Genomic DNA, 144,179 nt, shown 5'->3' on the forward strand with positions numbered 1-144,179 from the left:
TGATATGTGGGTTCCTAGATATTAGCCGCAGCGATATCCAGCATTGCTCCATCTTTGTGTGACTACAAGGTGCAGACGCAGCGACCTCAGGGTCACGATGCAACGCCAGACACTTATACAAGCGATGGGAGCCGTATATTGTCTGCAACCGTATCCTTTTGTTTTTCAGGACAGAACACGGGTGACTCAATGTCAGCAACAACACTAGTGGCCCCCAGGCTGTCATGTGGCCCCTTATTTGCCAGTCTCTATAGACGCTCAGTAAATGTTTTTCGTTCTCCTGGACCCGTTCTCCATATCAGGTCTGTCATGTGTAAACAGCGTCTTGTGCTCCTCCTTCCTGGTATTACGTCTTATTATAGATTGTTCTGAAATCTGATTCCAGTTCATCTCAGGCTCCTGTTTACTGTCTCTGCTGCTCAATTCACACGAAATTGTGCCGACACATGATCCGAGGTGCTGGATTGTGTACAGGAATACGGCAATATCTATGTATCCTGTACTGAACAATACGTTGTGCTTATGTCCTGTACGCTAGGATGTGTACATGAATCAGGTGCACGCCATATAGTGCCAGCCATCAGCTATAGGATCCTATTGGAACAATAAAGTAGTAATTTGTTATGGATTTTATGTATGGGGGCCAAAGAGTGGCAATATACAGGTGTGGGGGGCAAGTAAAAAGTGGAATTACTGTAAACGGGCTCTTAAAGGGGACAATCCTATCCTTGTGAAAGTTTGTGTGTTTGGATGTTTGTTCCTCAATCACGCAAAAATGGGTGAACGGATTAGCATGAAATTTGCCACAGACCTAGATATTCACTAGGAAGGAGACATAGGCTACTTTTTAGGTCCCACACTCACCCGGAATCCCGACTGCGACCAGTGAAAGTGCTCTCCGGCTCCGCTGCAGGACCTGAAATGACGTCATCACAGGTCTTTCAGCGGGGCTCCGATTGTTTGGTTGAGCCGCACCTACCGGCATCGCTGGAGCACGGCGCGCGACGTGGAGCGGTGAGTCCGCCGGGGGTCAGAAGGGGTACAGGGAACTGTGCCGCCCTCCCACAGATCGCCATCTACTTGTGCTGCGCGCCGTGCATGGCTGCAGCAGCTGCGCTGCACGGTCTGCCAACCCCATGCACCCCTGTAACCTCGGCGTACGGGGAGCCCGGGGTGGGGTGGAGCCGGGTTCGCAGGTGTGTGTGTGTGTGTGGGGGGGTGTGGTTAGAGATGGCAAAAACAGGGCACAGGGTGGGAGAGGTGTAGGGGAGGAAAGGGGGCATGGGAGGGTCGTGGGTTGGGAAGGGAGAACGGAATGAGGGAATATTGGAGTTAATACGGAAAAAAGTGGGGGGCCAGGGGGGAAAGGAAGGGAAGGGGGCCAGCCAGGCGCAAGATGGGGGTCCATGGGCGCACTGGGGTTAGAAGGGCCCACAAGGCAAAGACGGGGGGCCCAGGTGGCACTGCATGTGGGGCACGCAGGGGGTGGGGGGCCGCGGACGAAGTCGCGGGTAATACTAGTATACTGTATATGGACCAATAAAGGAGGCGTATGCGGTATGGGTGACAGTAAAGGGATAAAATACCATCTGGGCGGGCAATAAAGATGGCATTACACTGTGGAGGACTAAAAATGGGGGCGTTATACTGTGTGGTGGGCCCAGTCAAAATCTTGCTAGGGGGCCAAATCTTACCTAGTCACACCCTGTGCTAAATCAGACCCTGGAGGCATCCAAAAATGTAAAGGTAATAAACATTCGGCGACAATAATGTGACCATTTAGATGACGATTAAAGGGATAGTACATGACTTCGAAAACATGGCTGCTTTCTACTTCTCACACATCGTGTCTATTGGTCACATGGTCATGCTCAGTCCCATTCATTTTAGTGGGACAGAGATGCGGCATTGGCACGTAACAATGGGCATGAGGTCAATTCCTGAGAAGAAGAAAGCAGACGTGATTACGGAATCCTGAACAAGCCATTTAAATGTGAATGACATCCCCGATAATAATAGTAAATAACGATAATTGTATGTGACATTGCAGTACATGTGACATGACAATTGCTCCATTCCCCCCCCCAGCCCTCTCTGCCAGCTGTGCTGTACACCTCGCCCCCCATGTGGCCCCCCAATTCCTCATTGTTCATTTTATTGCCGTTTCTTATTTTAGTCGAACCCCGCAGAGTCTCCGAAAGGAAGGAAACCTAGAAAGAAGAATGTACGTGTTTACTGTCTGATCCTGGCGCTGTCACAAGATATATGCAGCCTCTGAATGGGTCTGATTTATAGGTTTGGCGCAAGCGTGAACCTATAATGGATATCGTACAGCATGGGACGCTGCTGTTACAGCTAATATGGGATTTACGGGGAGGCAGAAGCGATAAAGGCGTGCCAGTCTTCTAGCATAGACGAGCCATAAATGCAGCGCTTTTGGAGATTAAGATGAACGGGGGAAGGGACACCTTGGCCACACAGATTTACTATAAAGCTGAGGCCCCCACGTTGCTTTGTTTTGGTTGCAGATTCTGCTGCAGTTTTTGCAGTTTTGAGCCAAACACAAGATGGTAAGACAAGGAATGGAAAATATAAAGGAAACGTATTTTTCTCCTTCTGCACAATCCGCTTTTCTTTGGATCAAAAAACTGCAGCAAAATTTGCAAGAAAAAAAAGGAGCTTCTCTGCAACACACAACAGGATGGAATTATATGCAAAATGTGTATACTTACCAAACATGGGCCTTTATAGACCTATATACTTACCAAACATGGACCTTTATATTCAGATACCTCCTTATTAACCATTTGTAGCCTTTATGGCCTCCTGCGGTTTCTCTGCATCTACACATAATGTGTGGGGTGAGATACATTGTCTCCGCTACTAGTGACTATCTGTAAGACATACCCCAGACACTTCTGAGACCTTTTGAAGTTGGAATCAATAGGTATCTCACAAGCTGCTGAAACACATTCCTCTGAGATACCCAAGACCCTAAATACCATATGTGATATATTTTATATCGTATAAGGGTTTTAAAGGGGCGTGTGACCCGTACAGTCCTAGTTGAACTATAAGCAGACCCGGATAGCCAGGGCCCATGTGACTATAGCAGAGCACTGATCAAGAAACATCTCTAGCACCTAGCAGGGCTCAGCAACTAAAAGCAATATGCAGGGAGAAGAGAATGTAGATGGCTGGGAGCAGGACCAGAGATGAGGTCTGGAACCTAAGCAACCAGCTGCAAGCCTATATATCGGAGCAAGATAGATAAATTAATGTATTGGATAAAACACTTCAGTGGCTACCTAGCCATTGCCTTAGTAATTCTCCTGTAGCTCTGTGAGCAAGATGATTGGTGATAGCGGCCCTGCAGTGACAATAAGGGGACAAGGCCCCCGTGCCTAAATGTCATCTCACCCAATGTGTCAATATATAATAAGCTGAGTAGTCTGTTAGGATATTCTACCCAGGTTATTATATGGGACATAGGCTGTACGCTGCAGTGAGGGCACTATAGTCAGGGGCCCACTGGGGGATTAAAAACTGCTCTATCTGATGGCCATGTGAATGAGGCCTTATAGTGACATATGGGTGACTGGTTGCATCATGGTGTCATACAGTCCAGGGCGCTGTTCTCTCTGTGCGGTATTGTTGCATCACATCCTTTCCTTTCCACCTTAATAGAATTGTGGGCGGAGCTATGAGATGTAGGCGGGGCCCAGCGGTTATATATAGCAGAGCCCAGACTGTCCTTCCCGGCAAACCTAAGCAGTGCGGAGCAGACACCGGCCTGTGCCCCGCAGACATGACCCAGGACACGGCGCTAGATATGAAGGACGTGGAGCTCAATGAGATCGACCCCGAGAAGCAGCCCATGGCGGCGGGGGCCGGCGACTCCCCAGTAGGGGGCGAGAAGAACGGGGTGGTCAAAGTGAAGCTGGATGACGAGGACGATGACATCGGTCACCAGGCTGTCAAATTCACCGGCCTGTCCAAGGAAGAGCTGCTGAAGGTGGCGGGGACCCCGGGGTGGGTGCGGGTCCGCTGGGCTCTGCTCGTCCTCTTCTGGCTGGGCTGGGCCGGCATGCTGGCAGGGGCCGTGGTCATCATCGTGCAGGCTCCGCGCTGCCGCCCGCTGCCTACCATAGAGTGGTGGAACAAGGGGCCGCTCTACCAGGTCGGAGACCCCGCCACCTTCCAGGACGGAGACAACCAGGACGGCATCGGGGACCTAGCGGGTGAGTACCGGCCATAGGATGAATGGGGTGTGCAGTGGCACTGTGGCAGACAGCAGGTGGCGCTGCGGGGACAATGACGTCACGGGCAGCCGGTATCAGCCGGTCTACAAGGTGTTGCGTCAGCATTGTGGAGATCATTGTCTGCCCTGCAGACCCTGGGAAAGCTGGGTGACGTCTGCTGGCCTTGGCAATGGCGGCTGTCACTGAGATAAACGCTTAGGGCTTTGTTCACACTGAAATCTGTCACAATGACCGCTGACGATAAAGTGCGGCAAGTTCGATTTATTCGTCCGGCGGTTTCAGTATAAAACAATGGACGCCTGACGGATCCCGTTATAATCAGTGGGGTCTATCGGGCGCTATGGTGTCCATGGTTCTGGCCGCGGGGTCTATCAGGCGCAGTTGGTGTCCGTTGTTCTGGTCCAGTGACGGACACCCGGGCGCAGACATGTACATCGCATACGGCCCATGTACTAAGCACTTGTGTGGCGAAAAACATTTACCAACCTTGGGCTCACGGCCTCTTAAACTTAAGTTGTGATGAGTTTGCGGCAGGCGCCATTTTTACCCTGGCTGTGACGATTTTATGGTGTAAAATGACGACAAGGCCCGCGACTAGTCATGAATCAGGCGAATCCACTGCGGTCACAGGAATCCCAAAGCCCAGAGTATAGTATTTTAACATGCAATGCTTCATGTGTCCTGTGGTGGCGCTGCAGGGAATAATGGAGATATATAATCATAGCTTTAGGGGGTGTCACTTATCTCTGAGGCTATGGGGGCTGCCAGTCATACAAGGGAAGGTGCACAGGACCTTCAATCCCTTGTTTTGATAATTGGGGAGCACTGGTCAGACCCCCAGCGATGTGACCAGTATCCCCCCCTTCATTGTATACATGGTATACAGAACTGTAGACCCTGTAGCAGCCGCTGTGTAGTACTGTAGCTCCGTCCTATGCAAGTGTATGGGCTAGAGCTACATGCAGTACCAGGGTTAGCCACTACAGAATGTGTGGCACTATGGCACCCCACTAATCTGGTCCTAAGAGTAGGTCATCCATATTGAAATCCTACAAAATCCCTTGGAACGATCACCACCTTTGCCAACTCTTTGCATCTTTCAATAGCTGCCGCCACAGTTGGTACTTTATCGCTAGCCCCCGATGTTCCTGAGCCATCAGTTCAGGTGCTTTGCTAGGTTATGACCTCTCCATTGCATTGACGTGAATGGGAGAGAGTTGCAGTACCATTTGGTCACCATACCATATAGGGGGCGCTGCTTGTTTGGATCAGGGTGATAGTAATAGGAGTTTACTTTATGGACCTAGAACTAATTTATTGTCTCCATTCAATTTTAGGAATACAGCAACGACTTGACGTCCTCAGCACCCTAAAAGTGAAGGGTTTGGTGATCGGGCCCCTGCACATCAACAATAAAGACGACCCATCAGGAACCAGGCTGAAGGAAATTGACAATAAATACGGGACAGTCGAGAACTTCAAGAACCTGTTAGAGGCGGCTCGTAAGAAGAGTAAGTATGTGATGTCACCGTAGGGGTTGTGATGTCACTGAGACGTCTCTACTGCGTATACATCGTATATATAGGCTACTGATATTGGTGGCACCAGGCGAGCATCTAACGTGTGCGGAGATGTCTCAGCGCTCCCCTGACGGCAAAATTTAGGGGGAAAGATGGGTTGGGCGTGTTCAAAGTCAATAAGCCCAATCATAAGTGTCTGGTATTCGGTTATTCCTTTGTCCCTGGGGAGTGCCAAGTATGCATGTGTATAGGGGAAATCACTTTGAGCACCCCTATAGCGCTCCGGTGCGGACTGAGAGGTTCAGGTTACTGACCAGGCTTTCACTTTCAGGCATACAGATCGTTTTGGACCTCACTCCAAATTATCGGGGAGAAGATGTCTGGTTCAGCCAGGAAAGCAAGGACCCAGACAGCGTCTTACTGACACAAGTCAAGGTGAGGACCTGAGATCTTCTGACCATTGCAGCGCTGCACATAGTCTGTCCATCCAGTAAATCGACGCCTGCCACACTGCAGAATTGTCTGCAATCTTCTAGTAATCTATCCTTAGAACTAAGTGAATATGAAGTCTGATCTGACTACTTCATATGCTTCTCTGCAGGAGGCCATGAACTTCTGGTACGAAAAGGGTGTCGGAGGAATTTACATCAGCGGGTTTGAGAAGATCCCGAATGTAAGTCTGTTGTCCTGCTCCTCTTGTGTGTTCAGTCTTGTTACAATCTCCGTATAATAACACTCGTAATTCCTTCCATTACAGCCAGAAGAGCTTATTCCTGAACTGGGGAACATCACGGCCAACCACAGCACCGAGGGTAAAGCAAGGTGAGTATCTGGGATGTAGAGTCTTCAAGTAGCTTCTCAGGTCCTTGTTTTCTAGGAGTACGTCCTTGCAGTTAGATGCCGTGCGCCCGGATTTATATAGTCAATGGGCATTCAGCCTTTCACTAATGTTGTACCATAGGAAAGGGGACACGTGTTTGACTATCGGAGACCCCACTGGTCTCGAGCAGCTGCCCTGTTAAATTCTACAGAACCGCCAAGCGCTTCCTCTATTGAAATGAACGGCTTGGCGCTGTGTGTGCGTGAACACCATCAACGGTCCCCCAATTAATCAGATCCCAACCCCTCTACACATTGGATGAGACGCCAACCTCACTGGGACCTACAGTTTTTTTGCGGCCTCCCCAGTTTTCCTCTGACAGATCATGGGGCAAAGCACGTTGAAGTTTAGTGACCATGGACATAAGCGGCATTGGTCACTCCCCTCTTCCCATTTAGAATACATGCATACTCAGCTAGGATTGCATATGGTAGGGGTGGAGGAGTAGCTCCCTCGTATTAGAGGCACAGGGGTCCCTACTACAGATATACTGAAATCTTTTGTCTTTTCCCTTTGCAGGTTGCTACTCCTCGCATCCAATGTGTCCACCAACAACCAGCTGCTGAATATCCTCAATGACACCAGCGGCGTCCTAAGCACAAGCTACTTATTGGGCAAGGGCGATGAGAGCAATAACACCCTGCCCGAGCGCATCAGGCAGCACCAAGGGTTTGGGGAACAGGACAAGATCCTCTGGAGTGTAAGTCCCCCCGAAGACTCTCTGTCCCGTTACTTTCCCATCCATCCCCCGGCCTGTCCATACTAATGGCTGTAACGTTTTCCTTGCAGATGAGACCACATTTGGGTCACTTGGCGTCAGCGGTGAAGGAGAATTTGCTGCGAGTATATCAGCTCCTGCTCTTCACCCTTCCAGGAACGCCTCTTACTTTCTACGGTGACGAGATTGGACTGAAAGATTTGCCCGGACAGGTAAGCGACGTTCTTGCGGCGGATTGTAACATTTATTAGCGTTGAGATTAGACAGACTGCATCAATGGACAGGCCAAAACATGAAGTGTCTGCAAAAGCCGGGGAAGGGCGTCCATCGGCCCTGGTCTACTCTACAACATACTGACGTGTTCTTTCTTCTTCAGCCTGCGCGGGGCCCGTACATGCAGTGGGAAAACAGTAAGAATTACGGATTCTCTGAAGTCGTCGTGGGTGAACCGAACGCACTCAACACAAATGTTTCCTTTAAGGTAAGGAGTAGATGCATTACTGGCCTGAGGAGTTGTAACTGTTTCTTAGACTAGACATCTGCGTCAGTGCTGCACCGAGGACTTTTACCTCCGCCGGTTTTATAACAATGGACACCCGACTGTCCCCATTATACTCAGTGGGGTCGGACTCTACCCTGACAGACCTGAACAATGGAGAGGCAATGCTAGTGCGATCTTGGCGTTAGTTTAACATGTTAGTCATCGACTTGACTGCACCTTTATGAGTGAGTCAGAGCGACGACACCAAACTTAAGGGCTCATTCAGAGTTTTTTGGCAGCGGATTTTGATGTGGAATCCTCCTCAAAATCCATTGAGTTGAACGGGAGCCACTCGCTTCTTTTTTCCACTGGCTAGTAGCGGGATAAAGAAGCGAGATGACCCTTCTTGCCACGGATTCCGTGGCTGAATCATCCGTGGCGCGCCCATTCATTTGGGCCTAATCTGGAGTGGAATGCCGGTACACTACATCAGCATCCCGTCACTGATAGCTGCACGTAACGTTCACACGCTTAGATTTTTGTCAAACGTGTGAACACTAGGGTTGAGCCGATCTTAAGATTTCAGGATCGTTTTTTAAAATCCGATTTCCGATCATTTTCCATTTGATCCCAATTCCGATCCTAATGCAAGTCAATGGGATTTTTTTTTTAATAATCGTAGATTGGATTTTAAAAACGATCCTGTTCACTACAAAGCATGGAGTCCAAAAATTGAAGCCTCCACGCTGTGTAGTCACACGGGGCTATGGGGCCTGTGCGCTTGAACTGCAAAGCACTTGCAGATGCGCTTGTGTTCCGTCCGTAGGGGTCCTTATGCGGACTCTTACGGACGGAACACATCAGCATATGTGAACCAAGCCTTAAGCAACTAGACATGTTAGCTAGTCTCCCATTAGAATGAATGGACGCAGCCGGTGCACAGGGGGTTAAGTGGCCAGCCGGCTGCACCCGTTCATTCCTATGGGACCTAGCTAACATTGTTAGCTTTTCCCACAATGCTTGACCAGTAGCAAAGCATTGTGGGAAATAACCTCCGACCTCGATCCCGCCTAAAAAGTTCGGAATTCCAATCGCGATCGTGAAATTTACTCGATTGCCGATCAGAATCCGATCAACCCTAGTGAACACGCTTTAACCTTAGCACTCTGTTGTAAGACGGGGACTGTTTGTGCAGAGACCACACCTGTTTTGATAAAGACTTTGAAGAAGAAGAAGGCCACTGACCTTCATCCTCGGCAGTGACCTATGTACCAACATGTTTTCTCCAGTCTTTGCTCTTTGTTCTATGGCTTCTCAGCAGAACATTGCTGTCTTCAGCATTCTGCTCAGCCGAGCCTTTACCCCCTTCCTGACTCAGCCGATTCCATTGTCTGCTGGTAATCCTGTGTCCGCCAACTCTTGGATACAACCTCTGCCCTACTTAGCAACCCAGAAAAACATCCAGCACACAGCTAAAATGCCCGACTCGCAATCCTAAAAACAAGTCTCACGTTACACAACTTCACTTTGTTTAATTCTCTCCGTAGGCTCAAGAAGAGGAGAAAGGTTCCTTACTAAATCACTTTAAGCGTCTGAGCGAGTTTCGAGGGAAAGAGCGAGCGCTACTTCACGGAGACTTCGAGTTACTACACTACAACAAATTGGCGCTGGCATTTGCACGCATTTGGGATCAAAATGAACGATTTGTGACTGTCGTAAACTTTGCTCCCGAGGCGGAGACAGAGGTGTCGCTTCTACATGACAAAATACCAGAGCAGTGCTCCATAGTGTTAAGCTCGAATCCCGAGCGCAAAGAAGGGAGCAGCATCTCCATTAAGAATCTGAAGTTAGCGCCGGGAGAAGCGTTACTCCTGAAATATCCTTACAGCGCCTAAGGCGACCTCCGCGCGCAGAGCTGTACTCTCACATTCCATATTCTGACCCTAGTTTTTCCAATCCAGGAGGCACAGTGTTAACCCCAAACCCCTTTCACTCTTCCCTCCCCTTTCATCCTTCACATAAGCCGTAAGATTTCATTGCACTGAGACCACCAACCATTATTTGTCTAAACTTACGGAGCAAAAGGTTCTTGAAACGCGTTAACAGCAATAAGTGTCGTGTGCTTTAGTGTCGTGAACAGTAAATGCTCTGGTGTGCGTGCGCGCACTTGCGGACGGATGAGTGTTTCATACAGATTATGCAGTATTGTCAGACTGACCCCCTGGGTGTTTGGGGAGGGAATAAGACAAGGGGAGCAACGCATTCTGGTCAGAAAAGATTTCCTTTTAATAAAGAATAGTTTACATGTGGCCTGATATTGCTGTGATGTTTGTTTTTTGGGGGATTTCTTTCAGCTGATTGTTACAGGGATGGATATTTTCTGATTATTCCTCAAGAGGTGCTGCAGCAGTTTAAAGGGTAGTACAAAATAGTTACACCTGGTGTCAAAATGGTGCAAAGTACGATCATTGAGCAGTAGGGAAACATGGCTGGGTTCACATCTGTGCCAGAGACTACCAGTAGATCCCATTATAGTGAATGGGGTCCACATGTAACCACGGTTTGGGTCTCCCAGCAGATCGGAATGACTAAGAGCACAGTGCTAGTGTCAACCTGACATAAGATGAATCCAGCTGTCACTCTGTGCTGCTGGGAAGGGCTGAAATTTGGACTCAGGCAGGGTTTTTTGGTTTGGAAACAGAGGCGGAGGCTGCCTCAGTTTCCGGACCAACAAACGGGTAGCTGCGCCTGGATGCCGGTACAGTGCACCGGCATCCAGTCACGCACTGCGCTCCTTATTAGGCCCAATGAATGGGCCTAGTCGGGAGTGTCGCAAGGCGAATACGCCTGATAGAATGAGAATGTCGCTTCTTTTTTCCGGGAGCCAGAATGAACAGCTCCCAGAAAAAACTGAGTGTCTCCCATTGACTTCAATGGAAGCAGTCAGGATTTTGAGGTGGATACGGCCTCAAAATCCTGACCAAAATACCCCGTGTGAACTCAGCCTAAGTAGCAGGAATCAGTGACCCCTCCTTATCAGGTGTCGCAGGTCAGGCTGGAGGGGGTGACGTTTTGGTGTGGGGGAAGGTTTTCTTAGCACACATACCTGTGTAAGCCACAAGAAATTACTGAAGGCCAAAGGTGACAGCAGATAAGGGAATGTAATAAAGTGTCTTCAGTGTATCTCAGCACACAGGGTGCCTAGTATGAGACATGTGATGTAATAAGCCAGAAGACGCACATGCCAGGGAATAATCTGCCGAAGACCGAAAATAGCTGACCACCAAGTACGCACGGCCAAGCACATGACATGGGGGAGAAGACGACTCAGCAACAACGTAACACTGAACTTCCCCAAACATACAAGACGTTGTATATTTATAGATACACGGAATGAACAGGCATGTGAGTGTACACGTTACATGGGCTAAAAATCTCATGGGGATCAAAGCAGACCCAGCTCAGGAGGACACGACACCCACTAGGAGCTACATCTAAGGAAGGAAAATGGACAAAGTAGGCGGATGTGCCAAATACATAAAACACAACTTTTATTAAATCCGGCCCCCACTTCTAACAGGGCAGAAGACGCCACACTGTGGTGGAATAAGGCCCTCTAGTGACTTATGTGGAGTGTCTATAGGTCAGTCATTAATGGGTTAAGTCATGTCTGTTCGACATGGATTGGTGGTTTGGATTTGTACCTTTTATGTTTGGGAACCATTTTTGGTTTTGTCTTACAAGCACTGCATGTTTGAATGTGGCCATAGTAAGATGGGTCACATTGCTATAGCCCTGGATGGAGCGGTCCTACATGCGCAGCCACCTCTCTTAATCATGGTACCCCGATCAGGGATAATGTACCTGGTAGAGACAAATGGAGTCTGCGTGCTACTGTACATACAGAGTTCCTGCCCTATAAACGCAACGCATGTAGGGAGAAAACCTCCGCACGTACAGAGTCTGATGCAACAGGATTTCTAGAATCAGAAATAGAGGTTCACGTCCAGTATTTGTATTGATTTAAAGAGAACCGGTCACCAGGTCTGAAAAGCCCAATAACAAATTATCTGATGGGTGACGTCATCCTGAGTATTTAGTTTACCCAAATCCGTTTAGCTGTTCCAAAGATATATGCCCTGTTAGTGTCGATGTAAATTAGGGTCAGTAACACTGCACGATACACGGCCACTCCGATGGCTTTCGTCTCATTTACATTAGCGTCAATGGGAACGGACACAGAATTAGTGATCATTCTCTGCGACAGTTTAATGGCCATTGCTGTCATCATATGACAGAAGACGGCAACGGACACTAACCACAGTAGTGTGAAGACCCCCTTATACCGACCTCCTTAGCACTGCAGCTTTTCAGCAAGGGACTGATGGATTTCCTGCAGTTACCATGCAGCTGATACACCAGACTGACTAGAGAGAGATTTTGCAGACTATACTACAGGACTTTAACTTTCTGCCACCTAGAGGTATGTGGGAAAACTGCAACTGTGCATTTTATATGCATAACCATGACAAAGCAAACGGAAGTACCTTGTACAAATATTAGTGAATTATTTGCAAAGTCATGATGTATCTCATAACCGAACACACTCACCAAGACTCCGAATAAGAAAGACTCAGCAGAAAACATCTGGGAATTGTAGGTCACTTGGACTAATAGAATGGCGCTGGCCCTATAATATACTGTCATTATGTAGTAAGTAGTGGGAATCTGGACATTGTATTAGATTTATGTATTTTAGGGCTAAGGCCACACATAGCAGGCACTGTACCGGCAGACAGTCGCAGCTAGCCATCTTTTAGACCGGATTCTAAGGCGGCCTCCGCCTCAAAATACAGTCCAAGAAACCCTGTGTGAACCCGACCTAAGACTGCCGCTGTAAGTCCTGGCGGGGACTATAGATGATAGAGGAAGGCTGACATAGAGGAGGAGGAGGTAGCTGCACCCGTATACAGAAGTCGAGCCGAGCACACTTGTCACCGGGCCCCCATTCTGATAATCGGCGTAGGTCCCAGAGATAGGAACAACTTCTAAAAATGTCTGATTTATCCTGGGGAATATTATCAAGCATGAGAATACCTGTCTGTAGGGGATGTCTCAGAACATTGTTTCTCCACCTTTTCAAGTGAATTACCCCAGAGCGAGAAAAAGTCCTAACCATGTAACCTAATGGACGCCGCATCACCCCTACGTGTAATATACTGGCACCCACATGCAATAGTGACGCCTACAGTACCCCTATGTGCAATATAGTGGCCCCCAGTTGAAAAGTAATGTCCCCACACTTCCTCCAATAACGTCTACACTCACCGGCCACTTTATTAGGTACACCTGTCCAACTGCTCGTTAACACTTAATTTCTAATCAGCCAATCACATGGCAGCAACTCAGTGCATTTAGGCATGTAGACATGGTCAAGACAATCTCCTGCAGTTCAAACCGAGCATCAGTATGGGGAAGAAAGGTGATTTGAGTGCCTTTGAACGTGGCATGGTTGTTGGTGCCAGAAGGGCTGGTCTGAGTATTTCAGAAACTGCTGATCTACTGGGATTTTCACGCACAACCATCTCTAGGGTTTATAGAGAATGGTCCGAAAAAGAAAAAACATCCAGTGAGCGGCAGTTCTGTGGGCGGAAATGCGTTGTTGATGCCAGAGGTCGGAGGAGAATGGCCAGACTGGTTCGAGCTGATAGAAAGGCAACAGTGACTCAAATAGCCACCCGTTACAACCAAGGTAGCCAGAAGAGCATCTCTGAACGCCGCACAGTACGTCGAACTTTGAGGCTACAGATGGGCTACAGCAGCAGAAGACCACATCGGGTGCCACTCCTTTCAGCTAAGAACAGGAAACTGAGGCTACAATTTGCACAAGCTCATCGAAATTGGACAATTGAAGATTGGAAAAACGTTGCCTGGTCTGATGAGTCTCGATTTCTGCTGCGACATTCGGATGGTAGGGTCAGAATTTGGCGTCAACAACATGAAAGCATGGATCCATCCTGCCTTGTATCGGTAACGGTTCAGGCTGGTGGTGGTGGTGTCATGGTGTGGGGAATATTTTCTTGGCACTCTTTGGGCCCCTTGGTACCAATTGAGCATCGTTGCAACGCCAAAGCCTACCTGAGTATTGTTGCTGACCATGTCCATCCCTTTATGACCACAATGTACCCAACATCTGATGGCTACTTTCAGCAGGATAATGCAATGCCATGTCATAAAGCTGGAATCATCTCAGACTGGTTTCTTGAACATGACAATGAGTTCACTGTACTCCAATGGCCTCCAGTGTCACCAGATCTCAATCCAATAGAGGAGCATCTTTGGGATGTGGTGGAACGGGAGATTCGCATCATGGATGTGCAGCCGACAAATCTGCGGCAACTGTGTGATGCCATCATGTCAATATGGACCAAAATCTCTGAGGAATGCTTCCAGCACCTTGTTGTATCTATGCCACGAAGAATTGAGGCAGTTCTGAAGGCAAAAGGGGTCCAACCCGTTACTAGCATGGTGTACCTAATAAAGTGGCCGGTGAGTGTATATTACATGGTGTACGGCTTGCCCAGGACAGACGCCGCTGCACTCACCTCTCGGCGCCAGGCTTCTTCCCTGCTTCAAGGCCTGTCGTGAAGTCTGCACTCGGTGCCCGAAGCAGACAGTAAGCGGGTAACAGTGATGAGCGGTGACTGCAGCCCCCAATAACGCAATGGACGCCTCCATCAGTACTGATGAAATCGCTCACTGTAATGGTGTCGGCGGCCATGTATGGTCAGAGGGGACCTGTATGCAGTGCGGCATGTAATATAGAGTGGTGGTTCAGGGTCTGCAGGGTGTCCCCTCTTGGGTACACGTACTGTAGGTGACAATCACTGCCTTACAATAATTTGGTCCCGTATCCTCAGCTAGGACTGTGTGAACAATGGGGCACCTTGTGGTCACTTCTAGGGTTGAGCGATCGGGAAAGATTGGATATCGAGCAAAATTCACGATCGGGATCGGCTGGAAAACGATCGGAAATCGGATTTTAAAATCGATCGTGAAATCTGAAGATGGGCTCCACCCCAGTCACTTCATTGAATGTCTATGTGACTGATGAGACAACTAGGCTATCTTTATTGAACGGAGCGGCGGGGACAACCGATTTCATGTGCCGCGCTTGTCTAACACAACACATAGTCCAGGTCACAATCATCGTGGAAAAAAAAAAGTTTATTTCATAAAAACAAGATATCATGATCGACAAAATCTTAAATAATACATTCTGGCTCGAGTTCATTGCACAATGCTATATTATAATCTGCCGGCGATGTCCACGTGTAGCGTGTGAGGTGACCGGCGCCATCGATCTGGCCGACCCATCACGCTAGGCTACGAGACATTGCCAAATACATTCATAGACACCCCCTGAACCAATGACACCATATTACATACACACGGTAAGATAAGAGCCCTCAGCAGCTGCACCGATCAGTCTAAAGCTGCCATAGACACTCTGTATAGGATCGTAACGATTTAACGGTCTCCTTCAATAGATGCAAACCTGCCGCGTTACAGAAATATTGTATTATTCAGGTTTCCTTATATATCTATAGAATAAATAGATCCATTACTTACACACAAGTGCCTGTGCTGATCCTTTCCGGGTAAGGTTGCATTCTTTTAATATGGATATCTATTGCTTTGGGTAAGGACTACATGATCCATAGATCGTTGCGTCACCCCTGTAACATAACTGGTGCTGTGTTACGACGCCACGGCCGCCATGTAAGCAACATCACAACTAATGTAAGTCGTTTCTTAGCTGCTGCCTGTAAAGGTGAACATGTGCACCGATTCCTTGCCAATGTGTTGCCTATATGTGACGTTCAAATATAGAAAGAAGATCCAGCACTTCCCGACGTCGGGAAGTGCTGGATCTTCTTTCTATATTTGGATATCTTACAGCCGGATGAGTCCACCAGCTTCCGTGCACACCGACACAGGACTTAAGGACATTGAGAGGGGTGAGCTGAAAATACTTAATCTCTTTTTTGTATATGTGACGTTACCTGTGTCCATCTCCACCGCCTATGTCACTCTACAGCTCATGCGGGGTTCTCCACTTTTTGGCTTCTTTTGACCTTTTTCAGTACAACAATGATATTAACAGTCATCTGAAAAAAATTCCCCCTCACAAACAGCGCCACCCTCATCTATGGTCTGTGTCTGGTATTGCAGCTCCATCCTACTCACTTGAATAGGACTGACCTGCCCATACCAGACACAGCTCATGGACAAAAGTAATTCTATTTCTAGGGAAAAAAGACTTTTAAAATTTTTTTTTTCCGAACAAGCCTTTTCCTGCTTCCCTCTGCTCTGTTAACAGCATTTAGTGATCTGCTTTACAGCACAGTCATGGCCATAGGCGGCAATAGTCTGCACCGAAGTCATTGAGGTCTATGGGAGAGTGTTCTAGACATGCTCTGTGCAGGGAAGGGGGAGGAGATCAGCTGTGACATCATCTATTGTCAGTAGTGATGTCATGATGAAGGTTATGTGACGTTATTTATAGATCGTGTTAGTTTCTATGATAATCCTGTCTGCCTTGTTTGTGATGTAAATGAGCTGACCGCTGCAAAGAAAATCCCCATAGATTTAGAGTGTCAGTCTATTATTTGGTTTAGTGGCCAGAGTGAAAAATACAGGATATATAACTTACTTGGATTAAAAATCAGATTGGTGGATAAACACCAATTGGGGTCCAATCGGCTGTATGGGGCCCCTTCCAAAGCCCGTACTATACACCACTCAGGGCTGCGCCTTGTATACAGGTCAGACGCTGGCACTACAGCTCAGGTCCCATTGAAGCCAATGAGAGCTGAGCTGCAAATCCGGTGCCCAGCCTCTATATAGGAACCGGGCTACCTGTGGTGTATATAGTAAGGGTACTGGAAGCTGTGCAGGTCAGCTGTTGGCCCCCATTAATGAGATATTTATGGCCTATCCTAAGAGTAAGGCCATAAAATCTTAATGCCTGGACAAACCCTTTAAATCAATAAATCTCATAATTACACATAATCTTGCCCCGTGTGAATCAGGCCTATATGAGCAGTACAAGGCAAACAATCCTATGCTGCCCGTCAGTAAAAACTATTGCCTACAAGTTACATCTTTGGTTGAAAAGAGACAAAAATTTGCATTATTGGGTCAACTTTAGGATTTCTATAGTGGGGTCCGGAGATTACAAAATTAAAGGGGTTTTTCAAAGTGGAAAAAAAACAGTGGCCATGGGTTAAAAAAAATTAAAGGAATGAACACCCCGCCTGAATACCACTGCTCCGCTCCATTCCACTCCTGCAGGTCACTACTTCCTAGTTTCGTCTCGCAATATGGGAAATGCCCTCTAGGTGGCAGCAGCCGTGACCCGCCCCCTGCCAGCCATTGGTTGAGTTGGCAATTCCTGTGTGCGGAGATGGGACCAGGAGGTACAGACCAGCGGAGACCCGGGCAGCTTTGGAAAGGAAACAGCAAGTGATGTCATTATTTTTTGGGGTTCTTTTTAACCCACTCTGAACCAAAACCTATTAACACAAAATATAATGGCCTGCAGGATCAGACTGAAGATGTGGGGGTGCAGTGTTTGGGTCTGTATACTCATGGTGTCCAACAACGCTCTACATATACAATGATACAATAATATGGAGCACTCTCAATGCCCCAGATAACAGTCCCTGCGCTAACCAGTGGTACGGATATCCTCCCAATATAAAACCTTTACATTACAAGCATAGATAAGCGGCCTCGCATAAAAATACATTTACTGTACATTTAATATATACAAGATACGAGTCTTCCTACTAAGTGCTCAGTATAAACATTGACTCAACCAACACAAAGGTCTATCTATAGACCGCACAATGATACAGAACGCTCTGCATATATCTATACACTAACCTGAACAACTCTGCATAGATAAATATACTCCATACAGAGGCAAAGCTTCGTGACCGCTTCATAGACGCAGGATCCATACGCGGCTCGTCGACTTTAGAAATAAGTGCAACCTCAAAATAGAAATGGTAAAAAGATATAGCAAAAAACACACACTCCAGCAATTCATGGTAAAATAGATGAAAGATACAAAATAAATAAAAACTCAAAGCTGGAACAAAGATGTCCCAGCTTTGAGTTTCTCCTGTGGGTAAGGTTGATCTCACACAGTACAGTTTATAGACCAATGTTGGAGGTCCTGGATACATCTAATGTAGACCATACTGACACAATGAGGGCATTTAACTAACTTTGGACTTTGTTCACCGGGATCACAGAAATATCAGGCTATTTATAGTGCAGCTACACAAACCAGATATTTGTTTTTTTTGCTTTTTTTTTCATGTTCTTTAGATGATATCACATTCAACGATTGTTACGAAGAAAATGAACACACAAAGAGAATCTTATTAGAGATGAGCGAATAGTATTCGAAACTATAGTTTCGAATATCTCGCTCCATAGGAATGAATGGAAGCGGTCGGCGCTTAACCCCTTGTTGTTCGGCCGCTTCCATTCATTCCTACAGGTGCAAGGTATTCGAAACTAAGCCGGTCTTAAGCCGGTTGTACATGACTGTATGCTAACTGGTGGCCGTGAATGAACGGCATGGGCGGGGTGTGTGCGAATGTCACCTGTGTGCCACCAGTGCTTCTGTGGCCCCTTTCATTCAATGAATAGGAGCCGCAGAATCAGGGCCACAAAATTGAACAGGAATAGGACCTGTTCCATATTTTGCGGTCCAGACTGCCGGCCCCTAAACGTGACCATGTCATTCACGGCTATGTGTACGGGCCCATATAAATTAATGGGTTAGTGTACTATCTGGGGAAAACCTTATAGCACACAGACCATTCATACGGTTGTACAATAAGGCTTAGGCAAAGACCTGGGAAGTGGCAGGGGATCGGGAAAAAAGGAACAGGGTGATAAAACGGGAGGAACGGATTCAACTGCAGTCATATCTGAATTTTCAGGTGTTTAGTGGAGCTGGACTTTAAGGCTGATGCTCCATGTGGCGGTTTTGGAAATTGCAGCATGCCAACTATACCTACGGAGACAGCGGCGGTTTCCCTATAGGTATAATGGAAGCAGAAAGTCTGAAACCTTGATATGTTGCACAGCCCGCTACGTGGGCCCTACTCATATATATATATATATATATATCACAAACACATATATGTAGAAACCAAATATCTTCTAAGCTCCCTCTTGCATTTCTACTCACATTATAAATCTCTATCAAAAATATTTGTTAGCAAATGAATACCACCCATATACCAACGAGGAGACTCCATTCCGGCTCCCTTCCTCTAGGACCCAATCCTGGTTATAGCAACGTATAAAAAAATAATCTATGGCCAGGAACACACGACTCACACACCCAATACACACACGTGACGTTATCCGGTATCAAAGCACGCGCGGCCCTTAAAACGCTTGAAATACAAGCCTGTTAATAATAAAATCTCATTGTTAGAAACATATATATAGATATATATACAGAATATTCTAAAGATAAAACAATAACAAATGACATCCATATGGAACACTGAAAAATAGACAGTAACTTGCTGGTGCGGGAAGCCCAGGACAGGAGTCCGATGCCAAACCCTTCCCTGCATCCGCACATCTAGACCGGGAGGGAAGACTCACATTCACCGATACTTGGAAAATGACTAGTGTATAATGTCCTTCTATACAAAAGTGCACTGGGCAGCGATACCTCCTCTTCCTCTCTGCAACACATGATGCAAACACGGTACATGATCACTAGGTGTCCCCATATGGCGGACAGAAGGTGCGGCCTCTTTTTCGGCTTTGGTCCTCCTTTTGCACATGACAGCAGGGCCTGTAGTGTAGTTGAAATAAAGCAACTAGTTATGAATTGGCAGGCCTATGACTCTGTGGGGGGGCTCGCGATTTGGGGGATCGAGCTGCAGTGGTAGCAGATGAGGAGGAGGATGAAGAGGAAGATGAGGATCCGCTGCGGGCGTCACCTCCTGTGCTGCTCTGCTTCAGTTTGCGTCTTTTCGCCAACGGGGCGTTATCCACGCTCTTTAGGAAGACTCCTTCACGCTTTCCGCGATTAAATGCCTGCAAAATACACGTTGGACAGGATACTACAAACCCAAAAATTCGGAAAATACAAATGGAAAATGGGAAGCCTAAACTGTTCACAAAAATCAAGTCAACAATCAAAACTTTATAGCAGTAAAACTAGACGATACGAAATTCACGTCCCTTCCTGACACCCTTTAGAGTGGGTGAAATGCTGAGGACTTTCTGCCATCGCAGAGACTGTTCGCCGTATCGGACACTTGGCACAGTCACCAACAGGTTAGGGAAACAGAAAAAGTTACAAACCAACAACAGGTGGCGCTGCACGAGCAACAGTATATAGATTCTACAATTCTCAATATAAAATTGTTGCCTACCCCTTAGCACCTAGGTGAACATGAATTGGCGCACTCAGGCCTGGTTCACATCTGCGTTTGGTATTCTATTCAGGGAGAACGTATGAGACCTAATATCTCAGTACCTTCAGTGATGTGGGGAGAAGAGGTTGGAGACCTTCTGACCTTAGGACTTCTCATCTACTTACCAGGAATGTGGCGTGTACGCAGGTTTTTGTAGCCATCCCGCTAGATTCCAGAACGTCGGGTGTCATAAGGGGCGTGGATGAGAGGGGGCGTCCTCCGCGCAGCCACTCGCTTTCTTGCAGTTCATTAAGGCTCAATCGACAAGACGGTTCTACAGTTAACAAACCTGAAAATGGCAAGAGGAGGCTGTGTGAACAGTGGGCAGTACTCGGTATCTTATTCTCAATCGATCGTCCTAGTCACCTTCTACTATAGACAGATCTCCAATCAGCTGAAGTGGTCATGTGACTTGGGAGACAACTGCGGCCTCTTTATTGTATATAAGCTCTAAATAGTATTGCAGCTCAGACCCATTCACTCGAATGGGACTGAGCAGGAGAAATATATGTTAAATGGCTCCCCATTCACTGGGTGCAGATCAAGAGTGCTTTTGGCCTCTGTGGCAGGTATACATTGAGACTGTTGTGTATAAAATACTGCAGTGGCCTAGTCTATTCCATACAGTGACTCGGTACACTCATGGAGACCATAAAGTATAACATGGGAGTCAAAGAGTGATAGCGCCAAGTGGCGGCTATTAAACATGTACGTCCGAGGTTTCCCCTCTGGCCGAAAACCTTGGATGTGGACAAAGCACAGAGTGAAAGGAGCCTTAAAGGACTACAAAACAAAGGACATTTTTTGACAAATCCCAGTACCTGCTCCACTCATCAGACCGTCTCTGTTTCAATATGAAAAATATAGGAAGAAATCCTCCCCCCTAATCCTCACTGCCCTGTGACAGGCTGTAAGATAACTGGCAGGAGCCTCTGCCCTCTGCAGTAGGATGGAGACTAAAGCACCGCCCCTTGGATAAGCCACACCCTCTTATATAATTAACGTATATGTAACATGCACATGAGGTATCACATTATTTTTGCACATTATATAACTTGTGTTCTCTAGTTTTAGCAGTTTTCCCCTGTGCATGCAGCAGTTTTAGCAGTTTTCCCCTCTGCTTGCAGGATTTGGAGCAGATTTCCCCTCTGCATGCTCTTTGATTTTCAGTTCTCCTTGGGCTGATGGATGGAGACTAACTGCTATTATAGACAGCACACGGAAATCTACTCCATCTCTTACTCTGTCACGCTCACAAGCATCTGCAGGATCATACAGAACATTAAAAAAAAATCCTGACCTGTTCTGAGCAGTCTCTGACTTTGTCATCTCTCTCACTCAGCTCCTGCTCACTCCTCCCCTCTCCATAGACTTCTATTGTGAACTATAACAAGTCCTCCTTGTCACTTTTCTCTCTGTCCTGCTCGAGTAGATATTTTAGAGTGAAAGTCAGTTTAACAGAGAGAGCAGAGCAAGAAAAGATGCAGATATGTGAAGATAGGGGGCATTGTTCTCTGATAAGGTACATTACAAAGTTTCTTGTTAGGTTGCAATTAATTGGGCATTTTCTCAATTATGATTATTAGTGATTATTTAGACTCGCCCCTTTTAAACCATGAATATGTATTGGGCGAACTTCAATCGGCAGTTTCGTTCAGAACGAACATGCCCAAACCAGAGTATAATAAGATGAGACCCAGGAGAACTGATCAAACATAAAAAAACATTGATACTCGCCTCTCCTGGCCTCTGGCTCAATTGATTCTTCTATTCCGGTATTCCGCCTAATGTCAGGGACAGCTGAAGCCTGAGGCCAGCTGAGGGACGGCTGAGGCCAGCTGAGGGACGGCTGAGGCCAGCTGAGGGACGGATGAGGCCTGAGACCAGCTGAGGCCAGCTGAGGGACGGCTGAGGCCAGCTGAGGGACAGATGAGGCCTGAGACCAGCTGAGGGACGGATGAGGCCTGAGACCAGCTGAGGGACGGCTGAGGCCTGAGACCAGCTGAGGGACGGCTGACGCCGGAGACCAGCTGAGGGACGGCTGAGGCCTGAGACCAGCTGAGGGACGGCTGAGGCCTGAGACCAGCTGAGGGACGGCTGAGGCCTGAGACCAGCTGAGGGACGGCTGCGGCCTGAGACCAGCTGAGGGACGGCTGAGGCCTGAGACCAGCTGAGGGACGGCTGAGGCCTGAGACCAGCTGAGGATTGGCTGAGACCAGTTGAGGGATGGCTGAGGCACAAGGCCAGTCATATAGCCTTGTGAGGCATAGACGCAAGTTACTAACCATTTAGGCCAGACCTCATAGACACATACTACATACTGGCCTCTTACCTTTCACCAGCTCCTTGGCTTCATCGCTCACATGATCCCAGCTTTCGCCCTGCATCATAAAGTCTCCCTCCTTGATCTTGTTAATGATGTCCGCGGCACGACTCTGCGGCGATCCACTCCTTGCACCTTGGAAGGGAACCTGGCCGCATAGCATTGTGTACTGCGGAATGAGGAGAATAACAATGAGCTCACATGGCGTGCCGCACTTATTACCCATCACATGGCATTGCTGGAACTTCATCAGAACTTGGTTACAGACGCTTAACCTCCCTGAAAACATAGGAAATGAATGTTATTAGCGAGGTTCGTATTGTTTTATACATACGATACTTCTTATCCCATCTATAAATGGTCACTGAGACTGAAAGCCTTGCTGATCCGACATGAAGGGATGCCGTATAATGTCAGCAAATAAGCAAATCCCCTGTAATCTGCCCGAAAGATTACAGGGTCAAAGTGGCTTCCTGCTAATAGGCTTTCCAGGCCAGGCTTGTGTGCAGACCGGGGAAATAATAGAATTTTATTTTTAATGAATTCAGTCAGGGATAATCCTGATGAAGAATTCGACACAATTTGTAACAATTTGCTGGCCGAGAGGCAAACTATAGTAGTCCGAAAATATCGCTCGCCCCTCGCCTGGTGATACAGAACATGTATGCCCGGCTCCAGTGACATAACAGCCAATACGATGTGTGTATATGGCGGTTTCTACAAAACGTCGTCATTCACCGGACGATTGTACGTTTAATGGTTGTTCAATTGTCAACCTAACCTCTACCTAAGGTGTATGGTCACCTTTACTACTGACATGCTAATAGGGATCTACAGTATGTGTACATGTCATTGCCTATTAGAGATGATGCCACCTTTCCGTCCTTTGGGACAATAAACCCCCCACCGATCCTTAGAGACTTGGGGTTTAGTGTCCCAAATTTCCCTGTTTAAATGCAATCTGCAGTCATATTGAAAATAAAGAAGCTTTATACGTACCCAGAGAAGAGTCCGATAAGTGTCATCAGACTCCTCTCTGGTGCTCCTGGCGCCTGCGTTCTTCTTCCATGAAGCTGGAGATCTACACCCCGGCTTCACTGTGCAAGTGCCAGAGGTTACAGGGCATGTGCACTGAAGCCAGGGCAGATTGAAGAACTGCACCAGAGTGAAAGGGAGTATAAACCTTATTTATGTTTAATGCGGCCATGACTAGCTTTATAACAGAGAATTTTGGGGTACTAAACCTCAGATCCTCAAGGACCTGCGGATGCTTATATTATCAGACTATTATCTACAATAGTATAGTACTCCTCCTCCCCCTCCATAGACGTCTGTATGAAGCTACTTATTAGTACTGTACTATTATACTATCCTTATATTATCAGACTATTATCTACAATAGTATAGTACTCCTCCTCCCCCTCCATAGACGTCTGTATGAAGCTACTTATTAGTACTGTACTATTATACTATCCTTATATTATCAGACTATTATCTACAATAGTATAGTACTCCTCCTCCCCCTCCATAGACGTCTGTATGAAGCTACTTATTAGTACTGTACTATTATATTATCAGACTATTATCTACAATAGTAAAGTACTCCTCCTCCCCTCTCCATAGACGTCTGTATGAAGCTACTTATTATTACTGTACTATTATATTATCCTTATATCAGACTATTATCTACAATAGTATAGTACTCCTCCTCCCTCTCCATAGACTTCTGTATGAAGCTACTTATTAGTACTGTACTATTATATTATTCTTATATTATCAGACTATTATCTACAATAGTATAGTACTCCTCCTCCCCCTCCATAGACGTCTGTATGAAGCTACTTATTAGTACTGTACTATTATACTATCCTTATATTATCAGACTATTATCTACAATAGTATAGTACTCCTCCTCCCCCTCCATAGACGTCTGTATGAAGCTACTTATTAGTACTGTACTATTATACTATCCTTATATTATCAGACTATTATCTACAATAGTATAGTACTCCTCCTCCCCCTCCATAGACGTCTGTATGAAGCTACTTATTAGTACTGTACTATTATACTATCCTTATATTATCAGACTATTATCTACAATAGTATAGTACTCCTCCTCCCCCTCCATAGACGTCTGTATGAAGCTACTTATTAGTACTGTACTATTATATTATCAGACTATTATCTAAAATAGTAAAGTACTCCTCCTCCCCTCTCCATAGACGTCTGTATGAAGCTACTTATTATTACTGTACTATTATATTATCCTTATATCAGACTATTATCTACAATAGTATAGTACTCCTCCTCCCTCTCCATAGACTTCTGTATGAAGCTACTTATTAGTACTGTACTATTATATTATTCTTATATTATCAGACTATTATCTACAATAGTATAGTACTCCTCCTCCCCCTCCATAGACGTCTGTATGAAGCTACTTATTAGTACTGTACTATTATACTATCCTTATATTATCAGACTATTATCTACAATAGTATAGTACTCCTCCTCCCCCTCCATAGACGTCTGTATGAAGCTACTTATTAGTACTGTACTATTATACTATCCTTATATTATCAGACTATTATCTACAATAGTATAGTACTCCTCCTCCCCCTCCATAGACGTCTGTATGAAGCTACTTATTAGTACTGTACTATTATACTATCCTTATATTATCAGACTATTATCTACAATAGTATAGTACTCCTCCTCCCCCTCCATAGACGTCTGTATGAAGCTACTTATTAGTACTGTACTATTATACTATCCTTATATTATCAGACTATTATCTACAATAGTATAGTACTCCTCCTCCCCCTCCATAGACGTCTGTATGAAGCTACTTATTAGTACTGTACTATTATACTATCCTTATATTATCAGACTATTATCTACAATAGTATAGTACTCCTCCTCCCCCTCCATAGACGTCTGTATGAAGCTACTTATTAGTACTGTACTATTATATTATCAGACTATTATCTACAATAGTAAAGTACTCCTCCTCCCCTCTCCATAGACGTCTGTATGAAGCTACTTATTATTACTGTACTATTATATTATCCTTATATCAGACTATTATCTACAATAGTATAGTACTCCTCCTCCCTCTCCATAGACTTCTGTATGAAGCTACTTATTAGTACTGTACTATTATATTATTCTTATATTATCAGACTATTATCTACAATAGTATAGTACTCCTCCTCCCCCTCCATAGACGTCTGTATGAAGCTACTTATTAGTACTGTACTATTATACTATCCTTATATTATCAGACTATTATCTACAATAGTATAGTACTCCTCCTCCCCCTCCATAGACGTCTGTATGAAGCTACTTATTAGTACTGTACTATTATACTATCCTTATATTATCAGACTATTATCTACAATAGTATAGTACTCCTCCTCCCCTCTCCATAGACGTCTGCATGAAGCTACTTATTAGTACTGTACTATTATATTATCAGACTATTATCTACAATAGTAAAGTACTCCTCCTCCCCTCTCCATAGACGTCTGTATGAAGCTACTTATTAGTACTGTACTATTATACTATCCTTATATTATCAGACTATTATCTACAATAGTATAGTACTCCTCCTCCCCCTCCATAGACGTCTGTATGAAGCTACTTATTAGTACTGTACTATTATACTATCCTTATATTATCAGACTATTATCTACAATAGTATAGTACTCCTCCTCTCCCTCCATAGACGTCTGTATGAAGCTACTTATTAGTACTGTACTATTATACTATCCTTATATTATCAGACTATTATCTACAATAGTATAGTACTCCTCCTCCCCCTCCATAGACGTCTGTATGAAGCTACTTATTAGTACTGTACTATTATACTATCCTTATATTATCAGACTATTATCTACAATAGTATAGTACTCCTCCTCCCCTCTCCATAGACGTCTGCATGAAGCTACTTATTAGTACTGTACTATTATATTATCAGACTATTATCTACAATAGTATAGTACTCCTCCTCCCTCTCCATAGACTTCTGTATGAAGCTACTTATTAGTACTGTACTATTATATTATTCTTATATTATCAGACTATTATCTGCAATAGTTTAGTACTCCTCCTCCCTTCTCCATAGAATTCTGTATGAAGCTACGTATTAGTACTGTACTATTATATTATCAGACTATTATCTACAATAGTATAGTACTCCTCTTCCCCCTCCATAGATGTCTGTATGAAGCTACTTATTAGTACTGTACTATTATATTTTCAGACTATTATCTACAATAGTATAGTACTCCTCCTCCCCCCTCCATAGACGTCTGTATGAAGCTACTTAGTAGTACTTTACTATTATATTTTCAGACTATTATCTACAATAGTATAGTACTCCTCCCCCTCCATAGACTTCTGTATGAAGCTATGTAGGAGTACTATTTTATTGTAGAAGACAGTCTGATAGTATAAGGATGATATAATATAATGATAATATAATGTAAGGAGGAGAGCAACCTAATAATAATAAGAAAACATACTTAATAAGATATATTACAAAGCTTCTTATAGTCACATGCCCTATAATGGTACGCTTCAAAGGGAGTCTGTCACTAAGGTGAAGCCTATTAACCTCTTCTCGACATACACTGTAATAGTACAGTGAATGTTCAGGTATTTAATATGGCCGCTGCTCAGGAGCTGAGAAGCCGCCAGGTCTCTGTTGTATTATACAATACTGCCCCTTTGGTCAAACATGGCAACCTTTTTCCTGGTGGCGCATGGGCTCCTTTTTCCAGGGGTCTGGGGGCTGGTTCTAGTCATGTGACCCAGGCTCGAATCCCAGGGTCCATCAGATCAGTTAAGGCAACCCCTTTAAATATATACAGAACAGTTTCTGTCCTCCATTGCTATACCCCAGCCTGCTCTAATACTCGCACCGCAAACTCCAGAACACGAGATTTTAGCTACCTGATCCTATCACTCAAAGAAGAGAAGAGGGAAAGAGGGTGTATAAGTGCAATTTGGAGTGTAGCGGTCAGTCGACACATGTTATGAAACAAATGGATATCTTAATAGCGGAGATCCGAATTTCCATGGGAAAAAAGGTGTTACATTCAGGTGATCCCGACCTATCCAACCGTATTGCTGGTGTATAGGCTTCACCCTGGGGACAGACTCCCTTTAAACCATATTGGCCACATTATTAGAGACGGATCCAAGAATAGTTCCTCCAGAATCTGCAGGCTCCCTACCCCTGACTGTGCATGTTAATGAACAAGGACGTTCCTGACAACAGCTTGTGTACCAGTCACTTCTGCTAGAGCGCTGGTAATGGTGGCAGATGGTTGTGGGTAGTGTTCATGCGATGACTCTGTGAGAAATGAGGTCATGAAAGAACAGAATGTTTCCTCCACATTGTCTTCAACTAAAAAGGTCTGAAATGATCTGGTAACAGCAATAAAAAGGATAGAAAGGTAATATCAAGACTCATGACACAAACAAGGGGCAAGTAGAAGGAGAAGAGTCATACGACACTTACCATGATCACCCCGAGGCTCCAGAGATCACATGACTCATCATAGCCCTGGCGAGAAAGTAATTCCGGGGCTGCATAGTGCAGTGTAAAGCAAGGAGTGTGCAGGGGCCGCGAGCCTGGGGGACGCAGCCGGGCAAAGCCAAAGTCTATGACTTTTAGTACAGCGTCTTCACCGGGAGATGAAAGAAGAAGATTCTGTGTAAGCAAGAAAAGTGCGTTGTAAAGAACAAATATGGCGGATATCATGTTCCCTAAGATGGTGCACCAGGTCTTTTTTGACTCTCTTGCTGCCTCACCTCAGGTTTAAGATCTCTGTGCACCACTCCAGCTTCATGCATATGAGCAACGGCGCTCACAAGACTGCGCATGAGACCACTGGCCTCCACCTCACTAAAACGTGACTGCTTCTTGATTCGATCCAGTAGCTCGCCGCCATCCAAGAGCTCCATCACAAGATATGAGTGATACTGAAACATGGAAATACTGGATTTAAAGTGCACATTGACATTACATTTATGGGGGTCTGACTACCAGCACCAACATAGACCATCTTTTTATATGGATTACAATTTTTAACATGTCCTGTGGGGAAGGTGGTGTGAATTTTCAAGCCAGGACCATAAAGCCCTAGAGTGGCCTCTTCGCTGGTCCCCCATACAGTAGGATTAGGTGTAATGTACTGCACGTCTACAAGCTGCAGCTAGTTACTGGCACTTTATCCATGCAGCTTGTACTTGAACGGTTGGAGGCCCAATGTGGCCTACAGTCTACAAGTTAAAGAGAGGTAGAGCAGGAAGTTTGTGGCTACCTGCTCTACCAGTAGGAGAACCAGATCCAATTCTCCCCAGTAGCATTTTTAACCACCGGATAGGCAGATTTGGGGCAAAATGGCTGCATCCTACCCCCGGTGGTGGCTTTTTCATTACCAGTGCTATACATTACATGTACTACACGTGGCTGTGTCTCATTGGTCTGAATGGGAATAAATCTCACTAAACTACAAGACCACACACATCACTACAAAATATATAGCATTGTGCCTGGCTGCAGTGTTTGCCCAAGCACTATATGGGTGTACCAGGAGTCAGACTCAATCTGATATTGGACCGGTCCAAAAAAAAAAACCTTTTAAAAAGCAGAACATTCACGGATGATGCAACGAAAATACTTCCCGCTTGTCCTACTAGACAACCAGTGTTCCCATCCAGAAATGGGCAGCTTTCTTAAGCCAGCAATAAGTGAATGGAAAATTTCTGACGGGCTTCCTGTTAGCCCATAAAACCGATATTTCCTTTTTGCCTTGGCATGATGTCAAAGTAGACATTTGTTTCAAATTTGTTTCCATTGTGTTCTAAAGTATGTACAAAAGTCAGTGTTACATATGTTGTCTAAGACTGATCCCCCCAGATGGGGAGAAGAATCTAATCCCAGCATTGAATGTGATGGAAAGATGACCGTGTCTGCTCGCCATCGAAATCAAAGGGAATAGGAGAAAAAACAAACTATGGATCAAATTTTTCAAAATAAATGCACCAGAATTCTGCCGTAACCTGTGCCAAAAAACTAGCGTGCAACACATTTATTATGGGTTTTTTTGACACTTGGCGCAACGTCTACCCTGTATCTGCCTCCTACTGTTTCCAATGGGTGTCCAAGATCCGAGCAAGACATTGAAAAATAAAAAAATAAGTGTCCTGCTGGAAGTGATGATATAACCCCCAATGATCTCAGCATCATCCAGTCTGTCTGGGATAACAGGAAGAGACAGAAGGATTGAAGCAAATCGACTTCTGCAGAAGATCTGTGCTTAGTTCCCCAAGATGGCGGCGGGAACAACCTCCCTGCCGAGTTCATGGAAGGCAAAGGTCACACCAAATATGGATTTAGATTTCTCTTTTCTTCGTTCACTTCTTTTTGTTAGTTGGCAAAAATGAACAATTAACCCTTCTATTTCTGTAAGCATTCTTTGCAGCATGTTTTCCATGAGGGCATTCATGGCTCCTCAGTGCTGTCGAGCAATACCCCATCAACCTGGACCTATACAGTTATGAACTCCTTTACACATCACATTTTGCAGCCGCATGGCAGATAGATGGACATAGGGAGAAAAAGGTTTGACGTTTTCAGTAAATAAAAGCAGACCTGGTCATGCAGGACATCGTGTAGGTTCACAATGTTTGGGTGCCCCTGACACAACTTCATGGCCGCTACTTCTCGTTGAGTGTTCACCTCCATCCTAGAAAAATGGAAAGATGAGATCTATGTTTGAGGGGAAGATAATAATATGCATAAAGGCTTAAGGATAGGGGATAAAGAGTTGGACCGGTGTGGTCACAGCCCTACCGATCCCAATAAAAGGGGTCCAGAGCTCCCCTATTTGCATGGAGCTGTCTTCAGACATGTGTGTTGCTACTCCCTATATATCTATGGGGTTGCTGAAGAGAAGAAGAGTGCGGGGCTCCAGCAGTCCTATAGAGATGAATGGAGTGGCAGTCTACATGGCAACTACTGCTTCATTCCAACAGGGGGGGCTCAGGACCCTTGTCCACATATTGCAAAAAAATTTCTGCATGCAAACTGATATGCATTTCACTTTCCTTTCCTTAGAACCTAAAATTTCCTATACCCTCTTCTCAAAACCAATGAACACTGAAGCTCAGCTGACCTCTTACTCAGTATTTTCACAGCGTACTCTTTCTTGCTCTGTCGATGTCTACACTTTCTGCAGACTGAGAAACTGCCCGATCCTAGTGCCGGCTCTTGGAGATCCATCTCGTACTGCTGGAAGAACGGGGAGTCCTAGGAAGAAACCATAGGGTGATGTACAAGGATGCTAGATACTGATGTTGCTGATTACAGGTAAAATCCCACCATCTTTTACCTTCATAGCGGCGCTCAGAACCAGAGTCGGGCTGCAGGGTTTGTCAGCAGATGGAGCCGGCATATCCGTCATGACCGCATTGACTCCGAAGAGGACAGAAGGGGCCACAAAGGAATAACCCTGAATCATAGGAAAAGGCAGCAAGTAGAAACATTAACTGGGAATAGATCACCGAGATGTATCTAAATAACTCGGGAGGGGGTGTTAAATTCTGTTTCCTTGCCTGAGCATATGGACACCGTAATCTGGAAACAACCGATATGGGAGAGTCCTTTCTCACCTGTATAGAGATCACTTTGCGGGGAGGAGATAAGCTGTGACCCCCATCTATGGTGTATCTTATATTCTGTGTTCTCCATTTATAGGTGTTACCTATCAGTATAATCCTGCCTGTGATGATATTGAGCTATGTGCTGAGAAGTGATCTCTACAAAACAGGAAGAGTCGGAGACTATTACATGGCGGCCTGAGGGAAAACTGCTACATGATGGGAAAAAATATATATATTTCCAATGATACATTTAATTTAAAGGAACACTTAACACAGAGAATGCACAAAAATAAAACATAAAAAAATTCTGAACTTTCTCTCTTCATCCCGTTTTACTATTTTAGCCATGTCCCTCTCCTCTATTAAAAGGAGTCTTCCTGCTGCGTCCTATCGTAAGCCCTGTCCCTCTGGCCGGCCACCAACTAAATATGGAGCAGGTCGGCGGGAGATTAACCCTTTGTCAGGGATGTGATGCAGTCGGTTCTCCTGGTTCTGCTAAACCAGTTGTTCACAAAACCGGGGACTAGGTCTCGAACCCCAGCGTACGGCTCCAACCTACTCTACGACTTGTAGGTCAAAAGCCTTAGGCCTGTGACCTACAAGGTGTGGGGAAAACAGTTCCTTGTAGGCCCCAGGCTTGAAGAGGCTGCAGCTTTGTATGTCAGGGGATCAAGATTACGCAATGTGGGGGACAGGAGATGTTATGGGGGATGTGGCTTTGTGCTAAATGGGTTGTGGCCTGTCAGTCTCATGCACCATTGCGCCTCTGTGTCACACCTCACAGCCCGGCCAACTTCAGCAACCACCCCCAAGCTCCACACCAAGTAATCCATTCCCTGCCCTTTGTTCTTCAACATGAAGTGCATGTTCAAATCAGGCAAAAAACCTGCAGACTGAGAGTGAGGACAATAATATTCCTGGTTAACGTCTCATTTCTAGGTTTAGTGTCCCTTTAAGAAAACATCATTACGAGCTACTCAGCTCCGGTGAGTGATTTTAGAGATTCACTTAGTAGATATGCAGGACGTGTAATGTATGATGATAAAATCTCCCGCAAGATTAAAGATATAACTTTAGGCGGGAGAGCAAAAGAAAAAAGTTTGTATATGAACATTATGTAATGCGAAAATATTATGTAACGTATAAAGGCAAATAGAAACCTAGTGCTATATCCGACGGGTCCTGAGCAGATTTCTGACACTGAGGTCATGGCTCCATTTTGCAGGATTACAATACAAGATTATAATGTATAGGGGTATGAAGAATAAAAACCATCGTGAAACTGCAGGTGGCGCCAGCGGTGGGTCCGATTTTCCTACAGACAGCCATGATACAAGGTAAAGGAGTGGCAATTCCAGAGGAGAGCTAGAGCAGCTGTCTGTAGGCAAATCAGACATAGGTTTCTGTTTTTTCAGGTCCCCGAGCAGACCCAAAGAACAGAAAGCCGAGCGCAGGTGTGACCCTCACAATGGAATGAATGCAGGATTACTGTAGAGAAGACGAATAAGAAAGAATAAAGAGAATATCAAATGTTTTACCCTATTAGATAAAGACAGTATTTAATCATATGAATCAAGACCTGGAATATACGAGCTCCGGAAGGCGGAGTGGCGGCGGGGGAGTACACCGGATCAAGGCTTGTAAATTCATCAGAAAAGTTACTGACATCTGTCTCGTTGCGGATAGAGGGACGGAACGGAGGATTGACTTTACGCTGAGCTAGTAATTCCCAGTCCAGGCCCTGAACAGACAAGAATGATAAAACTAAGTAACAATGCATGGCAATAGATTTGTTATATACAGAGGGGTCGGTCACTTACCCGATAGAAAGGGTGTTCCTTTATTTGGGAAGCGCCTCCCGCTCCAAGGCGTTTCTTAGGATCCTTGCAGAGCAACTTCTGAAGGAGATCCCGAGCCTGCAAACTTAAAGAGGAGGGATACGTGGGCTCCATCTTCAGGATCCGCCTGCAGTAACAAAGGTCTATTGTATTATTGATACTTCCATGCTTAACTTCTGAGTCATTACATATATAGTACTGGAAATGTAAAGGTGTCAGCCATCTTTAATAAAAAAAAGACTGCGAGGACATATTATAACCAATCTCAGATGAAAAGCTGATCTGCTGTAATACCGGGAAGGCCTAACATACTGCGGGATATATTACGGTAATCATTACATGTCACTGAAATCAATGGGAATTTTGCGTGAATAAGAGATGCTATTGGCAGCAGTTCCCCTATTGCCGCTAAAACAGACTACACCTTCAATAGAGCATGCGATTCTGAACTAAAACGTAACATTTTTTTTTAACATGTTGCTGTTTTTTGCCTGAAAAACCTCTCTAAACTTCCTACCATTAAGTGTCTCCTTTCTAGCTAATTTGCTGTTCACTTCCTGTCACTAGGGATGTTCCTTCCTTAGTTATCATAAAAGCAAGACGTCTCCCCAGGGAGTGGTAGGAGAGAAACGGATTTCTTTAACCCAGTGAATAGAGAGGGGAAGGGCTGATTTTCCTCTCAGCCTCCACATGTTAGCAACAGCGTTCTCTGTACACAGTATTGAGAGGATTCTGCAACATCTCACAGCTTACAATGTAAAAAAAAAAGTTCACTTATGGACTCTTATCTACTTCTAATACGTCTGTGTCATCACAGACGAGTTGTCATAGACAGAAAGCAGCCTTTTCTTTGCCCATAGATTTCGTTTTTTCCTGGGTCAGGGATCTTTTTAGCTGCATCATGACCTGTATGTGCAGTACAGTGTCCCTGGTTCGCCTATATTGTGGTGACCTGGGGTTTTCTCAGCTATTTGTCTGCTATTTCCCAGTTACTCCTGACAGATACATGTAAATAAACCAGTAAAAATAGTAGTAATGGATGAGGGGGCAGACTGCTCCTTATGGTACACACCTACAGCCTTAGGGTGCATTCACACTGAGTAAACGCTAGCTTATTCTGAACGTAAAACACGTTCAGAATAAGCGGCGTCTAAAGCAGCTCCATTCATTTCTATGGGAGCGGGGATACGAGCGCTCCCCATAGAAATGAATGGGCTGCTTCTTTCACTCCGTGCAGTCCCATTGAAGTGAATGGGGAGTGCCGGCGTGTACGCTCCGGCATGAGCAGAGCTTGCCGTAGCTTACAGTCCTATGAAAAAGTTTGGGCACCCCTATTAATCTTAATCATTTTTTGTTCTAAATATTTTGGTGTTTGCAACAGCCATTTCAGTTTGATATATCTAATAACTGATGGACACAGTAATATTTCAGGATTGAAATGAGGTTTATTGTACTAACAGAAAATGTGCAATATGCATTAAACCAAAATTTGACCGGTGCAAAAGTATGGGCACCCTTATCATTTTATTGATTTGAATTCCCCTAACTACTTTTTACTGACTTACTGAAGCACAAAATTGGTTTTGTAACCTCAGTGAGCTTTGAACTTCATAGCCAGATGTATCCAATCATAAGAAAAGGTATTTAAGGTGGCCAATTGCAAGTTGATCTCCTATTTGAATCTCCTCTGAAGAGTGGCATCATGGGCTACTCAAAACAACTCTCAAATGATCTGAAAACAAAGATTGTTCAACATAGTTGTTCAGGGGAAGGATACAAAAAGTTGTCTCAGAGATTTAACCTGTCAGTTTGCACTGTGAGGAACATAGTAAGGAAATGGAAGACCACAGGGACAGTTCTTGTTAAGCCCAGAAGTGGCAGGCCAAGAAAAATATCAGAAAGGCAGAGAAGAAGAATGGTGAGAACAGTCAAGGACAATCCACAGACCACCTCCAAAGAGCTGCAGCATCATCTTGCTGCAGATGGTGTCACTGTGCATCGGTCAACTATACAGCGCACTTTGCACAAGGAGAAGCTGTATGGGAGAGTGATGAGAAAGAAGCCGTTTCTGCACGTACGCCACAAATAGAGTTGCCTGACGTATGAAAAAGCACATTTGGACAAGGCAGCTTCATTTTGGAAACAAAAATTGAGTTGTTTGGTTATAAAAAAAGGCGTTATGCATGGCGTCCAAAAAGAAACAGCATTCCAAGAAAAACACATGCTACCCACTGTAAAATTTGGTGGAGGTTCCATCATGCTTTGGGGCTGTGTGGCCAATGCCGGCATTGGGAATCTTGTTAAAGTTGAGGGTCGCATGGATTCCACTCAGTATCAGCAGATTCTTGAGAATAATGTTCAAGAATCAGTGACGAAGTTTAAGTTACGCCGGGGATGGATATTTCAGCAAGACAATGATCCAAAACACCGCTCCAAATCCTCAGGCATTCATGCAGAGGAACAATTACAATGTTCTGGAATGGCCATCCCAGTCCCCAGACCTGAATATCATTGAACATCTGTGGGATGATTTGAAGCGGGCTGTCCATGCTCGGCGACCATCTAACTTAACTGAACTTGAATTGTTTGTCCAAAATACCTTTATCCAGGATCCAGGAACTGATTAAAAGCTACAGGAAGCGACTAGAGGCTGTTATCTTTGCAAAAGGAGGATCTACTAAATATTAATGTCACTTTTCTGTTGAGGTGCCCATACTTTTGCACCGGTCAAATTTTGGTTTAATGCATATTGCACATTTTCTGTTAGTACAATAAACCTCATTTCAATCCTGAAATATTACTGTGTCCATCAGTTATTAGATATATCAAACTGAAATGGCTGTTATAAACACCAAAATATTTAGAACTAAAAATGATTAAGATTAATAGGGGTGCCCAAACTTTTTCATAGGACTGTATGTGAAGATTAGAGGGGTAGTCCGGTCAACTACAATTTTGGAAAAAAGGCTTAAAATTCTGTAAAATTCACCAATGCACTTTTTTCTTACACAAGACACTCAAAGTGTAGGCGGTAGGGGACTTAGCGGCTGTCATACAGGCGCTCATCCGCAACACCCGTGAGGGTTATTTGTTTTATGAGAAGCGAGTTTACCCATCAGTATGTACGGGAGGCAACCGGAGTATCCGGAGGAAACCTATGCAAACATGTGGACACCATGCAAACTCTACACGGCCCCAGCGCTGCAAGGCAACAGTGCTAACCAATGAGCCACCATGGGTATGACCGAATGTCATATCCCCTATTGTCACACCCTTGCTATGTCCCCATACACTTTAACCAATTATTGACCGCAGACATGTCCCACCGTCCCCAGACATGTCCCACATAATCAGCAATCCCTGTGTATTGAGACGGAGCAGGGATTGAGGGATTGGTAAGGGGAGTATTTATTATTTTACACCATTTTTTTTTTTTTTTATCTAATTCTTCGGACCTCCCCTTGTAGATCAGACCCTTATTGGCAATGTTTGTTGGATGGCCTATGAAAATAAAATGGCTGGCACAAACATGCAAAAACAAACCCTAGAACGGTGGTCTCTAACAATAGCCACGTACCTCTTCTTCATACAATATAATCCACCATGTTTTTTCACCTCACCTAGACACTTCACTCTGCGAGTTCTTTTCCCCTTCCAGTGTGAATGGAGACGCTCCGGTCAGTAGTTCATAAATGAGGATTCCCAGGCTCCACCAGTCCACAGACTACATGAACACAGACACCACATCTTATTACAGGCATAGGAATGACATCAGAACAGCCAAACTTAGAGGGGCTATAACAACCCACCTTGCCGTGACCCCCCTGTCCCCGTATTATTTCTGGTGCCATATATTCCGTTGTACCGCAGAAGGAATACGTGCGCTCACACTGTAACAGACACATAAGATGCCATATTTATGAAAAGAAAAATGGAACAAATGATAAGATAGAAGTATAACACAACTCAATATTCCCGCCAGTCTCTCACCTCTTCAGCCACAAACTCCTTGCTCAGGCCAAAGTCAGTCAGCACCACATGACCATCGCTATCCAATAGGATATTCTCCAGTTTAATGTCACGGTATACAATTCCAAGCTGGGGAATAAAGGTTAACAGGTCAGAACAATGACTTTCGACTAGATCTCACTCCTTTCCCCTACTCACACTGCTATATTCACTACTATTATTAATGTCCGTTGCTGTCATCCATCATAGGATGGACATTAAAGGGATCCTATCATTAAAACTCAATTTTTGTCCTTAACATGTAGGAATAGCCTTAAGAAAGTCCATTCTTCTCCGGGCCACCGTTCGGTATAAATCCCGGTTTTCGTCGGTATGCAAATGAGTTCTCCCGCAGCACTGGGGGCGTCCCCAATGCTGCGAGAGAACTCTCCAGCGCTGCCTCCATCTTCTTCAGGAACGACTTATCTTTGTGTCTTCTTCCGGCGCTGGCTTCTAACTTCTAGGCCTCGGGCAAAGCTGACTGCGCATGCCTGCTAGCCACAAGAAAACGGCCGCTTACAATACTGGCCGTTCCTGAAGAAGATGGAGGCGGCGCTGGAGAGTTCTCTCACAGCATTGGGGACGTCCCCAGTGCTGTTTGAGTGCTGGGGCCTGCCCCCAGTGCTGCGAGAGAACTCATTTGCATACTGACGAAAATCGGAATTTCTACAGAACTCCTACGTATTAGGGACAAATAATTGAGTTTTAATGAAAGGATCCCTTCAACTTGTGACAGTCAAAGATGGAGCCCCCTCTGTTCCCACCGACTCTAATGTAAAACAATATGATGAATACGGTTCCCGGATGAAAGCAAAATGGGCGTGAAAAAATGAAGCAGTTCATCCATTTTTCACGGCCATTTCTTGTCACAGTTTTGTGACTTGTCATCTAACACTTCATCTTAAACTAAGAGTGAGAGTTAATAATTTTACCTCATCGGATCTTACCTTGTGCAAGTGCTCAAGAGCCATAATAACCTCTCCAGAGTAAAACCGTACGGCATCTTCAGAGAAGTTATCCCGCTGATACAGATGAGTAAAAAGTTCCCCGCCGCTCACATAATCTGTAAAAAGGTAAATAATAATATTCTTCAGGACACAGATTCACCCAGATACTGGAGAAGTAGCAGCAAATACCAAAAAGCCAAGAAGCATTTCTGCTAAAGAATTCCTAGAGGTTCTGGTCCTTCTTCATACAATGGCATCCTGCATGTGTCAATCCAGCCAAAAGACAGTGAGTAACCAGAGGTGACCGGCCCTTGTTTATTCTCCATGTGAAATCACTGTGTGTATTATCCTGTACTGTGACATCACTGTGTGTATTATCTCTGTACTGTGACATCACTGTGTGTATTATCCTGTACTGTGACATCACTGTGTGTATTATCCTGTACTGTGACATCACTGTGTGTATTATCCTTGTACTGTGACATCACTGTGTGTATTATCCTGTACTGTGACATCACTGTGTGTATTATCCTGTACTGTGACATCACTGTGTGTATTATGTCTGTACTGTGACATCACTGTGTGTATTATCCTGTACTGTGACATCACTGTGTGTATTATCCTGTACTGTGACATCACTGTGTGTATTATCCCTGTACTGTGACATCACTGTGTGTATTATCCCTGTACTGTGACATCACTGTGTGTATTATCCCTGTACTGTGACATCACTGTGTGTATTATCCTGTACTGTGACATCACTGTGTGTATTATCTCTGTACTGTGACATCACTGTGTGTATTATCCTGTATTGTGACATCACTGTGTGTATTACCCTCTACTGTGACATCACTGTGCGTATTATCCATGTACTGTGACATCACTGTGCGTATTACCCTCTACTGTGACATCACTGTGCGTATTATCCATGTACTGTGACATCACTGTGTGTATTATCCCTGTACTGTGACATCACTGTGTGTATTATCCCTGTACTGTGACATCACTGTGTGTATTATCCCTGTACTGTGACATCACTGTGTGTATTATCCCTGTACTGTGACATCACTGTGTGTATTATCCCTGTACTGTGACATCACTGTGTGTATTATCTCTGTACTGTGACATCACTGTGTGTATTATCCTGTATTGTGACATCACTGTGTGTATTACCCTCTACTGTGACATCACTGTGCGTATTATCCATGTACTGTGACATCACTGTGCGTATTACCCTCTACTGTGACATCACTGTGCGTATTACCCTCTACTGTGACATCACTGTGCGTATTATCCATGTACTGTGACATCACTGTGTGTATTATCCCTGTACTGTGACATCACTGTGTGTATTATCCCTGTACTGTGACATCACTGTGTGTATTATCCCTGTACTGTGACATCACTGTGTGTATTATCTCTGTACTGTGACATCACTGTGTGTATTATCTCTGTACTGTGACATCACTGTGTGTATTATCTCTGTACTGTGACATCACTGTGTGTATTATCCTGTACTGTGACATCACTGTGTGTATTATCCCTGTACTGTGACATCACTGTGTGTATTATCTCTGTACTGTGACATCACTGTGTGTATTATCCCTGTACTGTGACATCACTGTGTGTATTATCCTGTACTGTGACATCACTGTGTGTATTATCCCTGTACTGTGACATCACTGTGTGTATTATCCCTGTACTGTGACATCACCGTGTGCATTATCCCTGTACTGTAACATTGATAACTATGTGTATTATCTGTATGCCTATGCACCCTTGTGTTACTGCTCCTCTTCATAGTGACAGATCCTCGCTTGCCATGTTTTCATGTGTATGTGCACATTAGACAGAACCTCTGGTTAATTATGAACAGGTTATTATTACTTTTGCCTACCTAATATAAGGTGGAGTTTGGCATCTGTCTGGAAGGCGTAATGAAGGGTCACAAGGAAGGGACTCTGCCTGACGTGTTCGAGAACCGTGCGCTCCGTCCGCGTGTGTTCTGCAGTTTTCTCCTTCTGGACCAGGGCCGCTTTGCGCAGAACCTTCATAGCATAGAGACGCTTGGCATCTGGGCCAGTCACTTTGCGGACAAGGAAAACTTTCCCATAGGCTAGAATAGAAAAACGTAAAGAATATTTTTAGTACTTAATATTTTATTTTGTATGATGTTAATATTGTAAGATGTCATGAACCGAAGCAGTGGACGGGGTCACATGGAGGAACCTGAGGCTGAATGTTTCAGATTTTGGAATCGGATTTTGAGGCCACTCCAAAATCTGCTTCCCAATGGGAGTCTCAGGCAGTCTCAGTTCTCCTGATTAGTGGGGGTCTGAGCAGCTGGACCCCACTAATCTGCAAATGATCCCCAATCCTAGGTATAGTGGATACCGTCCCTTCATGGGAAAACACTTTCACCCACATACTGATCTTGTATTAATAGGTCTTACTGCAATTAAAACAAAGCATGCATTACATATTATAAAAATACAAAAAAAATGCAAATATGTCAACCCAACCTACTGCGCCCTCACACTGGCTCCGCACGGCAGATTCAGTCTGTGACATACACACTGGATGTCAGCTGTAAACCTAAACTAAGCCCCATAGTCCTATATGATGCTAGGGGTCCCTGCTCCCGTGGCTCTATTGTCCCGCTACACAGAGTAAGACTATAGCACAGTAGAGCCACAGGAAAGCAGGGACCTGGCGTCATACATGACTATAATGCTGGGAACCCACGTCCAGGATTAGGGTTCAGTGCGGGAAATACAGCCAATACAGATACAGCGCCCTTATGTAGGATGAAACATGCAGATCATGGGCCGCAGCCAGTCCCCATAGTGAACCCAGGAAAGGAGGACAGAGGAGTTGGAATCTGGCGCTGGTTGTGATCACATGACCCAGCTTCAGAACAAGCCCAGAGTCCCTGGGTTCATCACCTAAAAACCCTGGACGAAATAAGTACTCACAGACCCCACAGTATAAATATCAGAGGACCAGTGGAGGTAACAAAACATAAAAAACAGTATTACTCACCTCTCCTGGGCTCCTGTGTGACTCCCTGCTGCCTTCGGTGCTTCTAATATCAGCTGCTTCTGTGATCGGGCCTCAGTTGGTCATGTGGCGTTGTAACGTATAGTCGCAAGCATCACATTGCTGCGTGACCCATGTGACCGCTGAGGCCTAATCTCAGGCCCTGATGTCATTCAGAAGCACCAAAGATGGCACCGGACCCAGGAGAGGTGAGGAACATTGTATTCTCATGTTTGATCACGCTCCCTGGGCCTCTGTTCATTACACCAGCATTATATTACATCAGTTTTGGTTCGGCCATGTTTGCCAATAATCCTAATCCCGATCCCTGATTAATAGCGCTTTCGATGTAGATCCTATTAGTCCTATTCTATCCTAACCTATTAGCTATACCCAAACCTCTACTACACTGGCGATACTGATGTCCGTTGCTCTCATTCCTTATATATTATGAAACATGATGAAGATTTGTTCCATGGTTTGTTATTTTACTGACGGAGGAAAAAGTCATAACTGCAGGACAACATGCATCGTGGAAGAAAGTGTCCGCCATGTTGTTTCCATTAGTGTCAATGGGAACAGATGTCAGACGGAGGGGAATCCATCTTCATCTGTCACTCTATTTCCATTCATGTCCGTTGCTCACATCCTATTACAGATGAGAGCAACGGGCATTTTTAACGCTCCGACTGGAGAAAAATCGGAGTGTGTAAACCAGTCTCCTCTCCCTACAGAGAACACAACATGGCTGAACTCATGACATGTAGGACCACCTTACCTCCAGTGCCAAGTATTTTCAGCAGTTCAAAGTCTTGCATTCCCACTTTGTCTTCATGTCCCGTCAGATTCACTAGAACAGAAAGTAAAACAATATATCACATCTACATGGAAATACATGGCAATAAAAACTACCGCTATAAGACGGCCATTGATCCACCATTGCAGATAAAGTCTGGTCATGTGCATTGCAGCTTAGTAACTCCATGGGGATCATAGTAATAGCAGTTAACCCCATCATGTCCCTCACATTAACCCCCTGTGTGCCTCACATAAGAGTTACTGATATGTGGGACATATGGAGGTAATAATTAGGTATCTTCATAATTAAAGGGGCTCTATCAGCAAAATCATGCTGATAGAGCCCCACATATGCGTGCATAGCCTTTAAAAAGGCTATTCAGGCACTGTAAAAGTTAAATTAAACTACCCCCCCGTTTTAAAATAATAACTTAAAAAAGAATCTTCTCTACTTACGGAACGTGCACCCTGGGCGGGCATCTGGGTGTGTCTTCATCTTCTTCCCCGCCTCTTCTTCCTCTGACGTCTTCGGGTCCCGTCCTCCTCCGGCGCTTGCTCGCGGACACTGATAAAAAAAAAAAAATAGCCCGGGCGCATGCGCAGTAGCCGTAGTAGAAGCCGCGTGCTACTGCGCATGCGCCCGGGCTGTTTTTTTTTTATCAGTGTCCGCGAGCAAGTGCCGGAGGAGGACGGGACCCGAAGACGTCAGAGGAAGAAGAGGCGGGGAAGAAGAAGACGGCGCACCCTGAATGCCCGCCCAGGGTGCACGTTCCGTAAGTAGAGAAGATTCTTTTTTAAGTTATTATTTTAAAACGGGGGGGTAGTTTAATTTAACTTTTACAGTGCCTGAATAGCCTTTTTAAAGGCTATGCACGCATATGTGGGGCTCTAGCAGCATGATTTTGCTGATAGAGCCCCTTTAAGGTCCTTTATTAGTACCCCCATGTGTCTCACATATTAGTAACCCTTATATCAGGCACACAGGGGTTAATATTAGGGACATGATGGGGTTAACTGCTATGAATGTGAGGTACATGGAGTTACTGAAACTAAATGAATAACCCCAAATGCCTGACATTAATAGGAATAGCAAACCCAGCATGCACCGGTGTGTGTCACATTACTGTAGCTTCCTCTCCTCCATACGACAGACATCGTCTATAAGACACAATGAATCCTGGCCAATGGCTTATCTGCAGATGTTACATTCTAGTGGCTGCAGGACCTTTATTGGCATCACAGTCACATGACCTAATGACAAGCCAATCACAGAGCAGTAGCACTAAAGGACCTTCCTCTTTGTTCAATTTATGCAGGTCCTTGCAGTTCTCAGTGGACCCTGACTCGAGTATAAGCCGAGGGGGGCGCTCTCAGCATAAAAACTGTGCTGAAAAAGTCGGCTTAGGGGGCGTTCACACTACCGTCAGTGTCCGACAGGTAGTGTCAGCTCCCAGTGTCCGTTCAAAATCTCGCACGGACATTAGGAGCGGACATTAGCTGTGTCTGTGACACCTGTCTTTCATTTAAAGAGGACCTTTCATCAGATTGGGCACATGCAGTTTTATATACTGCTGGAAAGCTGACAGTGCGTTGAATTCAGCGCACTGTCGGCTTTCCCGATCTGTGCCCGGTGTAAAGCGCTATCAGTCCCGGTACCGTAGCGCTTTACAGTCAGGAGGGCGTTTCTTAGCCAGGAACATCCTTCTGCCTCGCGGCGCCTATCGCGCTGTACTGTGGAGCGGGGAGGAACGCCCCCTCCCCTCCTGATAACACTCGTCTATGGACGAGCACTGTGAGCAGAGGGAGGGGGCGTTCCTCCCCGCTCACACTCTACAGCGCGATAGGCGCTGCTGGGCAGAAGGACGTCCCTGGCTAAGTGTCAGAAACGCCCTCCTGACTGTAAAGCCCTACGGTACCGGGACTGATAGCGCTTTACCCGGGGCACAGATCAGGAAAGCCGATAGTACGCTGAATTCAGTGCACCGTCAGCTTTCCAGCAGTATATAAAACTGCATGTGCCCGATCTGATGAAAGGTCCTCTTTAAATGGCGATCGGGTGCGTTCTTTTGCACTCCATGCCCTTCCATCACTGTCCGCATGTAAAGATGTCCGACTTTTCAAGCGGACAGAAAAAACCTACATGTATACCTCCCTTATACTTGACCTATTTATGCTATGATGGGTTCTGGTGACACACTCCCTTTAGTGATCTATCTATCTATGGCAGGGGTAGGGAACCTTTGGCTCTCCAGCTGCTGTGAAACTACAACTCCCAGCATGCTCCATTCACTTCCATGGGAGTTCCCAGAACAGCAGAGCCAGTATGCATGCTGGGAGTTGTAGTTTTGCAACAGCTGGAGAGCCGTATGTTCCCTACCCCTGATCTATGGGATGATGGGTTCTGGTGACACACTCCCTTTAATGACCTATCTGTGCTATGATGGGTTCTGCTGACACACTCCCTTTAATGTTGCTTCCTGATGATTCTTTCTTCCTATTGTCACCATAGCATTCTGAGAACCGTACCTGTTACATTTTCCTTGCACATACGCCTATGAGGACTCATTTTTTGCACGACAAGTAGTAATATCTAATGGCGTCACATTAGGGCACATATAACACCACTGCAGATTTGTTTTGGCTTTTAGGACATAGCGTACGGTATAAATAACAGGATAACTATTACTTACTAGCGCTCTGCCATCTAGACAGAATCAACAAAGCGGCCCACAACTCACATGGATCCGGATGTGCTCAGAGCACACAATAGGAGGATTGGGATGCTCAGCCCCAAACACGTCCCCCCCATGCAAGAGGCCTGTGGGCGTGTGTAGATGGCTCTGCCCAAGGCGTACAAGTTTCAAACACACAGGAAGATGACGTTCCTGACGAAGCTGGAGGCGGCGCTGGAGAGTTCTGTGGCAGCATTGGGGACGCCCCCAGTGCTGCAAGAGAACTCATTTGCATACCGGCGGAAAACGGGATTTCAACCGAATGGTGGCCCGGAGAAGACATCTAAAAGTAGGAGACGAATAGCCTTTCTTAAGGCTATTCTGACGTGGTAGGGAGAAAAAAAACGTGTTTAAATGAGAGGATCCCTTTAATATTTGGCGCCACTTTTTGATTTTCTGACGCGGAATCCAAATGTGGTTAAATAAATAAAAATTGTCACAAAGTAAATGTAATAATACCAGATGATTTATAATATACACACAATAGTAACGCACCGCAATACAAAGCAGTGTCATACAGTAAGGCCGTGTTCACATCTGTTGCAGATTCCATAAAAACTGGCAAACAAGATAACAAAGCGTGTGTTATAGTCAATGGGATCTTTCGTGTGCCGGTGCTGTAGGTTATATAATGGACCGTCCCGGATCACCTTCCATTTTTCGGGTTCTATGAGCGAACAGGGAAACGGGAGGGGAAGACACAAATCTGCTGCGATAACCTGACGCTGACGTCTATGGAAGGGATGGCGGCATCACAAGAACAGCACTCAGGGCATAAAGGGGGGCGACAACCAGGGCCAGGCTGCCAAATATATATATATTGTATATATGCACACACAAGCAGTTTATGTAGCACCAAATAGATATTTCCATACATATATATATACACACACACACACACAATAACATATACTGTATGTAGCTGTGTCACATATATACATATAATCTTGCATGTCTGCAGATACATATATACATGCACTTGCATGTCTGCAGATATATCCACATGCTTGTACATATCTATCCACCCTTACAGTATGTACATAAATATATCTACAACCATACACCTATGCGTATACATAACCCATACAGTATATACATAAATATATCTACATACATACCGTTATTATATAGTCACACATGTACGCATAGCTATACACCCCCCCCTAAATATATACATAGAAATATTCAGACAGAAAAGTACACCTACACACCTACAAATGTACACTGTTGCTATATAGTCACACATATACATAAGTATGCACACATATATACACAAATATATACAGTTATACATACACACTATTACATACTTGTCTATACACCTAAATGTATACATAGCAATGTACAAACATATACATAGCTATACACACACACACACACACACACACACACACACACACGTATACATACATACAGTATATACATAAATATATCTACACACATATTGTTGTTATATATACAAACATACACCTAAATGTATACAAAGCAATATACATACAGTGCCATATATACAAACATCCACCTGTAGCTATATGTACACACACACAGCTAAAGGTAAACATAGCAATAAACAAGCATATACACAAACACATAGCTGTATACACACACGTACATAGCTGTATACACACACGTACATAGCTGTATACACACGTACATAGCTGTATGCACACACGTACATAGCTGTATGCACACACGTACATAGCTGTATGCACACACGTACATAGCTGTATGCACACACGTACATAGCTGTATGCACACACGTACATAGCTGTATGCACACACGTACATAGCTGTATGCACACACGTACATAGCTGTATGCACACACGTACATAGCTGTATGCACACACGTACATAGCTGTATGCACACACGTACATAGCTGTATGCACACACATACAAGCAGACTGTGTGACATGTGGCAGCCGTGTCCATGACTCACACACAACACACAGCCTCACATGTCACACTGTAGTTACGTAACGCGTCTCCCACATACAGCCGGCCATGTATACATGTATGTGTCGCTGCGCTCTGTGTTCTCCCGGTTTCCGCTGTCATGGCCGGTGTCCGTCCTGCCCTCACCTTGTATCGGTGTGCCGGTGTCAGGCTCCTTAGTGCCCGGCTCTCCCATGTCGGGCTGTGCTGGGCCCTGGACTCCCGGGTCCCTGACTCCTGTCTGTGGTATGAGGAAGATGGCACAAGACGGAGATAGGGAACTTCCTGTAGGGCTGTGCTGGGCTGTGCTGAGGCTGTAGTGTAATGTGCTGCACTGGGTGTGTCATTACAGGCAGAGGGTGTGTCAGGCAGTGCGGAGCGGCAACACTGCCGGTGCTGAGACTGAGGGCTGTACAGGCATGGCGGGAGAGCTATAGGTGTATATAGGAGCTATAGGTGTATATAGGCGTGGTGCTAGTCATGGCGGGAGAGCTATAGGTGTATATACTAGTCATGGCGGGAGAGCTATAGGTGTATATAGGCGCTGTGCTAGTCATGGCGGGAGAGCTATAGGTGTATATAGGCGCTGTACTAGTCATGGCGGGAGAGCTATAGGTGTATATAATAGTCATGGCGGGAGAGCTATAGGTGTATATACGCACTGTACTAGTCATGGCGGGAGAGCTATAGGTGTATATAATAGTCATGGCGGGAGAGCTATAGGTGTATATAGGCGCTGTACTAGTCATGGCGGGAGAGCTATAGGTGTATACAGGCGCTGCCCTAGTCATGGCGGGAGAGCTATAGGTGTATATAGGCGCTGTACTAGTCATGGTGGGAGAGCTATAGGTGTATGTAGGTGCTGTACTAGCCATGGCGGGAGAGCTATAGGTGTATAGAGGCGCTGTGCTAGTAATGGCGGGAGAGCTAGAGGTGTATATAGGTGTATATACTAGTCATGGCGGGAGAGCTATAGGTGTATATAGGCGCTTCACTAGTCATGGCGGGAGAGATATAAGTGTATATAAGCACTGTACTAATCATGGCGGGAAAGCTATAGGTGTACACAAGCGCTGTGCTGTATGCAGTCTAGTCACATTACCTCAGGCGGAACCTGAAGCTCCTGGGCCCCAATGCTAAATCTGTAATGTGGCCCCTGCCTTCAATGTAGAATAGTATTTATGTTGCAAATGGGCCTTTGGGGCCCCCCAGGACCCAGTAGTAACTGCTCCCTCTCTAGCCCCTATAGCTACACCTCTGCATATTACATACTGGGCTATCTATGTATATAACCCTACAAACTTTCAAAGAACAGACAGAAAGAAGGCCAAAATCTGTGCTGAATTTAGATATCACAAGCCATATGTCCAACTCCACCCATGGCCCCACTGATTCACATCGTGTATAAGGCTCTTTAGTGGCCCAACAAGGTATAATGTCCCCATATCACAGCCCCCAACTCTATGATGTCACCCTCATCATGGCCCCACTCTATAATGACCCCCACACCATGGCTGCACTCTATAATGACCCCCACATCCTGGCTGCACTCTATAATGACCCCCACATCATGGCCCCACTCTATAATGACCCCCTCATCATGGCCCAACTCTATAATGACTCCCACATCATGGCCCCACTCTATAATGACCCCCACATCATGGCTGCACTCTATAATGACCCCCACATCCTGGCTGCACTCTATAATGACCCCCACATCATGGCCCCACTCTATAATGACCCCCTTATCATGGCCGCACTCTATAATGACCCCATCATCATGGCTTATATACAGACGAGATATGTGTGAAAAACAGTCATGTGACTTGCACCCTGTACTACTAGTGATCCATGTGCACATTTACAATAGGTACACCCCCTCCCCAATTATAATTCCTGAGAAAATGACTCGCAGCTTTGCACATATTTTACAATACTAGCCATTGATGTAACTAGTCTTTTACCTGGAGCAATGATTCAGTACGTACCCCTACCCCTGACCAAGGCAGACTGATAAATGGTTACCAGAGCCTGCTCTGCCCTCCAGCCACACCTTTGGCCTAGCAATTTCTAAAATTGAAAGCATCCCTTTAAGCCCCCACTGACCTTATCACTACATGTCACTGGGTTATCAAGGCTCCGGTAGTTGTTGCGTTGTACAGGCCTCTGATGTCCCTATAAGGGCTCGTTCACATCTGCGTCGTCGGTCCTTATTGCAGGTTTCCGTTTCCTGCATAAAACAGATGCAGGAAACCTGCAGGAGACTTTCTCACCCATTCATTTGAATGGGTGAGAAAGCTGTCCGGCCGTGCGCGGCAGTGAGCGTTTTGCGCTCTCCGCCGCGAAACCGGGTTTTATAATCCGGACACAGAGTCGGACATGCAGTACTCTGTGTCCGGATAAAAAAATCCGGTTTCGCGGCGGAGAGCCTAAAACGCTCACTGCCGCGCACGGCCGGACCCGATCTATGGTTTCCATCTTCTGCCATGCAGAAGACGGAAACCATAGTACAGAGACCCTGAACGCAGGTGTGAACCCAGCGTCATGGTTATAACAGGTTCCTGCCCAATGTTTAATAGGTGTGTACCACTAAAGACACAGGATTGGGCATAAATATCAGATGTCTAGGCATTGTTTGCAGGATTGCATGAGCCACTCGTATAATAATCCTTATATACAGTGTGAACTCCATCGCCTTACATACTGTGTACTCTGCCTCCTTATATACAGTACTAGCCTCTGCCCACGACTTCGTCTGTGTGTTGTTGGCGTCGATGATCCGCCTATATTCAGCAAATTGCTGCTGTTGATGGTTTGCCTGCTCCGGCATTTTGGCAGCTCTTAAGCTGACCTGCTGCTGAACTTGTTCCTCGCGTTGTGCCTGTGATTGTTCCGGCATCTCAGCAGCTCGCTGTAACGCCATATAATGAGCGTGTTGTTGGCGTTGATGATCTGCCTGCTCTGGCGTTTTGGCTGCTATCAAGCTGGCCTGCTTTTAAACTTGTTCCTTGCACTGTGCCTGTGATTGTTCCGGCATATCAGCAACTCGCTGCGATGCCATATAATGAGCTTGTTGTTGGCGCCGATGATCCCCCTCAGCTCCGCTTGAGGAGAACTCTGTGACTTCTGGCTACCTTCATAGCTTTTGTTGTTTTAGAATTTTGAAACAAATTAGATTTTCTTTTTCCCGTGTTTAAAAGTAGCAAACTGCCAATTTAGATTAAAGGAGTGTTCCCATCCAGTGTGTCAGCACTGCCTGGAGCAGATCAGATAATATGCAAATGGATGTACACAACGGACTGAGGGTTAGCTGAGTGTTTACATAGAGAGATAACAGACCTGGTTATCAGAAGCTGAGATAAGGGGCTGCTAATAGCAGTGTAATATAGTATGTGAACATAAATTCATAACAGTCGTGAAGCCATGTCACTTACTGTGATAAAAAGTAGCCAATGTTTTAATCGAGGTTACAATCTATCTGTGCCGAATTTCATTCAAATCCGTTTAGCCGTTTTTGCGTGATTGAGGAACAAACACACAAATTTTTTCACCTTGTAGGATAAGTAACATCTTTGATTTTTGTGTCATTTTTGCTTTGTCACTTTAGTGCCCACATTCCTTATACTGTAGTGTGGTCACATCTATAGCTATAGGTGGAAGTTTGCGCAATTTACAGGCAAAATTTTTTCCATTCATCAAGTCTACTGGTTGAGCGTGTTGGAGGGATTGCATAAAAGCGATCTCTTTGTTCCTCTTGAAGGTTTTGCTTTCTATTTTTTGACTTTTTTTGCTCGATTGAGAAACCTCCAATGTCTCAACAATACGTGTGCTGGTATACTTTCTATGGAATCAGCGCTAACCTCTACTGGAAAGCACGCAGATTCATGGTTATTGCTGGTTCCTTCTTCAATAGAGGAGTGGGAGGTTACTTCAAAAAGTTTTTAGGACAGGCAAAAAAAATCCCCAAACTTTTTAGTTGTTGAGGCATTTGCCTCGCATGACAGGTCATCAATGTTAGGAGGTGGATGAGCCCTTAAACCAAACCCTCGAGCCCAACATTCATTATATGGCTTTTTTCTACTGCATGAGGTCTTAGTCTACTAGAACGCTCACTTGTGCTGCCCTAAGTTCCCCGGACCACTCCTCTACTAATCCCCCCTCTCTAATACTGACATCTATTCTATTGCCTAACTCACCCACTATTGTTCCTCATCTAGACTATCCAGACCTGTCAGCCATATGTCATTTTTCACAAAGTAATTTCTATACGTGCCCTAAGCTTGCTGTCCCTGTCCTTACTGAAACCTTCAATGTCCCCCTCCGATGAGCCTACCCCTTTCTTACTCGTAGGGTAAGTTCACAGAGAGTTTTTTGGTCTGGATTTTGAGGCCATCTTCGCCTCAACATCCTGACAAAAAAGACGGCTCCCATTGATATGAATGGGAGCCGCTCAGGAGCATTTTCCTTGTGCCGGCTCTCGGAAAAAGAAGTGAGGTGCTCCTTCTTCAGGCCAATTCTCCTCCTGATTCGGCCTGAAGACTCTCCCCTCCTCCAGACTAGGCCCATTCATTGGGCCTAATCCAGAGCGGAGTGCGCGTCTAGATCCTGGGGCAGTGCACCGGCTTTCAGTCGGTGCCACTCAGCCTTTGGATCGGAACCTGAGGCGGCCTCCACGTCAGGTTCCAATCCAAAAAGCCAGTGTGAACTTACTCTTATGGTTCCTTACAGGCGTTTTACCGGTCCATCATTATGTGACATTGTTGGTGCTTGTCCTTGTCTATGTGGAACAAGTCAATTCAATAGTATGGTCCTACAAACTTTTTAATAAAATCATAAAAACTTACAAAGGCAACTAATAAATATTAACCCCTTCCCGACATCCACCGTAATAGTACCACGCATGCCGGGTGTGTAAATATGGCGACTGCCCGGGAGCCAGGCGGCCGCCATAGCTGCCGGGTGTCTACTGCTTTAAGCAGTAGACAACCAGCGCTAATGTCTACGATCGGTCTCCGCCATTTTCCCGGAAGCGCATGGGCGCCGCCATTTTGCCGGTGATCACCAAAGCCTGGAGCAAGCTCCAGGGCCGACGTCACGTTGCCATGTCGGTCTGCAAACTCCTTCTTTTGCAGGCTGGTCTATGCAGACCTCATATGGCTCTGGGAGCAGATAAATAAAAAAAGTTATGGGGTTTAGAAGGAGGGAAGTCAAAAACGAAAATCAAAAAATGCCATCGGCGGGAAGGGGTTAATGAGATTTTTTTGCTGTAAAAATATGCTTAATATCGCTTAGGCTGGATTCACACCTTTCTTGGTTTCCGTTCGGGGATTCTATCCCCGATTCCACTTGAAAAATCAGAACTTTTCTCTCTGCATTTTTCAGGCATAAACCCAATGGACCCCATTATAATTTATGGGGTCTGTGGGTTTCAGAGGACCTGAAGAACAGAAACCCAAGCGCAGGCGTGACCCTAGCAAAAGAAAAAGCCCTGTTCACCAAGAGCATCCCTGCACTGTTCCTTTTGCAGATGCCTGGTCTCCCTCCAGTCTCTACGTCCCGATCCAGCAATGACGTGTTGATAAAGAGACATGTGACCCCTGCAGCAGTGACCCACTATAGTCAGTGATCGGCTGCACTGATCACATGCACTTATGTCGACACGTTATCACTACGAAAAGTAGGACATTTTACAGAGTTGTACTGGAATCTGGGTCAGGGACTTTTCCTTGGCATCCTCGTCGTTCAGCTCCGGTGCGTTAGATGATGCTGTGTATGTAGGTAGGGCACGACTTTGTATGAGAAAGGGAGTAATGCCAAAAAATGTTGGCCCATGTGAGCAGTGACACATCTGACACATCATCTGTTTGTTAACATCGCTAGGAGGGCCTAGGGTCTAAGAGAAGGTGGGTGTCCAAACACTAGTTCCCCATTCTACGCCTCAATCTGCAACCCTTACTGTGTGCGACTTTGCGGAGGCGCAATACGATGTTATCATTGTGCCTGCTGCATTTAGCCAGAGACAGGACAAGACAGACAAAAGCTGAAGACAGTACTGCGGGAACCAGGATAGGTTAGTAAAGTAGTGGATGGGGGCCACTAAGGGAGCATTATACTGTAGTAGCCTTTGCCTGCAACTTTGTCTGCGGGTTGGTGTCGATGATCCGCCTATATTCAGCAAATTGCTGCCTTTGATCGTTTGCCTGCTCCTGCGTTTTGGCAGCTCTTAAGCTGTCCTGCTGCTGAACTTGTTCCTCATGCCGTGCCTGTGATTGTTCCGGCATCTCAGCAGCTCACTGGGACACCATATAATGAGAGTGTTGTTGGCACCGATGATCTCCCTCAGCTCCCCCTCAGCTCCGCTTGAGGAGAAGTCTGTGACTTCTGGTTTCCTTCATAGCTTTCGTTGTTTTGAATTTTTAGACAAATTAGATTTTGTCCAAGCATGTTGAAAAGTAGCAAACTAGCAATTTGGATTAAAGGTGTTTTCCCATCCAGTGTGTCAGCACTGCCTGGAGCAGATCAGATAATATGCAAATGCATGTACACAATGGACTGAGGGTTATCTGTGTGTTTACACAGAGAGATAACATACCTGGCGTTATCAGAAGCTGAGATAAGCTGCTGCAAGAGCAATGTCATATAGTATGTGAACATAAATTCATAACAGTTGTGAAGCCATGTCATTTACCGGGATATAATTTGGCTAGGACCTTGAGGAAGTGCAAGTTGCTGTAAGGATGCCCAAAAGAGGTCTAGGAAAGTAAATATAAATGTTTTTTTTTATTTTTTACACCTTTCCACTTATTATACTGGTTTCTAAAGAGACCTCAGAGTATAAAAGTTTCTCTTCTGCTTCGTGAGTAATGAACCCCCAAAGTTTTGGGTTTAGATTGGACCTGAAACTTTTGAAAAATTTGGGTCCTCTGTGGCTTGTTTCAGGCTTAGGCTCACACTAGTGCTCGGTTTCCGTCCTTCGGGTCCAGGGCCTCGCGTAATACAAGTGGGTAAGGTAGTCAATGATGTCTACCATGCAGGATTATTAGGATGTAAGCTCCTTGTCAGTAGTTGTACCTATGATTTTACATTATACATCTAAGGTTATAACTACACAGCTTTGTTGCCTAACAAGAGCCCCGTCTTGTAAGGTCAGGACTTAGCAGCGGATTCTCAGATGACATTGTCTCCAGCGTCACTAATTACAGGCATGAACCCACAATATGAAGTCACACTTGCCTGGGTTCACATAAGGACGTGCAAGGAGCACAGACTTTACCACAACTGGATATCCAGTCTCTGACATAAGGCCCCGGCTGCAGTGAAAAAGCGCTGCGGGAAAAAAAGGCGGCGGAAATGCATCACAGTTTTTACCTGCAACGCTTTTCACTATGGCCGTCACATAGAAAACAGCAGTGTAGAAAAAGCCAAAGACTCCCTAGGGGGCAGTGTATCAGCCTCTACAGATCTACAGGTCCAAAATGCCTCCCATACCAGTAGTAGTGCCTTGTAAGGCCCTTCAAAAGCAACAGAAACATAACTTTGTGGCCAAAACACGATGAAGAAATGCAGAGGTAATACTTTTTTTTATGGATATGCATACCAGCCTGCAAATGCTTTGGAGGCGGGGCCTGATTTAACAGATATATCTAAACACAACTTGCAAGCATTATTTTATGACTATGCAAATTAGTCTGCAGGTGCTACAGGGGTGGGGCCTGATTTAGCAGATTTGCCTACAGACCAGACAGTTGAAAATGCCCCAGCTATCCTTAGTTGTCTGATAAATTAGGCTCCACCCCCGAAGCACTTGCAGGTTGATTTGCATATTTATAAAAGTATCTCTACAAGGCTTCATCGTTATGTGGCCACAAATGTATATTTCAGCCCCTCCATGGATCAATTATTAGTTTGGGGGCATTTTGGACGTAACAGACTTCCTTTAAAGGGGCTGAGCTTTCTAATCTAAGCTACACAACCCCCTTCCCCCAATTTACCATAAATCTATACTTCGATCACTGGCGTGGTCAATTTCTGATTTATCATTGATGTTCTGTTTCCGCAGGGGGGAATGAAACGTCACCTATACTAACCTACCCCATCACACTTACCTGACTTCTGGTCATTGGATGACACTTCTTCCGGGTGGCCAGTACCTTTTCTTCTTGACACCTTCCATCTTTCCACGCCTGCACATGGACATCCCAAGCCCAGAAGGTCGGACTGGAACAAAGTTAAGTATGATGGGGTGCGGGGGCTGAGTTAGTTAGGAAGGGCTAGTTGCAGGTGGGCTAGCTAGGGAAACAGGGAGGGGGTGTGAGTGAGAGAGGGAGGGGGTGTGAGTCAGTTCTGAGTGAAGCCCAAGGCATCATGGTAGTTGTAGGAAAACACAGAACAGGAAGATGTCCATGTAAGCAAATGCAGAAGATGCCAGGAGCTCCCAGAGAAACCAAATATGGTAGTCCCTTATAGATGACTTTACTGTCCTTGTTTGTATGATCTGACTCTATACGATACAATTGCTTATATATATCCTGCTAGCTTCTGCCGGTGGTCACAGCCACTATTTCTTTCATTTTCAGTTTCAACAGAGGAAGCAAAATTATCATGTGACAGACTGTTACTTCTTGGTTTTCTGGACTTAGATTCTTAGCAAGTCTGTGACCGAGCGGGTGACATGCAATGTAATGAATATCGATAGATATCGATGACCTATCAGATTGGCAGCAGTCCATTACACATGGACCAATCATGCAAAAGAACAGAATGAAACTTCCGTCTCCACCTAACATGGTCAAGATGGACTCACGCAGCCTGTTCTCCCGGGGCTCTGGGTCAGTAGTTCCGAAAACAGCAGACCGCAGCTGTTGTATGCTGTTATCATAACCCCATAGAGATAAATAGGAGTTACGGAAACGCAGCAAGATACTGTTTTCATAACTTCAGGAGTTATGGCAACACCTTGGCTTGACCGATTCCATCATTCCCAACCGCTTCGGGGACAGGGAGAGCGGACTCTTTCCAACTCTGCCAAGAAAAGCTTAGGTTGGAATAACCCTCCTGCCAGAAAAAAAAAAGCTTTTCAGTTCCAAACACAGATAAAATTGTCCAGATGGGATCTGCGTGTAACATACGGGATATGACAGACACAGATGACCAATTTTATACTTCGTGTTTTATTCTTATTTTATTTTACCATCTGGAATTTTAGGTACAGAAGGTGTTTGTCAAATGAAAGGGAGAAGGAAATGAACACAATAACAAATATTCTAGTACCTGCTGCAGTATCTACAGGTAAGCATGTCACCTTCTTCCATTCTCCCAGGGTGGACACGATTTCTATAGGCAAACGCTGGTCCATAAGGACACGTCGGTGATTTAGTGTCTCGGAACCTTCCCTTTAACCTTAATGGATTAGCACTTAAAGGTGTCCTTTTCTATGGAGTTTGTATGTTTCCCCCATGCTTGCACAGGTTTTCTCCCACACTCCATAGACATACTTATAGGAAAGTTACATTGTGAGGCCTATGGGAGACAGTGACTAAGAATGTCTGCGGAGTATGTTGGCGTTATGCAAGTAAGGCTAAGGATAAGTTCACACAGAGTTTTTTGGTCAGGATTTTGAGGCCGTATCCGCCTCAAAATCCTGACCAAAAAGACAGCTCCCGTTGAAATCAATGAGAGACGGTCAGTTCTTTTTTCCGGGAGCTTGTTTGTTCCGGCTCCCGGGAAAAGAAGCGACATGCTCATTCTTTAAGGAAGATTCGCCTTGCGAAACCGCCTGAAGACACTCCCTCCTCCCGACTAGGTCCATTCATTTGGGCCTAATCCGGAGCGGAGTGCGTGACTGGATGCCGATGCAGTGCACCGGCATCCAGTCGCAGCTACCCGTATTTTGGACCGGAACCTGAGGCGGCCTCCACCTCAGATTCCGGTCCAAAAAAACCAGCATAAATTTACCCTAAGTTCACATCTAAGCTGGAAACCATGGAGAGAAAAGTCCTGCACAGAGGAGTTTTCTCTCCACCAGTTGCAATATTGTAAACCCCATTATAGTCTATGGGGTCCGCTGGTGTCCCCAGGTAACCGCTGTTTTAGTGGTCCAGCTCTACGTCATTGGGGTCGCCCTACGGAGAGCCAGATGCGGATGTGAACCTAGCCTTAGAGCAATAAAGAATAATAAGGGTGTAGTCAATATTAATATTGAACACATAACAAGGGATCTCTATCATTGTCCTTTGTCTCTAGTTCCATCTTGTATGGATGTAATATTATTCTGATCCCCTCACTAAAAATCAGCATGATCGTCCTTACATCCCAAAGGTGAAAAAGGAAATGGCTGAGGCTTCCCGAAATAGCAATTCATATATAAGTATAAGATAAGATAACATCAGTAGTTCAAGTCTTGACAAGGTAATTGTAATGGCAAAATTTAAATTAGGTTTCCTCGAAGTTTGCAGGGGCGTAGTTATAAGGGATGGCCCTGAAATCTCAGGTTAGGTTCACACCTGTGCCTGGATTCCTTTCGGGGTTTCCCCAAATCCACTTGAAAAATGCGGAGAGAAAAGTCCTGCAAGGAGGAATTTCTCTCTGTATTTTGCAGGCAGAAACCTTAGTCTATGGGGTCCGTGGGTTTCCGCAAGTAGACGTTTTTTAAAGGGATTCTAATATTAAAATGCTTTTTTTCCCCTCGATAATACATAGGAATAGCTTTAAGAAAGGTTATTCTTCTCCTACCTTTAGCTGTCTTCTCCACACCACCTTTTGGTTGAAATCTCAGGTTCTTTGGTATGCAAATGAGTTCTTTTGCAGCACTGGGGGCGGTCCCCAGCGCTCAAACTGCACTGAGGGCGTTCCCAATGCTGCGAGAGATATCTCCAGCGACGCCTCTACCTTCTTTAGGAACGGCCTCTCTGTGCGTCTTCTTCTAGGCCTCGGGCAGAGCAGACTTACGCTTACTGTGTAAGTGGCCATCTTTCTTCTGGCTGCGGACATGCGCAGTCTGCTCGGCCCGAGGCCTAGAAGATTGAAACCCAGCTCCGGAAGAAGACGCACAGAGAGGCCATTCCTGAAGAAGATGGAGGCAGCACTGGAGAGTTCTCTCGCAGCATTGGGGACACCCCCAGTGCTGTTTGAGCACTGGGCCCCCCCCCCCAGTGCTGTGAAAGAACTCATCTGCATACCAAAGAACCTGGGATTTCAACTGAACGGCGGCACGGAGAAGACAGCTAAAGGTAGGAGAAGAATAGCCTTTCTTAAGGCTATTCCTATGTATTATCGAAAAAAAAAAAAGCATGGTAGAATCCCTTTAAGGCTGGGTTCACTCCTGCACCTAGTCTCCATTCGGGAATTCCGTTCCCCATTCCGCTTTAAAAATGTGTTGAGAAAAGTCCTGCAAGCAGGAATTTCTCTGCGTTTTTCAGGCGGAAACCTGGCAGACCCCATTATAATCCTTGGGGATCCGCGAGTTTCCTCGGGTAACCACTTTTTAAGCCTAGGTTCACACTAGCAATTGGTCTCACTCAGGGATTCCGTTCCACATTCCACTTTAAGAATGCAGAGAGTAAAGTCTAAGAGTAAACCTCCTCTCTGCTTTTTTCTGCAGAAAACCCAGCAGACCCCTTTATACCCTGTGGGGTCTGCGTTTTTTTTGCAGGTAACTGATTTTTTTAAGCGGATTGGATTAAGCGGACCCCATGAACGGAATCCTGAATGCAGGTGTGAACCCAGTGCCAGGGGATCTCTCTACAACATTATTCGCTTACTTGTATAGCGCCAACATATTCTGCAGCGCTTTACAGACATTGTCAATCATAAGAAGGCATCAGTATTACAGATATCATATGTTATTATAAGTAGGGGCCCCATTACCTATTTTTTTATTGGGGCCCAGGATCTTCAAGTTACCTCTGAAGACCACCCACCTCTGAAGACCACCCACCCTGAGAGGCTAAAACATCAACCTATAGAATAAAAAAATCTAAATTGAGGAGGAATCCACCTAAAATTCCGCTCCAAATTCCTCTGTGTGCCTAAGAAGACCCGTATATCATGTATCACTTCTGCATTAGCTGCAACTTTTCAAAAATAAAAACATTAAATTTTTAGTTTGGCCATATAATAAAGTGACCGGGTTCAATACGTTATCCTTACACGTTCCCTGTCAGCAGATATAGTGTCATAGTCTGTGCCGCCGCTCCATAGATAGAATACAAGCCCTAGTAAACAACAGATATTATTTTACTGGCTGAGCAACAGCTGAGAATCTGAATCCTCCGAAACCTGCAGTCTTAAGGGTAAATTCACATATGGCAGATTGGTAGCAGAAAATTCTGCAGTTGAAAATCAGCAGTCAGATGAAGGAAAACATTCCTGCAACAAATCTGCCTCATGTGAATTCAGCGTGTAAGAGTGAAAATAATTGTATTATATTGTAAATCATGCAATTCTGTATTGTTTTTTTAATCCCATAGTGGCCCCTGCACACAGTATTATCCCACATAGTGGCCCCTGCACACAGTATTATCCCCCATAGTGGCCCCTGCACACAATATTATCCCCCATAGTGGCCCCTGCACACAGTATTATGCCCCATAGTGGCCCCTGCACACAGTGTTATGCCCCATAGTGGCCCCTGCACTCAGTATTATGTCCCATAGTGGCCCCTGCACACAGTATTATTCCCCATAGTGGCCCCTGCACACAGTATTATTCCCCATAGTTGCCCCTGCACACAGTATTATTCCCCATAGTGGCCCCTGCACACAGTATTATGCCCCATAGTGGCCCCTGCACACAGTATTATTCCCCATAGTGGCCCCTGCACACAGTATTATGTCCCATAGTGGCCCCTGTACACAGTATTATGTCCCATAGTAGCCCCTGCACACAGTGTTATGCCCCATAGTGGCCCCTGCACTCAGTATTATGTCCCATAGTGGCCCCTGCACACAGTATTATGCCCCATAGTGGCCCCTGCACACAGTATTATTCCCCATAGTGGCCCCTGCACACAGTATTATGTCCCATAGTGGCCCCTGTACACAGTATTATGCCCCATAGTAGCCCCTGCACACAGTATTATGTCCCATAGTGGCTCCTGCACACAGTATTATCCCCCATAGTAGCCCCTGCACACAGTATTATGTCCCATAGTGGCCCCTGTACACAGTATTATGTCCCATAGTAGCCCCTGCACACAGTATTATGTCCCATAGTGGCCCCTGCACACAGTATTATCCCCCATAGTGGCCCCTGTACACAGTATTATACCCCATAGTGGCCCCTGCACACAGTATTATCCCCCATAGTGTCCCCTGCACACAGTATTATCCCCCATAGTGGCCCCTGCACACAGTATTATGCCCCATAGTGGCCCCTGCACACAGTATTAGCCCCCATAGTGGCCCCTGCACACAGTATTATGCCCCATAGTGGCCCCTGCACACAGTATTATGTCCCATAGTGGCCCCTGCACACAGTATTATTCCCCATAGTGGCCCCTGCATACAGTATTATGCCCCATAGTTGCCCCTGCACACAGTATTATGCCCCATAGTTGCCCCTGCACACAGTATTATGCCCCATAGTTGCCCCTGCACACAGCATTATGGAGGACACAGATGTGAATTTAGCATAACATGTGGGTCCATTTGGCTTTTGGGCCAGGTAGTTCCTGCAACCTCAATAGTGATGTCAGTGCTTATGGGCTCCCTAATACTCCTGGGACTGGGTACCTTCTAAAGTTATGTCCCTGGCTGTACTACGGACATACAATTAAGGTATATAGGGGGGAATGATCCCTTTATCCCCTGCATATCCTCTGTATTGGCCTGTGTAATGAGGCTAGTACAGACAAGCGTCGATTGGTGCGATCAATGCCCGTTTAGAGATATTACCCGGTGGACTAGGGCCCTTATGTCCTGAGCAATGCCCCTGTCAGTAATGAGGAGGGTACACTGCTGAACACTTAGTGGCAAGTGCAGTATATTCATGGGAAAAGTTGCAATTTTATGAACATGCAGCTACTTTTGGTGTGTCTTGAACAAATCAGCCCCAGTATTTTTCGAAGTATTTATACCAGGCAGCCGGGACAGATATATGGCTAAATATTCTCGATACGTCTCACGTGCAGAGCCCTAAAACTTGCTGCATGCAGTTACTACTACGGTAGGGAGAGCTTAGTACATTGGTATTAATACAGGTACCATTGAACTTAGTGGAAGCTGTGAAAATCTCCTTATACTGTGCTCCCCCTAGTGGTGGCTGCAGGAAAATGCAGTGATTTAGAGTTAGCAATGGAAGATCAACACTGGGCCCCAGTGGCATAACTAGGAATGGCGCGGCCCCAAGGCGAACAATTGACATGGCCGAATCTCCCAATAACCCCACCCCGCCGAAGACCTCAACCAAGAGTATAATTGGAGATCCGGGAGAGGATACAAGCATAAAAAGCAATGTTACTTACCTCTCCTGGGCTCCGGCACCCTCTGCACTGATGTCCGCCATCTTCAATGAAGGAAGAGATGTCACTTGAGCCGGGCAGTACAGAGATAATACACACATAAAAGATCACTGTGTACACTGTGACATCACATCATAGGAAGACAGTAATTATAATGATGTCACATGCAAGCAATACGACGTCCCAGTAAGTGATCGGGGTACATTCTGTTTTCCACATCTTGTTCCATCATCCACAGCTATCATTAATGGCACCCTAGGTCTTAATGGATATGAGCCCCTTTGTTATTTGGGATGGTAGGGTTATAGGTTGGACTTGATGGACTGATGTCTTCATCCAACATCATCTACTATGTAACACAATCCCATAAAGAGTCCATGTTGATGGTGCAAAGGGATCCTGTTTTGGCTCAAAGACAAGGTCAAACAAAAGCAGGAGCCGGCTGATAACAGTGAGCAGTAGAATCCCACTGCAAGGCCAAATGGACTTTAGCAGAACCTGAAAGTCTGAATTATCACAAAGCAGAACTCGGTACAAATAATAAACGCTCTGCTAAACAGAAACAAATACCATAACTCAACAATTGACTTACTGGGTAGCATTTGAATACAAGATAGTTGTACAGGTACAGGTCAAAACCAGGAAAGGTCGTCAGAGGCAAAATCGGAAGATGGAAGCGATATCTAGAAATAGACCAAGGGTCATAATCCAAGCGGCCAAGTGAATGGAAGAATCAGCAAGCAAACAGAGAATGCAAAAAGCAAGCCAAAGACCAGACCAGAAATCAGATATACACATAGTCAGGAAGCCAAACAGGAATCCAAACAATTAGCCGGTCCCTGTGTCAGGAGGGAGAAGTCATATAGGCCTCCTCAGCTGCTGATTGGACCAACCCAGGAAACTTCTGAGAGCGGCTTCTGCAGCAGTCAGACTGAGAATCCTGACAGATCCGCCATTTTTTACATACTGAAATATTCATAGAAAGTTCCCATGTGTTTCCCATCTGTAGATTTATCTGGGCCAGCAGTCAAGGCTTGGCATGTGATGAGGAATTATGCCGCATGTGCCGAATTCCCTTTTTTACTTAAAGTCCCAGAATCCCTTAGATGCGGTATCCTACACATGTGTGGTATATGTTTGGCATGCTCTTTTTGGTTTTGTGGCTATGACACCCGTTGTGTGTGTGAAATTTAGCAACAAAGCAGGTTTCTGTGTTCCTCTCTAGTTGGCTTTGTACATAAAGATATAGTAAGATGGAGGATCTTGTTTTGCGTCTAGAAGTCTGATATTAATGTAGTTATCAATGTACTAATACCAGAAGATGGTGGAGCTGCTGAGAAGTAAGGTTGTGCTTCTAGTATTAGTGCAGCTATGCTCACTGCCTCCAAAATCCTGTCAAGCTCACATATAGTCTGAACCAGGGGTTCTCAAACTTTTTAAACAGGGGGTCAGTTCACTGTTCCTCAGACCATTGGAGGGCCAAAATATATATTTTTTTAAATTTAAGACTCTACGCTCCTCAGTAGCTCCCCTCACAGTATTATATGCTCCACAGTACACCCTCCACCACATATAGTATTATATGCTCCTCAGAACGCCCCCTACACAGTGTTATATGCTTCACAGTACACCCCGTCCACACTGTATTATATGCTCCTCAGAACGCCCCCCAGTGTTATATGCTTCACAGTACACCCCGTCCACACAGTATTATATGCTCCACAGAACGCCCCCCACACAGTGTTATATGCTTCTCAGTACACCCCATCCACACTGTATTATATGCTCCTCAGTATGGCCTCCCACACAGTGTTATATGCTTCTCAGTACACCCCATCCACACAGTATTATATGCTCCTCAGAACACCCCCTACACAGTGTTATATGCTTCTCAGTACACCCCGTCCGCACTGTATTATATGCTCCTCAGTACACCCACCCCACACACACTTACGGTATGTCACACAGCAAGGAACTTACGCTAGGTTCACATTAGCGTTCAGGTATTATGTCCCGCATTCCGCTTAGAATATGCTTGAAGGACTTTTCTCGAGCAGCCAAATAAGGGGACTTTTTGATCCTCAAATGGGGAGTCGGGTCCTACAATTTTAATTAAAGAGGACCTTTCATCAGATCGGGCACATGCAGTTCTATATACTGCTGGAAAGCTGACAGTGCACTGAATTCAGCGCACTGTCGGCTTTCCCGGTCTGTGCCCGGTGTAAAGCGCTATCGGTCCCAGGATCGTAGCGCTTTAGTGTCAGAAGGGCGTTTCTGACAGTTAGCCAGGGACGCCCTTCTGCCCAGCAGCGCCTATCGCACTGTAGAGTGTGAGCGGGGAGGAACGCCCCAACCCTCTGCTCACACCGCTCGTCCAAAGACGAGTATTATTAGGAGCAGGAAAGCCGAATTCAGCGCACTGTCAGCTTTCCAGCAGTATATAAAACTGCATGTGCCCGATCTGATGAAAGGTCCTCTTTAAGGGGATCCCATTATGCAACCAAAGATAGCTGGGTTGGGTATCCTTTTTTTTCTGGGGTGGGGGCACCTTTCATAGAGGCGAGGTTCACCCCTGATGACAAGTATTATAGTGATACGGTGATAGACACACTTAATGGGGCACTGCAGCACTAAAGCTAACTTTGGCTGACATTGTTCTATGGGCACTGCTGATGTCTCCACATTTTGTCCCTTGGGTCCCACAGCATATATGTTTATTTGGGTGCACAGAGGGGGATAATCCACCTCCTCAAACTTCTGCCAGCAGTTTATCTCCTGACCCGTGTTGTCCACAAGCTGTTGGTTGACTTATTCCCTATCCAGGGGATCATTGGAGGCCTCATAGAGATGGAAGTGCACCTGGATGACTATTGCTCTGTTCAAACCACGCTATACAGTACCACTGCTCTCATGACTGGTGCTCTCCCAGCAGTGGGAACAGTGTTGGACTGGCCCACCAGAGAACAATTAGATCATCCAGTAGGTGAAGGATCTAAACACGATGATGGTCCATCAGAAGACACCCCAGTTTGGTGTATCGCCTGAGGATTGTTGGAAGGGGGGGCTCCAGAATAATTTTAGTAGTCAGACAAACTGTTCTGTGGATGGGTAATAAGCTGTATTTGTGGGCAACCCCTTTTATTAACCATATTTGCCAAAAGACCCACATTTGCTGGGGTTGTGCCCATTAAAAAAATTCTACCAACTTTTTGTGTCAGATTCAGTCCTGGTAATGTAACATGAGTTCACCTCTTTGCTTCCATGGCCTCATGTAATGGTTACATGGTGTGTCTCATCCGGAGCCCAGAGAAGATATGTGCAGGATAACTCATATCCAATAGCTTTGTAAGTGGGGGTAGCGGTGCACCTTTGGAGGGAGACAACAATGTGGATGCAGAAGAAGAAACACAACCGGCTTTTACCAATGACTTTGGGGTGTGGCTGCAGCATCATAAGCATTTTTATTCAAATTCTACTGGAGCGACTGCAGGTAGTACCTGCTATATATGTATAACTTATACCATAATCTATTGGTATAAATCTATAACAATAATCTTCTTTATTCACCATGTCTATGCATATCGGTTACAGCGTGACTTTTTTTTTATAGCATGGGTTACTGTGCAAACAGGATGTCATACTCAGTTACTAGCATGTGACCTCAGATTCATCAGAATGCCTCCATCTCTTCTGTCATACCTCTTGTATCAAAATGCCTCTCTGTTCCTCTTTTGCCTCTTACAATAGTTCTGTTCCTCTCTCATGGTCATATCACTATGCTCCCTTTACTTTTTTTCAGGGTTATACAGTTTACAGGATCTGGAGAGGCATCATTCTCACAGCCTGAGGTTCTGAGAGGGCAATTTTAGTATAGGCTCTGCAGAGTTTTGTGGAAACAGGAAACTGACATGAATACAGGTAATGTATAGACATGGGTATAGGTGATAGCCATGGGTACAAGAGTTAGACATGGGTACAGGTGATAGCCATGGGTACAAGAGTTAGACATGGGTACAAGTGATAGTCATGGGTAGAAGAGATAGACATGGATATAGGAACTAAACATGAGTACAGGTGTTAGACATAGGTTCAGGTGCTAGACATGAGTACAGGAACTAGACATGGGTTCAGGTGCTAGATATGAATACAGGAACTAGACATGAGTACAGGTTCTAGACGTGAGTACAGGAACTAGACATGGGTTCAGGTGCTAGACATGGGTTCAGGTGCTAGATATGAATACAGGAAATAGACATGAGTACAGGTTCTAGAGATGAGTACAGGTTCTAGATGTGAATACAGGAACTAGACATGAGTACAGGTTCTAGACGTGAGTACAGGAACTAGATGTGAGTACAGGAACTAGACATGAGTACAGGTTCTAGAGATGAGTACAGGTTTTAGACGTGAGTACAGGAACTAGACATGGGTTCAGGTGCAAGATATAAATACAGGAACTAGACATGAGAACAGGTTCTAGACATGAGTACAGGAGCTAGACATGGGTTCATGTGCTAGACTTGGGTACAGGAACTAGACATGAGTGAAGGTTCTAGACATGAGTACGGGACTAAACATGAGTACAGATGCTAGACATGAGTACAGGAACTAGACATGGGTACAGGAACTAAACATGAGTACAGGAACTAGACATGGGTACAGGTGCTGGACATGGGTGACGGCATCAACAAGATTTAACACCTACTTTGAGGACTACCTTGTATAGCTTTAAGGCTTGGATTGCACATGAGGTTTTGGAGCCAAATCCAGTAGATACATGAGAAAGGAGAAGTGTCTGTTTTTCCTAAAATTTTTCTTCCTTACAGAATCTTGCTACATACTGACATGTGTGAATCTACCCTTACTCCTTCTTGAATCCTTTACTGCCATAGGACCATTTCTCAGAAAAAAAAAAGCTCAAAAACTTTGTGTATTGTATTTTGTGTGTATGTGAGTGTATGTCCAGGACGCTTGACAACAGAAGACAGACACAAGTTATTTTTATAAAGGTTAGAAGCTTTATTTTGACAATCCACCGTAACACATTTCTTATTGAAGTGCTTACAGATTTCCGAAGTTAAACGGTTTATTTGAAATCATATATTTGCTAGAAATAAAAGCAAATCTGGTTTATGTCCAACAAAATACAAGCGGCAGTTTAGGTATGACAATAAAAGAAGAAATTCTTATAGTACAAATGGAAAAAAAAAAAAGGCATTGAACCATCGGCGGCCAAAGACAGGGACGACAAAACAAAGTTGTTCCAAGCAATCTTAAAATAATATATCTGGACAAATCCCAAATTTATAAACAAGACATTTTTAGAATTTTTTTTTTAATTTTCAGCCTCATTTTGAAAACTTAGGTTAAAACCATAAATTGTACAAGTCGTTTCCAAAGGTTTAAATAGGTTATTTGTTACGGCCTACATTACTTCGAATAATTCCCTGAATTTCAGCTCTCCATCTGGTTCAATGCAATTTACAGTGTTTTATGTTTTTGTTTTTTTTTATTTCTTAATAAATCTGTTTGCATCTATCTGTAAAGCCCCACAAAAGAAAACAGACTGTAAAAGCAAGTTAAAAAAATAATATGGAAAAATATATTTCCATGTACAAATTCTTATACCCCGGCGGATCATTAAAACCGTTCACTGCCGGGACTCGTTTAACACGTCCAACTGGCGAGGCCGTGAAGGGGTTAATGCGCGCCTGGAATTCATTAGACAACTGAGATTTTATTTTTTTTTTGTCTGTTTTTATTTTCGTAACTCTACCGTTCACTTAAAGAATTATCATTATATAAAGGCTGCAAAATGTATGTACAAACACACAGATATATATATTTATATACAGGCTAAGTTCAAAGAGTTTCATTCTTTCTTTTTAGCAACAGTGAGTTCCACTTTCGGAAGACGGACACCTGCTTTTGTTGCGCTATCGTTGCTCGAGGATGAGGACACTCTAGACTTACGGGAAGAGATAGAAGCTTCGCTTCCTTGGACGTTTTCATCATCACTTAAAGTGACCTCGTAAGAACCCTTCGATTTAGATCCCAAGCCACCAAATGTGCCAAATTTGATCTTAGAATGCTTTCCCTTCTTTTTCCCTCCCTCTGCCGACAAAGAAGCTTCCGCTTCTAATGTGCCACTTGGTGAGGAGTGTGTGGATTCATCTTTGTCCTCACTTAAAGAGGAAGATCTGTGCCTTGTCTTTTTGCTAGTAAACAAGGAGAACTCATACTTTGCAGGCTTGTCTACCTCAAGGCTAGCAGACCCCAGTGTTCCTTCAGCAGAGCCTACACTGGCTTTTGAACTTTGAAGGTCACCCTTTGACCCTGACACTGATACCTCTGGAAGATTAGCATCAACTTTTCCTTTGGATTTAAAGTTCAACTTCGGCATTTTTATTTTAGACTTTTTAATTTTTATCTCACTGTCTAAGTCCACATCTGCCTGGCCCGACTTTGCAAACTGAACATTGGCAGAAGGGAAGTCTACATCAACCCCCATCTCTCTTCCCGATGACTCGGAACCGGAAGTTGTAAATTTTGGCATCATAAGTCTGGGGAAGGTAATTTTACCAGCAGAATCATCTAGATTTATATCAAATGGTTTCACATTCAACCCTCCTTCAACTTTAGGACCTGTCAGATCACCTTGTAGTCTCAGACCACCAGGTCCTTTTACGTATCCCACACCACCCGACAAGTCTCCTTTCAAATCTACACCTTGCCCACTAACGTTAATTCCTGGACTAGAAAATTTCCCTTCGGATGATGTCTGAAATGAAGGTCCTTTAATGTTGAAGTCTGAAACTCCAGCTTTACCAGAAATCTCGGCTTCTGGTCTTGTTACAGAAAATTCCCCTTTGGGTAACTTAATGTTCGGCCCTTTCACATTAATACCCGGTAAATCAACTCCAGCAGAACTTCCAAAATCTCCTTCAATCTTTGGTCCTTTAAAACTCATGTCAATATCTGGCCCAGAAACTTTTGGAAAAGAGATGTCAGCTGCAGGTGTTGTAATGGCAGGGCCTTGGAGGTTGGCATCCAGCTTTGGCGTTTTTAACTTTGTATCAAAATTAATATCAGATCCACCTGAAATACCAAATCCCGGAACATTAATTTTGCCACTTGACCCAGAAATGTCTATGCCGGGAGGATTTAAGTCAACATTTACCGAGCCTACTTTATCGGCTTTAACTTTTGGTCCTTGCAAATTCACATCAATGCCTGGAACAGAAATTTTGGGTGCAGAGGTGTCAATGGAGAGACCGGGTAGCTCACTGTTGATATTCATTGTACCAGTTTTGACATCGACATTAGGGGCGGAAAGATCAAGACTTCCTTTAGAAAGTGACAGATCTGCATCTGGAACTTCTACTTTTGGACTTGACATACCGAAACCTGGAAGTTTAAATTTAGTCTTTTTCATCTTTACATCAGGTCCTTCAAGGCTAGCTCCTGAAGCTGATAGATCAGCGTCAGGGGTCTTAAGTCCACCACTAACACTTAAGTCTGGAATCTTTATGTCTGCTTTAGGACTTTGGAGAGAACCTTCTCCCTTTAATTTCGGAGACTTTATATCAAATTCCACATCAGGAAAATGAATTTTTCCAAACAGTGGTTTTCGTGTTTTAGGTGCTTTTACGCCAATATCGGTCTTTAGTCCTACATCGCCTCCTGACACGTTTAAATCAACATCAGGTGCATTGAGATTGATGTCACTATCTAGATCTGGGGTACTTACATCAAAACCACCTTTTTTGCCTTTTATTTTTGGGCCACTCATGTGAATCTTTGGCATTTTAAATTTCCCCTTTTTCCCTTTACCACTAACACTTATGTCAGGCACTTCAGCTTCAAGATCTACGTCAGGAACAGAAACATCTACAGAAGGAGCTTTAAGTTCTGCCTTAGGAGATTTAATGCCAAAACCAAACTTTGGTTTCTTAACTTTTGGTAGTTTCAAATTACTCTCAGGGACATCAATGTCTACATCAATTCCTGGGCTTTTTACATCACCTTCTAATTTTGGTCCAGTGACATTAAGATTTGGTGCTTTCACATTTATATCTCCTTCTAATTTTGGACCGGAATAATCCACATCACCTTTAATTTTGGGGCCTTTCAAACTTATTTCAGGCATGGATACATCAGGTAGGTTCAATGGAGGCATCTTAAATTTGGGTCCTTTGACTTTTCCATCAATATCAGGAGCATCAAGCTCAACCTCTGGGCCTTTAATATCAACTTTGGGTGCTTTAATACCTCCCTCAACTTTAGGACCTTTTAGATTTAAGTCCAAATCTGGCATGGATACTTTTGGTGCATTGAAATTCAATGATGGCATCTTAAAATGTGGACCTTTCATCTTTCCTTCTGGGCCCTCAATATCAATCTCAGGGGCCTTTATATTTACATCTGGAACAGCTATATCAAGTTCTCCTTTGGGCATGCTAGCATCTACATCTACGTCCATTTTTGGCCCAGAAACACCAAATTTGGGCATTTTAAATTTGGGCATTTTGAATTTTCCATCTGGGCCTTTCAAATGGATATCTGGTGCCTCTAAGTCAACATCTGGGGCTCCAACATCCAACTCTGGACATTTTACGTCAATACTGGGGGCTTTGGGGTCACCTTCAAGTCTAGGACCTTTCAGATTTAGGTCAACATCAGGCATGTGCATTTTTGGAAGGTGCATTGATGGCATCTTAAATTTGGGTCCTTTGCCTTTTGCATCAATATCTATATCAGGAGCATCAAACTCAACTTCTGGGCCTTTAATATCAACTTTGGGTGCTTTAATATCTCCCTCAACTTTAGGACCTTTTAGATTAAAGTCAAGATCTGGCATGGATACTTTTGGTGCATTGAAATTCAATGATGGCATCTTAAAATGTGGACCTTTCATCTTTCCTTCTGGGCCCTCAATATCAATCTCAGGGGCCTTTATATTTACATCTGGAACAGCTATATCAAGTTCTCCTTTGGGCATGCTAGCATCTACATCTATGTCCATTTTTGGCCCAGAACCACCAAATTTGGGCATTTTAAATTTGGGCATTTTGAATTTTCCATCTGGGCCTTTCAAATGGATATCTGGTGCCTCTAAGTCAACATCTGGGGCTCCAACATCCAACTCTGGACATTTTACGTCAATACTGGGGGCTTTGAGGTCACCTTCAAGTCTAGGACCTTTCAGATTTAGGTCAACATCAGGCATGTGCATTTTTGGAAGGTGCATTGATGGCATCTTAAATTTGGGACCTTTGCCTTTTGCATCAATATCTATATCAGGAGCATCAAACTCAACTTCTGGGCCTTTAATATCAACTTTGGGTGCTTTAATACCTCCCTCAACTTTAGGACCTTTTAGATTAAAGTCAAGATCTGGCATGGATACTTTTGGTGCATTGAAATTCAATGATGGCATCTTAAAATGTGGACCTTTCATCTTTCCTTCTGGGCCCTCAATATCAATCTCAGGGGCCTTTATATTTACATCTGGAACAGCTATATCAAGTTCTCCTTTGGGCATGCTAGCATCTACATCTATGTCCATTTTTGGCCCAGAACCACCAAATTTGGGCATTTTAAATTTGGGCATTTTGAATTTTCCATCTGGGCCTTTCAAATGGATATCTGGTGCCTCTAAGTCAACATCTGGGGCTCCAACATCCAACTCTGGACATTTTACGTCAATACTGGGGGCTTTGAGGTCACCTTCAAGTCTAGGACCTTTCAGATTTAGGTCAACATCAGGCATGTGCATTTTTGGAAGGTGCATTGATGGCATCTTAAATTTGGGTCCTTTGCCTTTTGCATCAATATCTATATCAGGAGCATCAAACTCAACTTCTGGGCCTTTAATATCAACTTTGGGTGCTTTAATATCTCCCTCAACTTTAGGACCTTTTAGATTAAAGTCAAGATCTGGCATGGATACTTTTGGTGCATTGAAATTCAATGATGGCATCTTAAAATGTGGACCTTTCATCTTTCCTTCTGGGCCCTCAATATCAATCTCAGGGGCCTTTATATTTACATCTGGAACAGCTATATCAAGTTCTCCTTTGGGCATGCTAGCATCTACATCTATGTCCATTTTTGGCCCAGAACCACCAAATTTGGGCATTTTAAATTTGGGCATTTTGAATTTTCCATCTGGGCCTTTCAAATGGATATCTGGTGCCTCTAAGTCAACATCTGAGGCTCCAACATCCAACTCTGGACATTTTGCGTCAATACTGGGGGCTTTGAGGTCACCTTCAAGTCTAGGACCTTTCAGATTTAGGTCAACATCAGGCATGTGCATTTTTGGAAGGTGCATTGATGGCATCTTAAATTTGGGTCCTTTGCCTTTTGCATCAATATCTATATCAGGAGCATCAAACTCAACTTCTGGGCCTTTAATATCAACTTTGGGTGCTTTAATACCTCCCTCAACTTTAGGACCTTTTAGATTAAAGTCAAGATCTGGCATGGATACTTTTGGTGCATTGAAATTCAATGATGGCATCTTAAAATGTGGACCTTTCATCTTTCCTTCTGGGCCCTCAATATCAATCTCAGGGGCCTTTATATTTACATCTGGAACAGCTATATCAAGTTCTCCTTTGGGCATGCTAGCATCTACATCTATGTCCATTTTTGGCCCAGAACCACCAAATTTGGGCATTTTAAATTTGGGCATTTTGAATTTTCCATCTGGGCCTTTCAAATGGATATCTGGTGCCTCTAAGTCAACATCTGAGGCTCCAACATCCAACTCTGGACATTTTGCGTCAATACTGGGGGCTTTGAGGTCACCTTCAAGTCTAGGACCTTTCAGATTTAGGTCAACATCAGGCATGTGCATTTTTGGAAGGTGCATTGATGACATCTTAAATTTGGGTCCTTTGCCTTTTGCATCAATATCTATATCAGGAGCATCAAACTCAACTTCTGGGCCTTTAATATCAACTTTGGGTGCTTTAATACCTCCCTCAACTTTAGGACCTTTTAGATTAAAGTCAAGATCTGGCATGGATACTTTTGGTGCATTGAAATTCAATGATGGCATCTTAAAATGTGGACCTTTCATCTTTCCTTCTGGGCCCTCAATATCAATGTCAGGGGCCTTTATATTTACATCTGGAGCAGCTATATCAAGTTCTCCTTTGGGCATGCTAGCATCTACATCTATGTCCATTTTTGGCCCAGAACCACCAAATTTGGGCATTTTAAATTTGGGCATTTTGAATTTTCCATCTGGGCCTTTCAAATGGATATCTGGTGCCTCTAAGTCAACATCTGAGGCTCCAACATCCAACTCTGGACATTTTACGTCAATACTGGGGGCTTTGGGGTCACCTTCAAGTCTAGGACCTTTCAGATTTAGGTCAACATCAGGCATGTGCATTTTTGGAAGGTGCATTGATGGCATCTTAAATTTGGGTCCTTTGCCTTTTGCATCAATATCTATATCAGGAGCATCAAACTCAACTTCTGGGCCTTTAATATCAACTTTGGGTGCTTTAATATCTCCCTCAACTTTAGGACCTTTTAGATTAAAGTCAAGATCTGGCATGGATACTTTTGGTGCATTGAAATTCAATGATGGCATCTTAAAATGTGGACCTTTCATCTTTCCTTCTGGGCCCTCAATATCAATCTCAGGGGCCTTTATATTTACATCTGGAACAGCTATATCAAGTTCTCCTTTGGGCATGCTAGCATCTACATCTATGTCCATTTTTGGCCCAGAACCACCAAATTTGGGCATTTTAAATTTGGGCATTTTGAATTTTCCATCTGGGCCTTTCGAATGGATATCTGGTGCCTCTAAGTCAACATCTGGGGCTCCAACATCCAACTCTGGACATTTTACGTCAATACTGGGGGCTTTGAGGTCACCTTCAAGTCTAGGACCTTTCAGATTTAGGTCAACATCAGGCATGTGCATTTTTGGAAGGTGCATTGATGGCATCTTAAATTTGGGTCCTTTGCCTTTTGCATCAATGTCTATATCAGGAGCATCAAACTCCACTTCTGGGCCTTTAATATCAACTTTGGGTGCTTTAATATCTCCCTCAACTTTAGGACCTTTTAGATTAAAGTCAAGATCTGGCATGGATACTTTTGGTGCATTGAAATTCAATGATGGCATCTTAAAATGTGGACCTTTCATCTTTCCTTCTGGGCCCTCAATATCAATCTCAGGGGCCTTTATATTTACATCTGGAACAGCTATATCAAGTTCTCCTTTGGGCATGCTAGCATCTACATCTACGTCCATTTTTGGCCCAGAAACACCAAATTTGGGCATTTTAAATTTGGGCATTTTGAATTTTCCATCTGGGCCTTTCAAATGGATATCTGGTGCCTCTAAGTCAACATCTTGGGCTCCAACATCCAACTCTGGACATTTTACGTCAATACTGGGGGCTTTGGGGTCACCTTCAAGTCTAGGACCTTTCAGATTTAGGTCAACATCAGGCATGTGCATTTTTGGAAGGTGCATTGATGGCATCTTAAATTTGGGTCCTTTGCCTTTTGCATCAATATCTATATCAGGAGCATCAAACTCAACTTCTGGGCCTTTAATATCAACTTTGGGTGCTTTAATATCTCCCTCAACTTTAGGACCTTTTAGATTAAAGTCAAGATCTGGCATGGATACTTTTGGTGCATTGAAATTCAATGATGGCATCTTAAAATGTGGACCTTTCATCTTTCCTTCTGGGCCCTCAATATCAATCTCAGGGGCCTTTATATTTACATCTGGAACAGCTATATCAAGTTCTTCTTTGGGCATGCTAGCATCTACATCTATGTCCATTTTTGGCCCAGAACCACCAAATTTGGGCATTTTAAATTTGGGCATTTTGAATTTTCCATCTGGGCCTTTCAAATGGATATCTGGTGCCTCTAAGTCAACATATGGGGCTCCAACATCCAACTCTGGACATTTTACGTCAATATTGGGGGCTTTGGGGTCAACTTCAAGTTTAGGACCTTTCAGATGTAGGTCAGCATCTGGAACTTGCATTTTTGGAAGGTGCATTGATGGCATCTTAAATTTTTCTTTGATTTTCCCATCAGTATCTATATCTGGTGCCTCCACATCAGGGATATTGATGTCAATTTTAGGTCCTTTCAAATCTCCTTCCAATTTAGGTCCTTTTAATTCTACATCTGGCATTGACACTTTAGGGCTTGTTATATTTAATGATGGCATTTTAAATTTTGGAGATTTGCCCTTTGCTTCTACATTAGGAATATTCACATCAGGTCCACTAACATCAATGTCAGTTTTTGGAACCTTTACGTCAACACTGGCAGATTTGCTACCGGAGAAGTTAAATTTTGGAAGTTTGAATTTGGATTTTTTCACCTTTGCCTCAGGTACATCAATGTCTACTTCAGGCAACCCAATTCCTAGTTCTGGTCCTTTAAGGTTTCCTCCCTTTGCTGTAACATCTAGGTCACCTTTCATTTTTGGCCCTTTTAGACTAAGATCTACATCAGGCATGGATACACTTGGTTTTGAAAATCCCCAAGATGGTAACTTAAATTTGGACCCTTTGACTTTGCCCTCTGGTAATTCAGCAGAGAATGAAGGGCTTGAAATCTCTGGACCTTTAATTTCAATCTTTGGATCTTTTATATCTGCTTCAATCTTTGCATCAGGTCCATCTACTCCCGCTTTTAATTTGGGTCCTTTCAAATTGAGATCTATGTCAGGCATAGAAACATGTGGTAGGGATGGCATTTTTATTTTTGGACCTTTAACTTTTCCTTCTGGGCTTTCAATTTCCAGCTCTGGTGTTTTCACATTCACTTTTGGTCCAGACAAGTTAACGTCTACATCAGGTCCCTCTGCTCCTGAACCTGAAAAACCAAACTTGGGCATTTTGAATTTTGGCATTTTTAGCTTCCCTTCAGGTCCTTCTAGATTAACATTTGGTACTTCAAGGTCAAAATCTCCACCTTTTAAATCTCCCTCCAGTTTAGGGAGTTTAATATCAGCATTTCCCCCTTCAATTTCAGCTCCTGCTTTCAATTTCGGACCCTTCAAATTAAGATCAATATCAGGCATATTAATATTTGGCATGTTAATATCCAGTGAGGGCATCTTCATTTTTGGACCTTTAATTTTCCCTTCAGGGCCTTCAATATCTATCTCTGGAGCCTTTACATCCACATTCGGCCCTTTAATATCTACTTCTCCACTCTTCCACTTAGGGCCTTTTATATCCAAACCCAAATCTGGAAGATTCATTGATGGCATCTTGAATTTTGGACCTTTTACTTTCCCATCAATGTCTACATCTGGGGGTTCAAGCTCGAGCTCTGGAGCCTTAACGTCAACTTTAGCATCTCCTTCTAATTTGGGACCCTTCAATTTGAAATCAACATCAGGCATGGACATTTTTGGCATACTAATATCAGGCATCTTAAACTTTGGACCTTTTGCTTTGACATCCAGGTCTACATCTGGAGCTTCTACATTCAGCTCTGGTTTCTTAATGTCAACTTTAGGACCTTTCAGATCTCCTTCAATCTTAGGACCAGTCATGCTTAGATCAATATCAGGCTTAGACAATTTTGGCAAATTAAAGTTCATTGAAGGCATCTTAAATTTAGAACCCTTCACCTTAAGATCAGGGGCTTCCAAATCTACCTCTGTCCCAGACAGATCAAGTTCAGCTTTTGGAAGACTAATATCACATTCAGGACCTTCAACATTTGGTACATTTGGCCCTGAAATACCAAACTTTGGCATTTTAAACTTAGGCATTTTAAATTTTCCTTCTGGACCTTCAATCTGAACATCTGGACCTTCAATATCAGCCTCTGGTAACTTAACATCAACATTGGGAACCTCTAAGTCTCCTTCTACTTTAGGTAAAGAGCCTTTAGCTCCTCCTTTCCAATTTGGGCCTTTCACATTCAAACCAATATGAGGCATATCAGGAAGATTCATTGACGGCATTTTGAATTTTGGACCTTTTACTTTCCCATCAATGTCTACATCTGGGGGTTCAAACTCGAGCTCTGGAGCCTTAACGTCAACTTTAGCATCTCCTTCTAATTTGGGACCCTTCAATTTGAAATCAACGTCAGGCATGGACATTTTTGGCATACTAATATCAGGCATCTTAAACTTTGGACCTTTTGCTTTGACATCCAGGTCTACATCTGGAGCTTCTACGCTTAGCTCTGGTTTCTTAATGTCAACTTTAGGACCCTTCAGATCTCCTTCAATCTTAGGACCAGTCATACTTAGATCAAAATCAGGTTTAGACAATTTTGGTAAATTAAAGTCCATTGAAGGCATCTTAAATTTAGAACCCTTCACCTTAAGATCAGGGACTTCCACATCTACCTGTGGCCCAGACAGATCAAGTTCAGCTTTTGGAAGATTAATATCACATTCAGGACCTTCAACATTTGGCCCTGAAATACCAAACTTTGGCATTTTAAACTTAGGCATTTTAAACTTTCCTTCTGGACCTTCAATCTGAACATCTGGACCTTCAATATCTGCCTCTGGTAACTTAACATCAACACTTGGAACCTCTAAGTCTCCTTCTACTTTAGGTAAAGAGCCTTTAGCTCCTCCTTTCCAATTTGGCCCTTTCACATTCAAACCAATGTGAGGCATATCTGGAAGATTCATTGATGGCATCTTGAATTTTGGACCTTTCACTTTCCCATCAATGTCTACATCTGGGGGTTCAAGCTCGAGCTCTGGAGCCTTAACGTCAACTTTAGCATCTCCTTCTAATTTGGGACCCTTCAATTTGAAATCAACATCAGGCATGGACATTTTTGGCATACTAATATCAGGCATCTTAAACTTTGAACCTTTTGCTTTGACATCCAGGTCTACATCTGGAGCTTCTACATTTAGCTCTGGTTTCTTAATGTCAACTTTAGGACCTTTCAGATCTCCTTCAATCTTAGGACCAGTCATGCTTAGATCAATATCAGGCTTAGACAATTTTGGCAAATTAAAGTTCATTGAAGGCATCTTAAATTTAGAACCCTTCACCTTAAGATCAGGGGCTTCCACATCTAGCTCTGGCCCAGACAGATCAAGTTCAGCTTTTGGAAGACTAATATCACATTCAGGACCTTCAACATTTGGTACATTTGGCCCTGAAATACCAAACTTTGGCATTTTAAACTTAGGCATTTTAAACTTTCCTTCTGGACATTCAATCTGAACATCTGGACCTTCAATATCAGCCTCTGGTAACTTAACATCAACACTTGGAACCTCTAAGTCTCCTTCTACTTTAGGTAAAGAGCCTTTAGCTCCTCCTTTCCAATTTGGGCCTTTCACATTCAAACCAATGTGAGGCATATCTGGAAGATTCATTGATGGCATCTTGAATTTTGGACCTTTCACTTTCCCATCAATGTCTACATCTGGGAGTTCAAGCTCGAGCTCTGGAGCTTTAACGTCAACTTTAGCATCTCCTTCTAATTTGGGACCCTTCAATTTGAAATCAACATCAGGCATGGACATTTTTGGCATACTAATATCAGGCATCTTAAACTTTGGACCTTTTGCTTTGACATCCAGGTCTACATCTGGAGCTTCTACATTTAGCTCTGGTTTCTTAATGTCAACTTTAGGACCTTTCAGATCTCCTTCAATCTTAGGACCAGTCATGCTTAGATCAATATCAGGCTTAGACAATTTTGGCAAATTAAAGTTCATTGAAGGCATCTTAAATTTAGAACCCTTCACCTTAAGATCAGGGGCTTCCACATCTAGCTCTGGCCCAGACAGATCAAGTTCAGCTTTTGGAAGACTAATATCACATTCAGGACCTTCAACATTTGGCCCTGAAATACCAAACTTTGGCATTTTAAACTTAGGCATTTTAAACTTTCCTTCTGGACCTTCAATCTGAACATCTGGACCTTCAATATCAGCCTCTGGTAACTTAACATCAACATTGGGAACCTCTAAGTCTCCTTCTACTTTAGGTAAAGAGCCTTTAGCTCCTCCTTTCCAATTTGGGCCTTTCACATTCAAACCAATGTGAGGCATATCTGGAAGATTCATTGATGGCATCTTGAATTTTGGACCTTTTACTTTTCCATCAATGTCTACATCTGTGGGTTCAAGCTCTAGCTCTGGAGCCTTAACGTCAACTTTAGCATCTCCTTCTAATTTGGGACCCTTCAATTTGAAATCAACATCAGGCATGGACATTTTTGGCATACTAATATCAGGCATCTTAAACTTTGAACCTTTTGCTTTGACATCCAGGTCTACATCTGGAGCTTCTACGCTTAGCTCTGGTTTCTTGATGTCAACTTTAGGACCTTTCAGATCTCCTTCAATCTTAGGACCAGTCATACTTAGATCAATATCAGGTTTAGACAATTTTGGTAAATTAAAATCCATTGAAGGCATCTTAAATTTAGAACCCTTCACCTTAAGATCAGGGGCTTCCACATCTACCTTTGGCCCAGACAGATCAAATTCAGCTTTTGGAAGACTAATATCACATTCAGGACCTTCAACATTTGGCCCTGAAATACCAAACTTTGGCATTTTAAACTTAGGCATTTTAAACTTTCCTTCTGGACCTTCAATCTGAACATCTGGACCTTCAATATCAGCCTCTGGTAACTTAACATCAACATTGGGAACCTCTAAGTCTCCTTCTACTTTAGGTAAAGAGCCTTTAGCTCCTCCTTTCCAATTTGGGCCTTTCACATTCAAACCAATGTGAGGCATATCTGGAAGATTCATTGATGGCATCTTGAATTTTGGACCTTTTACTTTTCCATCAATGTCTACATCTGTGGGTTCAAGCTCTAGCTCTGGAGCCTTAACGTCAACTTTAGCATCTCCTTCTAATTTGGGACCCTTCAATTTGAAATCAACATCAGGCATGGACATTTTTGGCATACTAATATCAGGCATCTTAAACTTTGAACCTTTTGCTTTGACATCCAGGTCTACATCTGGAGCTTCTACGCTTAGCTCTGGTTTCTTGATGTCAACTTTAGGACCTTTCAGATCTCCTTCAATCTTAGGACCAGTCATACTTAGATCAATATCAGGTTTAGACAATTTTGGTAAATTAAAATCCATTGAAGGCATCTTAAATTTAGAACCCTTCACCTTAAGATCAGGGGCTTCCACATCTACCTTTGGCCCAGACAGATCAAATTCAGCTTTTGGAAGACTAATATCACATTCAGGACCTTCAACATTTGGCCCTGAAATACCAAACTTTGGCATTTTAAACTTAGGCATTTTAAACTTTCCTTCTGGACCTTCAATCTGAACATCTGGACCTTCAATATCAGCCTCTGGTAACTTAACATCAACATTGGGAACCTCTAAGTCTCCTTCTACTTTAGGTAAAGAGCCTTTAGCTCCTCCTTTCCAATTTGGGCCTTTCACATTCAAACCAATGTGAGGCATATCTGGAAGATTCATTGATGGCATCTTGAATTTTGGACCTTTTACTTTCCCATCAATGTCTACATCTGGGGGTTCAAGCTCGAGCTCTGGAGCCTTAACGTCAACTTTAGCATCTCCTTCTAATTTGGGACCTTTCAATTTGAAATCAACATCAGGCATGGACATTTTTGGCATACTAATATCAGGCATCTTAAACTTTGGACCTTTTGCTTTGACATCCAGGTCTACATCTGGAGCTTCTACATTTAGCTCTGGTTTCTTAATGTCAACTTTAGGACCTTTCAGATCTCCTTCAATCTTAGGACCAGTCATGCTTACATCAATATCAGGCTTAGACAATTTTGGCATATTAAAGTTCATTGAAGGCATCTTAAATTTAGAACCCTTCACCTTAAGATTAGGTGCTTCCACATCTAACTCTGGCCCAGACAGATCAAGTCCAGCTTTTGGAAGACTAATATCACATTCAGGACCTTCAACATTTGGTACATTTGGTCCTGAAATGCCAAACTTTGGCATTTTAAACTTAGGCATTTTGAGTTTACCTTCTACATCTTTAAGATTAACATCTGGTAATTCTATGTCTACTGCTGGAGCCTCAATATTTGCTTCTGGGGCTTTCACATCAAGTTTAGGACCTTTCAGACTGAGATCAGTATCCATGGAGACGTTTGGAAGATTTACCGAAGGCTTCTTGAATTCTGGACCTTTCACTTTCCCCTCAATGCCTATATCTGTGGATTTTAGATTTACCTCTGGAACCTTAATGTCAACTTTAGGGGCTTTCACATCTCCTTTCACCTTAGGACCTTTAAGATTAATGTCAAAATCAGGCATGGACGGTTTTGAAAGTTCAACTTCAGGCATAGACACCTTGGGATCAATTGTACTCACATCTACTTTGGGTAGATTAACATCAACATGTGGTCTTTCCAGGTTTGGCCCTGAAATTCCAAATTGTGGCATTTTAAATTTGGGCATTACAATTTTACCTTCTGTTGCTCCTAAATCGATCTTTGGAGCTGCAATGTCAACCTCTGGGACTTTAATACTGCCACTGAGACCTTCTATATTTCCACTTATTTTAGGACCTTTCAGATCAATTTCAGATTTTGGAAGTTGCACCGATGGTTCTTTCAATGTTACACCTTGGACTTTTCCACCAATATTTATACCTGTAACGTCTGTGCCAACTGTAGGGCCCTTTATGTTCACTTTGGGCTTTGAAAAACCTATTCCTTTAGGGCCTTGCAAAGAAAGGTCCATATCAGGTTCAGATATTTTTGGCAAAGAGACATTTACAGACGGCTTAACTAGGTGGCCTCCTTCAATCTGACTTGTCATGTCTAGTGCTGGAGTTTTGACATCAACATTAGGACCTTTCATACGGATGGCACCTCCACTTACAACATCAGCTTGAGGGCCAGACAGATTAATATCACCTTCTAGTTTTGGTTCTGACACTCCAAATTTAGGAAAACCAAATTTTGGCATTTTCACTCCTCCTTCTACGTCTCCCACTTCTACACGTCCCTCAGTGGAAACTGCTGAGCCTTTAATTCCCAGACCCTTAGAAGCAGTATTAACCTCTGGAGTTTTAACACCAAGCCTTAAATCGTGATCTACTCCAATACCTGAAATCCCAGTCTCCATCCTCCTACTATAATCTTTAGAATCTATACTTACATCAGGCAAAGAAACATTTGGTACATTAACACCCCATGTCCCGCTTTTACCCTCAGGTTTCAAGACAGGCTGAGAAATCTCTTTGCTTGCTTCTGAGATACCAAATTTTGGCATTTTAAATGAAGGCATGTTTACCCTTCCCGCAGAGTCTTCAAGCTTTATATCAGTTCCTTTCAAATCCACAGTTGGCCCGCTTAGGTTTACTTTAAAAGAATCTGCTTTTCCTTCAAATCCTGGAGTGATGTCCACACGAGCACCACCAGTTGTTAATCCATCTTGACTGAGCTTGAATTGGCTGTCTAGTTTTGGTCCCACTGATCCAATATTTGGCATCTTAAAGTCCTCGCCTGTGAGCACTATTTCTTTTGATCTGTCTATTTTAGGTGCTTGAACATCTCCAGTTATTTTAATAAACTGGGACGGTGTTGAAGAAATGTTTACGTCTGTTTCGGGTACTCTAACACTTGAGCTTACACCGGCAGGCATCTTTACGTCAAACTGGGGACCTTTTACTGTTGTACTAGATGACGGGAAGCCAATTCTGGAAGTTAGTGAAGATGTCCCCTGACCTCCTTTGATATTCACATTTGACTGTGTTGACGTATCATAATCGGGTGTTTTTAGCTCAAGTCCAATGTCTTCAGAAGCGCCCTTAAAATTAGGGCCTCTTAAACCAATATCATGTTCTGCTCCATATCTGGACATTTTGACATCTATTTTCTTTTCGGAACTCTGGAACTTTGGTCCAGAAATACTGATATCAGGCATGTGCATCCCTACAGAGGCTTGCCTACCCCCTTCACCTTCAGGAAACTCATATTGCGTTCCGCTCTGTCCTTTATATCGCACGGTGGTGGTATGAACATTCACAGAATCTCCTGGCAGGGACATACTGTACTCTCCACTTGTATGCAAGCTTTTCCCAGATCCATCAATACCAGGAATTCTGATCATGGTTTTACCTTCTTCTGTCTCCACACTGGTTTTTGAAATCTCAGTTATTTCATGTCGAGGAATCTTGATTTTGTATTCCGGACTACTTATATCAATCTCTTTTGAGTCTTTAGATCCGCTCACATCCACAGTATAAGCAGTGACTTTCCTAGTGACGGTAATGGTCCTTGTCTGGGTCTCTGGTTCTAGAGCCTCATCAGACTTCAGACGTGGCTTAATTTTTTTGGTGTAAATACGTCGGTATTCTTCATCGTCTCCACTCTGTAAGAAAATAGTAAGTTATAGAAGGTTCTAAACGGAGAAAGAATGTGTTGTTACATGCGTATATAGATGCTCAGGTGGGTTCCATAACCATCGTTTTTCTCCTACAACATTGGTTCAAGCAGATCCATAGAAAACAGTTAAAAATTCATGATGTCACATTCAGCTGAGCTGCAATACTAAGTACAACCCCTATGCAATGTATGACACTGTGCGTATTATTCTTTGAAAAGGCCACAACCCTCTCCCAAATGCTGTGTTTCCATCAAATAGCTAATCTGTGGGGGTCCTGGGTGGACCCCTCCACCAATCAGATATTAATGATATATTCTAATGATAAGGTATCAATAGTTAAAGGGGTTTCCAGGCAAAAAAAATATATATATTTTTTAAATAGGTCAATTAGTGCTATTAATAGGTTAATAAGGGCACCCAAATACCTTTAGCAGTGATTTTTGGGTTTCTCTAGGAGCACCTCCTTTGGACTTGTTTACATGGGGTAGCTTCCTGTTCTTTTTTCCTACAACTACCATGATGCATTGCTCTGCACTCGGAGCTGACTCACACTACATCCCCCTCTCACTCCCTCCCCCTCCCTGTCTTACTCCCTCACACCCGATCCCTGTTTCCCTAGCTAGCCTGCCCACTACTGCTAACTAACTCAACTCAACCCACCCCACCATACTCATCTGTCTTTCTGTCATCACTTCCTACTGCGGGGACCGGCTCCTCCTCCTCTTGATGTCTGCTGGCGCCTTCCCATAGAACCAGAGTGCCGTCATGCTGGCACTCCGGCTTTATTGTGCAGGCATGGGAGGCCGACGGACATCAAGAAGAGAAGGAGGAAGTGATGTTTCATGCCTGGAAGATACAGACAGGAAGACAGGTAAGTATGATGGGGTGGGGGGGGGGTAGTAATGGTGACGTTCCGTCTCCGTAAACAGAACATCACCGGATAATCTGCCCAGCGATCTAGATAAATTTAGCTTTTTTGTTACAGTAAGTAATTTAGAGGGTAAGCGGGTGGGTGGCTTACATAAGACAGATCAGTTTATCCCGGACAACCCCTTTAATGTTAAAGGACACTCACCAGAACAACATCAGGACTTTTTAGGCTGAAGACGTCATGTGAAAAGGTCACACCAGGCTGAGGGGACCGATCCCCTTTTCTCTGTAGCCTGAGGCCCACGGTGTGTTTCCCTACATTTGACAGCAACTTTTCAATATCCTCCGAAGACATGTTGTCGAAGTAGACAGTTGCGCCCACAATCTGGTCACCTAAAGATAGGCATAACAAATCGATTACAGAGATGTTTTCTCAGACATACGAGTCGAAATTGTGAACATACTTTTTAATGGTGGACCGATCTCATACAGTTACTTTATAAAGAAAGGTTTCGAATAAGTCATGATAAAAAGTATCACGGAATTACTTATTTTATTACAGAACCTATTCCCGTTTTGGCGAAAGAAGTTGCATTTGATTCTTCCATCGCCAACATGTGGTGGCACAATTGTAAAAGTCATTCAGAGTCATTGGCTCTGGCTGCTCTGTCCGTTGTTACCCTCCATCATAATCCGAAACAAATTGAAGATTATTGGATTCCACGAGGAGTGTTACAGGCCTAAACTACCTCTCTTCTAGCCCCATATACTTGCAGGGGCCATTGGTTCTTTAGACCGAGGACTCACCTTCACGAACAACTCCTGTCTTGGCAGCTGGCGAGTTCTGTACTAGCTGCTTAACGAAAACTCCTTCTGCATTTTGGTCAAGGGTGAGACCCATAGTCCCGCTCCCTTGCCAGTTGGGAAGCAAAAGTTCCCTGGTATCCTCCTCCTCCATCTATAACAAAAAATATATACAGGTCATCATGAAATTAGGAGCATTTTCATCCTGACAAAGCACAAAACCATTTCCCATATTAATATTCCGTATGTAGCTTTTGCTAGATGAAAGTTAAAGGGATTATCCGTGTTGTAAGATTGATGGCTTATGCTTAGGATATGATGAGGTCTGATTACCCGGGACCCCTGCAGATCAGCCGGTACAATGGTAATGGCGAGTGAGCAGTGATCGCTACCGTTGATCTGCAGGGATCCTGGGTGTCTAATATTGATGGTCAACAGGTTGGATCGTGTTCTGGATAAAAGTAATATATTACTGTACCTTTAATTAAGGTAATGCACTAGTCTACCAGCAGAGGGGGTGCTATGAGCAGATATACAGTAGGTTCATGATGAACGCATTTCATGGCTCGGATACAAACTATTGAAGATCTAAAATGGAGGGTAGGACTATGAGTCTTATAGAGAGGAGTATATTTAGGGTTATCGGAAGAGTTTTGTAAAACTACTCAACTAGGGTCGGATGGAGACCGCCATACATGCATGGGAGAGAATGCAAACAAGGCGCCAAGATATAGGCAAACACGTGCTATCTCTATTACGTTACTGTTCGCTTTACGTTAGGATATAGTAAATGGAATGGACGATTTACCTTGGTATTTTGAGTCGGTTACCTTCTATAAGACCTTGCTGGCTCTGTCTGCACGGTTGTTTGCATGAGGACTTCAGGCTGTTGGACGGAAAGAAAAATGATCATTAAAATCGGCGTAAGATAGCTGAGCCCATGACAGAAATGAGATATTGTGTGTACATGTATATAGACAGCGAGGGCAGGGTGTGGACCTTTATATAAAAAAAAAAACGTGGCAAACCATAAAAGCCATGTGACATTAAACAAACCTCCCTGTGTAAATATTATACAAAGAATTGGAGATCATCCTTCTCCCATGACTCCGGCCACACATCAACGGACCGTACGCCCCCAATTACCTAGACACTGGCGCTCTGTATAGACCTAGGCTGGGCCTGTCCTCCTTTACCCCCCCAGTGCTAATGGATTAACATGCACAAGCCTGTCACCAGATCCAATACAAAACCTACTACTTGCAGGCTACACAGATACTAGCAAGACACATTTTATCTAGAAGACTGGCAAACCTCAGTTTTCATTACTTAAGAAGACCACCGGGAATGATCTGAGCTTCGAGTGGTTACCATAGACAAGGATAGATTTTCTATAAAAAATTTCGTAAATCTCACAGTTACGATCCTCGCTTAGGCTTCCGAATACCCTTAGAAAGAACGGTGACTTGGTAACACCAATAGGTTGTGTCCCTACCAAGCCTGATACCTTCCGGTCAGTACTGATAGTGTCACATCGTAGAAGGACACAACTCTACCGACATGGGGAATGGTAACACCCAGTTGTCAATTTATTCCTTCTTTTCCAGGAGAAGGAATAATAAAAGATGTTCCAGAATTGTTTGTTGCGGGCAGGGAATACAATATTTACTAGACACAAAGGGATAGGTTACATTAATGAGGTTGTGAGGGATTAGAAAAAACATGACTGCTTTATTCCAGGAACCGGGGCTATCCTTGGACCGCCAACTCCAGCTCTTGTATTTTTCCACTGCCCGACTCTGACTCCTTCATATATGGATGTCAGGCAGAAGCATAAAGATCCTCTAATTCAGTAAGAACAAGTGGCGGAATTCCTAAATCTATATTTACCTAGATCATCGGGGCAGTCATGTGACATTGTCAGATTTTACGGTGACATTCTGTTTCCAGAAACGCAACGTTATACTAACTCCATTCCCATCATACTTACCTGTCTTCCTGTCTAGATCTTCTGGGATTCTGAGAGGCCGGAACATCACTTCCTTATGACTCTTTCCTCTCCTCCTCTTCTTGATGTGTAGCGGGCTACACAATAGACATCAAGAAAAGGAGGAGCCGGCCCCCCCAGAAGGAAGTAATCTCCCGTACCCAGAAGATCCGGACAGGTAAGTATGATGGAGTGGAGGAGTGGGCTGAGTTAGTTAATTAGTTGGAAAGGGCTAGTAATGGATGGGCTAATTAGTGAAAGTGGGAGGGGGTGTGAGAGGAGGGGAGAAGTGCGAGTCAGCTCATGGTAGTTGTAGTAAAATAGAGCAGGAAGCTACACCACGTAAACAAATGCAGAGGATGCCAGAAGCTCCTAGAGAAATCCAGAAATTACTGAAAACACGGTTAGAGGTATTTCCTTTTTTGAAAAATTATTTTTTTGCCTGGAAAACCCCTTTCATAATTGTAAAATAAAATTAAAAATAATATTATTTATTATTTTTAATATAAAAAATTATATACTCGTATATACGCCAAATTTTTCAGCACAGTTTTTGTGCTGAAAAAGGCCCCCCTCGGCTTATACTCGAGTCAGCAAAAAAAAATAAATATAAATATATATATATATATATATATATATATATATATATATATATATATATTTTTTTTTTTTCAGGAGGGGGGGGGGGTGTCTATGTCCAGCCGCAATATCAATCTATAGAATCTCCCACAAAATAGTGGGGGAAAAAAGAAGCTTTAAAAAAAATAAAAAAATAAAAGTTCTAAATCCCTCCTTTCCCTAGAATAGATACATAAGTAGAAAATGACTGTGACACACATACACATTAGGTATCCCTGTGTCTGACAGTGCCCGGTCTACTGAATATAGGGGGGTCTGCAGTGCTCCTGTTCCGTCGGGTAGGGGTTAATACGAGCACTGCAGACCCCCTATATTCAGCCAGGCTGAATTCCAAATGGGGGGAAAACCCAGTCCTCAAGCTCAGGGAAGGGGCAGACAGACAACCAAAACACCCCCTCCCCTTTCCCAGCACCCAACAACTACTGCACTCAAAAACTCCGACCATTTTAATTTTTGAAATTTTCCAGTAGCTGCTGCATTTCCCCCCCCCTCGGCTTATACTCGAGTCAATAAGTTTTCCCAGTTTTTTGTGGTAAAATTAGGGGCCTTGGCTTATATTCGGTCGGCTTATACTCGAGTATATACAGTATATATATAATTTTCGGTCCCAACTCGACAGCCCTGGTAGGAACAGCACCACTCCTGTCTGTGGGTGGCATCTGGTATTACAGTGCAGTTCCACTTAAACGAATGGGGATGAGATTCACTACCACACACACAACCTTGGTGCAGGTGTAGTGCTGTTTTTGAGAGAAGGCGGCCATATATATCTTGTAACTCACTCCACTCACTCTCAGGACTCCGCCGTACATTTTAGTGATGTTACCGCTCTTCCTATATCCGTTCGCAAACTGATTATTTCCCTCGATAAAATGATAATTTTGCAGGAAAATATAATCCGATTTCTGAACAGACTTGACGGAGGAGGGCGAGCGGAGACAGAGCAGGGGTTGTGAAAGGGGGGAAATGTGCTTGGCAGAAACTCTAAAAAATATATATGGGGTTATTAAAAAAAAAAAGGGAGAAGACTTGAGTTTAGAAACAAAGCAAGATTGTTGTGTAGGGAGAACAGAGAGGCTTTGAGGTCCAGGAATGCAGGGAGGCCATGCAGAGACATGCAGGGGAGGCTGTGTGATCTAGCAGAGCTGGTTTATCCATGTATAATACCACATATACCTCTCCGATTACAGAGCGGGAGAGGAGGGAATCTGCCCCCAGTACATGTCTACAACATCTGCAGCTGATAACCCCCCCTCCCCCTCCATCCCCGAGCACTAATAGAAGGAAAATATTTCTCAGATAGCCTCTTAATATCCCACATTCTTGGAATTATGAATCTTACAAACCACATGTCCACGCTGGAGATATTTTCTGAAGGGTAGTCGCCATGACTTTATTTGTGGGTAGTTTTTTTATGGCTTTTTCCTATTCGAAGTGAGACTGAGCAACAGCCAATAGAGATTAGGGTTCTATTCGAAATTGCAGAAGTCGAGTCTTTCATGAAAAAAAAAAAAAATTTCCCTGCTCCTCGTGTCTAGGAGCTCGTGTTGAATGGAGAATTTTCCATGGACTTAGAAATGACCACGTCTATAATTTCTTGAGTATAAAGGCTGATTAAAAAAAATGTGAATTGCAAAATTTTAATTCCTAATAAGTGTATCCAAATGTGGAATACATACAACCCAAACAATGACCAGAAGAGATCCTGATGATGACACGTGGTCACCCGTAGGTAGACATCTCACCACTATGGACGATCGGTGAGATATCTCCGGGATCAGTCTTTCCCCACCTAAAGAACTACAAAAGTATACGTTGTCCTAATTCTATGTAATAGATTCTGGTAAAAACATGTTTCAATTGGATCATGTTCTTACCTACGGGGCATCTCTGTCGACATACAGACTTGGAATGTATGGCTAATCCCTACTGGGTGGTTTTATGATGCATCAAATTTGCAATGGAGACAAATTTTCATAAAAATCTGCATCATGAGCCGTTCTCATGACTTTGCACTTTTCACTGTCGGAGTGGTTTATCCCAGAACCGTCGAGACGAAATGGCTGGAACAATTAAGACAACCCCAAAGAACCAGTCAAAGAACAAGCCGTTCCATAACGAAGGAGGATCCCAACAGCATACATCCTATTACGCAATATTCCCCAAGGCTGGCATTAGGTTATTTTAGAAACCATGTTTATACAAACGTACAGTCCCAACGTCATGGACGCAGGTTATACACGACCATATATCAGAACCGACAAGCAAATATGTATCAAAATATTTGGAAAATGGCATGACAAGCGTTGACCTCAAGACCTCTAGATAAAATGTAACCCGCAACTAGAAAATAGTCAAATTTCCAGCCATGTCGCGGCTACACTCCATTCCAAAGAGGAGTCCATGTTTCAAGTATTCATACTTGGCATACAATTCCCACCTCCATGTGCTTCTCGGTCATGGGGACTTGTATATCATGTTTCAATGGCAGAAAAAAGAAAGGAAACACGCTATATTTAGCACAAGAAGTTCAACCGTACGTTGAGTTTTCGCTAGGACCCCTCGTAACGATAATGGTAGATTTGTGGATCTCATTTGTTCACATGAACATGGTTCGGCAAACTTATACCCAGTGGACAAAGGTGCCCAATACTGCACAGAAAAGTCGGTGCAAAGTGGAAGTGTTGGTGCGCAACGAACCAAGAATATACAATGGTGACTACTGGCAGGAATGGGACTTGCTACAACACACGATATAACATTCTAGAATCTAGCAGGTAAAATAGGTGGCTATCCACATTAGACAGAAGTAGACTGAAGGCTGGAAAATCGGTGAACGAAGAATTGTTTGGCCAATCATCGTTCAATCGATCCAACTATTCGCATTTTAGCCCATATCGGTCCATGTTGTTCAAATTGACCAAACATTGACTTTAGGGTGGTCCTAGAAATTGGATTTTTGTCGGCTGCTATTTTGTATGGGGGGGGCCTACCAACTCTCCCTGGATGAAGATAAGGATGGGGTTGTTAGATGTCAACATGTCCAATCCTTTTGTTCTTGGTGAGATACGGCTTGGTTTACGATCGGGAATTCCATCCCCATATCTGCTTGAAAAATGTAGAGAGAAAGGTCCTGCAAGCAGGACCTGCCGGACCCCATTATTGTTTACTGGGTTTCCATTCTTTTGGTCCCCAAGACACCAATGCTAGTATGACCCTAGTGTACGTACTCTCTTTTTCCATATAAAACACTTGCATGCCTACCCAATATGAGCGTGCACGTGTATAAGAAGGTTGGGAGAGCTTGCAGTCATATCAACAAACTTTGACAAGTCTTAAATCCAAATTATTGTGTAAACACGGCATCGAAATTTACCTTCGACATTGTAATTTGGAGAGTTTTGGTCAGGAACCTTATTTATACCGGGCAGGGGCAGATGAAAGGGGTTGTTTAAGTGGAGTGGATTGTGTAAGCCTCGCTCTGTCGTAGCTGGATTCCAGGTAATGTGAGAGGTGGAATGCTCCATGGAATGTTTTGACGCTATTTTCATCTTAGTCACATGTTTTGGGGCACAGGGGGCAGCAGGATTGTATGTCCACGAGACATTCAAGGGACATCAAGTGTCACACACAAGATGTCCCCTCAGTCAGTCACCATAGCAGTTACTAGAAAGGAACGTCAGACAAGATCAGTATTTCCCGTGAAATCTCCCACTTCTTTCTCCTTCCTTTCCTATCTTACAGGAATACGCCCGATACTATAACTCACCCACTTAAAGGGACAGTGCACTACAAATTATCACTGCACGCTGTATGTCAGTCACCTACACCAATAAGACTAAGTTATACTCATTTCCGCGAGGCTACATCATTATCTTGTAACTTCCGCGCTTCCTGAGTACTTACTGTATGTCCGAAGCCACCTGGGAGAAAATAGAACAATCTACTAGGAAGCCAAGTCTAGTGATTATATGTTATTATCTGATTATCTTTTCTGCTTGACGGGTATTAATATAATGTTTCTTCTTGGGTTTTTTGTGCCAGTTCATGCAAGGTGTTGAACACTTTCTTAGGGCAGAACCAAAGGTAGGCTAATAGTTTGGACTCCAGCAAAAAGGGAAGGGAAGAGGGGGATGCAGGTGCAGCCACATGAAAATGTAGTGTTCGGCTACTTTCACATCTCTTTTTGGAGACTCCATCACAGTGTGCGCCCAATATCACTGGACCGAAAAGTCTTGCAAATCCGGTGGTTTCGGTTTTAAAGAATGGACACCAGACTGATCCCATTATAGTTAATAGGGTCTGTTGGGCTCGATACGTGTCCGCTGTTGTTGTAGTCCACCTATCCTTTACTCCGGTCCTCAAACAGAATAGGCCAATGCTAGTGTGAATCTAGTGTGCATCATGTGAAGCTAGCTGATAAATGACCATGTACCACATAGGCTACTGTAAGTCCTCTGGCGTCTAAGGCTACAGGCACACCAGCAACTGTTTTCCATTCAGGGATTCTGTCCCCAAATATACCTATGTATGCATTTGCGTCCGGCAAGCAGGACTTTTCACTCCGCATTTGTCGGGCGATAACCTGACGGACCCCATTCTATTCTAGTCTTTCCACAGATGACCGCTTTTTAAGCAGATTGGGTTTCTGGTTTTGGGGTCCCGAAGTAGACCCAAAGAACGGAGATCCAAGTGCAGGTGTAAACCTAAAGTTGTGTCCTTTAGCAAAAATTAAACCACCCTTCTCATTATGGTGCCGGGTTTTGCCTATATTTCCCTCTTCGCACCCTTTTTATGACCCTTTCACCAGTTTCCCACCCGTTTCCTTACTAACAAGTGGTCCAACAGATGAGGCCAACCAGGACTTTATACCCCAGCTCCCTCTCCATTTCTGTAAACCGTCCACCATCTTCTCAGAGTCTGTGCATGCTTGCTTAGGTAGTCTAAGACACTCCTCCTGCTCGCTATTGGTCCTATTTTTGTTGTGGTGGTGCTTTAAAGGGGGTTTGTCACTAGACCTAAAACCCCTATGACCCTCCATCATCTCATCGGTGCTGTCACCCTGAGCATTTTGGTGTTTTGTTTATCGAAACCTGTTGAGCCATTCCGAAGATATAAGCCTTTTTAGTGTTGATGCAAATTAGGGTCTACTAGCCAAAGGGATGGTAACATTGTTTCTCAGAGGTGGAGCTTCATGCAGTGGTACCGCCCACTTGGGTACTAGAGCCTAATGTACAGCAACACTAAAAGGGCTTATATCTGTGGAACGGCTGATCGGATTTAGATAAAACACCAAACTGCTCATATTGACAGCCCCGAGCAGATTATTTATGTCATTGTGATTTTCTGACCTGGTCCTCTTAGGTATTGAAAACACCAAATATTAGTAGAGTTGTCAATAGAAGCTGTATACAGTAGAATATAGAAGAAGACGGAAAGACGTAAGGTATATGATATATAGGCTGACCTAGATATACACAGGGCAGAGGATGAATTCTCATTGGCCACCAGTCTGACAGCGGTGGGGCTGCCTCTGGCGCAGTAACAAGTATATAGTATACACTCCTCTCTTTGTCTCGGTAGGAGCCACCCTTGGTGTGAATGACAGTGTTACATTTCTCTTGCAGCTGCTGTTTAACTACCAGGGAGTGAGTACACATGTGTGTGTCTGACACCAAACCCGCCTGTATAAATGACTCTCTTAAATCCACAGCAGACATGTAACAGGCCGTGTGAGATGACCCGCAAAGGTCACAAGCAGAAGTAGCAGTACGTAAAAACCACTTTTACCCCATATGCATGAGCTGTTCGGTGCACCTGGGGCACGGTCCTAGTCTGCTGGTGCAACAGTTTTTGCCTATGGTCCAGGTACATGTAAGGTTTGGTTCACACCTGCGCCTGGATTTTCTGCATTTTACAGTTGCAAACCCAATGGACCCCATTACGGTCTATGGGGTCCATGGGTTCTTCGGCACCCGAAGAAGGGAAACCCAAACGTAGCGTCAGTCTTTATATTCAGGGGTGGTGCTGGACAGAAGCCATAGGCTCATACAAGAGTAGCTGCACCCTGGATACTCCAAACAGTTCCAATACGGATTAAACATTGATTTATTCTGCAGCAAGATTGAACTTGACACAAGATTGAACCGTCCCTCCAAGAGGTGGTGGTAGACTCCCATCCGCTGGAAAGGCTATACATACAAAAATGCAAGATACTGATCTGAAGAGCTGACGTTCAGAGCTGTGCAGGGCGCAACACTTCAGGTAATGGTATCAGATGATTCCGATATCATACGGTTGCAGGAAATAAGACTTGGCCCCGGAGGGATCTCCTCCTCTGAGCCAGGTAAACCACATTCCTAAATGTGCGCTAATGGAGGGCCAGCTGTAGGGTAGAAAAGGACAGCAAGTTTCTGACACCACCCCTTTAACCATGGCATACTAAGGGCATGCCGGAGCACGTAGATACCAAAAAACAGCGCTCTGTGCAGCTACGAAGCTGAACACACAGCAATATACAGAAGACGACATGATATCAGCACTTAGACACTAAATATTACGTAACACACCCCAGCGCCATCGTAATGACAGTGTCTGGGGAGAGATCGCGCCTATTCCAGCGCCAGAATTAAGAAATGTCTTGTGGGTTCAGGATTGACTCAGCCAAGCCGAAAAGTCTGTTGTGTCAGACTATAAATCATATAATGTGGCTTATATAAGATGTATACAGTAATACTACAGCTCAATCCAAATATATCACTAGGCCGTAACCCACCAAATGTGTTACAAGGCGTCGGAGACAGATATAGGGGCCTACGACGGCAGGGTCCGACTACGCAGGTCTTGTTTGTAGTCTGTACTATGGAGACACATAGAGGCCTACGACTGCAGGGTCCGACTACGAAGGTCTAGTTTGTAGTCTGTACTATGGAGACACATGGTTCTGTTTATCAGAGGGACATCTTATATATTAGGATACTTATAAATGATATTTACCAAGTTCCTGTTTTCGATTCCTTGGAGGAAATGTAGGCACACCCTTCAAGTTACTGTACTTTTCCTTTCTGATATCAGGACTTACGCTAGGTTCAGACCTGCGTTTGGGTTTCCGTTTTTGGGGTCCGCTTGTGGACCCCGTGAATGGAAACCTAATCAGAAAAGGGTGGAAATATACAGAGAGAAAAATCCTGCCTGCAAAATGGGGAACGTAATCCTTGAATGGAGACCGGGCGCAGGTTTATTTCTAGGCCTACACTCTATGGTGGCTATGGTCACACCTACGCTCAATCACCGTTTGGGGATCCTGTCCCCCATTCCGCTTGAAATATGCACAATGCACTTTTTAGGGTCCTGGTTGTGTGACGTTGACCCCGATCGGACTAATACTCTATGCAAATGTTGCCCGTGATCCGTGAAAAGTAGAGTATGGCTTGAAAACACTGCCCCATTTTCAGGGACCAGACTGTTCCATTGAAAGTCAATGGGTCAGTGAAAAAACAGGATGCCATACTGGAGCTGACTCAACCGAGAATCAGTACAGTGGTGTGAACACGGCCTTGGCAAGCTTGTGCATTAGCGCCCATATGGATACGCCATCAATGGTGGTCATAGTTTGCCTTAGTAGAAGAATGGAAAGTCCAGCTATTGCACATACAATACAAAAACGAATATGCGGGCGCTATATCGCTGTCTGAAACCAATCTTAGCTCGGTTTACATCTGCGTTCAGTATTCTGATTGAGGACCCCTATACACATTACGAAGCAGTTAGGTAAGAAACCACATGGACCCCATAGACTATAATTGGGTCCGTGTGGTTTCCGCATGAAACATGCAAAGACAAAACCGCTGCTTGCAGGACTTTTCCCTCCGCATGATTCATGCGGACACCGAGTGGAAACCACACGGACCCCATTATAGTCTATGGGGTCCATGTGGTTTCTTAGCTAACCGCTTTGTAACGCATATAGGTTTCCATTTGGGGGCTCCCCGAATGGAATACCGAACGCAGATGTGAACTGAGCCTTATAGGCTGATAGCATAGACCTGCCACCAAAGCCAAGTGTAAGAAAACAAAAAGCTGCATATTACAAAGTTTTACTTGACATTCTCTATTATCATCCTAAGGTAGCCCTTACACATAAGGTAAATGTTAGCCAAAGCCACCCCACGATGTCAAGATAGACCGGACATCTCATTTGCATTGAGGTCACCAGACTCTGCTCTGATGGAAAAAACAGGGTAAAGAAGGATAGGACATGTTGGTTTTCAACATGCTCGATCTTCTGTTCCTTCACCACCAAACGCATACATATTTCACTACACTGAGTGTATCTGTGTATAGCATTGCTGGGAGGTATAACTGATGTCTTGGGTTTGGACAACTTTACTTGTTAGAATATATTTTTCTCATCCCACAAGCGCCTTCACCGCACACGGTTTGTTTATAATGGATTTAGTGTTGCTTCCGCATGGTACAAGGTCACACATGGTGACAACAAAAGGTGTATAGCCTGAGGGGGACACGCCTAGAGACACACACATATACACACACACAAAGAACGATGCATTAATACCTAGATACACAGCTCTGCACAATAAAATATACACAGACAATCCCACAAATACAGAACCAGATACACCCATCTATTTCAAAGCCAGACGCGCCCAAAGACAAAAGAACATAGGCAAGCATATTGGTACAGATAGCTCCGAATTGTTCCCAGGCTTATGTTAGTGTGTACACGGGCACAACCATCATAGCCGCTCTGTGCAAGGGAGGGTTTCCTGACCCCTGCTGTGTAAGATTGGGGAGGGGGCTTGTTTGTGACCTGGACCAGAATTATTTCCAGATGTTATCAGGAGAAAGCACAATTTCCTGATAACAGATACACACAAGCAAAAAAAAAAAAAAAAGAAAAAAGCAAAGCACATAGCAAAAAAAAAACAAAAAAACACTCTATGCACCTAGAAAAAGTTTACAATGCTGCCTATAACATCTGCACCAAGGGAGAAGGAATCATCCCCCCCCCTACCCAAAACATTGTGAACACAGAGAGAAACTTATGAAACTGTTTCTTCCTGAGACCGCACCCATGCACGAGGCAAGTCTGCAGCTCGGCCCAGGCAGCTGAGTGACACATGGTGCGCTGCCACTGCCAGCTCCTCGCAACACACCACAGACAATTACCATTGATTCCATTTCAGGGAACCCCAGACGCAACGCAGCTCCGATAACACAGTACTGTCTGCTTTAGGCTAAAGCCCACATCGCAGAAGCGCAGCTTTTTTTGTTGTAAATTTTGTTGCGGTTTTTTATGCCAAAGCCAGGAGTGGATTGAGCAGAAAGTAAAAGTATAAGAACTTCCTATATAGTTCCCATTCCTTTTGTAGAAATTCTTAGCTTTGGCTCAAAAAAAAGCGACAAAATCTGCAACAAAAATAGCTGCGTTTCCGCAACGCGAGGTCTCAGCCTTACAGTCAACCATGCAATGTTTTGGTAACTGCCCCGACTGGTGATGTGCCGGACATAGGCAGCTGTGGCCAACTCAATGAGGTGTTTTATAGATGTATTCTGTGCAGGAAAGGAAGTAGACAAGCTGTGACATCATCTACTGTCAGTAGTGATGTCATGATGGTTATGTGGCTGTGATATCTTCTATTGTAAAGGTGATAGTGGTGTTAACTTCTATCGTAATGCTTATCTATGATGTAAGTAAAGTGGCATCTGCAAAGAAAAACCCTACAGAATTGGAAAGTGTCAGTCTATTATCAGTCTTAGTGGTCAGAGTGAAAATTGCAGGATATACTTTTTTTATGGAAAATTAGAAATACATCAAAAATTCTTAAAAATATTTTTAATTTAAACCTTGGTTTAACAATTGGTCATTTTCTAGTAACCAACCATCATCAATGTGTCACCTCGGATCTTAATATATCTCCATTTCTATCTATGGAGGGAGTGGAAATACTCAAAAAAAAATCCAACATGGCCAATCCAATACAAAAATATGGACAGTGTGGTCCGACTGTACCCATACCCATATAACATAAATGATTGCTATGGGTTTGCCACAGATTTCACCCTTACAAAGAGTGTAATGTACTGTGACAACCCACAACATAAATAGACACGCCGCTTTATCATTCATGCCCCGGGTCACTTTACGCTGTACATTTTTTCCACAGCGTGTGCATCAAATAATGAGATAATGTAAAATCCCATCCACGTTGCTTACACCGTGACTAGCTGGGAATTTTTTGCACGGTAGTCCAAACCCGACTCTGACTCCTATTTTTCCACAGTCCGACTCCTACTCCTTCATGGTGAGTCGCTAACTTTTTCCGCAATTGGTCCTGACTACGACTACGCGTCCACTCTCTATGAACATACCCTAAAGTAAGCAGCTAAGCTAGGGCGGTAGTAACATGAGAAAGGGGACAGGGCTAGGCCCCATCGGCATTCCTAAACTTCTGAAATCAGCTGGACTATATTGACTCTCGGCAGAGAAAAACCAAGGAAAACAATGACGCCGATGTCCCTCCCTGCCTTACCCCGCACAGCTCACCTTCCTGAGCGATGGCAGCACAAGATTGTTGGAATAGCAGAAGAGGGTGTGGACCATAAACGAGAGAAGACAACATGCAAGGGTCAGTCGTGTATAGAAAATGTATCCTTGTGTACAATGGAGATCTATTGCAGAGATTGAAATTTATCATTTCAATATCACTATACGATCAATGATCTATCTATACGGTTATATCCGAGCATGCGCCAGACGTAGGCATTATACGGTATATGCAACGCGTGGTAACAAGTGTCTGCAGAATAAACAAACACCAGAGAGGAGCTTGTGAGCTCACACGTTGCGGCCTACATGTCTGTGTTTATTTACCTCCTACACGCACAGTTGACTGCACATACTTGTGCGAATGCTGGTATACTAAGAAGTGACAGCGAGGAAAACGTAATGGGTTCCTATATGGGGGGGCCAAGAAAGGAAGAACATCCTCAAAGATTCTAAAATAATAGGTGTGCCATATCTGACCCCATAGAGATGAATAGGTGTACAAAGCACACAGCGAGGGAGGGCGTGAGTAAGAAGGTGCCAAAAGGGCGTGCTATTGTTTGCACAAGTCGTAATACACACAATTAGAGCGATAGGCTATCATACACATATATCAGCACTCCGGCTGTATACACATCTCTCACCCATGATCTTTCACTCTTCTAATTACTTCATAGTCTGAACAGCAGGTTATCTATTACAACCAATATATAATACTACCGCAATATCAGCGCTGGAAAAACAACCTATATACAGGTGTATTGTTAGTTATATACCAGAGATAAAATGTGGGTGAATCCGCTCTGCCATACAAATGAGATAACTCTTAGCTATCTCTCCTGATCTTTCCCATACCCATACACATACAAACTTGACCTGGCTGAGATTGCATGTGTTGTTAGTAGGGAGAGTGGCTGTGAGACACCTACACATGTGGCTTATCTTCCCATGAGCCAAAGGATTGCCCAGATAGAATTGTTGGGTTGGTCCAATGTTTATCTATTGTGTATGGAAAGATTATGGGGTTGTATTGTCACCCAAATCTGCAGGATTTTTCTCTCGGACTGAACAGCAGCGGACCTGTTATAGTCTATGGGGTTCATGGGTTTCCTTTTCACACCAAAGGGGTATAGAAAGTACAACTTATACAGGGAAGACCAGCAGATACATCAGATCACCTGCCATGAACCGAGATTTTAGAACATTGACCGGGGCATCATGTTGCCGAAACCACAATCCACCAGACAAGCCACCTTCTTGCAGTGTTCCATGGTCCAAGTGCCCATTGTTGGCACTTCCATCGGTGGACAAGCAAAATCATCATGGGCACTCCAACCTGCCTGCGGTTACACAGTCCCATAGGCAGACGTGATGTGCCCATGTTCTGACATCTTGTGCAATTTGTACTAGGGTAATGGAAACACCCCACGAGGCTCGCTCTATCCCCATTATGTAACTATGACAATTTGGGCCTTGCCCATCTTTCCTGCTTCCTATATATCAACTTCAAGAACTGACTTTTCTTCAATGTTATTGTTGGTCGGTATATTAGTCAATGAAAGCCCGTCTAGCTAACCATAAAGATATGCGAGTCCCCACCACGGTGATGGGTATTACCAAGGATGGAAGGTCCTGGTGGGTTTTTTTTCCAATCCACGCCCTGACCAGGTCTCAAAGCTGTAAGAGATTATCCTAGTGATTATATTGGAAAGATGGTCCAGTCCCTGGTGTGGCCTAAACTTCCCACATACAGAATCCGTGCAGAATAGTACCGTACTGTAATAAAGTTCTAGTGCAGAATATAGATCTGGAACAACTTAGAAAGTGCTTCCTAATGTAGTTAAATACTAGAAACCCTGGAGGGGCCTCCACATATTGCTGAACTGCACCCAGTCGGTGGAATTCACTTCTACATAGCGACTAACATTCCCTATAAACTTTTCTTTTCCAAGAACCTTATTCCTATGCCAAAACCCAGCCCCACGTTACAGCAAGAAAGTCCAACATTTTTGAGCACTCGCTTCCAGATCCTTTAATAAAATTATCTAAATTGATATTGAAATTTACATATTTAAAGGTTAGAAATTTCAAATTCTCAAATATTATATTTCAAGGTTTTCACCCGAGGCATGAAATGATGCAAGATATTATATAAAGACGTTGATCTCTTGATATGTATGTATGATAGGTTAACTGTTATAAGAAGAATAGTCAAAGTGTCTTTGTAGAATAGAATCACGTAACTATCATGTAAGGTTCCGGTATTACTCACCGCCGCAAATACAAACATTAATAAAAGGAACCAAAAAATCCAAAGACTATAGATAAAAATAATTATTAACGGATCAGAGGGAAGAAAATAAAAATGGGCTCATTGTAGAGGAAACAGAATTGCCCGAAACCAGAAATTTCTTTGAACTACCATTAGTGTTGCGTCCGCTTTTTTGCTTCACTGCATCGGCCGTTCCCATAAACATCAATAGAAGATTTCATGAGAGAGGAGGCGAAAGTAAAAATCTTTCCATGGTTTTGTCCAAAAAAAAAGAAAAAAAACTTGGACAATGGTATGAGATGATGAGACGAACTAGATTTTATGGCTTGAGGCAAAAAAAGCACTATATCTCTAAAAATGTCAATCATGACAAGATGGAAAGAATTAGGAAGACCGGTCACAAGACGGAAGGGCGTAGAAAACATCAGCGTGTCATTGAGGAACAAGAAGATGACATGGAATTTGGGAGAAACCCCATTCATGATTTTTAGGGTAATCCCATCTACAACTTCTCGCTGGTCTCAATTGAGGTCGAAACACGTCTCGAAATTGGAAATTCTAAGCTCTGAGGCAAATTCCACTACTGGAATGGAGGACTGGTTGCTCGTACCATTCAATTCTATGGGACTGCTGGAGCTAGCCGAGTAGATCGTATGCAATGCTATTTCTTATCAATGTAATTTTGGCAGTATAAAATTAGAGTAGCTCAAGGGTGAAGAAAAGGAGACGTCGGATTGCAGAATTGTGCAATTTTTTCATCTCTAAATCAGGATATCTTAAGTGTTTAGCAACAAGCACTAGGCACTGACTCATACCATCACCATGTGACAGAATGTGCCCTAAGTGTCCTTTGCCAGTCATAGACGTTACGAGGCGTCTCATGATGTGTCTTGTGTATTCTCGGGAGGGGTCACAATACAACATTATCATGTCCCCAAATGTTGGGAGATGTTGGTTGAAGATGGTTATGGAGGCTTCATCATATATGGGGATGTACGGTCAAACATGCCAGTTACGCGTGTCCAGCCCGAATATAGTTGACTCAGATTAACGGAAGCTGTGATGTGTTCCCAGCTAGGCTTTCACGTTCGAGTTGGCAGTAGTTTTCCGTAAAAGTAGCAAGGATTCCTTGACTCATGGAAAACCGTCCGAATACTTGACTGCTTCGATCTACACATGTCGGAAATAAACTGGCAGCAGATTTTCCATTGACCCCACCCACATTGATTGTAGGACACAAATCTGCAAAGTTTTAGGTTCCGATCAGGAACACAATGTTACCAACCCCTACGGAATAAAAGGTTTGACCATTCGTAGTCCTAAGACCTGACGAAGGCCAACAAGGAAACCTTGAAAGTTGCTTAATCGGGGTCACCGAGACTGATCTCTATAAGATGAGCGCCAATAAGTAACAGATTTGTAGAGAAACAATGGGGCACTGACCCGAAGATAGAATAAGATACAGTATTTGGTATTACGACTTATCAGATAAGAATGACTTTCTACATGAATGATCCTGCAAATAAGTACTGAATGAATTAAGAAAAAGATATGGATTAGGCAATAGAAGTTCTTATGTTTACCGAGGGCGAGGCTGGACAATGCTCAAATGTATACTCAATTCGATCTTATACTGAGTCACTACAATGGAGAATCATAATCGGTACTAATATAGTTTGTTCTACATACAATTCCCAAACCGTAACCCAATGGAACCTGAAAAGAAAATGATAACTTATGAGTAACGTATAGGGAACCTTATTGGGCACCATGCTGGTGCTAAAAAAACCAATCTAACACTATCCAATGTATGGACGTCGTGTTATAGAGCAGCAGGGGCTGAGCAGATTGACATATAGTTTTGCCTAAAAAGTTTTAGTCCACTTAGGTGGTCTCACCCAATGATCGGCAGCCATTACTGTATGAGCACGGATACATAGATGGCTGTCAATCACTGATAGGTGTCGAAAGAGCAGAGATTCCACCAATGGGATAAGAGTTCTACAGAATCTTTTTGTAACTGTGCATCCATCTCTCAGTTCCTCCAGCTCCATCTCCGGTTCCCTTTAACTTCCCCAGTTATTATAAAAGTTTCATGCTACCTCGGCAGATCGCAGGCTATATTTATAGTTTATTATATTATACACTCGATGCATTTAGAGCCTGAGTAATGTCCAGCAAGACTTTATGACTCCATTCACTAAAGCAATTGGAGTATCCCGTCCATGAGCCATTAGACGTGGACTTGTAATGTGAGATTTTGATTCACAATGTTACTCATCTCCAGTTTAGCTATTGGCAGAACCACACCCTGAATCTTGTTCTCTCCCCTGCAGGATTATCAGATTAGAAGGACGGACACGTCATTGGATGCCTTCTTTTACAAGAACAAACTCCTACAAAACTTTATCACTGCCAGTGCCTTAAATTTGGCAAACACTTGGGAAGGAGTGGGAGGGGGAATATACGCAGGAAAGATATAGGTGAAGATTGTAGACTACCTCATATAGTGGTGGAGAATTAAGTGAACCATTGGCGGAACTTTTGCAATTGCTTTGGAATGCATGTACACAGTTTCCACCCTATATATAACTATATATCTAGTGGTCACTTATAAGTATACCACACCTGTATGCTAACTGGAGAGCACTTGAAATTCTTCCCCATGCAAGGAAAGAATTCTTCTGCATGGAGATGGTCACCTTGGAAGGCGGCCTAGGAGACAGATGCGACTATATATTTACACCTATAGTGACACACACTTGTGCAGCCCTAGAGTGGGTTCCCCATGTGAATTCTTGCCTGCCGCCCCTCCTCCTCTCCCTCGTACACCCCCTCCTCTTCTCAGACTACAGAACTGCTGTGACTCACTCAGCTCCCAAACCAACATTCCTGAAGGATTCTGGACAGGGGCCAGTACTTCCAGACACACCCAGAGCCCAGCAATATACAGAGGAGAGCCATAATATACAGAGCAGCGAGGAAACCAATACACAAGCTGAGCTTTTAGTCACATCATGAATACAGAAATATACAGACTCAATTTCTAGCCTGAACCTCCCCCTTCTTCAGCACACCCCTATTTCCATAGAGCACGAGTTGCCAAGAAGTTTTACGAGGGTGAAGGAATGTTTTCAGCGCAAATGCGTCCCTTCTCGAGCTTTCATCTGCTGCAAACCAATTTCTGAGGCCAAACATTTTTTATCAAAACTTTTATTAAGCCCCCTCAGGTTCGCTCGCACCGATATCCCAGAAAATGTTAACCCTTTAATTCCACCAAGAAGTTCTCTTAGGCTCTAAACCTAAGTCCAAACGTCACCGTAAACTTTTGCGTTCTACAGAGGCCCGGATTGCAACTTTTTCAACCCAGGTGGAACAAAAAAAAACTTCCTTAGGCACTTTGTGAGTCGGCACCGCACCTTTCCTCCCATTACAGCTCTCATGGCATTCACACCCAGAATTTTAAGGGAGACGTTTCTGCCAATCAGAATCCATCAAGTGAACCCCTCCTTTCCAAGACAACACGTTGGGCACTTAGGTGCACCCAAGGAATCAACATTATTATTATGTCTTCCCTCTTATAAATTACTTGTCCTATGATTAACATACTGTAGGGCTATAAAGAGTAATAAGCGGAGGAAAGTATACAGAAGTATATAAGAGCAGAGAGGAAACTCCTTAAGAAATCTTAGAATAAAAACAAATAAGACTCGAACAATAAGCAAATAATAGCAACATTATAAACCACCCTATATATATAATGCACGTAACCCCTCCATATTCCAGCAGCTCCCCCTCTCCATTCCCAAATCTAAGCCAGGGGAGGGTGTGGTGCCTCAAACTTCTGTGTTGTAATAGCCACAGAATCCAGTCCAAAGCAAACATGAGCAGTAATGCAAAGGCAGAGAATAGGTTTATTTTACATACAATACATGTAGGAAGTCATATAAGTGCTCATATACACAGTTGCAAGCACTACCAAGAAAGTATATACTCAAGACTTCAGTATATCATAGCAATACAGTCTATATACCATCCAGTGCACAATATAGCAGAAGAATCTGCCCTATGTACTAACAAGGCTCAAACTTGCACTAAAATGCGCAGAGCGAGAAATAGAGAGTACATAAGAAGTGCATACGTGTATTACACCCCCGGGCATGGAAGTGCAGGGCACAGCATGGGTAAAGGTGGCACTTCTACAGAATATAGCAATTCTTCATATCTTCTACATACTGTAGCAGCCTATATACCATCCTCTGGAAAAGCACCAAGTAAATACGCACAAGGAAAAAAAAAGTCCTGCAACTTGCACAAGAAACTTCAGAAGAAGGAGGATTGTAAGAAGCAGCAAGTTCCTTAGAAGGAGAGAGTCCTGAAGGAGGCTGTGCACCTAGATAGGAGAGTGCAGGCTGCTTACCTGTGTGGTCCTTGGCTGGCACAGTACGTGCAGGGAGCCAGCGGCTCTGGTCTGCCTTGGGTAAGCAGAGCTAAGTGATGAGTGCAAGCAGGGCAGGGCTGCTATACTGCTCAGTATGGGTGTGTCTGTGTCCAATCCTGGAGAGTAGGCTGAGCCTGCCCTGCCCAGGGCTATGAGCCTGCTGCCTGTCTATGCTCATACAGTGCTGAGCTGACTGTGCTTACACCTATGGACCAGGGGCCCTATGTGCCTGCAAAACATCTGGGTCTACTACACTACAGTCCTCCTCCAACACACTGTGGCACCGCCAGGGAACTTGTGCCCAAAATAAGGAGCAATACAATGCACTCATTGACAGAAAAAAAACACAAAACACCTACGTAGAAATGCCAAGTGGCATGCAGTTATGTCACAGGCTAGGTTCACGCTAGAGCTAAAGGTTCTATCCTTCGGACCCGAAAGACGGAGACCCTGTCCACTTAAAAAGTGGTTACATGCAGAAACTTGCAGACCCCATAGCTTATAGTGGGGTTCACCAGGTTTCTATCGATTTTATACTGAAACCGATGATGAGAAAGGTCCTCCTTGTAGGACTTTTAAGATGGAGTCTCGAATGTTAGTAAGAACCTAACTTCAGGCAGATATGTCACTGAGAACAGGTGTGGTCTGACCAGACTCAAGAAAGCTGGAAAGTGTTTCCCTGATCATTCTATGAGAAGACTGAAAGGCTACTTTTGGGTAGTGTACTTCTTGGTGAGAGATTGTTGGTTGCTAAACCTCCCTCTATGAAGCAATGGAAGATAATTTGTCCGGGCGGCGGTGCATAATTGAAGCAGGATGGTTATTTTGATGATTTGTCTGCCTTCCTAATCTAGTTGTTGGTAGTATTGGTTATACAAGGGCACACACACGGCAAACAGACACCAGACGGACCACTAATGGAGAGGATTGATCCACCACCGAGCACCAGCAACTCCAACAGTTCTCATGTCCACCATCCAGACACTGGTGACACCTTCATTACACACCCCTGTCTCTGCTGTGAACGTGTCATGGCACCCATTATGTGTCTGCTATTGAATAACAGCCCATATACATCACCACAGGTGATTTTCTTGATTTCTTAGTCCCCATGATGACCTACCCCTTTCCTAGTAAAGATGGTCCCCAGCATAATACGCTTCGAAAATACTGTTTAGTCTCTGTACTGTCAGGTGGGAGGTGTCAGGCAGTGATTCTGAGCTCTGAATAACACCACGTCTGCTTCTACCTGACAATTCAGAGAACAAATAGCATAGCAGGCAACAAAACTAAGTCCACATATTGCTCAGGAGTGGTGGGGGCTAGAGAAAAAAATCTAACAGTGCTGGAACCATTGGAGCGACGCCCATAGATGTGAAAAATTAGTGAAGGAGGATATGGTAAAAGGTTCTCTTTAACAGAAAATTCAGAGTGAGTGAAAAGTTTAGGGGGGTAGCTTGAAAAGTGGAGAAAGAGGCATTTTTCTCTGTTAAGGTTATATTACAAAGTTATCTATAGCCAATTGTGCCACTGATTTACCCAAAAATGTACTGTCTATATACTTTGCCAGGTACAGGCTTGAGAGGGCTCAGTGAAGGTTACACTATGTTGACATCTGTGTTGGTATGTCCATTTTTCTGGTCCAGCCTAGGACCAGAACGAACAAATGGACTGCTAAAATTGTGGCCTGACAGTTACCATTGACTATTATGGGATCCATTGGGTTTCCATTTGTTTAAACAGAAACTGCTGGTGTGACCAACAATTACCGAAATATACTGCAACAGGGTCTGGAAACGGAGACTCTAATGCAGATGTGAATATAGCTTTAGGGTGGAAAAACCTAGATACAAGTCTGCCCATGAGTCATCTTTAATGCCCAAAAGACCGGGTTACTCTCAGTCTGCCCTGACCTGATATAAAATGGGTTGTCCATAACCTTTAAACAGAAACCACCGGTGTGACCAACAATTTCCGAAAGACACTGCTACAAAGTCTCAAAACTGAGGCTTCTACTGCAGATGTGACTAGTTGTAGAGTGGAAAAACCTAGATACAAGTCTGCCCATGAGTGATCTTTAATGCCCAGTAGACCGGGTTACTCTCAGTCTAACCCTGACCTAATATATAATGGGTTGTCCAACCACCCAGGATGACGCCATCATCCTACAAGACAATAACTATTCTATGGCCTGTCCAGTGGTCACTTGGTTCCGTGGCTCGCACAGAGCTTCGCTTCTCATACATAGTTGCTACACAACTACTTGTTTGTGCTGTTTTACAAGCTACCTCTTCAGAAACTTGGCTTCCATCCCAGAATGGGATATTTGACAGATCATATACAGTTACAATTGTACGTTTTGATGTCTTTCTGACTGTTGTCCTCTGGGCATTTTGAACGTTCGCTTCATACCTTTCTTATACTATTCTCTAAGTCTTTGCAGAATGCGTTGGGGGAGGGGGATTAACATACAAAACAAAGAAACTTCACCTATGAGAACTGTCCATACTGTAGTCCTGTATAGGCATAGGGGCTGGCCCATCAGAATATTAATGGTTTTTGGGTTGAGCCCATGGACAACAGTTGACCATTGGCTTCCAGAAAAGTGGTGATGTTTCGCCAATAATCTATTGACATTTATTAAAGAGGTCCTGGGTTCACAACATTGATAGTCTGTGCTTAAGATAGGAGTTCAATTCTCAGCACCCCCACCGATCAGCTGTTTGCAATGTTGTGGCCTCTTCAATGTTCACACTGCTCCATGGCAGCTGGGCAGAGAATTTCCCCTGTCGGTAGCCTCAATGGTCTAAGGATAGGTCATCAATATTAGATCATGGACAACCCCTTTAACATCTATGTTGTTCCCTATATGAGCAGGTTACATACAGCTTTATAGTCATACATACAGTCCTATGAAAAAGTTTGGGCACCCCTATTAATCTTAATCATTTTTAGTTCTAAATATTTTGGTATTTGCAACAGCCATTTCAGTTTGATATATCTAATAACTGATGGACACAGTAATATTTCAGGATTGAAATGAGGTTTATTGTACTAACAGAAAATGTGCAATATGCATTAAACCAAAATTTGACCGGTGCAAAAGTATGGGCACCTCAACAGAAAAGTGACATTAATATTTAGTAGATCCTCCTTTTGCAAAGATAACAGCCTCTAGTCGCTTCCTGTAGCTTTTAATCAGTTCCTGGATCCTGGATAAAGGTATTTTGGACAAACAATTCAAGTTCAGTTAAGTTAGATGGTCGCCGAGCATGGACAGCCCGCTTCAAATCATCCCACAGATGTTCAATGATATTCAGGTCTGGGGACTGGGATGGCCATTCCAGAACATTGTAATTGTTCCTCTGCATGAATGCCTGAGTTGATTTGGAGCAGTGTTTTGGATCATTGTCTTGCTGAAATATCCATCCCCGGCGTAACTTCAACTTCGTCACTGATTCTTGTACATTATTCTCAAGAATCTGCTGATACTGAGTGGAATCCATGCGACCCTCAACTTCAACAAGATTCCCGGTGCCGGCATTGGCCACACAGCCCCAAAGCATGATGGAACCTCCACCAAATTTTACAGTGGGTAGCATGTGTTTTTCTTGGAATGCTGTTTCTTTTTGGACGCCATGCATAACGCCTTTTTTTTATAACCAAACAACTCAATCTTTGTTTCCAAAATGAAGTTGGCTTCTCCAAATGTGCTTTTTCATACCTCAGGCAACTCTATTTGTGGCGTACGTGCAGAAACGGCTTCTTTCTCATCACTCTCCCATACAGCTTCTATTTGTGCAAAGTGCGCTGTATAGTTGACCGATGCACAGTGACACCATCTGCAGCAAGATGATGCTGCAGCTCTTTGGAGGTGTCTGTGGATTGTCCTTGACTGTTCTCACCATTCTTCTTCTCTGCCTTTCTGATATTTTTCTTGGCCTGCCACTTCTGGGCTTAACAAGAACTGTCCCTGTGGTCTTCCATTTCCTTACTATGTTCCTCACAGTGGAAACTGACAGGTTAAATCTCTGAGACAACGTTTTGTATCCTTCCCCTGAACAACTATGTTGAACAATCTTTGTTTTCAGATCATTTGAGAGCGGGCTGTCCATGCTCGGCAACCATCAAACTTAACTGAACTTGAATTGTTTTGTAGAAAGAAATGGTCCAAAATACCTTCATCCAGGATCCAGGAACTGATTAAAAGCTACAGGAAGCGACTAGAGGCTGTTATCTTTGCAAAAGGAGGATCTACTAAATATTAATGTCACTTTTCTGTTGAGGTGCCCATACTTTTGCACTGGTCAAATTTTAGTTTAATACATATTGCGCATTTTCTGTTAGTACAATAAACCTCATTTCAATCCTGAAATATTACTGTGTCCATCAGTTATTAGATATATCAAACTGAAATGGCTGCTGCAAACACCAAAATATTTAGAACTAAAAATGATTAAGATTAATAGGGGTGCCCAAACTTTTTCATAGGACTGTATGTGCAGTAAAGGGCTCATGCACCTGTATAGAAGCCCTGGGCTGATTCCATATAACATGAAACCATAATGTGGCCACGTGCTGTCTTAAGAACATGTTTCGAGCCTTGGTGGTTCACAAGATCCACAGGTGCATTGAGAATACATAACAGAAGACACAACATCATTGTTTCAGTCTTTATTAACTTCTGCTCGGTTCTCGCAGTTCTGCCCTACAATGTTTGCTTTAGAAATACCATGGTAGAAAAGTCCTATGTAAACACGCCCGGCAACAATATCATTTATGAGCGGCTTGAATGGGTATGACCCACAAAAGAAGGAGTGCTGCAGTCAACAAAGTAGATCCGGACAGGTCAGGAGTCGGGGCATTAGACCTGCAGATGTCTGGACAGGTTTGGCCTGGTCACTAATGTGTTAAGTACGGTAATAAATGTGCCTGGCCAGGAGTGCATGTGAATATGGAAAGGAGCTCTGGTCAATGATATAGCATGTCCATCAGATTGCTTTATCTGTGATTACAGGCAGCAGCCATTGTTAGTATAGGGGACGAATTATCAAAAACATGACTATTCACCCCCATAAGGTGATTGACAGCGATCTCCATACACACACCCATACCCGGGACGCTGCCAGTCACTGATAGCACCACCCCATTGACTTCTCACCTAGCCAACCCACTACCCTGCTATACAATGACCCCGAAACAGTCCTCTGCAGATAGGTCCCTCTTCTTTTTGCAGCATCTGTTGAGGTTCAGCTGTAATCTTAGGCGTTTGGGGTATTTCCTGGGGTAACTCCTGCTAGAGCATCCATGGTCTGTAAGACTCTACACATTGCAAGATGACCTGATGAATGCAATGTCTCCCTAGTACCCCTCCTGACTCACATCTATGACCTCTCACCCAGTCAAACCAGTACCCTGCTTCTAACTGATGAGGGGCAATAACTCCAAAACAGCTGTCTGCATAGGGGTCACTTTTTTGGAGGAGATGTTCTGGTTTGGCTTTAATCCGTTGCAATGCGGCAGATTTGTTCAAGGGGTTTTCTGGGCAAAAAATAATGTAAGTCTGTTATTGTTATTAATGGGTTAATAAGTGCACCCAAATACCTTTAGTAGTGTTTTGAGTGGTTTCTGGGTTTCTCCGGGAGCTCCTGGCATCTTCTGCATTTGTTTACAAGGTCTAGCTTCCTGTTCTGTTTTCCTACAACTACCATGATGCCTTGCCCTTCACTCAGAGCTGACTCACTCCACCTCCCTTTCCCACTCACATCCCCTCCCTGTCTTCCTAGCTAGCCTGCCCACTTCTAGCACTTCCTACTAACTGAAACCACCACCCATCCCCATCATACTTACCTGTCTTCTGGATAGAATCTTCTCGGCATGGGATCTCACTTTTTCTGGGCAGAGTAACCAGCCATCTGGCTCTATTCCGCAGACATGGGCTCAGAAGAAGTGATGTTCCGTGCCTAGAAGATCTGGACAGGAAGACAGATAAGTATGATGGGTTGGTCGGCGATTAGTATTGGTGACGTTCCATTTCCTGAAACGGAGAAACGAAGCATTACTGTAAATGTGCTGGGGGTGGTCACATCATAGCCCAGGCGATGTAGATAATCGTAGATGTTTGGCAAACCAAGCAATTTAGAAAGTAGGTGGGTGGGGGGGATGCAGTTAACTTAAATTAGAGAGGTTATTTTATCACGGCCAGTCCCTTTAAGACTGGTGTTTTGTATGCCAGTCTTAACAGAGACGTTGTCAGGCGTAGCACATGGCTGATTTATGAAGAGGCTTCACCGAGCAAGGCGCAGAACGAGACATGGTCACCCTTCTGATCCACTTCTCAACATGGAAAGAGCAGAGACTCAATCCATCAACCTGCTCAGCTCCCCCTACTCTATAACATACCACCTACACATAGGGCAGCATTTTTCTTATCCCAGGTTCCTCACGCCTGACCCATCATCTGTCAGGGAATAGAAGGGAGGACCCAAATTCTTAAGATAAGTGAAATCACCAGGTCCAGACAACATTTATGTACTATTAATAGCACTTTATTATTATATTATAACTTTGAGTCAATTCACCTTATTGTTCTGCGTGTTGACCACTATGATGGTAAATGACTCCTTTCATATGAAGAAAATGGGGCATAAATCTAATCATATGATCCCGAACTAGAACATTCTGCAGGGAGACGCCTATTACATGCTCTTACTATAGGACACACAAGGAGCCTCATTCTATCTCTTGACAAGTTTATTTTTGCATCTCCAAGTGTCAAGGTGGAACGTAAAGTCCCCCTTACATAATGGGTTGGGCTGGGTTTCGGATTGACAGATTTGCACGTTGGTTTGGTTTTGGGTCATGGTAGGGGGTTGTGCAATATCCTTCACAAGATAGTAATGAAACAAATCTGTTTTTGTGTCTCCACGATCTGTGAAATTGCCTCCTCCTGACTTGCTCCACCTCTACTCACAAGGCTCTCTCCATACTCTGTCCGGCAACAATTGGTCTATTATTCGGCTAACCATGCTGTAGGAAACATTCAGGGGGAAAGTACAAATCCAAATGTGCCCTTAGAACAGCATGTGCCACGGCTGGAATGTATGTGAGCAGCTACTGCAGCTTTCACGGATTCCATCTCTCTGCAGGGCACAGATAAGGGCACGGGGAAGTAGTTGCAAAAAATTTGGAGGGTCTATAATTGACCATATTCGGAAGGTTGTTGTTGGCAAACCTGCCAATTTTGATGAATTTTAATACGCCAGATACTTTTGCTCTTGGAGTATAGTAACTGCCACCGGAGGTTTATTCCAAACACATGCACGCTCAAGCCAGGTGTGTACCCATATAATGGGGTGGTGAGGGTGGCATAACCCTTAAAGTTTGGACACACCTTCTCATTCAAAGAGTTTTCTGTATTTTCATGACATTGAAGGCATTAAAATTATGAATTATCACATGTGGAATTATAGACTTAACAAAGAAGTGTGAAAGAACTGAAAATCTGTCTTATATTCTCGGTTCTTCACAGTAGCCACCTTTTGCTTTGATTCCTGCTTTGCACACTCTTGGCATTCTCCTGATGAGCTTCAAGAGGTAGTCACCTGAAATGGTCTTCCAACAGTCCTGAAGGAGTTCCCAGAGATACTCAGCACTTGTTGGCCCTTTTGCCTTCACTCTGCGGTCCAGCTCAGCCCAAACCATCTGGATTGGGTTCAGGTCTGGTGACTGTGGAGGCCAGGTCATCTGGTGTAGCACCCCATCACTCTCCTTGGTCAAATAGCCCTTACACAGCCTGGAGGTGTTTGGGGTCATTGTCCTGTTGAAAAATAAATGATGGTCCAACTAAACGCAAACCAGATGGAATAGCATGCCGCTGCAAGATGCTGTGGCAGCCATGCTGGTTCAGTATGCCTTCAATTATAAATAAATCCCCAACAGTGTCACCAGCTTGGCACCCCACACACACACACACACCATCACACCTCCTCCTCCATGCTTCACGGTAGGAACCAGGCATGTAGAGTCCATCCGTTCACCTTTTCTGCATCGCACAAAGACACGGTGGTTGGAAACAAAGATCTCAAATTTGGACTCATCAGACCAAAGCACAGATTTCCACTGGTCTAATGTTCATTCTAACAGTCTATTCAGTAGGACTATCAGCTGTGTATCCACCTGACTTCTGCACAACACAACTGAAGGTGCCAACCCCATTTATAAGGCAAGAAATCCCACTTATTAAACCAGACAGGGCACACCTGTGAAGTGAAAACCATTTCAGGTGACTACCTCATGAAGCTCATCAAGAGAATGCCAAGAGTGTGCAGAGTAGGAATCAAAGGAAAAGGTGGCTACTTTGAAGAACTGAGAATATAAGACAGATTTTCAGTTGTTTCACACTTTTTGTTAAGTATATAATTCCACATGTGTTACTTCATAGTTTTGATGCCTTCAGTGTGAATCTACAATTGTCATAGTCCTGAAAATACAGAAAACTCTGAATGAGAAGGTGTGTCCAAACTTTTGGTCTGTACTGTATATATATATAAGAGAAAACTTAGGCTAGCGCTCGGTCTTTGCTGGTGGTTTCTGTTCCCCAGTCCGCTTGAAAAATGCATTTTTTTGGTCGAAACCTGAGGGACCCCAATATAGACTCCATGGGTTTTCATGGGTAACTGCTTTTTAAGCGGATTAGGTTTCCCCAAGCGGACCGGAAGAACGGAAACTGTAATGCTAGTATTAACCGTAATTTGCCAAAAGTTTCGACAAGACCAACTTTTGGGGTCTTGGGGAACAAGTAAAGGGCATGATGCATTTGAGTACTCAAACATTTTATTCACATGGAGATAAGCGGCCCCCATAGGTTTGTGCTAAGGTTGAGCGATCGGGTCCCGATCGGCGATCGAGCAAATTTCACGATCGCGATCGGCTGGAAAATAATCGAAAATTGGATTTTAAAAACGATCCTGAAATTTCAAGATCAGCTCGACCCTAGTGTATGCCCAAATCTTTCTTCTCTCTCCCCATTTAGAAGACACGCATACTCAGCCAAGCCGATCCATAGAGATATGATGAAAAGGAGGGTCAACGTGAAGAAGGCTCAATAGCAAACTTGAACAAATCTTCCTGTCTCCCGCTACTGTCTTGTCTTCAGTACCTGTACACACAGGGATTATTGCTTCACACAAGACAGTAGCAAACGTGAGCAATTCAGGCCCTGTCCTTAAGCGAAATACTGTATATACAGTGAAAGTAACCACACCAGCCCTCTGCAAAGAGCAAGGGGACACCCCTGACACCAGTAAGACCAGTAAGACAAGTTCATCACCAGTATAGTATCGTGTAGGGATTCCTGAATCTGAAAGACAAACATAAAGATTGCTCATGACCCCCACCGGGATATTCTATGGCTAGCACAAAAGTTGAAAAGTTTTGAAATAGAATATTTACAAAATGTACAACTTTCTACCTCTCGTCACTTTTGGTGAGAAAAGGGAGAAAATGGGGGTCAGAACAGGGGAATGTTTTGCTGAGCTCTGTAATATATAGAGTTATATGACTGAGGCAAAGAAGCTTAGCTGTATAATATATAGGGTTATATGATATAGGAGAGAAGCTGAGCTCTGTGTTGTATATAGGTTTATATGATATGGGAGAGAAGTTGAGCTCTGTGATATATATATAGGTTTATTGGATATAGGAGAGAAGCTGAGCTCTGTGGTCTATATATAGGTTTATTGGATATAGGAGAGAAGCTGAGCTCTGTGTTGTATATAGGTTTATATGATATGGGAGAGAAGTTGAGCTCTGTGATATATATAGGTTTATTGGATATAGGAGAGAAGCTGAGCTCTGTGGTCTATATATAGGTTTATTGGATATAGGAGAGAAGCTGAGCTCTGTGGTCTATATGTAGGTTTATAGGATATAGGAGAGAAGCTGAGCTCTATGATATATAGGTTTATAGGATATAGGAGAGAAGCTGAGCTCTGTGATATATAGGTTTATTGGATATAGGAAAGAAGCTGAGCTCTGTGTTGTATATAGGTTTATATGATATGGGAGAGAAGCTGAGGTCTGTGATATATATAGGTTTATTGGATATAGGAGAGAAGCTGAGCTCTGTGGTCTATATGTAGGTTTATATGATATGGGAGAGAAGCTGAGGTCTGTGATATATATAGGTTTATTGGATACAGGAGAGAAGCTGAACTCTGTTATATATAGGATATAGGAGGAAAGCTGAGCTCTGTGATCTATATATAGGTTTATTGGATACAGGAGAGAAGCTGAACTCTGTGATATATAGGTTTATATGATATGGGAGAGAAGTTGAGCTCTGTGATATATATAGGTTTATTGGATATAGGAGAGAAGCTGAGCTATGTGGTCTATATGTAGGTTTATAGGATATAGGAGAGAAGCTAAACTCTGTGATATATAGGTTTATTGGATATAGGAAAGAAGCTGAGCTCTGTGTTGTATATAGGTTTATATGATATGGGAGAAAAGCTGAACTCTGTGATATATAGGTTTATTGGATATAGGAGAGAAGCTGAGCTCTGTGGTCTATATATAGGTTTATAGAATACAAGAGAGAAGCTGAGCTCTGTGATATATATAGGTTTATTGGCTATAGGAGAGAAGCTGAGCCCTGTGATATATATAGGTTTATAGGATATAGGAGAGAAGCTGAGCTCTGTGATCTATATATAGGCTTATTGGATATAGGAGAGAAGCTGAGCTCTGTGATATATATATATATATATATATATATATATATATATAGGTTTATTGGATATAGGAGAGAAGCTGAGCTCTGTGGTCTATATGTAGGTTTATAGGATACAGGAGAGAAGCTGAGTCCTGTGTTGTATATAGGTTTATATGATAGAGGAGAGAAGCTGAGCTCTGTGATATATAGGTTTATAGGATATAGGAGAGAAGCTGAGCTTTGTGGTCTATATGTAGGTTTATAGGATATAGGAGAGAAGCTGAGCTCTGTGGTGCCAGTCTCAGTAAACGTTGCTCACGCTTTTTTTCAACCTTACAAGTAATGTAAGCTAACCATGCCTATGATGACTATAAACTAATATCGGTATAATAGGTGCAGGAGACCCTGACTCTTTATAGACTTTTGCAGACCCCTCGGTAGTCTTGTTATTACCCTTCAGGATTATAAAACCCACTTCTATGTGCACAAAAGCCGTATTGTCAGATCACTAGCGGTGAGCTCATATTTTCTCTCCTCACAAGGACAATTACAGGTTAGTAAAGCCCCTCGGGCTGATCACAAACAGATCCATATGGATGTGCAAGTCAAACCTGCCCCAATGAGGCCGCTCCTTGTGCTGCAAGGCATTGTGGGAGAAGACTGAGAAAACTATGTACAAGGCGACTTACACCCAGGCCAAACGGTTTCAATTTAAATATTCAGAGCATGGAATAACAAAGACAGAACAAGTAGAAGTACAGGCCTATGTGCACATGTAGCCTGCACAGACTGTGAACCCGCACACGCCCAGGCTCATAGTCACATTAGCATAATTGTGTAATATTAGACCAACTCTGTCATTCTGAGCTCTGGTGTTTGCAGGTTTGTGGACAAAAGGGACAATCCAAAGCTTTAAAGCAAACTTATATGGTGATATATGCTCCCTATCTGATAGGGATGCTCTGTGATATATAGGGTTATAGGATAAAGGAAAGAAGCTGAGCTCTGTGATATATAGGGTTATATGATAGAGGAGAGAAGCTGAGCTCTGTGATATATAGGGTTATAGGATAAAGGAAAGAAGCTGAGCTCTGTGATATATAGGGTTATATGATAGAGGAGAGAAGCTGAGCTCTGTGATATATAGGGTTATATGATAGAGGAGAGAAGCTGAGCTCTGTGATATATAGGGTTATATGATAGAGGAGAGAAGCTGAGCTCTGTGATATATAGGGTTATATGATAGAGGAGAGAAGCTGAGCTCTGTGATATATAGGGTTATATGATAGAGGGAGAGAAGCTGAGCTCTGTGATATATAGGTTATATGATAGAGGAGGGAAGCTGAGCTCTGTGATATATAGGGTTATATGATAGAGGAGAGAAGCTGAGCTGTGTGATATATAGGTTATAGGATAGAGGAGAGAAGCTGAGCTCTGTGTTATATAGGGTTATAGGATAGAGGAGAGAAGCTGAGCTCTGTGATATATAGGGTTATATAATAGAGGAGAGAAGCTGATCTGTGTGATATATAGGTTATATGATAGAGGAGAGAAGCTGAGCTCTGTGATATATAGGGTTATATGATAGAGGAGAGAAGCTGAGCTCTGTGATATATAGGTTATATGATAGAGAAGAGAAGCTGAGCTCTGTGATATATAGGGTTATATGATAGAGGAGAGAAGCTGAGCTCTGTGATATATAGGGTTATATGATAGAGGAGAGAAGCTGAGCTCTGTGATATATAGGGTTATATGATAGAGGGAGAGAAGCTGAGCTCTGTGATATATAGGTTATATGATAGAGGAGGGAAGCTGAGCTCTGTGATATATAGGGTTATATGATAGAGGGAGAGAAGCTGAGCTCTGTGATATATAGGGTTATATAATAGAGGAGAGAAGCTGATCTGTGTGATATATAGGTTATATGATAGAGGAGAGAAGCTGAGCTCTGTGATATATAGGGTTATATGATAGAGGGAGAGAAGCTGAGCTCTGTGATATATAGGATTATATAATAGAGGAGAGAAGCTGATCTGTGTGATATATAGGTTATATGATAGAGGAGAGAAGCTGAGCTCTGTGATATATAGGTTATATGATAGAGAAGAGAAGCTGAGCTCTGTGATATATATGGTTATATGATAGAGGGAGAGAAGCTGAGCTCTGTGATATATAGGGTTATATGATAGAGGAGAGAAGCTGAGCTCTGTGATATATAGGGTTATATGATAGAGGAGGGAAGCTGAGCTCTGTGATATATAGGGTTATATGATAGAGGAGAGAAGCTGAGCTCTGTGATATATAGGGTTATATGATAGAGGAGAGAAGCTGAGCTCTGTGATATATAGGTTATATGATAGAGAAGAGAAGCTGAGCTCTGTGATATATAGGGTTATATGATAGAGGAGAGAAGCTGAGCTCTGTGATATATAGGGTTATATGATAGAGGAGAGAAGCTGAGCTCTGTGATATATAGGGTTATATGATAGAGGGAGAGAAGCTGAGCTCTGTGATATATAGGTTATATGATAGAGGAGGGAAGCTGAGCTCTGTGATATATAGGGTTATATGATAGAGGGAGAGAAGCTGAGCTCTGTGATATATAGGGTTATATAATAGAGGAGAGAAGCTGATCTGTGTGATATATAGGTTATATGATAGAGGAGAGAAGCTGAGCTCTGTGATATATAGGGTTATATGATAGAGGAAGAGAAGCTGAGCTCTGTGATATATAGGATTATATAATAGAGGAGAGAAGCTGATCTGTGTGATATATAGGTTATATGATAGAGGAGAGAAGCTGAGCTCTGTGATATATAGGTTATATGATAGAGAAGAGAAGCTGAGCTCTGTGATATATAGGGTTATATGATAGAGGGAGAGAAGCTGAGCTCTGTGATATATAGGGTTATATGATAGAGGAGAGAAGCTGAGCTCTGTGATATATAGGGTTATATGATAGAGGAGAGAAGCTGAGCTCTGTGATATATAGGGTTATATGATAGAGGAAGAGAAGCTGAGCTCTGTGATATATAGGGTTATATGATAGAGGGAGAGAAGCTGAGCTCTGTGATATATAGGGTTATATGATAGAGGAGAGAAGCTGAGCTCTGTGATATATGTTTAATTCTAGTAGTACTTTGTGCTATCTATCTATCTATCTATCTATCTATCTATCTATCTATCTATCTATCTATCTCCTATCTATCTATCTATCTATCTATCTATCTATCTATCCTTATCATCTCCCATCTATTGACTCTCCATACTTGTCATCCTATAGGGCTGTACCCATAGACTGTGACCCCTATCCTCAGTTACGTTACGTGTGATTTATCTGTATGGCGGCTGTTTATAAACATTACAAGTGGCGGTATTTCCTCTGTATACATAAAACCACGTGCGGTGGCTTTTACTTTTAAAGCACCTCGAAACTGCACACAGTGGTTATGAAGGGGAAATAGCTTACGCTCCGAATCCTTGTTGCGTTCTCACATGGTCTCTTACTGTGATGCTTTGGTTATTATCAGAAGACACTACCCAAAAACTTTAAATGGGGGCAAAATACTGCTACATCCCGGGGTCCCCCCTAACCTTAATCCACCCCACCCCCCACCCCCGCGCTTCTACGTTAACCCTGACCTGACAGATGACCTCAAAACTGCTTTAAAATACCCGAAATTCATTTGCCTGCCACGGCTAGTGATATATACTGTGTAGTCACAAGGTGTGAACTGCGCCTAGAAAAATGTAACAAAGCCTTACTCATTTGTACAATTACAGTCTAGGTTTTTGCTGACCTGCCGACTATTATATGACAAACATTCACATCAGCAAATTACCGCCGACACCATTATGTATGATTATATTACATAACTGCTATACGATTCTATTCTAGGCAGGTATGTGAATGCAGCTGTATAGGATACAATGATGTAACCACAAGTATCTATACTTATATACATACATGTTTCATATACATACATGCTACATACTAAAGAAGGAAACTATTGCTCTATGACAATCAGCTTTCAGTTCTAACATGATACTTGGCTGACATAAGTCAGCCTTTACATTGCCCAGACTCTGCTATTCAGTTGCCCATTGTGTTTTAGAGATTATCTGCATATTACCGCCCGGCTGTGCTTGGTAAATGTAAATTCCCCTGGATTTCGCAAACTATCCAACCAGATCATTGCTATCCACCTAACCAACCAAATCAGTCAATATGCCTGACCAACCAGATCATTGCTATCTACGTAGCCAACCAAATCAGTCAATCTGCCTGGCCAACCAAATCAGTCAATCTGCCTGGCCAACCAAATCAGTCAATCTGCCTGGCCAACCAAATCAGCACTATCCATTTATCCAAGCAAATCAGCACTATCCATTTATCCAAGCAAATCAGCCAAGTCTACTTAGCCAACCAAATCAGCACTACTCATCTAGTGTAGTAGTGTAGCCAAGTCTGCCTAGCCAACCAGATCAATGCTATTTACCTACCCAAACAAAACAATCTTCTTGGCCAACCAGATCAGCACTATCTACCTAGCAAACCAAATCAGCCAATACGTTTAACCAATCAGATCAGTGCTATCCATCTAGCAAACCAAATCAGCCAATACATTTAACCAATCAGATCAGTGCTATCCATCTAGCAAACCAAATCAGCCAAGTCTACCTAGCCAACCATATCAGTGCTATCCACCTAATCAACCAAGTCTGCCTAGCCAACCAGATCACCACTATCCTCGTAGCCAACCACATCATTCAATCTGCCTAGCCAACCAAATCGGTGCTATCCACATAGCGAACCAAATCAGCCAAGTCTGCCTAGCCAACCAGATCAGCGCCATCCACCTAGCCAATCGAATCAGCCAGTTCCGCCTAGTCAACTAGATCACCACTATCCACATAGACAATCACATCAATCAATCTGCCTGGCCAACCAAATTGGTACTATCCACATAGCGAACCAAATTTGCCATGTCCGCCTAGCCAACCAGATCATCCCCTAACCACTTAGCAATCAATGAAGTGACAGATGACACAGCCAGATCTTCACATTACACCTGGAGCGGCAGCGTCTTGTATGTCCATACGGTGTTGTTCGTGCAGGGGCCCGTGTTACGCTGACCTTATATAATACCGTTTGCCTTTCACTTAACCATGAGTTTATTTCATGTCATATAATCTCTTTTTATATAATCACAGTTTTATTTATAGTAGATTTATTGGACTATACGTCTTCTGCTGTATAATTTGTAGAAGACACATATTCTAATAAAAATAAGTTATATAATTACATTAGACTTAGCCAGATTAAGACAGGGGAAGGGCAGCCCACCATACCAGAGCAATCAGTGTTCTTAGTTTCTTCATCTAATATGCTAATTAGGCTCTTTACTGTCAGATGGGCAGTCCAGGACTGGATCAGGTAGCCTAGAACTGCCCACCTGACTGTAGAGAGCCCAATTAGCATATTAGATGAGGAAACTAACAACCCAGATTGCTCAGGTATGGTGGGGAGTAGAGAAAAAATTCCATCTTTGCCAGAATCAGTGAAGCAATGTCTATTCAAGAGTGGGTGGAGGTAGTAAAAGGTCCTTTTTAACCCCATTCTGTAAATTCAGATGAAAATATTGAGCGCAACACAAATAACGCAAGTGTGCACAAATCTTAAAGGGATCCTATGATTTACACTCAATTTTTTTCTGCCTATCACATTGGAATAGCCTTAAGAAAGACTAGCTTTCTCCTACCTTTAGATATCTTCTCTGCGCCGCTGTAGAGTAGAAATCCCAGTTTTCGCTGGTAAGCAAATGGGCTCTCTTGCAGCACTGGGGGTGGGCCATAGCGCTCAAACAGCACTGGGCGTGCCACCAATGGTTCAGGAGAACTCTCTCCAGCGCCGCCTCCATCTTCTTCAGCAACATCCTCTTCACTCGTCTTCATCCGGTGCAGGCTTCAGACTTCTAGGCCTCAGGCCTAGGGCAAAGCCGACTGTGCATGCCCGCCGGCCACAAGAAAATGGCCGCTTACACAGTATTGTAAGCGGCCATTTTCTTGTGGCCGGCAGGCATGCTCAGACAGCTTTGCCCTAGGCCTAGACGTTTGAAGCCACCCCCGGAAAAAGACCTGTTCCTGAAGAAGATGGAGGCAGCACTGGAGAGTTCTCTTGCAGCATTTGGGACGCCCCTAGTGCTGCGAGAGAACTCATTTGCATACCGCTGAAAAACGGATTATATACCAAACGGCGGCGTGGAGAAGACATCTAAAGGTAGGAGATGAATAGCCTTTCTTAAGGATATTCCTACGTGGTAGGCAAAAAAAATTGAGTTTAAATGATAGGTTCCCTTTAAGATGGAGGTGATTCAGTTTCACAGCAGCTAGAGTACTGCTATCGGGGGTGCAGAAGTAGCAAGCCCCCATAAAATACACCATTATTCAAAATGGCACCCCATTACAGATTTTGCATGGGGCTCAGGATCTTCAAGTTACGCCTCTGGTTTCTTGATAATGGAAGACACATCATGGTACTGGATTACTTGTACAACACATCCCACAGCGCCGACTGATCCTAAAGGTGCCCTCAAACCTGGCGGCATTGACGATGGACCCTCCAATACACCCTTAGCCCCAATGTTAGGCTAGGGTCATGTGACAGTATTTTAGCCTTCTGATCACCAGATACAGCAACGTCTTTTCCGTTTTGACTATGGATCCAGCCTAAACGCCGTAGAATTTTGAGTGGATGTTAAGACAGAGCGAGGAATTGGTAGCAACACGTGTGCGCGCGAGGGAGGAAACAGAAGACATTCTCGGCTTCCTGCAAGATAAAGAACTTTGTGCAGTTTGTGAGCAGGCGAGAACTCGACAGCTGTTTATTTAGATTTACTATGTCCCTTACAATAGGCTTTGATCCGCCGCATAGGTTACTACGTGAGCAGAGATCGGCGCTTCTTAGCATCATCTTCTGTCTTTTTTCTCTTATGACTTGTGTGTCCTTGTTTGGCCAGGAAGTATTTTGCCGTATTTTGAGCCGCCTCCATGGTTACCATCTGCACAAGAGGGCGTGCGTGAATACTGTATATGTGTGCGTTCAGGAATCCCCAGTCATCTATGAGACATCATTGTAGGGAACCTCTTTTGCACAGCTGGGGAGGGGGGTTGTGTTTTTAGGTTACTCAGTAACACACTATGGATGAGTCAGGCCTCAGCATGTGATCCTGCCCGCAACGATGAGGCCTAGCTGCGTCCAGAACATTTCTTTCCCCTGTCATACGGTTCTTCGTCACAAACAATTTGCAGGCCTTAAATTTCCCGACGTATCCCAGATCCTCGGTGGCTTGGGCTTCCCCGGTAATTGTGCAGAGGCAAAACATGCAGAGGCCTCCTAGGCGTGGAGTAACCCCGGGTCACGGCGACCTAATGATTTATTTCAGGTGTTGCCTGCGGTGTATAGTATAAGACCGTCTCTTTTCTTAGAGCCTGATGTCACCGGCGTTGTAGAGTAAATGAAGGTGTCGGATGGCCGCCTTACCTTATCAGTCGTCATCATCGTTGAGTCACGTCCACCATGGTTGGTCATAGAGCTCTTTATATTCATTGATTTGACAAGAAGGGCAGGGCACGCGATGATAAAGAGGCATTACAGGGTGTGGGGTGATATAGTGGACTGTGCAAAAGTTTTAGGCAGGTGTGGGTAGATAAAAAAAAAAAATTCCAAAATAGAAGGGTTAATCATTTATTGATGTCAATTAATAAAATGTAACAAAATGAAGACAAGAGAACTCTAAATCCCATGATGATATGACCCCCCTGATCTCAACATCGTTCAGTCCGTCTGGGATAATATGACGAGACAGACGGATTGGAGCAAGCCTACATCCAAAGAGGATCTGTGCTTAGTTCTCCAAAATTGGTGTCCAACCTCGTAGTCTCTGCCGAACACACTTGAAACAAAAGGTGAGCAGAGCTATGGCCCATCTCCCGACGGTCTCTGACTTGTACTGACAAGATGGGATCAGTCTGGCCAAGTTCTTCCAGCATCCACTTCCAAACGTTCCTGGTAAGAGGGAACTATCTCCTCTTAGGGTCCACTCACACGGAGTTGTTTGGTGCAGATCCTGTGTGGAAGCGGCGTCAGAATCCGCATGGAAAAAAGCCTCCCCATAGATGTTCTGTGGGGAAGCTTTTTTTCCTGCGGATTCTGACACTGATTCCGCGCAAATTCGCTAATGAATCCGTGCCAAATTCCTCCATGTGAGTGGACCCTTAAGGTGTAAGAAGAACACTCTTCTCCACAATAGAATAATGTAAGTTGTGGTTTGTACCATCTGCTCAACTTCAGCCTATATGGATTGGTCTCTTCCAGTTGCCCCCACTTTATACAGTCCCTCCAATTACCTTCAGGGCCCCTTCACACGGCGTAAGCGCTCGGCTTTACGCGCGCTCCCATTGAAGTGAATGGGAAGTGTTTGGAAGCACTCGCGTGTACGGCTCGGAATGAGCCGAGAGCTTACGTCGTGTGAAGGGGCCCTCACAGTATACAACCCTCCTCCAGTTGCCCCCACAGTATACAACCCTCCTAATGTTGCCTTCCCAGTATAGCAGAGATAGAAACTGAATGGTGAAGCAGGAAGCAGATGGCTTCCTGCTTCACCATTGTAGGAGTTGTAGTTGGGACATACCTCCAATACCGGGACAATGAGCAGGTCTCCAGCCAGTCCTGTGCACCTGTGAAAGGCTGAGCATACAAAGAACATTGGGGTAACAGAGAAGTGAACACCAGGGCAGTGACTATAATGTGAATGAGCCTGAATGGTTGTACAGATTTTATTGCAGATATTTCTGTGACTGTTCCATCCACGTGCTTTTCCCACATCGACTCGGGTAAACACGACTGTAGAAAAATCTTCATGTCACATTTTGTCCCAGACAGCTGTCCACTAAAGGATGACTGCTATTTATGTAATTCCCTAATATAATCTTTAAAGTGGCTCTAAACTGGAGCTCCTCTTAAAGGGAATCTTTAGAACACATGGCTCGTCTGTCATGTCAAACTGCCGGGGCTGTCCGTAACAATATATAAAGAGAATTTCATGGTAAATTTAGGTTCGTAAAGGAGATGACCCATCTAGTTAACCCCTGTCTATATGTCCTATGAGGGCACATAAGTATATTAGACAGGGTCATCCCCTCTGACAAGTAGCGGAGCGCTCCATCTATTGGTTACAACATGGATGGTTGTATGTAATACCGCACTTCTCCTATAGTAGTCACTGCTGGGGTAATGAGCATTGAACAATGAACACCCTTCCCCCAGCAAAATCAACAATGTTCCTAGGGGGTCTTGGAGTCATGTTCTCCATGTATAGCTGAGATCAGAAGGGGAACTATGGAGTGGGCCGGGGCAGTGGCGTAACTAGGAATGGCGGGGCCCCGTGGTGAACTTTTGACATGGGGCCCCCTCGACCGACCCCCCCTACGCATTTCTGCGCGTTCTGTTATCCCCCATAGTGGCCCCTGCACACAGTATTATGTCCCTTAGTGGCCTCTGCACACAGTATTATGTCCCTTAGTGGCCCCTACACACAGTATTATCCCCAATAGTGGCCCCTCACACAGTATTATCCCCCATAGTGGCCCCTGCACACAGTATTAACCCCCATAGTTGCACCTGCACACAGTATTATCCCCCATAGTGGCCCCTGCACACAGTATTATCTCCCACTGTGGACACCCATAAACAATTATTATACTCTGGGGTCTTTTCAGACCCCAGAGTATAATAATGGGAGACCCGGGGAAATAAAAACATAAAAAACTACTGTTACTTACCTGTCCCGCGGCTCCTACGCGGTCTTCTCCGCTGCCTTCTGCGCTGCTGTCCTTGTTCAATGACGTCGGACGTCTCATGTGACGTCAGAGACGTTAGAAAGGACGTCAGGAAGGAGGCCTGGCAGGATCGCGGAGAGGTAAGTAACATGTTTTTTATGCTTCTTACCTCTCTGGGTCCGCCAATCATTATACTCGGGGGTCCGAAAAGATCCCAGAGTATAATGATAGCAGCGGTAGCAGCTGTCACCGGGCCCCTAATGTCCCGGACCCTGTGGCAGCTGCCTCTGCTGCTATGGCGGTAGTTACGCCACTGGGCCGGGGGTCTATACCCATATCATACACAGGACCCACCACCATTGCCCACAGAGATCAACTACTCATATTAACTAGTCATATGCTGAAGTCCCCACCCCATCCCCACCGCAACCAAAAATTCACTGATCAAAAATTGTACCTTAAAAAACTAGAGTCAGATAACAAATCTTCACACAGATCCATAAATAAAAATCCAAAAAGTTGGGAAAGATTTTTGATATTTTCAAAAATTTAGTTTTTTTTTTTAAGTAATTTTTTTTTTTTTTTTTAAAAAAGTCCAGTATATAAATTTGGTATCCCTGTCATCGGACTTGCAGAATAAACTTCACACGTGTGAACGCTGCGAAAACGAAACCCATAAAACAACAGCAGAATTACATCTTTCCCCATTCCACCCCCAAAATAATTTTCTGTTATTTTTTTTAATACATAAAAAATACAACCTCATAGCTGTGTCACTGGAAAAGTAAAAAAAAAAAAAAAAGTTTTGTTTTATTTGTAAAAAATGTTAGAATTTTTTTTTTTTTTTTTTAAAGTTATGGCTCTCAGAAGGAGGAAATTTAAAAAAAAAAAAAAAAAGTAGAATTACATTTTTCCATTCCACCCCCAAAATAATTTTCTCTTACATTTTTTTTAACACATTCAAAATTATGGCTCTCAGAAAAAAATAAAAAAAATTGTAAAAAAAAAAATCTGTAAAAAATGTAGCAAAAAAATTTAAAAAAGTTAAGGGTCTCGGAAGAAAGGAAGAAAATTTTTTAAAGGATAAAAAACAAAATAATTTTTGTTTTATCTGTAAAAAATTTAATACATTTTTTTAAAAAAAGTTAAGGCTCTCAGAAGGAGGGAAGAATTTTTTTTAAAAAAAATCTTTGTTTTATCTGTATCATAATGTAATAAAAAAAATTTAAAAAAAAGTTAAGGCTCTCAGAAGGAGGGAGGAAATTTAAAAAAAAAAAAAGTTTTGTTTTATCTGTAAAAAATGTAATAAAAAATAAAAAATAAATAAAAAAGTTATGGCTCTTGGAAGGAGGAAGGAAAATTTTCAAAAAAATAAAAAAAAATAAAAAAATAAAAAAAACACCCAGGAAAATGGCCTGGTCAGGAAGAGTTAAAAACCAGTAGATGGGAAGAAAATAATAGATGAGGCAATACTCACCTTACCGGTCCCTGCCACTCCTGTGCCGCTGCTGCTGCACACGTCCCTCTGCACAGAGGTTACTGGAAAACCCCTTTAAAACTTTTCTAAAAAAAAAAAAAATCACAAAAAGTCTAAAAACAAAGACCATGTCACTTCAGCAGCATATGCATCACATTAGCAGCGAGGAAATTCAATAAAATGCTGCTGCGGTTATTTTACCATTGATAACATCTACAGAGTAGAATTCGTAACAGGAAGATTCTGTCAAATAAATCTATTTTTGACAGCGTCACCATAGCGACGGATCGGTGGCCAGAGTTTTTCGTGCTTTGTGTCGTTGCTACTCCAAGCAGGCGAAAACATTTGTGCATTTCTGTTTGCAGGTTGTGATACGTCACTAAGATTACAGTCGTGACCGCGGGTCTGAAAATAGTTAATAGTTACTCTTGCAAGACGTAAGGAAACTTAAAAGGAAGCCGGGTCATAAAAAAAAAATTGTGGCGTTTCTTTTATTGCATTGGCTTTACGATGGAATAAAAACGTGTTTGCAGTTGTGTTTTATTAAAAAAAAAATATTGGCGTTTGCAGCCTGCTGGTGTTCTTATGCTCAGTCCCATTCAGTGCCCAAAATATCAGACTGCCTCTTTGACAGCTGGGTCTCTAGAGGCTTCTTTGTACTCGTGAGCCATCGGATAACCTCAGATGTCATTCAATTAAAACCTATTAGAGGTTAGAAGAATGATCCAGTCTGGTGGATTTAGACTGAATGGAACCGAGCAGCCTGCAATGTATGAGAATGCATAGAGACTGCAGAAGCAGACGGGGCAAAATTTTTGTGAAAAACAGCAGTATACGTAATGCAACCAATACAAAGAAATTGCTGTAAAGTTATCCACAACCTTTAGAATTTGCATTCTGCATGTGAACATTACGCACAGCTAGCTGCGGCATCCCGCTCCGGATTAGGCCCAAATGAATGGGCCTAATCGGGAGGGAGCTCCACGGCACGGAATCCGCGGCAAGAAGGGTCATTTTGCTTCTTTCCGACCTTTCTTGCCGCGGATTCCACGGCTGAATCGCATCCACGAAGCGAGGATCCCTCCCAATTTGGCCCATTCATTTGGGCCTAATCCAGAACGGAATGCCGCGACGGGATGCCGGTGCACTGCTAGCCGTGCATGAAGTTCACATGCATAATGCAAATTCTGCCATGTGAACATACCCTAAAAGTGTAAGTTCATGTATCACTACTGCAGGTGAAGGGAACAACCTTACGTAACGGCCCTCGGACGGCGGATCCATTGGGTTATCAAATTAGTTTGGCTTGGGGCCACCACTAAGGGTATTCTCCATATTTTCACCCTTTATCTCCCATCCCGGGATCTGGTCTTCACTGTGGAGAGTATACCAGGTCATTACCTCCTGAGTTGGTCCCGTTTTTTTAGCAGATGACTAGGCGGATCAGGACAACGGTGCAGTGCACTCCAGAAACAGATAAAGTGCAAGGTGTGAACACTGAAAGGACAGACAGAATGCACACACAGGCACTGACAAGGACATAGGACAGAACATGCAGATAACAGGAGCCAGGTCTAAACAGGAATACAGGACAGAGAGCAAAAGCCTAAAGGCATCAGGGAACAGAAACAGACGCCATAGACCAACAGGTAATAGAGAGATTGTAGAAACTAGAGGAGGAACTTACAGAAGTAGCCACACAGCTAGGCCGGCCGACATTATACTTTGCAAAGTGCTCAAGTCTTTCACAATTACTCCTGTCTACTTCTTTACTGAATGATTTCTGTCCATTTCCTTTCTGTCAGGAGAAGGCTGTGTAGTGATTCCTCATACCTAGCTATGTTGTGAAAGACAACTGTCTCTCTGCTTTGAGTAGATCCCCTCTTCTTCCATAGACTTCTATTGTACACATTAGACCAGTGGCAGAAGGAGGTGAATACACAGATCAGAGTCGCTGCAACTTATGGGTCAGATTCGCTCGCTACCTTTAGATGTGACGTAGTAGCGGGACATTGCAATCTATATATTGTGCTACTGCAAGAAAACCGGGGAAGACAAGAATATCATAGTAAGTGACAAACTACTTGGGGACGTATCTGAATCTCGGACGCGACGACTGCATAGCGTATAGTTGAACTTGAGATAGCGCTAAGAAGTGATGTCATAACAAAGTGCTACGTTCTCCTTACAAGAGGCTCTGCTCGCTTTTAGTGCAGACATCTATGTGTTTGCAGCCGCGCCACATGCCAGGGCAGAAATTCTCTGATAAGATACGGAATGTGTATGTGTATTGTTCTAGAAGAGTCAAAACAATAGGACAAGGATTTATGCGTGAAACCGACCTGAAACCTATCCAACAGTGTAAGGTTGGATAAAGACACAAGTCCATCCTCCTATTCTATTAATCCCATGGGGTGGATATAACAATTGCCCCATATTAGGGGGAAAAATTCCCTCCCAATGGCCCTAGAACAATAACCTATCCCAAAAATTCCAGTTCCTGCACCTTTCTTTCAGGAAAGTCATCGAGGCTCCTCGTGAACTTGGATAAGTTAATCAGACACATCTGGTGTGTTTGTCAATGGGGGATCATTGGGCACAGTAGAGGGGCTTTGTTGTGTCCGGGACATATTGACATAAACTTATTTTGGAACGCGGCCTATTTTTGGTATGAAACAGTGGTCTAGGTGTTCTAACCTACGAGACATGTCCTTGGTGAAGGGTTCCCTTCTATATTCTCCAGTACCCTGACGCCCCAGTTTGCAGAGAATTGGTAGGTACGCTCCTAGAGAATCATTTAGGGACTCCATGGGACCTTGTTATCGGACTAGAACATAAAAGACATGACCCGCCTGTTTGATGCTCCCCGTTTGGGCAGATTTCCAAGCCCGCATATGTGTAACTTGTATTTTCCACCACAGGCCTATCCAGCAGGAAACAGGTGGCTTGTAAAGTTTTACTTCTGTGTCGGAGCACAATGACCTTTGTTGTGCTGTTTATTCACAACGCATACTTTTCTATAGACTTCATATATTTCCAGGACATAACTTTCATCATTTTGGATCAGGAGGTCGAAAAATAGTTGCGTGTCCCATCGTAGGCCGTACTGCAGGGACGATGCAATGACGTATAGAGGTATGATACAGAAGCGTAAGACTTTAATTAAAGGGGTTTCCCATCATAGAAACCAATGTCTGATCACTGAAACTGGAACCTTCTCTGGTTATAGGATCACGAGTCACGGAATCGCCAAGCGACATGGTCATCTTTGGTTGTGTGATCGTGGCCAAAGTTGTCGTGTCTCCCTGGCCTTACTGAGAAGTCAGAAAACAAGCTGTTCATGATAATAAGTTTCATATATGTCTACTGATCTCTAAGGCCTACATGACAGCGGTAAAGTAGTTAATGGTTACCAGGGTTGGTACGCAGATTTATCCCTGAGCCATAAGATAGGCAACAAATGTACGATTGGGGGGGGGGGGGCTGACTGATGGAACCTCAGCCTGTCACGTGAATGAGGGTCCGGAGAGCTGAGTTGTATTATAACCATCAGTCCCATACACAGGTACAAGTGGGACCAACACCCTAAGGCTATGCTGACATATTGGAATTTGAGGATTTGAGGGTGGATTCAGCCCTGAATCTGTCTCACAGTCTAGACAGGTATAGTTCTGTTCCCAGGTGACTGACCAACATTATACAGTCCTATGAAAAAGTTTGTGCCCCCCTATTAATCTTAATCATTTTTAGTTCTAAATATTTTGGTGTTTGCAGCAGCCATTTCAGTTTGATATATCTAATAACTGATGGACACAGTAATATTTCAGGATTGAAATGAGGTTTATTGTACTAACAGAAAATGCGCAATATGCATTAAACCAAAATTTGACTGGTGCAAAAGTATGGGCACCTCAACAGAAAAGTGACATTAATATTTAGTAGATCCTCCTTTTGCAAAGATAACAGCCTCTAGTCGCTTCCTGTAGCTTTTAATCAGTTCCTGGATCCTGGATAAAGGTATTTTGGACCATTCCTCTTTACAAAACAATTCAAGTTCAGTTACGTTTGATGGTCGCCGAACATGGACAGCCCGCTCTCAAATGATCTGAAAACAAAGATTGTTCAACATAGTTGTTCAGGGGAAAGATACAAAAAGTTGTCTCAGAGATTTAACCTGTCAGTTTCCACTGTGAGGAACATAGTAAGGAAATGGAAGACCACAGGGACAGTTCTTGTTAAGCCCAGAAGTGGCAGGCCAAGAAAAATATCAGAAAGGCAGAGAAGCAGAATGGTGAGAACAGTCAAGGACAATCCACAGACCACCTCCAAAGAGCTGCAGCATCATCTTGCTGCAGATGGTGTCACTGTGCATCGGTCAACTATACAGCGCACTTTGCACAAATAGAAGCTGTATGGGAGAGTGATGAGAAAGAAGCCGTTTCTGCACGTACGCCACAAATAGAGTTGCCTGAGGTATGAAAAAGCACATTTGGACAAGCCAGCTTCATTTTGGAAGAAGGTCCTGTGGACAGATGAAACAAAGATTGAGTTGTTTGGTCATACAAAAAGGCGTTATGCATGGCGTCCAAATAAAAAACAGCATTCCAAGAAAAACACATGCTACCCACTGTAAAATTTGGTGGAAGTTCCTTCATGCTTTGGGGCTGTGTGGCCAATGCCGGCTCCGGGAATCTTGTTAAAGTTGAGGGTCGCATGGATTCCACTCAGTATCAGCAGATTCTTGAGAATAATGTTCAAGAATCAGTGACGAAGTTGAAGTTACGCCGGGGATGGATATTTCAGCAAGACAATGATCCAAAACACCGCTCCAAATCGACTCAGGCATTCATGCAGAGGAACAATTACAATGTTCTGGAATGGCCATCCCAGTCCCCAGACCTGAATATCATTGAACATCTGTGGGATGATTTGAAGCGGGCTGTCCATGCTCGGCGACCATCTAACTTAACTGAACGCGAATTGTTTTGTAAAGAGGAATGGTCCAAAATCCCTTCATCCAGGAACTGATTAAAAGCTACAGGAAGCGACTAGAGGCTGTTATCTTTGCAAAAGGAGGATCTACTAAATATTAATGTCACTTTTCTGTTGAGGTGCCCATACTTTTGCACCAGTCAAATTTTGGTTTAATGCATATTGCACATTTTCTGTTAGTACAATAAACCTCATTTCAATCCAGAAATATTACTGTGCCCATCAGTTATTAGATATATCAAACTGAAATGGCTGCTGCAAATACCAAAATATTTAGAACTAAAAATGATTAAGATTAATAGGGGTGCCCAAACTTTTTCATAGGACTGTACATTGCGAAGGAAATACATTATCTTTGCGAAGGAATTCACTAATATTAGACATGTCTGGATGAGTGACATTTGCCATCTTGTTAGTAGTCTCAGCCTCACACATCTATAGGATTGGGCCGGACTCCTGGAATCCATTGGCTTTATACTTGCTTGTACGGTTACTAGTCTGTTCTCCTCCATGGTTGTGACTTTTGGTAAAGTCTGTTCCCCATCAGCAATTAAGAATTCATTATGCGATTACCGAGATTCCATTTGTTGAATTTCTTGTTATGTCTATGGCCTGAGTGTGATAAATTTGCAGTAATATGGCCCCGTGCTTTCGCCTACCATTGTATGAGCTCATAACCTCTTCTCTATTTCTATCATTTCCAATAATGTCTTTCCCCGGTGTCTCTGATGCCTCTTATGCTAAATTATTCACCTACTAAAACTCTGAATAGAAAAAAAGCAACTGTACCTTACTATAAAAGCATTTTGCAGCAATGACTTCTAGGGCTGGAAAATCTGGTCCTTATATCTACTGTCCATACTATACACAGGTGGAGTCGCAAGGGCGTATGGACGCTTACCAAGGATACAAGGAATCACCATCTTCGGGCTTCGAAATCTATACATTGGAACCTTGTTGACCAGCTTGAGTAGTATCCGAATAGATGGTTACTCTTGTTACTCGTGGTGGACAGTGCATCCAATGGAGGAGTGGTCCGCGGGTCGTCTTGCACAGTAAGCCTTACTATGTTAATACTATATATACTTGTTACCTATATTCCGCTCAAGTATTCCATCAGCTGTATTTACGGCGTCTTCAACATCTACTGCATTGAGGACCAAGTGTCGGTGTGTCCTTCACCACCAGTGAGACATACATGGGTTGGTGTCTAGGTGGCAGCTTTGGAGAGGACAGGTCAGGTGTCACGATGCATTGACTGCCATTGACCCGGCACGGGTGCCCATTACAAAGAAATCCAAGGATTCGCTAAAGCAGACATGTCAGGAGAGATGACAGCTGCTCTTTATGGTGTCTCTAATGCAAAACAGATAAACAATTCTTAAAACATTCATCATTCCAGAGGATTAGTGCATAAGCAGGAAGGCCATATGTCGTGAGAAAAGTGGAAGAAAAACATTCTCTACAAGGAAAATATTTTATGGCGGACTATTGCAGCAAGTATCCTCCTATTAACTTATGTAAATCCGAACAAGTGCATAGAGCAATAGTAACACCACCAAACCCTATCAGGTGCCAACATTATCTGGTGCCGGAGAGATTCCAGGGGCCGCACTGCCATAGACGAGGACAGGGGTCTCTTACAGGTTGCCATTGTACGGGACAGTCTCAGGTATTCCAGGGTATAGGGGATGCACGGGAGACGTACAGATATATTTCGGTCAGTACATGGCAGTCCCTATAGGACGAATCTAGACTAGGAAGCGCCTCTCTACTCCCTCCAAGCTTTCCTCGCCAGAGGCCCAAATGTTGTTGGCAAATTTCATGTGTTTAAGCAATAACAGATGCCTAATACTGAAGTCATTGCTGAGGCGGACTGTACCGGGGCGGGAATGTACAAGGTTTTGTAGGACTGACCGCCTTACATAAGTCCATTCTAGCAGTGTGATACGTACATATGATAATGGATATCAGATCCTTATGTGCCCGCTCTGGTCTTATCGGATATCATGTGCTCCTTCAGTGCGCAAAGTAGTAACATTAACAAAACTGCCAGATAATGTCAAAAAGCAACAGATTGGAACGCAACGTGGCAAGGATCAAAATAAAAGATTTGGGTTTTCTAGATTTGGGTAAGTGTTTATATCGAGTTCAGTGACCATCAGTTGTTGCAAAGCTACAACTCCCAGCATGCACGTGCGCTTGGGTGATCTTGCTACTCCCATAGAAGTGAATGGAGCATGCTGGGAGCAGTGGTATATAAACAGCTAGGGGGCCGAAGGATGCTTTATATAGGATGGAGTTAGCATGACGGTCCATATAGGGCTCACAGTTCCTTATAGAGGGCACATAGTTCGGCACAAAAAAGCACATACTTCCACATAAAGGGCACATAGTTGTGCAAAAAGGGCACATAGTTCCACACAGAGGGCACATAGTTTCATTCAGAGGACACATGGCTGCACATAAATGGCACATACTTCCACATCGAGGGTACATAGTTCTACCAAGAGAATTCAATGTTTCACATAAATTGCACATAGATCCATATACAGGGTGCGTCATGTAACATAATGGGTGCATAGGTCAGAGAGAGTATGTGGCTCACATAGACAGAACATGGTTGTATTATACACAGAGAGAGCTCTGCCTATAGGGACCATACCCCATAGACAAAACACATATGGATTAATATATTAAGACTGGAGTTCTGTATGACAGTCTTCATCTCTTCTCCCTCTGACACTCACTGCAGTGGAATTATTAAGAGGCGTCCGCCATAACAGAATACCGAACACAGCAAAAAGCCATGAGCACAGACAGACCCCATAGACTATAATGGGGTCCGTGTGTTTTCCGCGCAGTGTCCGCACGTGTCCTGCAATAGCAAATAGGAGGTGTTATCGCTTCTTATACAGAGCCTGTAAAAGCCAAAATTGCGACCAGTTTTTGGGTGTCGGTAGGAAGTTTTGAATTCAAAGATCGGATCATAGAAAAAGTTGAAGTGATGGTTGAGAATGGTTTTAGGCCTGGATTACACAACATGCCTTACATGCCATATAGATAGTCGGAGCACAGGCTAGCCCTGGGCGTTGTACTGTTGCAGTGTTTGCGCTCGCTCGCAGGTGTCAGCGGGATATATGGCTCATTCTTCATAAGAGGGTCACTTGAAGGGACAAGTAAATACAGCACTTCCATCTCTTTAGTAGTTGTATATGGATACAGACAGCTCGTGGACGCTGCAGCTGCCGCCACTCATGTCTTCCTGCGTGTTAGGTAGTAAAAAGGACGATATTTCTGAAAAACCATTCACGATTCGTTCCTGTATAAGCCATACTGTCTGCGTCCTGGCTAGTTTACCCCATTTCCATATCTAGGCCTGGTGGGTATTTACCCCTTATTATCAGTTTTAGGGTATATGAAAGCCATGGCTGCCAACCCTACAACATTAGAGGACTTGGAACCCACAATATTAGAGGACTCAGAGCCTACAACATTAGAGGACCCGGAGCCCGAAACGTTAGAGGACCCAGCCTCCACTTTCACTCTTCTTGTTGTTTTCTATAAGCCACGAGCTTCTTCAGGGCATCATGATCACAATGTGGGCGTCCCGGCAAAGTGATGTCATTATGCTAGGATGTAGATATGTTGTGGTTACAGTGCCCGACGTAACCTACAAGTTAAGAATGGTAAAGCAGGAAGCCAGCAGCTTCCTCCTCTACCATGTATCTCTATTGTCCTGCAGTCTGGTTACTATCCCATCCTCTAGAGAGAGCACAGAAACAAGTAGGTGAAACCAGACAGTCGACCGTTAACTTCACTAGCCCCCTTTATACCTGGATCAGAGTCTTAGCCTAATGGCTATCTAACTTATATGGAGACTTCATGCCGCACATGAGTCTTTAATGTAGCTAATAGAAGAGAAGAATATCTCATCGCTCAGCTTAATCGACCACAATAGTACATATTAGAAGCAGATGTGTAAACTAGGCAATCGATATGTCAGCAATGTTCCCTCTAAGCTTCTGTAGTCAGTGAATAGGGGCCAATAATAAGTGGCGTACATTGCACAAATAATAAGAAAGTGACATATAGTGCCCAGATAAATAGCGCTATACGGCATCCAGATAAATAAAGTATACAGCATGTGGATGAATAATACCGCATGCAGATAAATAAACTGTATGGTGTACAGATATATAGTGCACACAGTATCCAGATATATAGATACCCACTAACAATAAGTATTATACAGATAAGTAAAGCACACACCATGCAGATAACCAGTGTATATATACTGTCCAGATAAACAGTGCACATATGTCTATAATACTGAGCTATTCTTTACTCTTTTTAAAGGAACTTGAATGCAAGTAGTCAATGAGCTACTTAAAGGGGTGTTGTCAGATTCAACACTTATCATCTAAACCCAGTGATGTCACAATACAGAGATAATACACACAATGATGTCACAGTACAGAGATAATACACACAATGATGTCACAGTACAGAGATAATACACACAGTGATGTCACAGTACAGGATAATACACACAGTGATGTCACAGTACAGGATAATACACACAGTGATGTCACAGTACAGAGATAATACACACAATGATGTCACAGTACAGAGATAATACACACAGTGATGTCACAGTACAGAGATAATACACACAGTGATGTCACAGTACAGAGATAATACACACAGTGATGTCACAGTACAGGGATAATACACACAGTGATGTCACAGTACAGAGATAATACACACAGTGATGTCACAGTACAGAGATAATACACACAGTGATGTCACAGTACAGAGATAATACACACAGTGATGTCACAGTACAGGGATAATACACACAGTGATGTCACAGTACAGGGATAATACACACAGTGATGTCACAGTACAGGGATAATACACACAGTGATGTGACAGTACAGGGATAATACACACAGTGATGTCACATACAGAGATAATACACACAGTGATGTCACAGTACAGAGATAATACACACAGTGATGTCACAGTACAGGGATAATACACACAGTGATGTCACAGTACAGAGATAATACACACAGTGATGTCACAGTACAGGGATAATACACACAGTGATGTCACAGTACAGGGATAATACACACAGTGATGTCACAGTACAGAGATAATACACACAGTGATGTCACAGTACAGGGATAATACACACAGTGATGTCACACTACAAGATAATACACACAGTGATGTCACAGTACAGGGATAATACACACAGTGATGTCACAGTACAGGGATAATACACACAGTGATGTCACAGTACAGGGATAATACACACAGTGATGTCACAGTACAGGGATAATACACACAGTGATGTCACATACAGAGATAATACACACAGTGATGTCACAGTACAGAGATAATACACACAGTGATGTCACAGTACAGAGATAATACACACAGTGATGTCACAGTACAGGATAATACACACAGTGATGTCACAGTACAGGATAATACACACAGTGATGTCACAGTACAGGGATAATACGCACAGTGATGTCACAGTACAGGATAATACACACAGTGATGTCACAGTACAGAGATAATACACACAGTGATGTCACAGTACAGGGATAATACACACAGTGATGTCACATACAGAGATAATACACACAGTGATGTCACAGTACAGGGATAATACACACAGTGATGTCACAGTACAGAGATAATACACACAGTGATGTCACAGTACAGAGATAATACACACAGTGATGTCACAGTACAGGATAATACACACAGTGATGTCACAGTACAGGGATAATACACACAGTGATGTCACAGTACAGAGATAATACACACAGTGATGTCACAGTACAGAGATAATACACACAGTGATGTCACAGTACAGAGATAATACACACAGTGATGTCACAGTACAGGGATAATACACACAGTGATGTCACAGTACAGGGATAATACACACAGTGATGTGACAGTACAGGGATAATACACACAGTGATGTGACAGTACAGGGATAATACACACAGTGATGTCACATACAGAGATAATACACACAGTGATGTCACAGTACAGGGATAATACACACAGTGATGTCACATTACAGGGATAATACACACAGTGATGTCACATACAGAGATAATACACACAGTGATGTCACAGTACAGGGATAATACACACAGTGATGTCACAGTACAGAGATAATACACACAGTGATGTCACAGTACAGAGATAATACACACAGTGATGTCACAGTACAGGATAATACACACAGTGATGTCACAGTACAGGGATAATACACACAGTGATGTCACAGTACAGAGATAATACACACAGTGATGTCACAGTACAGGATAATACACACAGTGATGTCACAGTACAGAGATAATACACACAGTGATGTCACATACAGAGATAATACACACAGTGATGTCACAGTACAGGGATAATACACACAGTGATGTCACATTACAGGGATAATACACACAGTGATGTCACATACAGAGATAATACACACAGTGATGTCACAGTACAGGGATAATACACACAGTGATGTCACAGTACAGGGATAATACACACAGTGATGTCACAGTACAGAGATAATACACACAGTGATGTCACAGTACAGGGATAATACACACAGTGATGTCACAGTACAGAGATAATACACACAGTGATGTCACAGTACAGAGATAATACACACAGTGATGTCACAGTACAGGGATAATACACACAGTGATGTCACAGTACAGGGATAATACACACAGTGATGTCACATACAGAGATAATACACACAGTGATGTCACAGTACAGAGATAATACACACAGTGATGTCACAGTACAGGGATAATACACACAGTGATGTCACAGTACAGAGATAATACACACAGTGATGTCACAGTACAGGGATAATACACACAGTGATGTCACAGTACAGGGATAATACACACAGTGATGTCACAGTACAGAGATAATACACACAGTGATGTCACAGTACAGGGATAATACACACAGTGATGTCACACTACAAGATAATACACACAGTGATGTCACAGTACAGGGATAATACACACAGTGATGTCACAGTACAGGGATAATACACACAGTGATGTCACAGTACAGGGATAATACACACAGTGATGTCACAGTACAGGATAATACACACAGTGATGTCACATACAGAGATAATACACACAGTGATGTCACAGTACAGAGATAATACACACAGTGATGTCACAGTACAGAGATAATACACACAGTGATGTCACAGTACAGGATAATACACACAGTGATGTCACAGTACAGGATAATACACACAGTGATGTCACAGTACAGGGATAATACGCACAGTGATGTCACAGTACAGGATAATACACACAGTGATGTCACAGTACAGAGATAATACACACAGTGATGTCACAGTACAGGGATAATACACACAGTGATGTCACAGTACAGGGATAATACTCACGGTGATGTCACAGTACAGGGATAATACACACAGTGATGTCACAGTACAGGGATAATACTCACGGTGATGTCACAGTACAGGGATAATACACACAGTGATGTCACAGTACAGGGATAATACACACAGTGATGTCACAGTACAGGATAATACACACAGTGATGTCACAGTACAGAGATAATACACACAGTGATGTCACAGTACAGAGATAATACACACAGTGATGTCACAGTACAGGATAATACACACAGTGATGTCACAGTACAGGATAATACACACAGTGATGTCACAGTACAGGATAATACACACAGTGATGTCACAGTACAGAGATAATACACACAGTGATGTCACAGTACAGAGATAATACACACAGTGATGTCACAGTACAGAGATAATACACACAGTGATGTCACAGTACAGGATAATACACACAGTGATGTCACAGTACAGGATAATACACACAGTGATGTCACAGTACAGGGATAATACACACAGTGATGTCACAGTACAGGATAATACACACAGTGATGTCACAGTACAGGATAATACACACAGTGATGTCACAGTACAGGGATAATACACACAGTGATGTCACAGTACAGGATAATACACACAGTGATGTCACAGTACAGGGATAATACACACAGTGATGTCACAGTACAGAGATAATACACACAGTGATGTCACAGTACAGAGATAATACACACAGTGATGTCACAGTACAGGATAATACACACAGTGATGTCACAGTACAGGATAATACACACAGTGATGTCACAGTACAGGGATAATACACACAGTGATGTCACAGTACAGGATAATACACACAGTGATGTCACAGTACAGGATAATACACACAGTGATGTCACAGTACAGAGATAATACACACAGTGATGTCACAGTACAGAGATAATACACACAGTGATGTCACAGTACAGGGATAATACACACAGTGATGTCACAGTACAGGGATAATACACACAGTGATGTCACAGTACAGGATAATACACACAGTGATGTCACAGTACAGGATAATACACACAGTGATGTCACAGTACAGGATAATACACACAGTGATGTCACAGTACAGGGATAATACACACAGTGATGTCACAGTACAGGATAATACACACAGTGATGTCACAGTACAGGATAATACACACAGTGATGTCACAGTACAGGGATAACACTGATATCATAGGACAAGGATCATGAACATACCAAGAACACTGTATACACTAAGACATTACAGCATATAAAGAATATCCTTCTAGTGATTTCATTGCAGGTATTATATTCTCCTAGTAAAGTAATGGAGGTGATTCCGTTTTCCCCGTCTCCTTCCATCTTCCTTGGTCATCACTAATTTCTTGATCGTTTCGCCATTATATCTGAACCATCCCCATGACGGCCGGGCTCCATCTTGGCCTTATTACCAATGTGAGAATTTCTTTCATTATATTCTGAATACTCTTCATAAAGCTTTTCCTTCACTTCACCTTCTTGCAAGTATCTCACGTACTGGTATGAATAATGTCAGTGTCTTCTCCAGGCCAAGTAACACGACATATAACAAACTCCTTAGTATAACAACCTCAAGCAAATGAAAGAAATCTTCCCGGCCAAAAAGCTATTTATAAGACGTCTTGTTTCTACCTGTCCTTGAGTAGCAGAAATAGAAGCGGATCTTCAGTAACTGGGAGGGAGAATACAATCCTATGGAGTCATTCACACCATGTAGGTTCCTGACTACCATTATGGAGCGGGCAGGGTTCAGATCCAGTTACTGGGTCGTATTCGCATTCGCTGGATAAGATGGAGTTCAATTCATTGTGACGGCCCCATCATTGGACCAATGCAGAAATATCAATGTGTCGGTCTACCCGATCCTCCCGATATTGTAGGCGACTTTTAACCCCTGCCTGCCGGTGACTTATAACACTGTGCTTAGATGAATAGGGTTATAGCACGACCAGGGACAATAAATGAAAAGCAATAAAGAAAAAATTTCCTGTCCTGGAAACCTACTCCGATCTAATATTTTTTTTCTAAGTGATCGGAAGGGCGGAACCCCAGAATGGATATATCCTAGTTATCTCATAGCCGCTGCTGGCCCAGAGTCGCCTCTCCGGAGACTTGGTCAGATCGAGTTCATAGTCGCTGATGACTCTTAGTCAGGAAGTTCTTGTGCGCCATGGAAAGGTCTGTAAGAATGTCTCATAGTGACACACCAGCCGAGCTTCCAGAGTCTCAGGATCCTGATACAACAGAGAACATGTCATGTACAGATATAGCCGAGGTAACCCCAACTTCTGCAATGGGTTAAACTGCTGCAGCGAGATATCTGATCACAGAAACCAACAAAAAACAATGAAGAGTCATTTATTGGCTTATGTTGTCTTGATTGATAGGATATCACACTACAGGACCCTTCATGTCCCCATAGATGTGCGGTATTATATACCGCTATAAAGCCAAAAGTCTGCTAAATGCAGCGTACAGTTTGCTTTCCAGGTAGGAGCCCGGTGCTGGAAATATCAGGGCTGTTAGTTTCGGCACACCCCTGTCAGAAGTGCAGGCCTTACAGTATAGCATCATCGATGGTCTATGACAGGGGTAGGGAAACTTTGGCTCTCCAGCTGCTGTGAAACTACAACTCCCAGCATGCTCCATTCACTTCCATGGGAGTTCCCAGAATAGCAGAGCAAGTATGCATGCTGGGAGTTGTAGTTTTGCAACAGCTGGAGAGCCGTACGTTCCCTACCCCTGGTCTATGAGGAAGGGTATGGAAGTATACTGCCAATGGGCGTCCTACGTTGCTTACTGCCCAGTGATGTCGCTAGACTGTAAGGCTGGTCTTACACGCGACCGTATTGGTTTTATGGTCCTCAAGTTGCTGATCAGCAACACTACTACTAGACATTGGACATAGACCTTGCAGACGCCCGTGTCCAGCCGCACGTGCCCATAGAGTTCTATGGGTGAGTCCGTGCCGTGCCGTGAATTCACAGCCTTTGCGGACCTTCTGTATTCAGTGTGGGCCTTGGTCACGGCCCGGCACACCACGGATAAAATATCCGGTGGTGTAAAAGGCCGCACTGAATATAATGTGTCCGCAAATGGAAACCCGCAATTGCAGACAATTCGCAAACATAAATTACGGTCGTGTAAGACCAGCCTTAGGCACGCTCTTCTGACAGTGGTGAGATATCGGTGCCGAAACTAACAGCAATGATATTTGCAGCACCGGGGTCACATACAGGGAAAGCCAACATTGCACTGACTTCTGCACACCATCAGATTTTTAGAAGTATATAATACCGCCATGCCAGGGGACGTCCTCTATAAGGTCCTCTGCTGCGTCTGTAGATTTCCAACATTCCAAGTAGTCATATAATGAACAGCTAATACCTATGTACAACGACTAAATGATGCCATAGTGACAAAATAATACCGCCACACCTAGTGACTGAATAATGGCGCGGCTGTGAGATACGGATAGTCTGGCAACAAGAAGTCTGAGCCAATCTGGAGTTAACACTTTCTTTACTGAACATGTTTGAGTCAAGAATGTGGCAGAAGGTCACAGGATCTGTGCACGAGTAGCAATGGCAACAACAGTCGCCGCTTACAAGGCTGAAGCCCCACGTTGCGGAAACACGGGTGTCTTTGTTGCAGATTTTGTTGCCGTTTTCGAACCAAAACCAGGAGTGGATTGAGCAGAAGGGGGAAGTATAAGTATTTGTTTTGGCCCAAAAATTTGCAGCAAAATCTGCTTTTCTGCAACGTTAAGCCTCTGACTACTGAATGAGGGATCTGCAATTTGCTTTACTTGTTCGGGATTATGATTATTATGGTGCAATTTCTGCAATGACAAGAATTTTAATAATATTTCCACCCCATGTCCGAAACAACATGAGATTGTTCAGAGGAATGTTTCTATTTCAGGGCATTCCTGAGTGCACGCAACGCCAGTAAGCGGCTCATCGCCATCACCGAGCGCGTGACATGCTCACCCTAGAATATTACCAGTGATATCACTGACAAGGAGCATTGGGTACAAATATCCGTCTGAATCATTCCCATCGGCCATAATGGAAGACTTTTTGCTGAAAAGGCAATTCCTCAGTGGGTCGTCACTTAAGGCAAAGGCCCCACGTAGCGTCCTGCAGCAGCAAAGCGCGCGCCTACTGGAAGAGCTCTGCAAGATATGGGGAACAGATGGAATGGACTATTATGCCAGGATCTGACTACACATGGATTGTTTGATGTCTGTTACCATGGAGACACATAGGTTTGCATAGGAACTTTAGAGTCAAAAGATAGGATTTTTTTAAAAAATTAAGATATATTTCTCAAGTTTTTAAAGGGATTCTACCAATAAAAACTTTTTTTTTCTCCCTAACACATCAGCATAGCCTTAAGAAAGGCTATTCATCTCCTACCTTTAGATGTCTTCTCCGCCCCGCCGTTCGGTTAAAATCCCGTTTTCCACCGGTATGCAAATGAGTTCTCTCGCAGCACTGGGGGCGTCGCCAATGCTGCAAGAGAACTCTCCAGCGCCGCTTCTTCTTCTGGAACAGGGTCTTCACCACGTCTTCTTCCAGCGGTGGCTTCAAACTTCGAGGCCTCAGGCCTAGGGTGAAGCAGACGGCGCATGCCTGCCGGCCACAAGAAAACGGCCGCTTACACAGTATTGTAACTGGACATTTTCTTGTGGCTGGCGGGCATGCGCAGTCAGCTTTGCCCTAGGCCCGAGGCCTAGAAGTTTGAAGCCAACCCCCGGAAGAATATGCGCTGAGAGGCCGTTCCTGAAGAAGATGGAGGTGGCGCTGGAGAGTTCTCTGGCAGCATTGGGCCCGACCCCAGTGCTGTGAGAGAACTATTTTGCATGCCGGTGGAAAACGGGATTTTAACTGAACGACGGGGCAGAGAAGACATCTAAAGGTAGGAGATGAATAGCCTTTCTTAAGGCTATTCCGACGTGTTAGAGAGAAAATTAAAAAGTTTTCAATGGTAGAATCCCTTTAAGTTTGGATGTGGGACAATCCAAGAAACTGGTTGCAGAAGAGGACATGAGGAGCCTGGAACTACAGGGCGGTATTCATGGAATGAAAGCAAAGAATGCATGAAGAGAGATTTTGAAGGAAAGCAGTTACAGAGATAGAAATATTCCAGAGATTCCCAAGCCCGCTCACTTGTGGATACAAATGCTTGAAACGTATAGGCACAAAATGCCTGGTACATAAGTAGATAGTTACTAACAATTTAGTTGCTTAAATTGTGGCACCTACATTCGGCCCCTGCTCAGGGACTGCCCCAAGTGGGGGGAACAGACATTATTGATTGGGAATTGAACAAACCCCACCACTTTCTCTTTGGGAAACGCAGGTTTGTTGGGGGCCACTGATAGACGGGTCACATGACCCTCCATCAGCAGACTTATCTGGAGTGCAACACGGTTGGATAGGGCAAGTAGGTGGGCAAACTAGGCAGAAGGATAAGGGCTGATGGAAGAACGGGCAGGTGGGCAAGCAGATAGATGTACTCATACAGTCCATTAGAGGCTAGTGAACGTTTGGACAGGCGACATT

The 144,179-nt window shown here is 43.7% G+C and overlaps 3 protein-coding genes across 3 annotated transcripts; 1 reads left to right on the plus strand and 2 right to left on the minus strand.

Annotated features, from left to right (window-relative positions):
• The first annotated feature begins 3,768 nt into the window (after positions 1–3,768).
• SLC3A2 (solute carrier family 3 member 2) lies at positions 3,769–10,176 on the plus strand. The gene is made up of 9 exons (XM_075281179.1): positions 3,769–4,241; positions 5,600–5,773; positions 6,114–6,217; positions 6,384–6,455; positions 6,540–6,604; positions 7,182–7,362; positions 7,452–7,592; positions 7,757–7,861; positions 9,409–10,176. The coding sequence occupies exons 1-9, from the start codon at positions 3,809–3,811 to the stop codon at positions 9,754–9,756; spliced, it is 1,623 nt and encodes a 540-aa protein (XP_075137280.1). The 5' UTR covers positions 3,769–3,808; the 3' UTR covers positions 9,757–10,176.
• Positions 10,177–15,815: 5,639 nt separating this feature from the next.
• On the minus strand, positions 15,816–47,051 carry LOC142213045 (ribosomal protein S6 kinase alpha-4-like). The gene is made up of 17 exons (XM_075281193.1): positions 46,831–47,051; positions 41,998–42,069; positions 40,078–40,296; positions 38,181–38,296; positions 37,216–37,323; positions 37,035–37,115; positions 36,846–36,949; positions 33,208–33,352; positions 32,967–33,128; positions 31,117–31,236; positions 30,901–31,034; positions 30,378–30,471; positions 28,532–28,702; positions 28,239–28,430; positions 22,721–22,880; positions 20,514–20,677; positions 15,816–20,005 (listed from the first exon to the last, which is right to left on the minus strand). The coding sequence occupies exons 1-17, from the start codon at positions 46,877–46,879 to the stop codon at positions 19,790–19,792; spliced, it is 2,307 nt and encodes a 768-aa protein (XP_075137294.1). The 5' UTR covers positions 46,880–47,051; the 3' UTR covers positions 15,816–19,789.
• A 19,085-nt stretch (positions 47,052–66,136) lies between these two features.
• Positions 66,137–104,178, minus strand: AHNAK (AHNAK nucleoprotein). Its single transcript, XM_075281190.1, has 5 exons — positions 104,065–104,178; positions 84,988–85,065; positions 84,183–84,333; positions 83,581–83,768; positions 66,137–82,490 (listed from the first exon to the last, which is right to left on the minus strand). Exons 3-5 carry the CDS (start codon positions 84,331–84,333, stop codon positions 67,014–67,016), a joined length of 15,816 nt encoding a protein of 5,271 aa, XP_075137291.1. The 5' UTR covers positions 84,988–85,065; positions 104,065–104,178; the 3' UTR covers positions 66,137–67,013.
• Positions 104,179–144,179: the final 40,001 nt, after the last annotated feature.

The sequence above is a fragment of the Leptodactylus fuscus genome, chromosome 7, assembly GCF_031893055.1.
Source record: "Leptodactylus fuscus isolate aLepFus1 chromosome 7, aLepFus1.hap2, whole genome shotgun sequence".
Classification (NCBI taxonomy): Eukaryota; Metazoa; Chordata; class Amphibia; order Anura; family Leptodactylidae; genus Leptodactylus; species Leptodactylus fuscus.

Coding starts and splice junctions, on each gene's coding strand:
- LOC142213045 (XM_075281193.1), bottom strand. CDS start 46,879: ATGGGAGAGCCGGGCACTAAGGAGCCTGACACCGGCACACCGATACAA. Junction 38,297..40,077: donor CAAACTCCACCTTATATTAG/GTAGGCAAAAGT, acceptor ACCTTTTTACAG/ATTATGTGAGCGGCGGGGAA. Junction 30,472..30,900: donor GTGAAAATACTGAGTAAGAG/GTCAGCTGAGCT, acceptor CCATTTTTCTAG/GATGGAGGTGAACACTCAAC.
- SLC3A2 (XM_075281179.1), top strand. CDS start 3,809: ATGACCCAGGACACGGCGCTAGATATGAAGGACGTGGAGCTCAATGAG. Junction 6,218..6,383: donor TCTTACTGACACAAGTCAAG/GTGAGGACCTGA, acceptor GCTTCTCTGCAG/GAGGCCATGAACTTCTGGTA. Junction 7,363..7,451: donor AGGACAAGATCCTCTGGAGT/GTAAGTCCCCCC, acceptor TTTTCCTTGCAG/ATGAGACCACATTTGGGTCA.
- AHNAK (XM_075281190.1), bottom strand. CDS start 84,333: ATGGAGGAGGAGGATACCAGGGAACTTTTGCTTCCCAACTGGCAAGGG. Junction 83,769..84,182: donor GACAGGAGTTGTTCGTGAAG/GTGAGTCCTCGG, acceptor GCCTATCTTTAG/GTGACCAGATTGTGGGCGCA. Junction 82,491..83,580: donor AAAGTCCTGATGTTGTTCTG/GTGAGTGTCCTT, acceptor ATTTTCTTACAG/AGTGGAGACGATGAAGAATA.